Consider the following 127,218-nt stretch of genomic DNA (forward strand, 5'->3'; position numbering starts at 1 on the left):
AATTTCAGAATGATTTAGAGGACTTTTAGCGGATTTCAGAGACGTACCGGGGGCGTTTCGGGGGTTTCGGAGAGTTTCAAGGGCATTACAGGGAGTTTTGAGGGGGATTCAGGGAACCTACAGTTTACGACAACACATTTAGTAACACTGCTTTCGAGTGATGTTCAGGAAGATTTCAAAGGGGTTTCATACGCGTTTCTGTTAATTTCAGCAGGAATTCAAGGCGTTTCTGACTGATTACGCTTATAGATTTAATGATCAAAACTCTAAGGAGTATTTGGAGATTTTCAAACAAACATTACACATTGGTCCAGGGCCCAGATTACGAGGATAGGTGCATCCAGCACCTTCAAATGTATTTTTTAGACAAACATTGTCATGTACAATGTTGTTTCTAATGATAAAATCATTGCATCGCTGCATGCTGCAGTGACCCCACACCGATGAATCACCCACAGTTTATGAATCAGCTTGCTCAAAATAACAAAATCAAACGGTAACTTGTCACAAAACATCTAAAAAGTATTTTTGTTGGACAAATCCTTGTGTATATCGAACATCACAACAGTTGTTACAGCGCGGAATCCGATTTTGTTACCGAAATCAACAAAAATTGTCGCGTGATTTTTCTGCTGTCATTGTTGCCATTTTTTGGTCGCTTTTGCAAGACGTACGCCTGTTGTCGATTAGAAAAAAAAATGACAATTTAGACGTTTCTGTACAGCTTTTTGAGGAAAAATCGAGCAGTAACCTACTGTAACATGTTGAATCAACATGTTTATGAAGGCAAAGTGCTGTAGAATTGCGACTTCACTTAAAAATTGAGCAAAACACCTGGTTCATAAACTGTGGAGAATAAACGGGTATGGCACAATTTGAGATCAGGTAGAAATCGGCTGAAATTTTGCAGGTTTTCAATATATTTCACCAGATTATCTATTTTTGTGAGAAATGCTCAATATCTTAAAGAACCTGGATGACTTTCGACAGATTCGATACCATTTTGTATGATGTTATCGCTCCCAAACACTTGATGGAGAGCGTATTAGGAACGATTATTGATCCAAAGCACAGGATTTTGTATATTTTGGGGCTACGCTGATTAAAATATATGTGATGAGATAGTACAAAACAGAATTTGAAAACATGTTGGTAGCAAGGATGCTTTTACTCACCTGGAAATCATTAAATTCATTTGTCTAATACTCAGTTCAGAAGCTTGTTACTACAATGTGATGTTCGGAGAACTTGTATAGGGTAGTGTTTTTTCCAACATAATTATCACCACGGACACCATGTTCTAACTCCCATATCTACGGCGTGAGAAGCTAGTATTACCAAATGATCAAAAAAATCAATCGTTTAGTAACAGTAGGTGGTACCAACACTTTCACGCCGTAAATATAAAAGTTATAACATGGCGTCCTTGGTGATAATTGTAGGAAAACACTGCCTCACAAGTTTGTCGAACATCACATTATAGTAACAAGCTTTTGAACTGAGTTATAGACGCTTGATTGCCAGGTGAGTGAATGCATTCTTGGCCTCAACTTGGGTCTAAATGAGATTTTCGATTAAATCACCTGAATTCACTTGAACCTTATGGAACGCTACATAACACCTTAAGACAATAGCAAGCAACGATGAATAACATTACTGGATCCCTATCTTCAATAGTTGACTATAAATAGCCTTTAAACCAAACCTCTTCGATGCCAGTTTTGCGATACCTTTTAGCGCATGTAAAGTATTCAGGCCCATGCCAATTGAATGTGAGAATACCATGTTGAAGTTTTATTCATTTTAAAAGTAGACACACCTGCCTGACATTGATTCAGATTTTTGGCAGATGTCTATAATAGAGTAAGGTGGGGCAAAAGTTCGACCCTAGTTGGAAATTCAACTTTTTTCGAAAAATCGAAGCAGATAAAAATAAATGAATACCGTGTGGTGATTCTACCATCCATGAGCTAAAATTTTGCTGAACAAAGTAACGCCAAATGTCTTATCAATTTTGAGTTATAACACTTTTTGTATGTTTGTGTCTTATTCGAACTCTTGCCCCACTACTGGGGCAAAAGTTCGAATCTAGTGTTTGTGGTATTTCGCTAACCGTAGCACATTATTTTGACACTTGATAATATGAATATCTGAAACCACTTAATATTTGATGTTGGAACTGGAATACACTTTAAAGTTCGATCTGGATTTTACCCAAATCAGGGTTAAATTTAATACACCAAAAATTAGTAGTTTTCTGTCAAATCCAGATTAAACAACATTTTTTTTCAACTTTGATCGAATTTTCTTACTAATTTCATCATTCTTAGAGATCATATGTACAATTTGCACAATTTTAGGTTTTTACCTAAAGTTGCCACATGACTCGAACTTTTGCCCCACAATTCGAACTTTTGCCCCACTATGTGTAAAATATGATTTCCAAATATTTTTTGCAAAAAGTTATACATGCTAAAGCATGTTCAAAATACACCTAGTTACGCCCCAAAATAAAATATCGAATTTGATTTCATTACAATTCCATACCACGCGTTGGAAGGACCATGACATGTTACAGTTTTTTGATCAAAAACCAACATTTTGTCATAACTTTTCGAAATATTAATCAATCTATGTATATAAAAATGTAGTGGCATACGTGGGACCGGGATAACTTGCGAGCGGAGGGCCCGATTTGGGTCGTCTTTGTTTTGTTCCGTTAGTTTTCACCCAAGGAAGGTTTATAAGGCATAAAACATGGACAAATTGAAATTTTTTGAAAATCGATTTTTCGTACATTTTGTATTTTGAACGGGGACTTGGACTTGGCTAAAGACTTGAAACGTCAAAAAACGCAGTAGGCAAGACAAAGTTTGCCGGGGTCAGCTAGTTTCCATAATTTTTAGAGTGGAAGATCTTTTTCTGAAAGGCTTCGAACAACCTTGACACCCGAAAGAAATAATTTGAATTGAGCTCAAAAACTTCAAAAGAAACTCTTGCCCCACTCGAACTTTTGCCCCACTTAGTGTCTAAACTGATTCATATGTGTGGGCAAGTATTCTGCTGATTCATAAACTGTGGTTTCCGTCATTCTTCTAGAACAGTGTTTCCCAAACTTTCAGGAGGTATTGCCCCCTTGGAGCTTGAGAAATACAGTTTCGCCCCCCTACCCTAAGTTAAATTTAATTTTTCCTAAATTAATATTTTAGTATATTAGTATATTAGTATTTTAGTATCGCTCTCATTTTCATTGAGTTTTTTTTTTGCAAATGAATGGGTTGTTTGGATTAAAAAAACTGCATTATTGCATGTAAAACAAATACGTTTTGAAATGTTTGTGCTATACATATTCTTGAACAAAATCGAGCAAAATAGAACGGACTGTGAACATTTACGACCACTCGTTACCTCAACTAGCTGTTTCACCAGTATTTTTCAACATCCGAGATGTTTATTCACCACAAGTACTCAAATAAGAAATTGAAAAACAATTACAAAAATAAGTTTTATGCAAAAAATACAACTCATGAATATATTGGTGTATTTCCTAATGTAGTGAGCATTGCTCAGTAACTGAAAATTTAAAATGCCAGTGCGAATTGACAAGCTTCCTATGAATTCGAGAACGTTTTATTATCAAATAAGAAGACATGCATCAGTCATAACTCGGTTTTGAGGGAATTCAACGCTGAATTTGTAGAAAAAAATCAAAATAGCTCCTAGTAATAGTCAAGGTTAGAATTACTCCGGAAAACCTCTGAAATATTTTCAAACAAATGTTCATCCGATTCATTTTAAACTTCATGTTTATGATTGAAATTTCCAAGATAAACTAACTGCATGTTTATTAATAACAAAACATTTTTGATTAGTAAAAAAACCCTGTTCCTTTCATAATTTGTTCAAAACTTAATCTTGAATTTTCGCCATAGAAGTTTTTTATTTATTACATTTCCAAAATCACTAGGAATTCTCGCGGAAATTAGCATAGCAGTTTTATTTGTTTTTTTTTCTTGGAATTTTACCAAAAAAATTCACGTACACATCAAAAATTTTGCGACATTTAGTCTATCTCGAAACAGACGATTTTCAATAATCCTAAAAACAAAAAAATCTTGAAATATCAGGGAGTTTTGATGATTTGACATTCAATACTTTTGATATTTCTCAATCATTTGAAAAATCGCCCCCCTTTCTAGTATTTTTGCCCCCCAATTTTGCTTTTCCAAATTTTCGCCCCCTTCGGCCTGATTTTCGCCCCCTGGGGGGCGATTTCGCCCACTTTGGGAATCACCGTTCTAGAAAGTCAAAATTTTAACATTTTTCATTAAAATCAACGAGCAAAGTGTTCACGAATTAGAAGTATAGACATACTCCTACTGTTTGGTTTCGACTACATTGAAATATATGGTTTATTTTCTTCTTTATTATTATTTTTATGATGTAAAAAACCCTTTTAGATGATTCATACGTGTAGGGTCAGTATATCTTTTTCGTGCATTGGTGTCATTATGATCTAAAGCCTTTCTCTTCTTCACCAAAAACACAGCGTAACAAAAAATAACTGTTTGTCTGTCTCAAGAGCAAACTTATGTGTCTCTGACAGATTTTAAGCTGCTGAATCCGAATTACAATTTTGAACTATTTTTTTAAGCAATCAAGGTAAAATGGTCAATTATTTTTTTAAGCAATTATTTTTATGGAATTATTTTTTTAAGCAATCAAGGTCAAATGGTCAATTAACATCTAAATTAACGACTCATGCAAAATACTTCGTTTTACCAAATCAAATTTAATAGATTTAAGCATTTTATGTTAGTAAGTAAACTTGCATGCAACTTTTGGAGGGTGACTTGTATATATGGTACCTAACATAAATCGTGTAATACTATCAAATTAGATTTGGTTAAACGAAATATTTTGCATGATTCGTTAATTTAGATGTTGATTGACCAATTAATCTAGGGATTCCACCAGGAGTTCCTTTATTAACTTTTCCCAGGATTCTTTTAGATATTTTTTTCGGGATTCCTTCAGAGATTCCGCCCAACGTTGCTTCAAAGGGTTTCTTCTGGTATTCTTTCTGGGACTCCTGGATTTTTCTCGAGGACATTTTTGTTAGGATTTCCCCGGAATCTCTTTTTTTTTCTTCGAGATTGCGCAGGGATTCCAGTGATTATTACCAGAGCTCCTACATATATTGATTCGACCTTAAATTTCTCGAGGATTCGTTTCAATGCTGCCTTCAGGGATTTCTCCTGGAATTCTTACTGGTATTTCTTGAAGCTTATTCAGAAATTCCTCCTAGAACTCTTCCCGGAATTCCTTTAGAGATTCCTCAGGGATTCTTTCAAGGTCTATTCCAAGATCCTACTAGAGTTAAATTTTTATGCGACATAGACATTTCTGTAGTAGTTGTATTGTCATATGACACTCCTTTTTCCATGCTTTTTTTTAACTCCTCAACATCTATTTCACTAATTCACAGTTGTCATATATCGATACCTGATCAAAATGTAACAATAGTACTGCTGAAATATAAATAGAGAAAATTATCAGATATTGATGACCTCAATTGAATATTTTTCTTGCCACTACGCCGGAGACCTTCTTTTAACTCCAACCACGCTCATACTTTGCCAAATTTCAATAATAACATATAAGGCATGGTACACAAATTACGTAACACTAAAATACGCGATTTCAGACTCCCCTCTCCCCCTTTGTATGAAAACCCGAAATATTTTGTATGGCTCGTAACGCCATGCTAGAATCCTTCTCCTACTATAGCGTTACGTAATTTATGTACGATGCCTAACTAATATCTTAGGAAGGTTGAATGACATTCGTCAAATTTGTCCCGTGCAGGAGTCAATTAAAAAATACTAGTCTGCAAACACAAATATAGCACGTCATACTAGACGCCATATGAATGTTAACGCAAATGCATGCAGTCAAAGCTTCGTGGGTAATCGTGTGTTTCAAACAAATCGACGATTGCTGTTGTTTGATGTTGTTGTATGTTGATATTGCCTGTAATACGGGTTATTTCGAGTTTCTTTGGTATGGCTAATTTCCATTTTAATTGTCGTGCTTGTCATTACAGGGTTCACAGTGATTGCCGTTAGGCATTAACCGTCCTGAAAATTCCAGTGCTGGTAATCTGAGTCAGCTAAGATTTGAGATGCTCCAGCAAACCTTATTGAGCAAAAATATTTCGATAACCATAAGTTGGATTGTATATTATTATAAATGTTACATTTACTTTGTATATATTCACAGTATATATCCGTTTGCCTCTGTTGTTAAAATCATTGGTTGAAAAAATCTTTGTTGTTCGACGCCATTCCTATTATTTAGCTCCAACGCAAGACACAAAAAATGCCTACTCCTCAATCGCTCTTGTTTTACCAGTCAAATCCAAGTAATATCCTCGTGGGAACGAAACCACTCCAACTCCTGAATCAATTAAATAAATAAAGCTCAATCAAACTGAGGCGAAAAGCTCTTAACCTCTAATCGAAGTTATAGCACCTTCGCCGGTTCGACCCAGGATAGTGAACCTAATCCTTTCCCGGCGGCGTAGAGGGTAAGCATCATCCACTTAATTTACCATCACTATACAGAATACATTGGATCCCTCCCCGAGCCAAACCTAAAACCCTCATGTGGAAAAGGGGTAGAAGCAGTGGTACGCTGCTAACTTCGATAGCTGTGAATGTAGCCCGTTCGTTCCTGGAACCGCATGGTTGCAGCAGCAACCGTGTTTCCAACTTGCTACTAGCGTGTCAAAGTAAAAGCTTCCAATGGATTATTGATTATCTACACGTTCGAAGGTTGGTGATTGGCCAGAGGCACCTGGAGAGTTACGGATACAGTAGCGCTGTAAGCAATTTTCGGTGTTTGTATCGTATGAAGGACTACAGTTTGTAGGAAGGTGTTGTGAAAATGATGTAAAAAGCAAAATAGATTAGCAGACTTAAGCTGTATAATATAGATGAAACATCATTATGAGCAATCCTTCTCAGTTGATAAATTATTTCAGCCAAGCGACAGTGGACCTCAACATAAATGTGAATCTTTAACCATGGCGGACTGTGATCTGACTTCAAGGCTCACAATAGAGAACCAACAAATTCAAGCGAAAGCTGAAGTCAACCAAAATGATGATTTATGTGTCGTTACTGCTCCAAATCCCCAGGGTATGTCCACTCGAGAACCAACTCGAACACAACGGCAACTGTTTCTAAGCGATTTCGTTTCGATAAATTGGAAACGAAAGCGAGTGTTATGCATGTAACTCGTTCATTCCAGTCTACACCAAGAATCACAGCATCCCTCCATTATTAAGTAATTTATTGAACGATGTATTCAAATGACTAGAGATTCGTCTAATAAAGCAAATGCGTGGTCAGCAGTACGACCGATACGTGTTTGCAGAGGCTGAATGGAAAGTCGATACCTCATTTGGGACCCTCCAGTAGCTGGGGAGTTTATCAAATTGATTCCAATCAATGCCGTAGAAGATATAACATCTTCTTCAGCCTCAATTTATCACGCTCGCTTAGATTTGAATTCATGCTCAGCTGTACTGCTTTGGCTTCATCCATCCAGTAAAGTGAATTAAACATCCCTCCAAGAAGCTTTAAAAGACATAAAGAAGGCTAAACTGAAAAGTGTGGGTGTATGTGCCTGGGATAAGAATAATGATGGTAGGTATCCCTTTGAAGCCAGAACCGTGGTGTCTGTGGGACGAACGCAGAGAAAATAAAAGAGCTAGAAACAATCTCTACAATCGAGTCACGTTCTGTCGACAGCTTAGGGCTAAAGCTGCTCTGGGTTCAAGATCATATAAAATACACCACGGATTAGGACTGGGGTGAGGAAGAATCCTCTACGTTCCTGGTTGAGTAGAGAAAAAGTAGGTTACCAGTGTGGAGAAGTGCTAATATGGGACCATTCAGGTTGTCGGTTGGCATGCTTTACTCGTTGACAGAAAAACTATTTAGAGTAAAATGTGGTGATCCATTTAAAAACTATACTAATAGAATCATTCAAGTGACAGCTTTCCATGTTCAAATCTTTTTGTTATAGGTATCAGGTATCAGAAGGACGGCTCCAGAGGCACGTTATCCTCCATTTGGGACATTTGTGCCATCGCCATACATAAGCCTATTTCATCATTTACCTGAGGAAAGGTGATGAAGGGGTGCCCTAGAGAGGGAATGAACGCATAAGCACAACGAGTGATTGATTTGTCTTTATTCAACCTTCCGTAACTCGCGCGGTTGGCTACCTGCGGCAGCACCGCGTTAAGGACAGACTTGTTTGAATCCCAACATGGCCGCCACAATGGCCGACTTTGGCACCTACTCACGATTTTGAGAGCACAAATCTCTTCGTAAACAAAACCAGCGCACCTGATCTTCTTATTTTAAGCTTGTCACGAGTGAGCAAGAACAGAATAATGAAATGCACTGTTGTGTGAAGCTTGCTTCTCGAGATTTGTGCGTTTGAAGTTCTGATGCACTGTTGAAGCGGGATTTCAAGACGTTTGTCCTTAATGCTGAGTATGAAAAGCGAGATTTTTTCAACGTGTTGTACAAAATACAACATCGCGATCGCTCGAGGGTTAAGAGACTTTAGGAGAGCTCATAGCTCATACCACAATGGGTTTAATTATTGCCCTGAAAATGACACTGTAAAACGCATAAGCGTAAAGAGAGCCTATAGCTCATTGGAGGTATCTTGTGACGTCATGCAACTTTCAATATGACATTGAAAGGCACGTCATCGAAAGCATCCTCAATATTCAAGAAATCACTCAACCAAAAACTACGTTTGAGCGAGTACTTTCTTGAAAACGTATACAACTTTCTGTAAAAAAGTCACTGTGGACATCCCAAATTGGAATCACAATCACATGAATAGGCATATCAGCCAGACTAACATGCGACAATGCGTTTCAAGTATTTCAGAAAGAACGAGGTAACCAGGCACTCATTCCTTCTTTATATTTGTAACTATACAACAGAATGGTTTATCGGAAGATATTTTGAACTAACAGATCTGAGTTCCATTCAGGAATACCTCTTGTAATCCGCACAGACCGCAGAGGAGAAGCTTTTTTTTTTCAAAGCAATAGTTCTAGCATAAATGTGAAAAGGGCCTAAAGACTTTTTGTAAACAAACTGTCTTGTCGAGGCCGAAAGCAAGCTACCAGGGTTAAAAACATCAGCAGACAACCATGCCTCATGCCGGCAGCCTACTGAACATGTCTGGAGCAACATTTGAAAAGGGCCCAAGAGGTCTTGTGTCTTTTTTCTAAAACGCTCCGTAGGGCATAACAGCAGCCCGCCCACGCAAATAAACACCGTTATCCGAAAGATCGATGTTTGCTCTATCTGATAACGGTCTTAGTTTTTGTGAATAAGCTGAGGGGGGATCAGGAGCGACGTGTGAAGTCATTGTTTACCAATGCTTGTATGCCCTTTTCAAATGTTGCTCCTGATGTCATACGTCAATCAGCAGCACACTTACCTGTATTCATGCAGAAAATTACCTAAAACTAATTAAAACAATGAGTTCATATTGCGACATTTGCACCCATTTAGACTCGGCCGAAATTCATTATCATCACAGTCGAATTTCGCACACGACTTCGCAGCGGCTGGCATGCACAAGTTCGGTTGAGTTAAAGATAGGGGCGTCGGATGCACAACAGGTAAACAAAATAAGCTTGATTAATGTGAAATTTCGCTGGGAAATGATGATTCAGTGGATTCTCAAATTATCACAGTAGTTTAAACATTAATGAGAAACCCAATACTCACCTTTACATTATCATAGGGGCTGTCCATTTATTACGTAAGGCAATTTTCACGATTTTCCGACACACCCCCCCCCCCCCCCCACCCTCACATAATTTATGGACGGCCCCATACTCATAATACGCTAGAATAGTTCCAACAATTGTTATTGTTTATATTGAACTAGCTGTCCCGGCAAACGTCGTACTGCCTGCCTACTGTGTTTTTTGACATGCAGCTCCATAGGGACGTATGGGAGCCCCCCGTTCCAGCGACCGGAGAGGTCCCGCACCAAGCTAAGAACCTTCCCCGGCCCCAAAAATACCGACATACAAAATTTCACACCGATCGGTCCAGTAGTTTTCGAATCCATAGCGGTCAGACAGACAGACAGACAGACAGACAGAAATTCATTTATATATATATAGATTGACATGCTATAATAAGCAAAGGGTTCAGGTACAATCACACTATTGTTTAAAGTACACACAAAGCATAATCCATACAATATATTGTCTGGATAGGGTTTTGTTCCACACGCTTATTGTAACTAGCGAGTATAAATACTGCCCATTGGACTCCTACAGTTTTGAGTTTGAAATAAACCGTGAAAGGGTGTAAATCGTACCCGTTGTCCTTTTAATCTTTCCACTCGGTTCGAAATCGCGTGTACATGTCTGTTAAGTGTGTTGTTGTCCGTGGGTGGATCAAGATGAGTCCTACAGCGACCGAAACATGTTTGTTAACAAAAAGCCATTAGGCCCTTTTCATATGTTACGCTAGAATTATGGTATACCACAATGGAGGGCGTTGTAATAACAAAACCACAATGAAACTCTCTTGGAGTAGCAATGGACGCGAATTATCCATAAAATGAGGTCACAACCAATTAGTACAGATTCCCCCATTTTTAAGTAGGGACGCCTGAATACGCAAAGTATGCGAAGGAACACTCAAAAAAGCAAAGAAGGTCATATGGAGACTCTTTATCATACACATGCCAATCAGTCAACTCATGACAAGTTCTGCTCATGCAGAGTTGGGTTAGGTGCAATTCTATGTAAAATTATACATGAACTGTACTACCTTAAGTAATCCATCGCACTGAAGCATCTCAAATTAATGTTTGAACTATTTCAGATGATGTAATCATCGTAGCAATACTGCCAAATATCAATGAAAAGATGCTGAATACAAGAGCTTGCTTGAAGGCATCCATAAGAAAAGGTTGAAACATACTGTTAACGCTAACGTTATTCTAAGATATAGCAAGCTCGAGGCACGACACATCGTTTATAATGAAAGAAGCAAAACTGGGTTCTCAAGGTAACCTATACAGAAATTACCCTACGAAAATTAACTTTTGAAGTAGAGCCACAAACTAGACAGGATTACACTCTTCAAAATCACAGCACAAAAAGGAAACATCAACGACAAACCAAATCGGTGTCAATTGAAAAACGCAAATGGCGAAAACACATTAAGCGAACCCATATAGGTAGTAATGTAAGCTACTTTACAACATTCCGCCCTTATTTGAGACTTAAGAAGGGCAACTGATTATCTCGGAGAAACGCAAGGTCCACTGCACTATTGCTCCGGTTAGCGCAGTAAGGGCGTAATACTGTGGAGGACGCCCTAATTCCACAGGATCCGTTTGTGGTTAGGTTTTTATTAGCCCCTTCGACCAACCCCTCCCCCCCCCCAACCTTTCATTCCTTGGCACGGTAAGCATAAAGCCGCATAACACCATGAATTAGGGGTCACCTGTTTAGTGGACTCTTACCACTGGATCTGGCGGTCCGTAGTGTTATTCTTAGCCAATTGAGACAACCGCTACCGACACTACACAGCTATCTAGGCTGATCGGGAAAAGAAGTTAACATGAATGGTTAACTACTAAACCAGCCCGAACAGCCCACAAAAATATCAAGGAAATAGAGGAATATCACGGGAAAATGCCGGATAAATTTAACTCAAGACACCATCATTCATTATTCTGCAAAACTACACAAGTTTAAAATTATTACTTCGAGGTCGCTGTAACAATGTGATCTCCATCGCTTTCAAAATACTTCTCCATCGGATTGCAAGATTACAGGTTGTCTGCAATATGAAGATTGCTTACAATTTAGCGTGCAAGAAATTATTTTAGTAAAATTGAAATGAAATTAAAATTTAGACGATCCTATAATTACGCCAAATGTATTTAGTTTTTAGAATTTCTTCCTGTGTATAGTATACTGCCTTACTTGCATATCAGTCCCATTTGACTTTTAATCACTCTTGAGTTAACATTACATTAGGCTGGGTCAACAAAGTCGGTTTTTTGAACAAAGCTTTTTCAATTCCTTTTAGTGTCCAGAACAACTGTGCAAAGTTTGGGAGCGATTGATTGCGTCCCCGTATTCCGCATTGAGATTGAAATTTGTATGAAATTTAGTATGGGAAAACGTGATTTTTTGCATAATACAATCTCATTTTTTGGCCTAAGTTACCAAGCGTATAACGTTTTTCATGAGCGTCAGATCACTTTGCAATCTTTGGCAAAGTTTTTCAGCGTATCCTAGACTTAACTTCAACGTCATTAATGACTTGGTTTAAGACAAAAAATATCAACTTATGAGTAAAATACAAAAAAGTACGTTTTCCCATACTAAATTCCCTACAAATTTCAATCGCAATGCGGAATACGGGGACGCAACCAATCGTTTCCAAATTTTGCACAGTTTTGCCTTTTTCGTACACCGAGTGTACTGGAAAGGCTATATGTTCACTCCAAAAATGACATTGCGATAGAAGGCCCGGAGGATCAGGTCACATATACCAATCTACTCAGCTCGATGAATTGAGGTGATGACTGTGTGTGTGTATGTGTGTATGTGTGTGTATGTGTGTGTGTATGTGTGTGTGTATGTGTGTGTTCAAAATAAACTCACGTCACTTTTTGGCAGTAAATTCCAACCGGTTTTAATGACCGACAATTCATTCGACGCGGAATCTGGTCCCATTATTTCCTTTTGAAAATGGTTCGGACCGGTCCAGTCGTTCCGGAGTTATGGCCATTTAGGTGTTCCGGACCGGTACCCCAGGAAGGGGCCAGATATAAAAATGTTACAAACCCATGCATGCAACACATCAAACCGCGGCATTTTCGATAACCTAATGAAGAGTAGGCATAAAAATAGTTTCAGATCATATTTGAACCGGTAATGTTCCGGAGCCGGTTCCTGGTGTCCTGCCGGAAGTATCAAATATAAAAATGAACTAAACTCATACATGCGACACATCAAATAGCGGCTATTTCGATAACCAGTTCAATGGTAAGCAGGAAAATAGCTTCAAGCCATATCGTCGGTTTCCTGCAATAGGGGCACAACTCAAAAAATGTGAATTTTCAGAATAATCGTTTGAAAATTGGCAATCATGAAGCACCTACTGCAAATTCACTTATTTCTCTCATCATTTGACAAGAGTAAACAAATTTTGATTGTTGTATCATTGAAAGGGGCTGAAGGACTATTTGTTTCATGAATTTTTGACAACTATTTTTCAACGACTATTGAAAAAGTTAACTGATTTTGAGTTGTGCCCTTACTGCGGAAAATTGGTGAAAATGCCCAAATCTCGCGTTTCACAACGAATTTTGGAACGGGTCTTTGTGAGATGAAATTTTACATAGTTTTTAATCATTTGCCATCAAAATCTCAAAAATGACAAATTTTGAGTTGTGCCCCTATTGCAGGAAACCGACGATATTTGAATCGGTAGTATTCCGGAATCGGCTCCTGATGTCCTGCCGGAAGTGGCCAATTCAAAAAGGGATCCAAACCCAGGCGTGCGACACATCAAATAGCTTCTTTTTTGATAACCAGGTGAACGGTAAGCAGAAAAATAGTTTCAGACCATATCTAAACCGGTTGTGTTGCGGAATCGTTTCCAGACGTCGCACCGGAAGTGGCCAACCAAAAAAATTAACCAAACCCATGCATGCGATACATCAAATAGCGACTTTTTCGATAATCAGTTGAATGATAAGCAGGAAAATAGTTTCAGACCTTATCTGAACCGGTAATGTTCCGGAGGCGGTTCCTTGTGTCCCACCGGGAGTGATCAAATGTATAAAAGAACCAAACCCAAGCGACACATCAAATCGGGGCTATTTCCTGCTGAATGGTATGCAAGTAAATAGCTTCAGGTCATATTATACACTACCGGTAGTGTTCCAAAATCGGTTCCTGGTGTTCCACCGGTAATTATCAAGTATAAAAGTGAACTAATTTGATGAATAGTGAGGAAAAATCTGTATTTGACACTACCGTTAGTGTTTGAAAATACCTGCGGTGTCACAGAACCGGCTAACGCCACTGAAATTATGAAAGTGAACCAAACCAAAATAACCAATATATCAAATCATGGTTTTTTTGGCAACCTGCTGAACGTTGGGTCAGATTTTTTCCTTTTTAATTTCTTTTTATTTATGAATTTTAACTTGGGCTAATTCTTCACAGTTGGGTCAGACTAATAGTTGTGAAAGAAGCCTTAAAATACGAAAGAGAACAAAAGCTTGATGGGCTTGACAAACTGATCACACAATTAACATACTTCCAAGCTTGGACAAAACCAGATTATCAGATTAGTGTTCTGTGAACACTTCCCCAGTAGGCCGTCCCTTATTTTGCAAAAATTAGAAATGTTATAAGTTCGTTAGTGGAAAATGATCGTTTTAGCTAAAAAATGATCGTGTCAAAATTTGAAGTCCGTATCTCAAGGCTAAGTGGTCCCTCAAGGGGCCTAAAGTTGTCAAAAATTGTATGGGACCAAAAAAACATGAAATTTTTTTCGACGAAAAAATACGCTATTCCACTAAAACCGGTGATTTTAGGACCCTAAAGGGCCAAAAATGTGCTTAGATTTGCGATATCTCTACTCGTTTCCAAGATATTGACAAAAAACGACCGAAAAATCAGCATTTTTGACCATTTTTTTTTAGATTCCGAAGGAAACCTACCTTATTTTGTTCAATAACTCAAAAACGAATAGAGATATCGCAATTCTAAGCACATTTTTGGCCCTTTAGGGTCCTAAAATCACCGGTTTTAGTAGATTAGCGTATTTTTTTTGTCGAAAAAAATTTCATGTTTTTTTGGTCCCATACATTTTTTGACAACTGTAGGCCCCTTGAGGGACCACTTAGCCTTGAGATACGGACTTCAAATTTTGACACGATCATTTTTTAGCTAAAACGATCATTTTCCACTAACGAACTTATAACATTTCCAATTTTTGCAAAATAAGGGACGGCCTATTCCCCAGTTATCAACTGAGAGCTTCATCTGCCAATGATTATTTTGCAGATGTATATCGTGTGACAGGCACGAAGATACTGTATGCCTTAGGAGGTCAAGTAAATTTCCATAACGAAAAAAATCCTGGACCGACGCGTCACCCTCACCCTCAGCATGATCATGCTGAATACACGTGAACTTACTGAATAAGGCCCTCAATAATTTAAAATTCCTAAATTCTAAATACTCGTTGTATGGGAACAATAAAAAACTAAGTTTATTCAAACCCATCTAAAATAATTGCGCAAAGTTTGGGTGCCATTAGTTGCATGCCTCCATATTGCGATTAAAATATGAATAGGATTTAGTGTGAGTGATTTCAATTTTTCACATTTCTCTCATGAGAAAGTTAAGTTTTGTAGGGAAAGTATAACAATAAAATAAAGCCTAGGGTGTACAAAAAAAGCTTTGTCGAATACCTTGATTTGGCGCTTGTGAAAAAAGTCATACCCTAGTTTGTAATTATCGTATTCATATTGATTAGCCTTAATGATAATGAAGGTGATTAGCAGGCAACTAATAGGACTGATTTTGTTTGTGGATTAAATGCAAACATTAAGTTTCCCATTCCGAAAATGGCCTTTATAGTCGTTTTCCTAAATCAAGTATTATCATGATTCAAGAAAACTTCCGGCTACGTAAATGGAGTTATCATGACGAGAAAGGCACTATCACTACTAGGTGGATTAATCTGCTTTTTTTTTAGAAAATCTTTTATGAATTCTTCCATCTTTAAGAAAATCTTGTTCGGATAGCTTCAGAAACTCCTCCATGATTTTTTTTCAGAAATTATTCCAAAATTAATTTCAGAAGTTCATCTAGAAATTCCTCCAGAAAAAACTCCAAGGATTCCTCTTGAAAGCCTTCTATGAACTTCGTCAAACATTTCCACAGGAATACATTCAGAAGCTGTCATCATGAATTGTTCCAGCGATTTCCAAAATTACAGAAATTTCTCCCCAAAGTTTCCTTTGGAAGTTTCTTTAAGGATTACTTTCTCATAAAAATTCTTCAGTGATTTCTTATAGAAAACTTTCCATGAATTCTTTCCAAAATAATTTCATACATGTCAGATTGAAATTGAGCATCCCTATCATTTAGTAAAACTCTATTGCATATGCAATATGTGAGCGAAATTAACAATTTAATCGTGGTGGCTTAGATGGTTTCTTTCCCGTTCAACATACATTCCTTTGGAATTTTGAATTTCTCCTTGGATTGTTTCAGAAAATCCGTGAAGGAAATCGTGGAAGAAAATCCTTTAAAAAAACCTTCCAATCATTTATTTTTTCAGAAAACTACTTAAGGCGAAACTGGAAGTATTTCCTCATATTTTTGGTTTTTGATTTTTCTTTAAATAACGAAGCAATATTTTCAAAATCGGTTTTCGTACACATGTAGAGTATGGATCAAGGTATCTTCTGATTTTTTTTTTTGTGGCGGATTTTGGAAGCATTTTTTGTGAAATTTTGTTCAAAAATAGTTTCTGCAAAAACGAAAAAAATTCTCCACCACAAAAAAAAAAATCAGAAAATATCTTGATCCATACTCTACATGTGTACGAAAATCGATTTTTAAAATATTGCTTCGTTATTTAATAAAAAATCAAAAACCAAAAAGTGAGCAAATGCTTCCAGTTTCGCCTTAAGCGAACTCCTTATGGAATTCGTACAAGTATTCTTTCAGAAATTTATCCAGAGATTACATTAGAAATTCCCGAATTATTGATGCTCAAGGATTCCTGCAATGATTCTTGCTTAATTTTTGTCACTAATTCCAGGAGCAATTCTTCTTCTTCTTCTTTGTCTTCTTTATGGCTCTACGTCCACACTGGGACTTGGCCTACCTCGCTTCAACATAGTGTTCTTTGAGCACTTCCACAGTTATTAATTGAAGGGCATTCTTTGCCTGCCATTGCATGAATTTGTATATTGTGAGGCAAGTACAATGATACTCTATGCCCAGGGAGTCGGGAAAATTTTCCCGATCGGAACGGGAATCGAACTCGCTGTCTCCGGATTGCCGATTCATAACCTTAACCACTAGGCTAACTGGAGACCCAAACTGGAGGAGCAATTCTTCCGCTGAATTTCATTAGGGACTTTTTTTTTCTAGAATACCTCTAGAGATTTCCACACTCCGCCAAAAATTCCTGTGAAAATATATCTAAAAATATTTTCTAGAAATTTCTACAAGTTTGCCTTTAGTAATTTATCAAGAGTTTTTTCTAGGAATATTTACAGATGTTCATCCATTTGTTTTTTCCGGATGTTCTTCCAAATGTCTTCAGAAATTCGTCCACGAATTCCTCCAGGAATCCTTTTAGAAAGTCGTCCATTGACTTTATTATAAGAATTTCTCCAGAGGTTTAAGGAGCCTCTTAAGGTATTCATTCAAGAATTTCTTCAGAAAAACTTCGATTTCTTCATCAATCCCTCTTGCATTCTTTTAGATATTCCTCCTAGAATGATTTTGTGAATTCTACCAGATATTTCAACGGAATAATGGGCATAATGTATCATTGTACTTGCCTCACTATATACAAATTTATGCAATGGCAGGCAAAGAAAGCCCTTCAATTAATAACTGTGGAAATACTCAAAGAACACTAAGTTGAAGCGAGGCAGGCTAAGTTCCAGTAAGAACGTAGAGCCATTAAGAAGAAGAAAAAGAAGATATTGACGGAACCTTAACATCCCTTGTAATAAAGCAATCAAAACTTATTCTGGAATGAAGGACTAATGAACTTTAAGAATCAAGAATTATTATAGTCATCTCCCACCTTCACAAGTATAGCTACTTTTCCCCACTCTTACGATTATGTTTTCAGCTCATTTTCCCAACATGGTTCGTCTCATTCAAGTCAACATTCTACACTTTAGCACACCTCTTCGGTTTGATTACAGCATTGTGTTCCCAAGAGTCACTCCAGGCAAGCATCGTGTCCTTACATTGTAGCCATTGACCATCTGGTCTCTGTGCCTTTTGCTTTACAGAAAAAGATGACACCGGCTAGGCTAGCCAGCGGTCAGTCCTGCGACGACAACGTCTACGGTGCACGATGATGACCGTCATCAACAAACGCTGCGGTCAGCTGGGTCGGACCAATATGTACCTACAAAGCAGTACAACCGTCCAGGACAAGAAAAACTTTCTGGCAATCAGCCACCACTCACACGTTCTACCGTGTAGGTACAACAGAAGACCAGGTTTACGTGTGTCCATTGAACTGCACAGACGTGGCAGTATTTGGAAAGGCAGAAAACGTGTAACTATTTGCTGTGGCTGCATGCTGCAATTTGACCACCGTTGACCATGTTGTCCTCGTCCGGATCAGCAAAGGCAAAGTTTAAAAATTTCATGAGTTTTTCCCTCTGAGTGTGACGAGAGTTTTCCACACGAAAGGAACAAATTTCGTATTTTCTCTGCCGAATTGAATATTTTGTTGGGGGGAAAAGCTCAGCAGAAAGGTCACATTTATGGTCAACCAAGCGACCAATATGAATTTTCTATTGAAAATTTACGGCTAAAATTCGAGACTGGCCGCATCCGTGTGGGCGACACGGCGAATGGTGATGCATTTATTTGCGGTCGTTTCCGAGCCATCTTGTAGACCAGAGCGATAGTAAGCCATTCACATACCTTCGCCTCTTGCGCTGGCTGAGTTTCCCATGGCGTTCGGTTCGTATGTCAGTGAAAGTGTACAACCGCAGGACGGTCTTCGCCGTTGCTGGTGCGATGGGCAAGGCCACACATTATAACTCATCTATAGACGTTCCTCTGGGTGCTCGCCGTGTACGGGATACCATGCATTCCAGACAGGCACTCTTATTCTTCTGTAGTGTATCTGCAGTTGAGCGCTAGTGCTCCGCTGGGGTTCCTGGTAAAGTGCATCATTACGTGATTGCCAGCCAGCCAGCAGCGACCTAGCAGGGAGCGAAATATGAAGAATAACTCTCACCGGATGGTGGCGAGTGCAACGTGAAATATCTGGAACAAAACGTGTGCTGACATATTTACGATAGTTTGGTGGCGAAATTTATCACACAACTTTCCTTTGTTTGTATACTCGGAGATTGGGAGATTTCACTGTATGTTGCTATATATCACCGTTGACTTCAAGATAGCGTAATGTCTTTCATCTAGCAGAGAACGTTAGTAGTAATAGACTTTCACGGTTTTATGATTTTAGATTAGTTGGACAATATATAGCAAAATTTCAAGTACAATACATAGATTAGAATGTTGGCAGCTCGACCCCGGTAAGGTAGCCAGTCGAAGCCACCGTTACGAAAAATGAAGATAATAGAAGAAAATGCGAACTCTAGGAAACCACCCCGCCAACGAAATAAGGACTATGATTGGAAACTCGGTACCTGGAACGTCAGGACCTTAAATGAACCTGGACGGACGAGCCTTTGGCTCGTGAATTGCAGAAAGTTGGTGTGTGTGTGTGTGTGTGTGTGTGTGTGTGTGTGTGTGTGTGTGTGTGTGTGTGTGTGTGTGTGTGTGTGTGTGTGTGTGTGTGTGTTGCTGCTATTCAGTCAGGAAATGCGGTGGCCCAAATCTGGTGAACGTGAATAAGATCCCGTCGCCAACACATTATTCAATCAAAACATCTACCATAGCGGCAGTGATAAGGCAGAACATATGGGGTCGGATTCATAGTGATCGGGAAACAGACGAAGCGAGTCATGAGGTGGAAGCCAATCAACGAACGGATCTGCGTATTGAGGATTCGAGGCAAATTCTTCAACTACAGTCTTGCCAATGTCTTTGCGCCGACCAACGACAAAACCGATGACGTGAAGAATGCCGAGGATGTCCAAAACATGACGTTAAGGGTGACGCCAACGCACAGGTCAGAAGAGAGGACTTTTTCCGTCCAATCATCGGTACGGAGAGCCTTCACTCTGTCGCAAACCAAGTCATAAACGACAACGGCCTGAGATTAGTTAACTTTACTGCTGCCAGGGGGTGGCCATTAGTAGCACCTATTTTGCACGCAAGAATATCCACAAGCACACCTGGAGACACCCAAATGGCGAAGTTTGCAACCAAATCGACCATGTGCTGGTAGATGGCCGACATTTCTCGGACGCCATTGATGTTTGAACTTTTAGGGGTTCCAACATCGACTCAGACCAGTACCTCGTAGTTAGTAAGATTCGAGCTCGGTTATCAACCGTGTCGGACTCTAAGAACCGGCGATCGATGCGTTTCAACATCCAGCGTTTTTTAGCAGACTATCACCAGAAGCTGAGCGAGCGAATAAGTGAAATGAACTAGAGAGAACGGCAGCGTGGGAAGTGATAGGTACTGCTCAAAGACAACCTAGGAACGGGTGGTCCAACGAGGAGTGTCAGAGGGTAACGGATGAGAAGAATGTCGCCAGAAGCCGGATGCTGGTGTCTGGGACCCGGCAGAGAAGGAAGCGATATAGGGAAGCGAAAGCAGCCGAAAAACGAATCCACCGCAGAAATAAAAAATACCATGAGAAAAATGTGATTGCTCAGGCGCAAGTAAGTATGGAGCAGAATGATATGCGGAGATTTTACGAAACTGTCAATGGCGTGCGGAGAAAAACAGCGTATTCTCGCGTCATGTGCAACGAGACTGTGAAGGAAACTTGCTGACAATGGTGGCTGCCAGGTGGAGAGAGCACTTCGAGGAGTTGTTGAACGGTGGAAATGGAAGAGCGACAGAAAGAATTTGAATCGACGACGACGGACAAGCAACAATTAACACCACAAAGACCAAATACATGACTGCTGGTGGTCATCGTCGGTCTGTCCGGTCTGTCCGTGGTAGTGGTGACGAAGTTGTGCTAGGTAGTGAAAAGTTTGATGTTGTGGACGAATTTGTTTATTTTGGTACTCTAGTAACGTGTGATAATGATGTTACCCACGGGGTTAAAAGACGGATTGCAGCTGCGAATCGGGCGTTTTTCGGTCTGCGAACCCAGCTGAAGTCCCGAAGGCTGCAAACGAAGATAAAACTCGCGTTGTACAAGACTCTGATACTTCCGGTCGCTTTATACGGCCGCGAATCGTGGACGTTGAAAGAAGCTGATCGGAGAGCCTCGTATGCCGGTAGAACAACAAGCTTAAACCATGTACAGCAGAGAACCAGGAAGGGGCCGTCGGCTTAGTGGTAGGCCGCGCACACGGTGGCTTTTTGCAGTTGAGGAGTACCAAAGGGCTCTAAACGTTCAGGGTGTCTGGAAGCGATTGGCCCAGGACCGAGAACAGTGGAGGCGAATGCTTCATTCGGCGTAGACTCACCGCTACGAGTTGTAGCCCATCAAGTATCAAGTAAGTACATAGATTAGAAATACCATTCTAATTTATGTATTGTACTTGAACTTTCGCTGGAGGACTTCAGCAGGACATTAGGCCGTTACAAATATTTGTTTCGCTTTTTGTCCCACCACTTATTGGTAGGTCGAGGGGGGAGATAAAAATAATAAAGCATTCAATCCGAAAAATATTAAAAACTCATCGGATTTGTTAAAGAATTTTCATCAAAGCCCGATATTTTGAAAAAAAAAGAGGTGTTATTTTTGTGCATGTTTCGTATACTGAATCGTCCTGAAATAAATTTATAAACTAAGGGTTTCGTGGTATTCGAACAAGCGGAACCATATGGTTGTTTGATGAAACCTAATAACTGTATCAAGAAGTAGCTGAGACCTACTCCTCGCTTCATTAATTGCAATTGGGTTTTTAAATTAGGAAAAATGTATCGATTTTTTGATTTTATACGAAAGAGCACCTTTTTCTGAGCCACTATGATTTTTTTCAGATTTTTAGAACTTTATTTTGATACCTAAAATCAATTTCAAAGAGACTTTTTGAAATCACCTTTTGACAGCTGGGTTACTGTTTGACAGCTCCACCCAGTACAAAATGCGACGAGGGGTGATTCGGCAAATCGCTCCCATACAAACTTCAAATTGATTTTTAAATAGGTTCCCGGGCTCCAAAATTCATGAAAATTTGGATTTCGGCTCAGTTTCGCATGCAGATTCAGAATATGGAATTATCTCAACACCGCTAAAGAAGCCAATTGCTTATTCGATTCACTACCAAACCAAATAACATTTAACTCACTTCCACTGCATTTCAATCAACTTTCCGATCGGTCAATCTGTAATCCAATTCCAGTACTTAAATTAATTGAGATACTGCATACTGAAGAAACTACTGAGCTTATGCTCGTACCCTGGCCCTAGGAACGGGAACCGACTATCGAACCTACATTCATTGATCATTTCGTATACGTACTGAAATTCGATTATTATGCAGCTCATCCTTCGACCGTACGTTATCGGGTTTATTACAGTCGGTTGTGCAACATCAATCACATTATTGCTCGGCTCGGCAACCATAGGATAGAGATGGAAACTGAGTAGAAACCGACGACTTCAGCTGGAAGGGAAATCTCCCTTCTTTTCTCAGTCTGAAACAAATGTGATTTAATGCTCCTCAAACGAGCATAAGAGCATTCGTTTCTCGTCAAGTGTTGCCCCTGTATGCAAGTGGGACGGGACTTCTCAGCAGGATGGTGGTGCAAATGTCTTACTTTATTCAATAATCTGACATTAAAACAGATCAATGTTTGAATAATGAAGAACTGGATAGACGTGCACCTCAATTGAACGCCCGATGTAAAAAGATTCCTGCTCGGCGTGACTGACTGAGTTCAATATGTTTTTTCCGAACCTTTCTTCCTGAGACCGACACGGGAGATATTTCCGTGTTTTATGATTTGCTCGTTATTTGCTACCACACCACGGTCTTCTTTCGTTCTCCAGTAGTTTGAATGCGAATCTGGCATCGATGGACAGAAATCAGATCAGTGCTTTGGCAACCATCGAAAATTGAACCGAATGAAAAATGAGATTATGTACTAGAGCAGTCTAGGAAAACTTTGAAAGTATTCGTTTGTCTGAATGCTGAATGTGGTAAGGGCTCAAACTCAGCATTGAACTACATACAGAAGATTGTGCCACTTCCGTTCTGTTTGTAGTGTTCTCCGATGTTCTGCCGGGTTCCATGCTGAAGCATTACCGCCCGCGTTGCGTTCATTCTCGCCAAAATCGCTCTGCACTTCTCGTCAAATCATTTTTAGTTCTATCGAATCCATTCCACGTACCCAGTACTGCTTTTGGCTGCGTCGTTGAAGACTGCTTTTACGGGGGACACATCGAGCTCACCTTCGTCTGGCAACGCTGTCTCAAAAATCTGCGCGTATGCTGAGGCAACATCCGGTTGCTTCAACCGCTCTAAGCCATACTGTAGCGGTCGCCGATACCGTACATTTTTAGGTGATTAGAGTTGGTATGAGCGCCACGATCTACACACCAAATTTTTATTGCTGGAAATCAGCAAAATTTTGCTATGTATGATATACCTTCAGCAACAATTTTTACTGATTTGCGGTGAAATCTCAAATCCATTACTGATTTGAAATATTTTGACATTTGTAGTACTGAAGATCAACAAAAAATAAATCGCTTGCTGTTATACAGTATACTGCAGAACTGAAATTCAGCAATATATTTATGATGTGCTGCAGATCAGCAAAATCTAATGTTGCTGGAGTGCTTTCAGCAAATTAAATTGCTGGATGATCGAAAGAAAATTCGTTGTGTAGGTCATAATGACGTTGATTATGTCGAAGAAATGCCGTTCATCTATCAGAATATGATCGATACGATCCCGTTTGCTGTGGCGATCTCCAGGTGTAACGATAGGGAAGGTTATGTTGGGTAAATGTGCTACGAAAGGCCACCATACACAATACACATACACAGACGTCTCACTTGTAACAAATTGCGAATAAATTCATCGTCGTTTCCAGATCTATTATTTTTTACGGCTGGCAAACAAAGTCTGATTTTATCTACCGTACACCACAGCTCTTCAAGGTGTTAAGTAAAAATAATGAAAAAAGAGAATGTTAAAAGTGCTGCAATATTAGCCAATCTGGTACGTCGCAACGACCAACTAATTGACGCCTCACTTCTAGCGTATGAAAAGTTCACCATTTGATCTCTCGATTAGTCGCCGACAACAACAAAAAAATGAGTTCCAAACCTACTTATTTCAGTATTCATTCATAGTGGCATGTCTCTGCCCACCCATCAAACATTTCGATATGAACCATACGATATGTTCCCGAATGAATCTGTAGAGTAAAGTGGGGCAAAAGTTCGAGTGGGGCAAAAGTTTCTCTTGAAGTTTTTGAGCTTAATTCAAATTATATCTTCCGGGTCTCAAGGTTGTTCGAAGCCTTTTTGAAAAAGAGTTTTTCACTCCAAAAGTTTTGAAAATTGATCAATATTTCGAAAAGTTATGACAAAATGTTGGTTTTTGATCAAAAAATTGTAATATGCGATAGTCCTTCCAACGCATGGAATAGAATTGTAATGAAATCGAATTCGATATCTTATTTTGAGGCGTAACTAGGTATATTTTGAAGATTCTTTAGCATGTATAACTTTTTGCAAAAAAGATTTGGAAATCATATTTTACACATAGTGGGGCAAAAGTTAGAATTGTGGGGCAAGAGTTCGACTCATATGGCAACTTTAGGTAAAACCCTAAAATTCTGCAAAATGTCCATATTATCTTTAAAAACAATGGAATTAGTGAGAAAATACGATCAAACTTGAAAAAAAAAAATTATTTGAATTTGGCGAAAAACTACTAAATTTTGGTGAAGTAAATTTAACCCTGATTTGGGTAAAATACAGATCGAACTTTTAAGTGTATTTCAGTTCCAACATCAAATATTTATTGGTTCTAGGTATTCCAATTACCAAAGTGTCGAAATAGTGTGCAACGGTTAGCGAAACACCACAAACGCTAGATCCGAACTTTTGCCCCAGTGGTGGGGCAAGAGTTCGAATTAGACACCCACATACTAAAAGTGTTGTAACTCAAAATTGAAAAGACATTTGGCGTAACTTTGTTCAGCAAAATTTTAGCTCATGGATGATAGAATCACCACACGGTATTCATTTATTTATATCTGCTTCGATTTCTTGAAAAAAGTTGAGTTTTCAACTAGGGTCGAACTTTTGCCCCACCTTACTCTATCTATGTAGATTGCTACCACCAGAAAAGACCGACCGTCTGGCCAGTGACCGGTGGCGAAATCGCACCATAAATCGGACAAAAATCGGCCTGATTTGATAGCGTGCTTCCAGACAGAAGCTCCATGTCCATCCATTCGTCCGTCCTAAACGCTGTATGTACCAGAAGAAGGGATTTTCGTGTTGGGACCTGCCGCCCGCCTACAAGGAAGCTCCCGGCTCTCGATGGTAGTAAATCTATTTCAATAGAAACATGCACGCCATTTCGCAGCCTTTGGGGCCATGAGCCGTGGTTGGTGGGACGCACTCTAGCAGTTCTTCAGTGTAGTACTGCGTGCGTAGGAGAGAATGGTTCGAAACGAACCGACGACGTGATAAATTGGTCCTGCAAATATTACTTTAAAGAAAACAATAACTGTTCAATAAATGATTGATGAACATGCTTGACAGGCGCACATTGGACCACTACCCCCTATGTGGGGATGTAGGAGTCGAAAAGGACGTCGCGTCGTCGGCCTTAGGTTGTTATGGCGAGAACCAGTTGTAGTAGGATGACGACGACGGCTCGCTCCAACATGTAAACTCTTGCTAGGTCCCGGGAAAGGGTCTCGTATTGATTAAATGGGAGGATATTGGGTAATAAATTTAGTTGATTTCTTTTTCTTGCTTCACGTTGAAGAGCGCTTTCACATACATACGAAGGTACACTTGTAGGCTGCCAACTACTACTGCTGATGATGCCAGCTCCAAGTCACGACGAAACCGCGTGCGTGTTTCGAATGGCCATTGGCTATCCGAGAGGGGATCCTGATTGGTTACGGCGGAATAGACGATTTTCGCATGTAGTCACACATATGCTTAGCAGTGGTTTGCATGTTGTATGGCCGGCAGGAAGCGTATGCCGGCAAAAATTTAGGTGCGAAATACGTTGATGTTCGGACAGATTTTGGTTTGAGGCGACCATGAGATCGAATTTTTGGACAACATGTTGAACTAAGTGCGAGATGGTACAGCTGAATTTTTTTGGGGTACAGAGATTAATTAGTCTCAATTTGCACGGCTCTTCTAGAATAAACTATTAATGTGAAGGTACTTCGTTCAATTTTCAGTTAAGAAATTTAGCTTCGTGCCTTCTAGCATTTGCATCCAGAATATCCCATAAATTCGTAGAAAATATAGTCCTTAGTCCTGCACAATCGTCTCTTCCCGTTCAAACTTCGAGAAGGCTTTGAATTATCTCTAGCTCTTGGACAAGATTGTTGCATCCTGTTACAACTTGTTAGTCAATCACTTACCCTAATATGTATGTACCTAGCTTTACTCCAACGCCGAGCGTATGGTGGAGCACAATCTTCGTCGGACTTGGGCGATGTTTCTCCAGTGTCCCGGAAGGGGAAGGGATCGCAGACCTTCTTCAACGCCTGTATCCCACGAATTCGCCGATCTCCAGCTACAGTTCCATACATACTGAATGTTGTTTCCGATATTCTTTCTTCCAACATTCGCACTACGTGTCCGTTATTCAAAATTCGTTCCATTTTCTTGTTTCCCACCGAGAATTGTCCGCAGCACTTTTCGGACAAAAACTCCGAAAGCTTCTCGGTCTACCTGTGATATTGGTTTGATTGATATAAGAGACAAAAGATCTAAAAATAATATCTCGAATTTGCTCCTGGAACATCATCATCAGATCATATTTAGATCTTGTAAGATCTAACCAATAGCAGCGCGCTATTCGTTTGATCTTGGAATATCAAATTTTGATATTGTTCAGCTGTTCCAGGAACATTTTTCAGATATTATTTTCAGATCTTTTATCTCTTATATCAATCAAACCAATATTACGTTTTGATAGTCAGTACTTCACCTCTACCCGGGGGGTTTGAGTAAATATTTTGGACAGTTTTGGTCTCTTCTTCAAGAAGGGTTTCCGTCACTAGAATTGTCTGAATCTTAGTCGCATTTAGCTCAATTGGGAATGTTTTGATGACAATTTGGGATTCAACAGGCTTAATATATCAATATATAGAACACAGTTACCAAAACATAAAATAAGTTTCCTTTCAAGGGGTTTTCATTGTTTTCAGAAAGATTAATTTTGAAAACTAAACCTCAACTCAAGTGCAACCATTTCGGAGAATTGGATCATGTGCTTTTTTGAATCATCAAGTGAAAGCTCATCAGTTCTCTTCTAAAATAACAACTTTCGTTTTTTTTGGAAACACATCAATATATTCTTTAGTTGTGGATAATTCGAAAAAGGCATGGTTTAATATTGTGAACTATCAAATAACATCTGATTTAAAAAAATAAACCAACTCGAATACAAGTTTGAAAATTTAATATTTATTGCACATTTCCCACCCCACTGGACCCCTTTCGCAGTTAGCATTTCAAAATGAATAAGTCCGCAGAAAACACCGCCATGATTCGATGCGAATTCGCAGTTTTATACTTATGACACACATGTGATACAAGAATCACTGTACTGTGCTCTTGAAATGAGTGCCATACTGAAAATTCTCTCAGTTCAAGTCAGTCTTGTTAAAAATTTCTTGACACTGCGTACCGTTGTACAGGAATCACACTCGTATCACATGTCTGTCCGGGGTATTATCCACGATCCTGCACTTATTATACAGGGTGTCTACTCATAAGACAATATAAAATTCCCTGAGTTTTCCAGGTTTTTCCAGAGGGGATTTTCAAAATATAAAATTAATAAAAAAAAAACACCTCAAATTTTAGTAAAATTTGAATAGGTACTTTTAAAAACTACACAGATACTGTCACGGGGTCTCTACTGGGATTTTTTTTCACAGGTTTCCCCATGTTTCTTGCTGGATTGCTTCCGAAGAACGTTCAGGAACATATGCAAAGTTACTTCAGAAATTACTCTTTTAAAGGATTTTCCGGTCAGCTTTCTAACTGTTTCTCTCGGGATTTTTGTGAGGTTCTTGCAGTAGTTTTTCCCGGGATTTCTTCTAGAGAGTTTTCTGATGTTTTTCTTGTGGAATTCCGCCCGCAGTTCATCCTAGAATTTCATTTAGATGTTTTAGGGTTCCTGCTTGAATTTCCTCAATATTTCCTGTCGGCATTACTCCCAGAATTTATTTTCCGAGATATACCAGTTTTTCTAAGGATTTCTCCCAAATTACCTCTCGAGTTTTTCCAATAGATCTTTGCGAGGTTTCTCGCAAGATTTCACCTGGATTCCTACTTATATTTGTACGGGAATATCTTACAAATAAATTTGTAAGTTATTTTGGAAGACATTCTAGTCTAATCTAGTCTAGATTGTCTTCTAAAATAACTTACAAAATTATTTGTAAGATATTCCCGGAGAAATAGAAGACATTCCGAGAAAAACTACCGGAAAAATCGCTGCAAGAACTCTTGGAGCCATTATGAAAGAAATCTCTAAAACGAGCATTTTGGAACAATTTCCGGTAGAGATTTGGAGAAAATCTCTGGGAATAAGTTCGATAAAATCTGTAAAAAATAATCCTATGTGGAAATGCGGTTAACAACTACGAGGAAAAGCCTTGAAAAGCTCCGAAAGAAATCACGCGAAGAACTCCATGAGAAATATCATCAAGAGCTCCTGCAGAAATGTCAAAGAGTACTAAACTAATTATAAGAGAGTTCAGGATAATTTCTGAAAAACTCTGTGAGACTTCCCAGGGCCAACACTGGAATGAGTCTACTGTGAGGAGTACCGGGAGATACTCCGAGAGAAATCTCAAGTGAAACTTTAAAAAACTTCTGCAGAAATTCAGGGCCAGAAATCTCATGGATTTTTTTTTTGAGAGAGTTGCAAGAGAAACTTCGGAAGAAATCTCAGGATGAACTTCTAGAGAAAATTTGTAGAAATCCCAGCAATAACCCCTGCAGCAACTCTAGCAGAAATTTCGCGGAGATGTTCTGGAGAATTCTCATGACAAACACTGGAAGAAACCGCAGAAAATCTTCAAGAAGAATTCCGAGAGAAACTTTAGGAGAAATTCTGAGAAAACACCTGCGATATATCTTGAGAGAAATGCTTGTGAAGATCTAGGAATTAATCAAAGAAGAAATCTCGCGAAAAAATATCTTTGGAAAAAACTTAAGGGAAAATCTAGGGATGGCACTAGTTTTGTCAAGCCGAAATATCTCAAAAAAGCCGAAAAAAAAAAACGAAAAAACCGGTTAAACTCACAAAACTTTTGCTTGGCTTGGCTAAACTAGCGTCGTCCAACCTCCAAAAAAAAACCCCTCTTAGGGAAAATGCTACGAGGAACTCTGGGAGTAATACCGAAAAAAAAACCTCTAGAAGAAATTCTGGAAGAAAAAATCTGTAGGATCTCCGTGAAAAACTCCAGCAGAAATCGGTAGGAATTCAGGAATCTCGGAAGGTTCTCAAGGACGAATCCAGGAAAGAACTGTTCGAATCTTGGAAAACTGACTGTAGGAATCCGGAAGGAATTTAAAAAAAAAAGAAAAACGGCATGGAAAAATACGGAAGGAATCCTGTACGAGGTGGTTCCAGAAAGAAACCCCAACGGAAGTTCTGAAAAAAAAAAATATTTGTAACAGTATTTCTAGATTACTACCAGGTTCATTCAATGAAGTAAACTCTATTCATCCTACTTCTGTGTAAATCTACAAGGAGTAAAGCTCACTATATGTTATTGATATTAGCCAATGTTTTATTTTTATCGATGTAAATTTTCCCTGAGTATTCCAGGTTTTTCCCTCTTGAATAAAATTCCCTGAGGATTCCCGGTTTTCCAGGTTTTTCCAGGTAGTAGACATCATGTTATACAAATGATGCTTGTTGATGATCACAAGTTTGCAACAATATGTGTCAAGAAATACGAAACTTGTCTGTCCTTGATATGTCTCAGGTGTGAATTCAAGACGCATTTTTTTTCTTAAAGCTTTCATATATTTCAAGATATAGGAAACTCTGAAAGTATTTTGATTTTACCAGAGTTTTTTTAAGCTTCCTGTATTCTGAGATTTTCTGATAGAAATTTAAACAAAATTTTAGATTTTAAAATATTATTTCAGATTCCTTATGTATTTCCTCCTTTTTTGATTCTACAAATAACTCGTTATTCGAAGTTGATATCCAAGATGACATTTTACGTCTTCTTAGTTAGTGAAGTTGCAGAAATTTGTCACTCTACCTGAAAGGTTTTTGTTTTATTATTTGGCATATTTATTACGGAAGTATCTAATTTTCGGTAAAGTTTCAATCTTCGTGGAACTTTTGCAGTTTCTGTGAGCAAAACCAAGACGACTTACAAAGCTGAATTCTCAAAAAATATGATTCTGAATGTTATTTATTCACGATTTAAATTTTAAGCTGAAAGTTTAATGAAAATGTAATTAAATTTGTTGGTATGTAAAAACATTTTCAAAAAATTCCAAAAAATACAGTGTGGAAGAGCGAGAAGCTACATTTAATCGAGATGTTAATTTTACTTGAGCATCCCTATTCTAATCTAAAAACATTTACCACTCTCCAACCGGTTCGCTCTTCTACCTATATACCTGCAGCTGGCGATCGTGTCGCCAGCTGTGTATCTAATACATAAGCGATCAGCAGAGTAGGTAGAAGTAGGCAAAATCAGCTGTTTTGAGATTAGTCTAAATAAACCGCCGCGGAGGAAGCATCTCCTCTTTTCGTTGTAAATAAATTAGTTCTGGTGTTCGCGTAATAAAAAGTGTTTCCGTCAGTAATTAATGAACCCTTTTAACAAGTGTCCGAAAGTGAACCGCGGCGGGCGCGAACATTTTGGTCCTTCGAGCCGGATCGAAAAGGACACTTGAGTGCGGTTCCGTGTTAGGAACCCGGCAATCCCCAGTGCGGTGGGCGGTGCAGTGAAAACGGACAAAGACTAACAGTGCGCGAAAGCCGTCGGCAATTAATTTGCACGGCTCGGAAGATTGCGGAGGGCAGTTTCCCGCAGGTATAAGTGCTTCCGAAGAATAAAAGTCTGGCAAGTGCCAGTGAAAGTTTCCGGCGCCATCGCTGCGCGGTACGTGGTGCAATAAGCAGCCAGTGAACTGCGGCGCCATCGCGAAGAAGAGTGCATCTAGAAGGAGGACATCTTGAGGGACGGACAACAGGACGAAACCAAGGCGCTTTCGTCGGAGCGAAGGAGCCCAGTGGAGAACGGACATCTTCAATTGGGAAGTATTCTGTGCATGTTGGGTGGAAATTGCATGTGGCTTTGGAGGCAATAAATGATTAAAGTGCATGAGAGTTGCTACTTATTTTGGAGCATAGCCCTGTGGTGTCCGCTAGTACTTTTTTGTCTCGGTGTTCGCTGGATTTGTTGGCTTGTTTGGTCCACTCTGGTCGTTATCCCTTCGCTGCTGTCTACTTGTCGTCGAGCAGTCAAACTGTCTCTCGAGGTCGCGAATTTGTGGAACGTCGAGTCGATCGCGAGTGTTTTGGTGCAAGTGAAAGTGCTGTGCAGTGTGTGATTTTGATTGATTGCGCTTTTCGTAGTTAATCACAGTGCAGTGCTGTGTTCAAATAGTTATCAATGGCCGATCTACGCGCCCTTGGTAAGAGTGAACGACGAGTGTTGAATACGTTGGAAGGATTGGAGAATTTTGCACGGAGATACGACCCCACCCAGGACGAACCTCAAATATCAGTGCGCCTGGACTCCCTGGAGGCAATCTGTAAGGAGTTCTACGCGATTCGGGAACGGATTGAGCTACTAACGGACGAAACCGCTGAAGATGAGGACGACAAGGATGTACGATTGCGCGAAAAGGCCAACCTGGCGGCACTTACCGAGTTCGAGGAGCGGTATTTTCGCTTGAAGGCCAGTCTCACATCGAAGCGAGCTCCCCCACCACCAATCGCGACGACGTCAGGAATCGGTCAACCTGGTGACCGGTCAGAATCCTCTTTTTCAAAGGTGAAGCTACCAGAGATTCGCCTTCCGTCGTTTGGTGGGAGGATTAAGGAGTGGGTCCCGTTTCGAGACAGCTTTTGCAGCCTGATCCATGAGAACAAGCAGCTCAACGACATGGACAGGTTCAGCTACTTGAAGTCAGCTCTTTCCGGAGAAGCGTTGCAGGAGATCGAGTCTGTGGAGCTTTCAGCTGCAAACTACAGCGTGGCTTGGAAGGCGCTGGAATCTCGCTACGAGAATAAGAAGCTCATAGTGAAGGCCCACCTCGATGCTCTGTTCGCCGTGGAAGGCATGAAACGCGAGAGTTACGATGGCTTGAGCAACCTCATCAGCGGGTTCGAGAAAAACCTCCAGATGCTGCAGAAGATTGGAGAAGACACCGCTGCGTGGAGCACAATTCTGGCGTACATGGTGTATTCCCGGCTGGATCCTGCCACGCTACGGCAGTGGGAAACGCATCACAATTCTAAGGACGTGCCAACGTACCAGAACATGCTCGCTTACCTACGCAGCCATTGCGCAGTACTGCAATCTGTCGCTCCCGTGAGTTCGAAGCCGAGCAGCTCCGACTATCGCTCATCGAAGCCATCCGTGTGCCATACCACCATCAAACCGTCGAGGAAGTGCCCATTCTGTGGAGATTCGTGGCATCCCGCTTTCGTCTGTGGAAAGTTCCAGCGGTTACAAGTTGCGGAGCGGCTAGAAGTTGTTTCCAAAGCAAAGCTGTGCCGGAACTGTCTCAGCCTTGGCCATTGGGCCCGATACTGCGACAAGGGAACCTGCCGTCACTGCCAGCAGAAGCACCACACTCTTCTGCATGGAGCACCAATCCGATCCTCCGTTCCACAATCGCAGTCAAACCCTCCGACACAAACCAGACAACAGCCACAATCCTCGCAACCAAGACCGAACCCGAGACCACAGACATCAAACGCTAGCAACACTACACCCAGCAACTCTCAACGACCTAGCACTCAGTCACCAGCCATCAACACTGCCACATCCACCACTCAAACACACATTGCACTCCCAGTTACTCCCACACACAACATTCTGCTCTCCACCGCCCTTGTGAGGGTCCAGGATCGTCACGGCAATACTATGCTAGCACGAGCCCTGCTGGATTCGTGTTCCCAGCACTGCCTGATGACGAAAGAGTTCTCCAGCAGAATGAACTTCCACGCGTCGCCGTCACTGCTCTCCGTTCAAGGGATTGGTTCGTCGATCAGCACGTCGACGAAACTCGTCAGCGCTGTAGTTCGGCCAAGGTTGGAGGACATGTCGGCTTTCTCGCAAGAGATGCATTTCAACGTTCTCCCGCGGCTGACTGTTTCGCTACCGACAGCCAGTTGTAGCATCAGCGGATGGAACCTTCCCGAAGCAGCCTTCCTCGCCGATCCGCGTTTCCACGAGCCAGGACCGGTAGACATCATAATCGGAGCAGAGTATTACATGGACCTGCTTCGAAGCGAGCGACACAAGGCGACTGAAGATGGACCTACGCTACAGAATACTGAGTTTGGCTGGATCGTCTCCGGCAAGATACCCGATCACCCTGTCGGTGGATCGCCATCCTTGACTTTCGTCTGCTCCACGAACGATCTTCAAGACCAGCTCACGAAGTTCTGGGACCTAGAAACCTGTCGAAGTCACAGTACGCAGTCACTGGAAGAGTCAGCTTGCGAGGCGTATTTCAACCGGACAACCGTACGAGACGAGGCTGGCAGATTCATTGTGACCCTGCCGAAGAAGGAGAGTGTAATCAGTCGGCTAGGTTATTCCGAGACAACAGCGATCAAGCGACTGATGGGAATGGAAAGACGATTCGCAGCTAATCCCGAGCTGAAAGCGAAGTACGCCGAGTTCATTCGCGAATACCTCGAGCTAGGGCACATGAAGGAAGTGGAAGGCTATGCTGAAGAAGTCAGGAGGTACTTTCTGCCGCACCACGCAGTTCTGAAACCGGACAGTACGACCACAAAACTGCGAGTGGTTTTTGATGCTTCGTGCCAGACGTCGACCGGTGTTTCCTTGAACGATGCGTTGATGGTTGGTCCCGTCGTGCAGGACGACCTATCCAGCATCTGTCTACGGTTCCGAACACACCGCATAGCCGTGAACGCCGACATTGCCAAGATGTACCGTATGATCCGAGTCCAGCCCCAAGATTACCCGTTGCAGAGCATCAAGTGGCGGAACGATCCAAGTGAACCGCTTCGAACGTACGAGTTGACTACTGTCACGTACGGCACCTCGTCCGCTCCATACCTGGCTACAAAATGCCTACAGCGTCTCGCTGAAGACGGAAAGGCGTCACACCCCGTAGCGTCTGAAGTCATCGAGAAAGACTTCTACGTGGACGACATGCTCACAGGAGTTGACACAGTTGACGAAGGTCGGCAGCTGGTGAAGGAAGTCATCGAGCTGTCGGATTCAGCGGGTTTCACGTTACGAAAATGGAATTCCAACAGCGCGGAGCTTCTCGAAGTCGTCCCGGAGAACTTGCGAGATGAACGTTCCATCCTCGCACTAGATTCCGCCGAAACAGCGATAAAAACCCTCGGTTTAGCGTGGGAACCAGCTACAGATGTCTTCCGTTTTACCTTCCCCTTGTTCAACTGGACTGCGATGATCACGAAGCGCATTGTAGTCTCCGACGTTTCGCGCCTGTTCGATCCGCTAGGTCTGGTCGGACCTGTCATCATTCAGGCCAAGATTTTCATCCAGGAGCTGTGGAAGCAGAGTTGCGGCTGGGATGACCCTCTGAGTCCCGAGTTACAGGAGCAATGGCAGGAGTACAGGCGCAATCTAGCTGGATTGGAAAACCTAACCGTTCCCCGCTGGGTAGGAACCGGCGGTCATGCTACTGCCATCGAGCTACATGGCTTCTGTGATGCGTCAAACAAGGCGTATGGTGCTTGCTTCTACGTGCGAACCATCTCCGAAACGGGGGAGGTGTGTGTGAGGTTGCTGACGGCGAAGTCACGAGTCGCCCCACTCGTCAACCTGAAAAGGGGGAACAAGCGTCTCTCGACCCCACGGTTGGAGTTGTCGTCTGCGTTGCTGCTAGCCCACCTCTTCGAAAAGGTCGTGAGCAGCCTTGGCATGCGTGCAAGGTGCTTCTTCTGGACGGACTCAACCATCGTCAAGTGTTGGCTATCGTCGTCGCCGTCAAGATGGAAGCAGTTCGTCGCAAATAGGGTTTCGGAGATTCAGCACATAACGAAGGACGGTGTCTGGAATCACGTTGCTGGACTGCAGAATCCGGCGGATATTATTTCCCGCGGAATGGCTCCCGCACAGTTGCAGTACGAATCGCTCTGGTTCAGTGGGCCGTATTGGCTGAGGTTGGACGAGCGCAACTGGCCATCAGCCCCACCGATCAGCGAAGACGATTTCGATCCGGTGGATCTCGAAGTCAAGAGCGTCTCTGCAGCACTTCCGGTAATCCAACCAAGCGACATGTTCAGCCTCCGCTCATCGTTCAGCGATCTCCAGCGCATCACTGCCTGGATGTTACGATTCCGCTACAATACGCAATCGGTCAACCGAAGTACGCGACGACAAGGACCCCTCACGAAACTAGAACTTGAAGAAGCGACGAAGGTGTTGGTTCGCCTCTGTCAGCAAGAAAGCTTTCCGCAGGAGTTGGCAGACCTGACGAGCGGCAGAGAAGTTAGAGAATCGTCGAAGATCCTAGCTCTAAACCCGCAACTCGAAGACGGAATACTGTGCGTCGGCGGCCGGCTTCGTCACGCGTCAATCACGAACCGCCGCAAGCATCCGTACATCCTCGATCATCGACATCCGTTCGCTTACATCGTCGTCGCGCACTACCATCGAAAGTTGCTGCATGGCGGACAACAACTGATCATTTCGACCGTCCGAGAACGTTTCTGGCCGACAAGCGTCCGGAATCTCGTGCGGAAGGTGCTTCACGAGTGCGTGCCCTGTTTTCGAGTCAGACCCAAGATCCAGGATCAGCTCATGGCTGACCTTCCACCGGAAAGAGTCACTCCTTGTCCACCGTTTCAGCGCGTAGGAGTCGATTACTGCGGCCCGTTTCAAGTCGCTTACCCGCACCGACGTTCTCGGCCAGTGAAGATCTTCGTTGCCGTCTACATCTGCCTCGTTACCAAGGCTGTACACTTGGAGCTAGCGGCAGACTTGTCCGCTCAAGGTTTCATTGCTACCTTGAAGCGCTTCTCCTCCCGGCGTGGTAAGCCGGAGATAATCATGTGCGATAATGGCAGAAACTTCGTTGGAGCGAGACGTCAACTAGACGAACTTCGTCGGCTGTTCATCAATCAGCAGTTTCAGTCGGACGTAGTCAGGGAAGCGAACGAGGAGCAGATAGAATTCCGCTTCATCCCAGCGTGGTCGCCAAACTTCGGCGGACTGTGGGAGTCAGCAGTCAAATCGTTCAAGATGCTGTTCAAACGGACGATCGGCACGCACACGCTCCTGTACGACGAGATGGCAACGGTATTAGCCCAGGCGGAAGCAGTTTTGAATTCCAGGCCGCTGACGCCGCTTAGTAATGACCCGGACGATTTCGAAGCGTTAACTCCCGGGCATTTCCTGATCCAGCGTCCCCTCACGGCCATTCCGGAACCAGATCTGGATGGAATTCCCGAGAATCGGTTGTCAGCCTTCCAGAAGGCTCAACGGTACACCCAGCAGTTGTGGAAAAATTGGTCCAAGCTGTACCTGTCGGACCTCCACAACCGGACGAAATGGACTATACGTCGGAACAACGTTGCAGTAGGGACCATGGTGGTTCTGAAGGATGAAGAACGACCGCCTCTGAAATGGCAGCTCGGCCGGGTGACAGAGGTTCACGCTGGCGCAGACGGGAATGTGCGGGTCGTAACAGTCAAGACCAAGGACGGCAGCTACCGCAGAGCAGTGTCTAAAATCTGCATTCTGCCCATCCGTGACAATTTTGCATCGTCGAACGGGGAGAACTAATTCTCCTCCATCGGCGGAGGTCGAATCCATCGGCCTCCGCACACCAGTTAAGTAGTTTATATATTGTATTTTTCGAAAAAAGTAACCCGCTCATTTTTCCCAGTCACGATCGCCCCTGGCTCCGGTCATCCGGAGCAGTCTCCGACCAAGATTCCAATCGAGCCCGTCAAGCGTACCCCTGTCATTCGAGGTCTGTATAGTTTCGGTGGTGGTCAGATGTTGCATGGAATGAAGTTCGTCCAGCATGAATGCTTCAGCGGCGTCAAACGCCAGCGCTCCGGCGCCCCGTTAGTCCCGTATTTTATTTGGTACCACCCTTGACTATTTTGAGGTAACCTGCAACCGCATCTGGTAGAGGGCAGAAGTGCATATTTTGCCCTTGGCGTGCTACAAGTGGTCGTCATCTAGCTTGGCCAGTGAGATCGACGCTCGCAGTACGTAGCTTCGTCAAATCAGTAGCAGCCCGTAGGTAATCCCCAGAAGTCATCGTAGCTGAGCAGTGAGAGGGATTCCGATGCCACCCGGCGTCCGCGGAGGCCATGTTGGCCTCCGTTCCAGGCAAGTCCTTTTTTTTTATTCGATTATAAAGGTAAAAAAGCACCCTCTCATCTGTTTCAGCAATAGCGATCATGCAACATCACCACCGAACTACGTTAACCGAGCAGCCGAAGTTCCGATGGCAACCCGCCATCCCAGCACGACAATCCGTCGTTGCAGTTCCGCAATCACCAGTTCCGACGGCAGTCCCGTCCCCGTGCGACAATCCGTCGCTACAGATCAACAGTAATCAGTTCCGACGGTACACTACCGTCCCAGCACGACAACCCGTCGTTGCAGTTTCGCAGTCATCAGTTCCGACGGCACACGACCGTCCCAGCGCGACTACGTCGTAGCAGTTTTAGAGCCCAGTCCAATGCCCAGCACCATTCCATCCAGCAGCGTAGTACCAACCCAGAACCAACGACGTGTCTATCCAGTACGAGAGTGAGAGGGACATCGGTACCATCCGGTACCCGCGGAGGCCCGTAGGCCTCCGTTCCAGGGAAGTCTTTTTGTAATGTGATTATCAAGATGAAAAAGCACCCTCTCATCTCTTACAGCATTATATTTCACCTATCTCCAACAACGACAAGTACAAGTTCCGACGGGATCCTTTCATTCCTGCATTCTTGCATTCCGTTTCGACGACATCCCACCGTCCCAACGCGACAATCCGTCGCCGTAGTTGTTTAGCAGCCATTCGTACCACCAACATCCCACCGTCCAGGGCGAGATTCCGTCGTCGCAATCCAGCCATGATCCAGTCCAGTCAGTACTCCCACGGTCACCACCGGCAAACGGCCATCAGAACGAAAATAGAAGCAGAGCCTGAAAGAAAGAATCATTCGTTCATCGGTCAACTAGTCCAGCAGAACCGATCATCCCGATGTGGAAGGGATCCATCTGTGCCACCCGGCGCACACGGAGGCCAAGTTGGCCTCCGTTCCAGGCAAGTCGATTCATATTTTGATTAAAAAGGTAAAAAAGCACCCTTTTATTTATTTCAGCGACTTGACCTGAGGCCAGAAGCACAATTCCCGGTCCGTTCGGCGAAGTTTACGGGTGCTTACGTAAAACCTACTTACCCGATGCACACTCCAATGAAGGATCCGTCCAACGTCGTCGTCGACAAAACCCAATCAGTCCTCCACGGCCGTGACATCAGCGGCAGCAGCAGCAACATCAATACCAGCATCAGCACGACCATTCGTCCCGTCCCGTTTCGGTAGAGAAATGTGCGTCCTTTACCAGTGGAAATTGATTCACTTTGTGCAACAATAACGGTGTACAAGACACCGCGAGCAACTCCGGCCGGGTGCAGCAAAATTATTCACAGAACCAAACAGTAGATCAGCTGATAAATTAGGTCAAGGTTCGATGTGGATTACCAGAGAAAACTAAATGTAGGTCAGTAGTGCAAATTGGTAAACATCAGCAGCAGATACAATGAGTCGAAGAGCACAATAGAGAACACAGTATATAGTAGTAGAAACCCCGTAGCAAAACAAACACAAAATTGTAAATAACGTGAGCAAGAACAGGATAGCTGATTGAGATCATAGATCCCAAGGCGGCCGGCATATGGAAGAGCGAGAAGCTACATTTAATCGAGATGTTAATTTTACTTGAGCATCCCTATTCTAATCTAAAAACATTTACCACTCTCCAACCGGTTCGCTCTTCTACCTATATACCTGCAGCTGGCGATCGTGTCGCCAGCTGTGTATCTAATACATAAGCGATCAGCAGAGTAGGTAGAAGTAGGCAAAATCAGCTGTTTTGAGATTAGTCTAAATAAACCGCCGCGGAGGAAGCATCTCCTCTTTTCGTTGTAAATAAATTAGTTCTGGTGTTCGCGTAATAAAAAGTGTTTCCGTCAGTAATTAATGAACCCTTTTAACAAGTGTCCGAAAGTGAACCGCGGCGGGCGCGAACACAGTGAAAATAAAAACCTGAAAAAGCTGACTTACTTAATTTTAGTTTAAATGCTTTTTTATGGTTTATGGAATGAAATGTATATAATTGATTGTCAATTCAGTATTGCTGTTTATTATGAGTAAAAATGTAATTCATACGATTTACAATTTTCGTAAAATTGAGACAACATCCTGCAGATCACTATAAATATCCCATAGGTACCTTTGCAAAAAAAATGTGCCATATCACCCCATGCCTGCGAAGTGTGGCACCCCTACTAAATGTTAAATAAAAATTTGTAGCATAAAAATCGAAACAGATAAAAATTACAACCATTCCAATCAACCGGAAATGGCAAAGTTTGGAATGTTATTGCTTCGGATCCGCTTCTCTAGCTAGGATGCCTCTGATTCGTTTTGTTCCAATCCAATACAATGTATAGGTGGTGCCACGACCAAAATCTCGGCGAGCAATAGCGCAGAATGAGACATTAAATTTATGGAAATTGCGAAAGAAAACATTTTCATTCTTCACTTTTGAATGCATAGCTAAAAAGGATGAAATTGAATTCGGAAATCGACATACGGGATGTGTACTGCGAAATGTCTAACGAAAACCGTTCGACTGCCTGCCTGACAAAGAAAGTTTGAAGGAATATAATAAAAATCGAAGATAGGTACTTTGAAAGATTCCTCACGATTTTACACGCTTGAGTAATGTATGCAACAAATTAGAGGGGTGATCGTTTGTCTGGAATCAGTTTTCAAACTTTGTGGTTCTACTTCATGACATTTTCGCACCCTCTTTCTATTCGGGGAGATGGTAAGGTCGATACACGTACCACATTTTTTTCTTCCCCTCTTCGGTTTTTACGATGGGGGATATTTCCGACATTTCAAGTTCGCCAAATAAATACCTTGAAGCAGCATGACGTGTCACAGTGTCACAGGTGTTTATAGCCACGTGCTGCCACGGTGAAGCAACCGAAGAAAAGCTCCACCCTATTTGCGAAAATGAAGTTTTTACTGTGGTAGCCGGAGGATGCCTGCTGCTTACGCCCTCGCTTCGTTTCATCGAATGGAATGATATTTGATGTGCAATAGAGATAAAATAACCAATCCATCGAGCAAAATTGCATAAATTTATATGCACCCTTCAGAATCTGTGCTTCTGCTTCATATAAATTTATGTGATCTTTTCCAATGGAGTGAGCAGGACTCTCACCAGTGGCGATAAAGGCATTTTTGATGGCACACCATTGATTTTCTATGCTTTCACCTTTCGGAATATCCACAGCTCGGCTCTCCAGCTACTCGATGAAGGATCTTTTCACCTTAGTGCGTGTGTTGAACCGGTGCCCGATGTTATCCTGTCGATGGATCCTAGCAATGCGCAGCCGGATTTCGCCGTTTAGGAGGTAATGATGGGACATAACGTTGGCTTTACGTTTGATTTTCTGTAACGCCATCACGGGGAACTCGTGTCACTTTGTGCACTGATCAATGGTGAAACAGCGATTCCACAATCATAATGTCCTTGTAGTCTAGTCTACACATAAACAGCCATTCATTGAAAGGTGGTGGTGCTGGTTGGTGCGAATGGTTTGTGTGGAACCAACATTCGCACGTTGAAGTCGCGATATCACCTTTCGCAATCTTATCCACGACAGTATTCAGTTGGGTGTAGAGAAGTACTCTTTGTCTTGCATTTCGGCAACATCAGTTCGGCGCGTAACATTGGATCATGATAAGGTTTCGAGGTTTGAACCCGCGCGCCGCGCCTGCATGTGACGGCGTACGTCCTTTGCTATTACGTCGGCTTCGACCTGTCATAGAACCTCAGAAGAGTTTGATAACCAGTCCAGAACGGAGAAACTGTATCGGAAAAACGTTTCATGATGAAAAGTTTCTATCTCAGCTAAACAAACATAACAAAACAATGCTTTCTTTCAAATATGACAACTCAAGCAGACCGTTTTACCGAAAATAATCCTATCAATAGATTTTTATTTCTATACAGATTCAGATTTCAAAATTCAGACTACCGTCGCTATCTACTCCGAGCTTACTCTAAAAAACAACTAAACTGTAACGCTGTTCAGAAAATATTGAATTGTTCAGATGATTCCTGCTAGTACTACAAAATCGAAACATACAAACGGATTTATATTTCGACTTGAAAGCTTTATACAAACTGGTGAGAAATGTGATAAAAGTAGAAGATTCTCCGTAAACTACTTTGCACTATACGTTATTCTTTAGTTTTGTTACGGCTAAACGTTTGCAATCGGGCATGTGTGCTTCGTTACGCAGGCGGTAGAATTGTAAAATCTTGCAAATCCTCTTGCCGCACTAACCGGAGTGATCGTTCGTTGGTCAGATGCAGCACTGAATAGAATGCTAACGATTTGGAAATATTTTCGCTCATCGACTTCGACAGGATGTGGGGTAATTCTCGGAAAATTTCGGTAAATGTGGCTTTTCCCTCGGAAAAACTGACATTGCTGCTACTGCCAGCAGGCGCTTCGGCAGGGCATTGGCTAGTGCGCTCTTGGATGAGCCTCCAGCAACACGATTTCAGCTGCTTCATGTCCACCACCTTGGCCGTTTTCGCGTACGCAATGTTGATTTTCATTACCTGGGGATGAGAACAAAATTGATAAGCTAGTTGTTTCAAATATATGTAAAGCGTTCTTACCCTATCCGGTGCTCCTTGGAATTCTGTAGGTATGAAGTCAAGGCTGGTGTTGAGCGGTTGACCTGTTCCGCCGCCTCCATCCTCTCCTGCTGCGATATCGTCAAAGTTTTGATGATCGTCGCCCGATCCTCCAGCGAAGTCTGGCACCGGATCTGCTTCGGGATCGATTTCATCGTTCTGGATGAGGAAGAAAAAAAAATGAATTGAATTGAAGTTTATAAAACATCTTTTTTACTGTGACACAAACAACTCCAAACAGTCCAAAGTAACCATTTATAGCTAACTATTAAGGTGGCCCACACTTGTATGAAAAACAAAAATTTCGAAAAATGCTAAGTCTTACCTCCTCAACCAGAAGCTACGTTCAAAATTTGAGCAAAATCGGTTGAGCCTAAGGGGGCGCTCAAAACGCTTGAAGTTTGTATGGGAAAACTTGGCCAAATGTATGCAGAAATTTTAAGTTTTCGAATTTTGCCGCTAGGTGGCGCTGTAAGCGTTCAATAATCAAACCCTTTGGTATTATTGTAGGTGACTATATGCCAAACAACTTTGTCGAAGACCGCAAAGTGATCCAACGTCTGTGAAAAAAGTTATACCCTAGGAAAAGTGAGGATAAACTTTGTTTTTTTTTCAATACATGTAAAGGAATAATATCAATAATAAAATCTCAATACTTTGCCTCACTTTGCCTAGGGTATAACTTTTTTCCCAGCCGTCGGATCACTTCGCGGTCTTCGACAAAGTTCTCTGGCATATAGTCACCTACAATAATACCAAAGGGTTCCGCCACCTTGCGGAAAAATTCAAAAACCTAAAATTTCTGCATACATTTGGCCAAGTTTTCCCATACAAACTTCAAGCGTTTTGAGCGCCCCCTTAGGCTCAACCGATTTTGCTCAAATTTTGAACGTAGCTTCTGGGAGTCCAAAACAACTGATTTATGAGGTAAGACTTGGCATTTTTCGAAATTTTTGTTTTTCATATAAGTGTGGGCCACCCTACTAACTATTGTACGATTTTGAACCGCAGGGAGGTACAATCCTACTTCAATTTAAGTAAATGGCCAAGTCGTCAGTTATTAAGCTCAGTTTCAGCATAGTGCTGACATTGAGTTATATTTCCTGGCTTTGGACTTTGGGGATCTCTGTAATAAATAGCACTTAAGAATAAGCGATGCACTCACCATAACTCGACTGCAGTAGTTCTGATCGACGGGATTGCTGTAGTCGTACTCATCGACTGGTACATCCGGTTCCGGAGCCGCGTCGAACTCCTGCAGTTTCATGCCCCGGGCAAATTTATTCACATCGAAGCGATTCCGTTCCAGGTGAAAATCCGTAGGCAACTTCAACTTTTTGGAGTCCCACTTTTTACAGATTAAACTTTTCAGGTGGGTAATGTTTTTCACCGGGCGATTCGGGTTGTAACCAGGAAACAACTCTTCCGCCACGCTGATCATGTCGTCTAGAACGTCAACCTCGAACCGTTTTTTCTTCCGAGTTACTTTCTGTTTTGTTTTACCGTCTGCATCCGTTGTTCCGAGAGTGTGTCGCATCGACATGCTGCGTGGATTCTTTGACCGTTTGAACTTCCAATGGGAAGGACCAGCCCAGAATTGTGAGATGTTATCCAGAGCACGATAGGAGTACTCAAGGTTCACCGAGGAGGAATCGATTGGACGCATGTCTTCAATGAGGACGGTTTTCCGTTTGAGACCTCGACAGTTTTGAAGCGCAATCTGGTCTTCATCGTTGAACTCGTCATCATGTTCCGGTCCGCCCATCGCGTCCGCAGAAGCGTAATCGATAATGTAAGCATCGCCAACAGGAACCGGTTCCACTTCCGCATCAATGTCGAACTGGACATCCAACGCGGAACGGTTCATGGCAAGTGGTTCCGCCTGGCCATCTCGGAGTTGCACGTCGTCAGTGTCTTTCATTTTATCTTCTTCGTCGTCTTCATCTTCAGCGGGAGTATCCGTTATCACGTATCCGGCTAGCCTCTGGTGGAGTTTATTTGTCCTGAGAACCCCGTAGAGCGTGGTTGATGTCTTCTCGCAATCGTTATAGTCTTCTTCCTCTTCGCAGTTCAACTCAGGTGACTCCGAATCGTCCCAAAAGGGATAATCCATTCGCAGTCTCAATTCGGCATTCTCCGTAGGAACTAGGTTTTGCATCAGCCGACTGGTACTATTAACATCACCGACCACTGAGTTAAGTTTAGCGAAAAACGGATCTGTAAACGGGTTGGTATCCAGCGGGGCATTGATGCTATCCTTGTTCTTCGTAATTGTACTGACCACCTTCCGGGCCCGCTTCTTTTTCGCTTTGGGTTCTTGCGTAGCTTTGTCCGCTCCACCAGCTGCCACACTGACATCGTTTTCCTTGTCAGCGCCGTCGTCCTCATCTTCATCTTCGCGATTGTTGTCCATTGCACGGGCAGCTGTGGAATACATTGATTGTAAAATAATTGAATTTAGAAAATTTTTACATGCGTGATGTTTACTAAATTCCAGAAAGCATTTTTTTCATGTTTTTGGACGTTCAAAATATGTGTTGGAAAAGAACAAGCTTATGGCTTTGTGCAGCGAGCCTAAATGGGCCGAGATAAGGAGGGACCCTCTCGACGGATCAACGTGAGGTGATCGAAAGGTGGAAGCAGTGATTTGACCTACACCTGAATGTTCAAAGAAAACATGCACTGAGGATCAAATCAACGTTAGAAATTACTACGTCAGCACGACGGACGATGGAAACCAACCAAGTATCACAGCTGAAGAACAATAAGGCAGCTGATAGGGATAAAATTGCAGTTGAACTCATCAAGATGCGCCGAAAGGTCCGAAAAGGTTGGACATTTGTCTGCACCGGATCTATCAGGATCTTTTTTTTTTTTTTTTTTTTGCTAGGTTTCTAGCTGCACTCTGAATAGAGTTGAAACCTCTACACTAGACCCGAAGATAGAAAAGAGTACGTAATCTTTCAGAAGCAGTTTGCCAGCCGTACGCGGAAAATGATATCCATTAAGACACTGTTGCAACTGACTCAGAAAGTTACGGTAGAAGATTGGAAAGTTTTCAATTGGTCGGTCAGTTAGGATTTGCCAAAGTAGTGTTATGGTCACACGGTTTGTGTTTGTCTTCTTGTTTGATTTTATGGAATGGTTACGTTCAATATGTATTTCTCCTCGTTAAGTCAGTTGTAGTATGTTTGTTTTTTTTTTCATCGAATCAATCGAACCCCGTATGCTAAAATATAGTCAATCCTGTGTCAAATTGATTTCTTGATTTCGCTAATCGTTTTCTGCTTCTCTGTGTTCATCTCTTGTGTCCTTAAATTGTCATCGGTCCAAAACCCACAGAAACATGTAACTGAATTTCTGTTGGTGTGATAATACCAGCTAAGAGATAAACAAAAATACGCCAGTCAGTTGATTGCAATAAAATTTAAAAAAAAATAATACAGATTGCTTGCCAACTATTATGTATTCATCTCCCTACAAATACTATGAAAAATATTCAAATTCGTTCAATTGTCCTATCGGTCCTACCTAGATAAACCATGTCATTTTCTCAAGCGTAGCCTAGAAATGTCAACCTAGTCATACACAAGTAACGTTGTTCAGTTAATAAAAAGGAGTCAGTTTTTGTCCAAAATGACACGTCGAACGCATTGACGTCAACAATGCGTTTAAGTGTTCGCACGTTAGCTTCGAATCTATCAGCACAATTAAGTGCTGCAAATCTCCTTCCCATTAATTCTTAGGTCGATTTTAATTGCTTTATTTAAAGAAAATATGACCAACTAACATTCTAAAAATTCGAAAAAGCGACTATGACATTAATAAATTACTAATCAAAATCAACCGAGAAACGTGAGAAATAGAGCCCAAACAACATTTTGAAGTCAGCTGGCTGTAAAAGGTTCCAAAACCTGTCACAAATCCTACAAGACTTTTATTAGGGTTTGTAACGATCATCAAAACCTTCTTAAATCCAACCGACTTGGAACTATTGCTTGGAAATAGACTCTAATGAGCCCTGGCGGATCCTCCATGTTTATCGATCATGTCTGATGCATATGATCAGCCATACTCCATCTGCAGCAGCCGGTTCGTGATGAACCGTTGGAGGCGCATTAAAGTGTTAAAAAGGTGATATGATTCACTAAAGAACACTACATTACAATAATCAAAATGAAACTCCTTCACTTTAATACCGTCAACCCCTGCGAACTTGGCCAGGCACCGGATCTATCAGGATCTGGAAACTAAACAGCTAATGGAGAAGTAGAAGGAAGGGATAACTCACCCTAACTACAAGAAAGGTGATGCGTTAGAGTTTGAGAATTATCGAACGTTTGCCATTCTGAATGCCACCTACAAAGTGTTATCCACAGCGGCACAACTGACGATTTCGTGTTCAACACACGTAAAAAAATCCGTTCCAGTATTCGTGAACAAAAAGTCATAAATAATGGAACACGCGGCTCCTTCAACATCGTGATTTAGTTCACGCAAACGAGAGTCAGGTTTACCACTATTCGACGACTAGTCCTAAATTTGAGAACACATGTCACGTCTGCTACAATCTTCATGCTAGTTTGATAACGCATGCAATAATGCGAACTCAAATCACGGGACTGAGAACGCTCAAAACTACTTTCGTGATTTTGGTCACAAAATCTAGAACTCGGTTCATGCGCCCTGTCAGCCGCATAAACAATCATCCACACGGGTAGTCGCACAAGTGCCACCGCGTTATGGAATATAGTAGCTTTTTTTAGCGTTCTGGTGTCCGGTTTTCAGCTCCAAATACTGTTCTTATTCTCGAAAGCAAGTGAATATGGATTGTTAATTATGTGTAAGTGATTGTGGTGGTTTTCTGGTGATTTATAGTGCAAGTGCATCACAGGAATGCCGACAGAAGTAGAGGACAAGATTCTCGCTGTTGCGCCCTCCTCCACTCTAAAGAATTTTCACGTCAGATTTACGTGAAATATCACGTAGCTCAACCTTATTCTCAAAACATCATAAGTTACGTGACATTAGTAACTTTCACTCGATAACTACATCGTGTGCACCATCCTGATTGATGGAATCCACCTGGGTTTCACGTAAATCGTTTCAATGCGTTGGTATTAGTGTACTTCCGACTTGGAAGTTTCCGCGAAACGAAAGTTACGTGAAATTCAGGTGTGAAAAAAAAAAATCAATATGGCGCCGTGAAATAGGTTCGTGTGAAAGCTAGCTGGTTGCTCAAGTGCTTGCTGATGTAGAGTTTACAAATTTGCAAAGACTGAACTAATTAACTATTAAAATTGCGTAAGACAATAAATGGTGATTTATTATTTGCAGTTGTGAGTTGTGACTTTTTCTATTTTCGATCATTTCAGAAGCTGGACGGTGGATCAGTTCAGCAAGTGTTTGTAATCGCTGGACTACGGAGACTTTGCGACAAATCTAGTTTATTTGAAATTATCAAATTTTGGAAGATCAGTTATAAAACATACTTTTGTTTTACAATTGTAGATTGATGAATGAGTCCAAATCAAAAGACCGAAAGATTTATCCTTTAATTGTTATATATTTGTACCAGCTTGTAGCGTATTTAAGGAGGCACGAGTTTTTAAATCCCTATAAAATGCAATGACATAATTAACGGTGGGTAAAATCTGCATTGCATTTTGTAATGATTTTAAATCTCTTGCCTCTTCAAATACGTTGCAAGCTGGTGCGGTTCCTTTATTTTTATTAAAAAATCATGCATGAATAACGTGATCTTCATGTAGAATTAATCATATTCTCACGTGAAATTTTCCTTAGATTCCGGTAGCTCTCACCTACATTTCACGTAAACGATACGTAGATTCATGTCAAATTTACCTGACTCATCACGTCATTTAGCGGAACTCAAATATTTCCAGCTACCTGAAACTCCGGTGAAGGCTACGTGAAAAATGTGGTGGATGAAAACTACCTATCTTTTCACGTAAATCGGACGTGAAAATTTTTCAGAGTGTCAGGATGGTATTGATTTTTAATCAGGTTCGGAAATGCCATGTAAGTACAGTGTGAAAGAAATATTATTCGATAAATTGTAAAATTCGTCTGATGCAGTATGCATACTTTAATCCAGGGGTTCCCAACCTTTTTGAGGTGGCGACCCCCTTCAGGAGTTGTCGAAACATCTGGGGCCCAATGAAATTTTTTGGAAAAATATTTGAATGAAATGAACGAAACCGAGTTTTTTTGGGTACAGTGACGTAGCCAGAAATTTACTGTGGGAGAGGTTTTCGGCGATCAATGATTTTTTTCATTCGACACTCACATTTCGTAAACAATGATGTCATGTACATTCAATTTGAGTTACACTCAGCCAAATAACCTTTAGATTTCCATAAGGCCCAACTTATGAAACGGCCTTTAAATAATTCATAATGATTCGGATGAATTTCATAAGGTCACTCTATGACGTAAAATCGTCTCACAGCTTGGCTTTTATTCATGTTTAGCAACATGGTATTCTCAAGCGTCGGTAGCCGTGTGGATAAAACACGGGCTCGGTGATCCCGACGTTCATGGATCGAATCCAGTCTGCTCTATTTTAAGATTTGTTTGTTCTTTTCATAAGTTTATCTCATGAAATTTGTCATAGTAAGCACGATCAATTTTCATAAGGTACTCTTATGCCATCCATAAGAATTAGTTATAGCAAATTTTCATAAGGCATTTCGATGAATTTCGCTAGTTTTTTTCGCTGAGTGTACAGCTGAAAAATAGCGGCGCAGCCGAAAATTTTTTCTTTTGAAGGCGTTTTATACTGAAAATTTGTTCCTAAAAATGTGGCTTTTGGGGGTGGCGGTATACAAAATTAAAAATTGGTATAATTTGCACAAAATAGAATAAACATTTAAAAATCTTTTGGTAACATCGCGGCCCCCTTGGACTGGCTTCACGGCCCCCCAGGGGGCCGCGGACCACCGGTTGGGAACCCGTGCTTTAATCCTTCCGGACGCGCGCCGTTGTAAAAAGTGCAACACTGCCAAAAAATCTTGCTCGTCATATACAGCGCGAGCGCGGTGCAGTTTCACCTTCTTGATGGCGCGCGTCCTGAAAGGTTCAAGTGCATTTTTCTTTGCTTTCAATTACAAATATCGGATCGTGAACAACGATCCACTTGCCATGATTTGAATCACAATAACCAGAACGATTATTGCAGACCATGAACTAGTTCTAATTTCCGTGATTTGTGTTCCCATGCGTGTGAACTAAACACCATGTACCGTGAACTAGGTTCCAGTCAATGCGAACAAAAGTCATAGATATCCGAAAACAATTCACGATAATATGATTTTTGATCTTGAGCAGGTCCGTTACTCAGGCGTTACATTTATGTGGCGGAACAGGGTTCACGAGAACGCGACTTTTATTCATGGTGTATTTTCGTAAATGAAAATCGTGCTTGTTCCGAATAACGTGACTCATTGTGGACGATTTTCGGAACGGATTTTTATGCGTGCAGTATCCGGATGCAGCAGCAGTTTCAGATGCCAGTCCCCGCCCGGGCAAGCTGATCCTGTGAGAGCGAAATTTTTACAGACAGATCAGAAGGCGAAGTTTTTCTGGACGTTGCTGGACACCGTATTCAGCCAGAGGTTGTACAGACTGAACATAACTTACACTAAACAACGAACAACAAATACGAGACACCTGAGTGGCCCAAATGAAGAAATTATCGTTCACCGAAAAGTTTTCTCCGAGTTTTCGTTTCCGGTCATTTAGTGAAAAGTATTGACTGCATACAGCCAGTCAGGGAAGTCCGATAAACCGTTCGTGATTAATGTAACCAAATATGGCATCTCCATCGTTGGAAAGTGCGATAAGTTGCCGGACTTTGGCAAGAAGGTGTGCGGTTTGATATAAAAAACGTAATATTCGTTTCTGAACTGGGAAGAAACCTGCTGTTCGCGAAGAAAATATCCCGAGGTGGTATCGACACAAGCCGTGATGGGAAGCATAAAGCGATACTGAAGTAAGATAGGTCGGTTAGCTGAGTAGCGAATCTCAAGGATAATTTGCATGTGCTCGATTTAAACGCCACTGATGGCGGTCTCCAGTTAGCCTAGTGGTTAAGGCTACACGCAAAAAAATATTCCCGTTAGATGTACGTGATTCATCACTTGAATTGAAATTTGCTTTCCTTATTCCTAGTTTATCGGATTCTGATAAAAGCCTCTAATTCATTGGTAATCTCTACGTGATATTCCCATTCGAGCTACATTTTATCATGTTCATGCTACGTGATAGGTCACGTAACACTCCAGCTTTAAGTGACTTTCCTGTGTGAAAACTACCAAAATCAACATGGCGCCGGACATCCTCGCAGACCTCTGGACATTATTCGCATTTTTCGGAGATTTTCAAACGTAAGTAATCGAATTAAATAGTAAATGTACTTTTCAAACAATTACATCAATGGATTACCCGCTTTGGCGGAAATTGCAACAGATGGCGCTAGTGAGCAGGAGTTTTTCGAATTTTAAATGTATGAAGAAATTATTAAAAATTAAATTTTTGACTCATTAAACGTTTTATCGGAAAAAATATTTGGTACAGGTTGTAGGTAATAATAATAGCAATCCTCGTTACCAAATATTTTTTGCCAAAATTTTAAAATATTTGAAATATTTGAAAAAATGTTCAAATCTCCATACATTTTTTTGACCGAAAACTTCTGCCTTGCTGTAGTTGCTCTTTCTTTGCTCATACATGGGCATCGTAAATATACATGGATTCATGTTTATCCATCCGTCAAAATGAAAACAAACAAGCCTCTCCGAAAAGACAGCGCAAAGAAAAAAAAACTACGAATCTGAAATAAATAATTAAAGAAGTATTTTTCAAATAATAGACATATTTAATAGCTTGCATAATAGGTATTTCTTGTGAAAATAGTGAAAAACGATGAGTTCCAGCAGCACATATCTTGCGCCAGCGGGAAAATGTTCACCCTGACGACGACGACGGCGTTGTGACTTTCGCGGGAGCTGAATCTCAGGTTGGTACACATTAGCTTGATTGGCTTAGTTTAGGTGCAATTATATATATTTTTTTTTTTGTAGGAAATCGAAAAGGACGATCTACTGAAGAGTTTCTACGAACAGGACACCTTGCAAGAGGAACGGATGGCTAATTCCGGCAACCGGATGCCCTTCCGACTGAATAAGAACTGACACTCATAAGCTCTGGACTACTGCAACTCTATCGTATTCCAGACCTCACAGGTGAACTTTTTGTTTTTATCATTTACGGCTAAGAAACTTACTGCACCAATATCATCGAGGACCACACGAAGCTCATTTCCAATAATAATCTCTCCACAACTCATTTGGTATACCACCCGATGGATGCGCTTCCTCTCGCTGTATGGTGGTAGATCGAGAGGAATGGCATTCAGTTCAACAAGGTGCACGACACGTGGTGGATGAAGGAACAGATTAGCTGGAATCGGATCAATAAGCAACAAGGTAGGAATGTGATAATGAAGTGGGTTACCTAAAAAACAGATGTCGATAAATTTCAAAATTTCTTCCCCTATTCGGGGCAACTGCGACCAATATTTGATCTATTGTGGTAAATCCCGTGTCGCTTGTAAAGTGTATGTCATTTTACTTTATCACTATTGTGAAGTTATAAAGTACCTATTCGGTTTTGTTACAGTAGCCATTTTCAACTGAATCGCAAGGGAGGAATCTGATTGATAGGTTTCGCTTTTAACACGCTCCTTTTTCAGTCAAGATCGGAAAAAATGAAGAAATGATACCGATATTGACCATGTATCGGAGCCCTAGTCGTGGTTGTCTCAATCCAGTGAACACCGAACAAAAGATTAGGAATACTAATCCATTTTTCTTTGTTTCGATCCATCTCGACCAGAAGCAAACCGAGTTCTATCACTTTTACCAAGGCATGAAACGTAATAAGGACCAAAGTTTTTCCTTTAATTACTTAAATATGCTGTTCCATAGATGGAAGCAGTTAGGACTAGAGTTCGGTTTGGTAGATCTTTCGCCACAAGGCTACCCAAAAAGGTGATATACCCACGCTACGGGTTCCGTTAAAGATCGAGCTTGTTTTAAACCCCCTCAACCATTCATCCATCAGCACGGGTCGCCTGACACCTTGGATTGGGGTTACTTGTTTGGTGGACTTTTACCCCCGGAACAGGTGGCCCGTAGTGCTATTCTAAGCCGGCAGCTACACAAACGCAAAATTACTCTGTTATCTTTCACGACTTAAATCAGCTATTAGGCTGACACAAATTTCGATTTTCTCTTCTGTCACACCCCCCCCCCCTTGGTAAGGGGGGACGCAAATAAATTATTTAGGAAATTTGAAAATTTTAAGGACAGACTTGTTAGAATCCCAAAATGGCCACTAGAATGGCCGACTTTGGCACCTACTCAAGATTTCGAGAGCAAATCTCTTCGTAAACAGAACCAGCGCAACTGATCTTTTCATTTTAAGCTTATTACAAGTGAGCAAGAACAGAATAATAAAATCCACTGTTATTTGATGCTTGCTTTTTGCGATTTGTGTGTCTGAAGTTCTGATGCACTGTTAAAGCGGGATCTCAAGACTTTTGTCCCTAAAGTGAAATTAGAGTTGTCGAGGAAACTTCTTAACAAATCCGATGAGTTTGACGATTTCGCCCAATTGTTTGAGTAATTTTTCAGCAAATACATTTATGTATTATTTATCATCCCCCCCCGCTTCACGAGTCAACGAGCAAAGCGACAAAAGAAGAAAATAAAATTTGTTCCGGCCAAGACGATTGAAAGTTCATGATGAAAATATAATTCAACTAGAATTTCCATCGAGGATTTCTCGAGAAGTTAATTAGTTAGTTGAGGGTGTTCCTCAACCCTTTGAAGCCGGAATTTTTCCAAGCGTTATTATGGAGTGTTTTTCTGCGTATGTCTGTGGTTTTGGTGTTCAGCAGCATAAAAAGGGTAGAATATGATGTAATATATTTTTTTCTGGATATCCTAGGTCACCCAAACTGTTCTTGAGTTTAAATCCTAAAATCTACGGGTGTAACAGTAACTGTTTCCATTAGAAAAAGCTACGATTTTTATTCTATCATGTCCAGTAAGCCTTTTGAAAGTTCAATAGACAGTATCAGGTCAGCCGGGATATCCTAGGTCATCCAAACAGTTCTTGAGTTTAGATCTTAAAGTCTACGGGTGTAACAGTAACTTCTTTCATTATTCAAAGTTACGATTTTCATTCTATCAAGTCCAGTAATTCTTCTGAAAGTTCAATAGACAGTATCATGTCAGCTGGGATATTCTAGGCCATCCAAACAATTCTTAAGTTTAGATTCTCAAGTCTACGGGTGTAACAGTAATGTCTTTCATTATACAAAGCTACAATTTGTAATCTATTATGTCCAGTAAGTCTTCTGAAAGTTCAATAGACAGTATCGGATCAGTCGGGATCATTCAAATTGTTCTTGAGTACAGATCCTAAAGTCTACGGATGTTACGGTAACTTCTTTCATTATACATAGCAACGATTTGTAATCTACCATGTTCAGTAAGTCTTCTGAAAGTCCAAAAGACAGTATCAGATCATTCGGGACATCCTAGGTCATCCAAACAGTTCTTGAGTTTAGATCTTTAAGTCAACAAGTATAACAATAATTTCTTTCATCATACAAAGCTACGATTTGTAATCTATCAATCTTCTGAATGTTCAGTATCGGATCAGTCGGGATCATTCAAATTGTTCTTGAGTACAGATCCTAAAGTCTACGGATGTTACGGTAACTTCTTTCATTATACATAGCAACGATTTGTAATCTACCATGTTCAGTAAGTCTTCTGAAAGTCCAAAAGACAGTATCAGATCATTCGGGACATCCTAGGTCATCCAAACAGTTCTTGAGTTTAGATCTTTAAGTCAACAAGTATAACAATAATTTCTTTCATCATACAAAGCTACGATTTGTAATCTATCAATCTTCTGAATGTTCAATGGACATCATCAGATCAACTGGGGTCATTCAAACTATTATGATGTTCAAAATCTAGCATCTACAGCAATTGAAGTTTCTGTTTTGGCTGTATAGAGCTATGTTGTATAATTTATTATACTTCACTTCACTTCAGTGATCGGATCCGAACCGCGTCCATCACATTAGTGAACCGGATCTGATGAGCGGATCAGCGGTTCAGCTATATATGTAGGCCTGAAGCTGTGGTCTCCGGAGTAGTGTAGTTGATCTGGAATATCTCAAAACTATCTTGAAATGACTCATGAAATGCCAGGGACATTATAGATTACTGTTGAATGTGTTATGTTAAAGTTCATTGTGCGAATAACTACTGTTACTGTCAAGAGCTAAACTTCAAGATAGTTTGGACGATTCTCAATGTCCCAAAGGTTCACGAATCCTAGCAGATTATGCAATGATATTAGTTATGTCAAAAACACATAAAGCTATTATTGTAGATTTGAATGACTTCATAATGGATCAGTTTTGACGACCCTCTATCTCAAAGATTCATTATAAGTAGACTTCAGATTGCTCCAGTAATCGCGGTTAGTTATGCAACGTTACTCAATGTGTCAGATTTGGCTGCTGTTACGAGCGTAGACCTGGAACTATCTGAACTCCAAGATAGTTTGGCAGCCCTGGAATATTCCTATAGTGTCTCTTGATGACATTTGAGATTTCAAGAGCTTCAAGGATACCAGCAGATTATGCAATGATATTATTTATGGCGAAAACACAAAAAGTTATTCTTGTAGATTTGAAGGACTTTATTACAGAACAGTTTGGACGACCCTCAATGTTGCTTCTGTGTGTGTGTGTGTCGAGCGTTCGTGCCGTAGCTTCTAAAACCAACCCATTCGGTGTTGTTCGGATGTTCGGGTGAGCATGTGGCGGCACTGACAGATGCGTGCAAAATCGTGTGTGAGTTACATCATGTTGGTTTTGTCACCTCTTTGCCTCTGGTCATCGCTGAGCAGTGTACAGTTCAATCGCAAGCGAAAAAAATACAATTGATAAGTTGATTGAGCATTCGTGAGGTGATATTTTGCATCATTGGATTATACAATGCTATTATTTATTACTATTAGGATTCCTTCAGAATTTGCTTCAGGAATTTATCCAGGAGTTCCGTCATGATTTTTTCCAAGAGTGCCTATACAGAACGCTGTAGGCGCTCCTACCGATTCATGTAGATTTTCTTTAGAGATTTCTCCTGGAGTTCTTCCTGGGACTTCTCCAGGAAATCTTTCAGGTATTCTTCCATAAGTTCCTTCAGAAGTTTTTATGCGAATTTCTCCAACAGTTCTTCAGGATTCCTCCAGGAATTAATCAGGGCGTCTTCCAGAGATTCTTCAGGGATTCCTCCAGCAGTTCTTTCAGCGATACATCCAGGAAATCCTTCAGACATTCAGAAATTCCTCCAAAAGTTCTGTCAGCGATACCGTCAAAAACTGTTTCAGAGATTCCTCCAGGTGTTCGTTTTGGGTTTCCTGCAGGAGCTCCTTCATAGATTTCTCCAAGAGTTCCTTCAGAGAGCACTCCAGAACTTTCTTCAGGTCTAAGGAATATTCTAAGGTGAACTTGTCGGTATCTCAACACTACTCACCATACGGGACAACAAAAGACTTTGTCTTTCTGCTCAAATTATTAATAAAGGGAATTTGAAAACAATACATTAACCCTCATGCATTTGGATAGGTCAATTCATCATAACTATGAATTATTCTCTTAAATATTTGAAAGCTTGCGCTCACCCTACGTAGCCAAAAGTAATCCGCTAATCTTTTTTCTGCTATTCTGCTATTCTGCTATTATCAACGCATCCCCTGGCTTTCGCCCATCTGCGTTGTCTTTTCACTAGGCAATACGTCTACCAATTGATGTTTATGGGCTTGCCGGACCAAGTCATGTAGCTAAGCCAAACACCCCACCTACAACTGTTGGGTAGGCACCATTGTCCCGCCCACTGGTCTTTTACAGCTAGTTGTAGGTGCATGTGTGCGTGTAAGTATTGGAGTGTGTGTGTCAGTGTTGGTGTATTGTAGGCGCCAACTCGTTCTAATCCATTCTGATAGCTAACACCCTATTGAACCATTACCCTTAAATTTGGCAATCTATGAAATAGAATGAGTTAAACGCCTGTAGAAAACAGTCAGTTAAATCAAACAAGGAATATTAGTATTAAAGCGAAGATACAACGAAGCAACGCCCCGAACCTCGAGAGCACAAACCCCAAGAACCAAATGACAGGCAGCGCCGATAAGTCGATCGACTGGCCACCATCAGTGAATAACCAATCGAGTAAACCCCCCAGCACAAACTGCCACCAGCTCTCCCGACCTGCGCCCAACAAATCCGAGGCACAGCCCAGCCTTAGCTTCACCTTAAAACCAAAATCTAGATTACAGAGCACAATACTTCCCAAGTAACCACACAGCTCGAGCCGCAAATCACGCACAACACGGCACAAATAAGACAAACACTACCACGCCCGTACAACCGAACCCGACCTAGAGTAGAGAAGGGTCTCTTTCCACTCCAACCCGGACTCAACTGCACCCACAGGGCAGCGCACCTCACCCACACCGCATTCATTCATGCATCACTGTCCGAGCCGCACGGTCACCTGGGTTGAGTCTATCTGCATGACCTCGCCCAACCCGTAACGCAGAGTTTAAGTCCCTCTCTTGCATTACAAAGTACTCCCTCTTCCCAAAAATCTGTGCGTGGTATAAATGAGATCTTAAGGCTGAAGAAATCGTCACCAATACAACCGCCAACACTGAGCACTCAATGATGTCGGCCTTATCAACGACGACCCCCTCAGTCCCAAACCCAATTATCCCACACTACCCAAGTAACCACCCTGCTGAAGCCGTAAGCACCACACGCACAAAGCACACACACACCGACACGCACCACCCCACACAAACCACCAAGGCCGAACAAAAGCGGAAAGCGGTGCCACCACTGCTGAATCACGAGTTTTTCAGTATAATTCAGCAATCGTAGATCCATTCTTCGACCCTACTCAGCCCTAACGGTCCATAGCAATGCCTGTCAATATATGCGCCTCACACATGCAACCCCTACACCCTAACAGTATGGTCACTTGGGTATCCCTGGGTTTTGACATGATGGTCAGGGATCACAGCCATCAAAACGTTCCACACTTTATCAGGGCTTACGACCTGTAGACATGATGATTTCTCAATAGTTTCAAGCTCTTTCGGACCTTCCGCTATTAGAGACCATCATGGCTAGCGGTGTTAAGTAATCCGCTAATCTTTTTTAAATCTATTCCAGTTATTCTTATCAAACATGGTAATCTAGCGATAATTTCTGAACATTTTCTCCTGAAGAATCTTTTGTCATCCATCACTTCTCATCGTTGGAAACAATATGAACATATAGAGTCCGATTTCATTACTGTTACTGTTTTATATATTTTTTGTACGTGAATAAATAGTACTGCTTGGTGGGGGAAGGGAGGGGGGTTAGTTTATTAGGGTCTAAATAAGCATCCGAAATTCACTTGGGGGGGGGGGGGGGGTGTCTCTGGCCAAGACTATTAGTTATTGGTAATAATTATAATTTCAGCTGAGAGTCATTGCGAAATGGCACGAAAAAGTAAGTATGCAACGAAAGAAGAAGGTAAGTATGAAAATAGAACCATTCCACTTAACTAACACTCGGAGCTTGCCGTTGAGAAGATTCACCATCTTAAGTTGTTTGGTGACGCACAATATATCTACTTTGAAAATAGTATCATTGCTCTTAAAGAGCATCAGAACTTGTAGTTGAGAAGGTTCACCAAGTCTTCTGGAGTTGTTTGGTGACACACAACACATCTACTTTGAAAATGGAACCGTTACTCCTGATAATGAGAAGGTTAACCAAGTCCTCTGGAGTTGTTTGGTGACTCACAATACATTTATTTTGAAAATGGAAAAATTCCTCCTGATAATCAAAACTTTTCGTTGAGAAGGTTCACCAAGTCCTCTGGAGTTGTTTGGTGACATACATTGCATCTACTTTGAAAATGGAAAAAATCCTCCTGATAATCAGAACTTATCGTTGAGAAGGTTCACCAAGTCCTCTGGAGTTATTTGTGACACACATTTCATCTACTTTGAAAATGGTAAAATTCCTCCTGATAATCAGAACTTTTCGTTGAGAAGGTTCACCAAGTCCTCTGGAGTTGTTTGGTGACACACATTGCATCTGCTTTAAAAATGGAAAAATTCCTCCTGGTAATCAGAGCTTATCGTTGAGAAGGTTCACCAAGTCCTCTGGAGTTGTTTGGTGACTCACAATATATCTATTTTGAAAATGGAAAGATTTCTCCTGATAATCAAAACTTTTCGTTGAGAAGGTTCACCAAGTCCTCTGGAGTTGTTTGGTGACATACATCGCATCTGCTTTAAAAATGGAAAAAATCCTCCTGGTAATCAGAATTCATCGTTGAGGAGGTTCAACAAGTCCTCTGGAGTTGTTTGGTCACACACATTGCATCTACTTTGAAAATGAAAAAAATCCTGATAATCAGAATTCATCGTTGAAAAGGTTCACCAAGTCCTCTGGAGTTGTTTGGTGACACACATTGCATATACTTTGAAAATGGAAAAAATCCTCCTGATGATCAGAACTTATCGTTGAGAAGGTTCACCAAGTCCTCTGGAGTTGTTTGGTGACACACATTTCATCTACTTTGAAAATGGTAAAATTCCTTCTGATAATCAGAACTTTTCGTTGAGAAGGTTCACCAAGTCCTCTGGAGTTGTTTGGTGACTCACACTAGATCTACTTTGAAAATGGAACTTTTACTACTGCTAATCAAAACTTTTTGTTGAGACGGTTCCTCTGGAGTTGTTTGGTGACTCATAATACATCTACTTTGAAAATGGAACCGTTACTCCTGAAAATCAGAACTCATCGTTGAGAAGGTTCACCAAGTCCTCTGGAGTTGTTTGGTGACTCACAATATATCTATTTTGAAAATGGAAAAATTTCTCCTGATAATCCAAACTTTTTGTTGAGAAGGTTCACCAAGTCCTCTGGAGTTGTTTGGTGACTCACTTTGAAAATGGAACCGTTACTCCTGATAATCAGAACTCGTCGTTGAGAAGGTTCACCAAGTCCTCTGGAGTTGTTTGGTGACACACATTGCATCTGCTTTAAAAATGGAAAAATTCCTCCTGGTAATCAGAACTCATCGTTGAGAAGGTTCACCAAGTCCTCTGGAGTTGTATGGTGACTCACACTAGATCTACTTTGAAAATGGAACTTTTACTACTGCTAATCAAAACTTTTTGTTGAGAAGGTTCACCAAGTCCTCTGGAGTTGTTTGGTGACACACATTGCATCTGCTTTGAAAATGGAACTTTTACTCCTGATAATCAGAACTCATCGTTGAGAAGGTTCACCAAGTCCCCTGGAGTTGTTTGGTGACTCACACTAGATCTACTTCGAAAATGGAACTTTTACTACTGCTAATCAAAACTTTTCGTTGAGAAGGTTCACCAAGTCTTCTGGAGTTGTTTGGTGACACACATTGCATCTGCTTTAAAAATGGAAAAAAATCCTCCTGGTAATCAGAACTCATCGTTGAGAAGGATTACCAAGTCCTCTGGAGTTGTTTGGTGACTCACACTAGATCTACTTTGAAAATGGAATTTTTACTACTGCTAATCAAAACTTTTCGTTGAGAAGGTTCACCAAGTCCTCTGGAGTTGTTTGGTGACACACATTGCATCTGCTTTGAAAATGGAACTTTTACTACTGCTAATCAAAACTTTTCGTTGAGAAGGTTCACCAAGTCCTCTGGAGTTGTTTGGTGACTAATAATACATCTACTTTGAAAATGGAACCGTTACTCCTGATAATCAGAACTCATCGTTGAGAAGGTTCACCAAGTCCTCTGGAGTTGTTTGGTGACTCACACTAGATCTACTTTGAAAATGGAACTTTTACTACTGCTAATCAAAACTTTTCGTTGAGAAGGTTCACCAAGTCCTCTGGAGTTGTTTGGTGACACACATTGCATCTGCTTTGAAAATGGAACTTTTACTCCTGATAATCAGAACTCATCGTTGAGAAGGTTTACCAAGTTCTCTGGAGTTGTTTGGTGACTCACAATAGATCTTCTTTGAAAATGGAACTTTTACTACTGCTAATCAAAACTTTTCGTTGAGAAGGTTCACCAAATCCTCTGGAGTTGTTTGGTGACTAATAATACATCTACTTTGAAAATGGAACCGTTACTCCTGATAATCAGAACTCATCGTTGAGAAGGTTCACCAAGTCCTCTGGAGTTGTTTGGTGACTCACACTAGATCTACTTTGAAAATGGAACTTTTACTACTGCTAATCAAAACTTTTCGTTGAGAAGGTTCACCAAGTCCTCTGGAGTTGTTTGGTGACACACATTGCATCTGCTTTAAAAATGAAAAAAATCCTCCAGGTAATCAGAACTCATCGTTGAGAAGGATTACCAAGTCCTCTGGAGTTGTTTGGTGACTCACAATAGATCTTCTTTGAAAATGGAACTTTTACTCCTGATGATCAGAATTCATCGTTGAGAAGGTTCACCAAGTCCTCTGGAGTTGTTTGGTGACTAATAATACATCTACTTTGAAAATGGAACCGTTACTCCTGATAATCAGAACTCATCGTTGAGAAGGATTACCAAGTCCTCTGGAGTTGTTTGGTGACTCACACTAGATCTACTTTGAAAATGGAACTTTTACTACTGCTAATCAAAAGTTTTCGTTGAGAAGGTTCCCCAAGTCTTCTGGAGTTGTTTGGTCACACACATTGCATCTACTTTGAAAATGGAAAAAATCCTCCTGATAATCAGAACTCATCGTTGAGAAGGTTCACCAAGTCCTCTGGAGTTTTTTGGTGAAACACAGTGCTCTACTTTGAAAGGAACTATTGCTTTTATAGAGAGCATCAGAACTTGTCGTTGAGAAGGTTCACCATGTCTTTTAATGTTGCGAGGTGATGCATTACTAGTCTATCTATTGACTCACACTTTTTTCTTGAATATCTGAAATAGTTTATACCTAGATGAATCTAAGGCTTACTGTGACATAGTAGAATCTGGTACACAAGTCCTCTCAGGTTGCGAGGTGACACTGTCTATTTTTTAATCCAGTTTCGAACGTAAATCACTCACATTCCCATTTACGCCAGCAAAATCTACGGATTCGATCGATACGTTCGAAAGTGGATACGCGGTTAACAAGAATGAGGGTGCAAAATTTTAAAACGGTTTATAATTGATTTTGGGATTGATCACGAATTTCTTCCAAGTTGCGTTTAGTGACGTAAAAACGTTTAATTTTTAATTTGGTCTCTTCTTCCAATATCTGCTGGAGTTCTTCACATGATTTTTGCTTTTAATCTAATCGCCACCTACCAACTGAATCCGCAAAATAAGGGCCCTCGACATAAACCGGTGCAGCGAAAGTCGGAGGAGTGTGATATGTATTCAGAGTATCCGTGGTTTGAGGTGTACAGTGTATTTGGTTTGAAAATATAAAATAATAAAAATATATCTTCATGCCGCGTGTCTAATCTAGTCCGTTCTATAAGCTGGGTCAAACAACGCCTCTCAGGGTTTCTTAGCAAATAACAGCTGCCTTTTCTTCCAATGCACATTCCAGCCGACTGAATTTGCCTTCAATCCGTGTTCTAAGTACGGCGAATGCTTTTAAGAAACCGTCGCACTCTTCAACACGATCTCGCGCACTGCACCACTTTTCCAACGCGTCAACTGAAGCGATCATCTTTGCGTCCATTAACATGAGCTTTCCTACTCCAGATCTGGTGGCGAAAGTTGGTGTGTTTCTCGTATCTGCATACCACGTCCACAGATTCCACCGGTGAGTCCTATCCGTGTAATATTCCAAAATTCTCGGACATAGCTTGGTGTAATGTTGGCGAACTCCTGCAATAGTTCCGCATCTCACTTGGAACAACTTCATGTTCACTTTGTGCTGTCAGAACTTGTTCCATGAAGCGATCCTGAGTCTACTTTTCCAGCTCTTGTTTGACTTCCAGGAGGAACAATCTAAAAAGATCATGTTGTTAGGATCGTTTTTTTTTTTAATTGTACTACAAGACTTACCTGATATTCTCCTACGGAAACTTCTGATTCTTGTTGGTTTCCTTCAGGACATCATTCGCAGACCGAAGGTAATATCCACCGTCTCCAGCGGCGGAATGAATCCCTCATCATATCCACCGGAAGGCACCGTATCACTTCTTATCGCTGTGACATTCTCATTACACAAAATCACTAACTTTCTTTGTAAAATATCCCGCGAATCCAAACAAAAGTCGAACGTCTGAGCTCACGACCGCGACTACTGGGGACTACGAAGGTGCTGATTTTGTTTGCGGTTTTCTGTGAGAAAGTGAAGGAGGGAAGATTTTTTGCTTTGTTTTTCTCATACTCCCATAAAAAAACCCCGTAGGAAAAAAGAGTGTTTCCCGGCTTCGTAAACGCGAACTGTTGTGCTTGTGGTGTTGATCTGAGCTGTCAAAATGTTTCTATCAGCAGCTTTACCGTACTGCACCCATATTTGGCACACGATGGAATATTTATTAATTTGAAATATTCATTTAGAATTGAAATTCTACATAAAGCGCATGTTTTCTATAAAATAAATAACATTCAAATATAAAACAATGCGCTGAAATATATTTTTATTTATTTTTGAAGTTCAATCAGTAGCAAACACTAAAAATAATGTGTTCCTGAGCTTGGTGCACTCACGGTAGACTTGTTTACGCTATAGAGTCGCCATCTGTTGGAGTTTAGTGGAACATTCGATTGATTCCATTTGTTTCCGATAGGGTTGAAGCGATGCATGAAGCGCCTCTCGCGGTGAAATGTGTCCGCAGCCGATGCAGGTAGTTCATTATTCCAGAGTGTGATATTGGACTTAATAATCTGTTGACGCTGTCCCTGCAGGATTTGGAAGTACTTGGAGCGAGCGGGTACGGATTGATCGTACGAGATACTTTTTGCGCGTATCAGCTCGCGGAGAAAACGAAACGTTCTCGTGCGTAAACTATTTGGTTTTCAAATAAATTAATTATTCATTAGTTCTATTTATTTTTAGACAACCCAGAATGCACAACTGATGCTCAACGGAAGTACGCTTCAAGACTTATTGGAAGCGCGGTGGCGTCCGGTTTGTTACATGCAGAAAAAGCGAGAAGAATTTGTGATTAGAATAAGTGTTTATTTATTTTGTTTTCTTTTTATTTATAAACTGCTCAATAAACTGAATGCGTTTATTTATCAAGTGTATTAATCCGGGTGAAATGAATAACAAAATATTCCATGATGATAAATAATATCAGTAAAATCCAGTGGTAATTATTGGAGGTTCATGTTATGATAATCTGGCATCTGTTTAAGATAAACTGGAAAACCACGTATTTGTTATCTGACAACTTTTTACAATGAACTAGGATCTGGCTGGCTTTGCATTACCTGACCCCCAAGTTGATTTTACGTGAAAAATACAGTGGAAAAAATCTATGTATGCTTTCACGTAAACCTAAGGTGAATATTATTTTGGGTGTATGGATCGCCAATCTGGAGACGGCGGGTTCGATTCCCGTTCCAGTCGGGAAAATTTTCTCGACTCCCTGGGCATAGTGTATCATTGTGCTTGCCTCACAATATACTAATTCACGGGTTCCCAACCGGTGGTCCGCGGCCCCCTGGGGGGCCGTGAAGCCAGTCCAAGGGGGCCGCGATGTTACCAAAAGATTTTTAAATGTTTATTCTATTTTGTGCAAATTATACCAATTTTTAATTTTGTATACCGCCACCCCCAAAAGCCACATTTTTAGGAACAAATTTTCAGTATAAAACGCCTTCAAAAGAAAAAAATCAAAAGAAAGAGCTGAACGTTTACCGGAGCGGATACACTCAGAAGTCTGCGAGTCTACAGATCCCGTCCAAAGTGTTATGAAGCGATTGTTGCTGCTCAATTTGGGAAACGGATCAGCAAAATAACTGTAAATCAAGGAAGGGAATATTGTTCAAATGAATTCTATAAATTCAACTATTCATAGTGTATTTTCTGCAGTAGAATGATTTTGCAGAGAGATTCGTCCATAAGCTGATGAGGAAGGTGAGACTAATTGTGATTGACTCAGATACATCGGAGTACATATGGTCCAAGGCTCTGCTCTGGGATAGGAAATCGAGGAAGCTCTTTGTTTAACGTGATATCAAATTTGACGAGAACTCATTACCGTACTCTATAGAAGACGATGAAGAATCGAAGGTTTTGTTGGTGATTCCGACGATGTTTCCAGCCGAAGAGACTTACTAGCACACGGGTTCCCAACCGGTGGTCCGCGGCCCCCTGGGGGGCCGTGAAGCCAGTCCAAGGGGGCCGCGATGTTACCAAAAACTTGTTAATTTTTTTATTCTATTTTGTGCAAATTATACCAATTGTTAATTTTGTATACCGCCAACCCCAAAAGCGACAATTTTAGGAACAAATTTTCAGTATAAAACGCCTTCAGATGAAAAAATTTTCGGCTACGCCGCTATTTTTCAGCTATAACTCAAATTGAATGTACATGACATCATTGTTTACGAAATGTGAGTGAAAACCCCTCCCACAGTAAATTTCTGGCTACGTCACTGTACCCAAAAATAAACTCGGTTTTGTTCATTTAATTCATTTTTTTTCCAAAAAAAAAATCATTGGGCCCCAGATGTTTCGACAATTCTTAAAGGGGGTCGCCAGCACAAAAAGGTTGGGAACCCCTGCTTTACATGTATTGGAAAAACAACAATAAAGATTATCCTCATTACCTAGAGTATAACTTTTTTCACAGACGTTGGATCACTTTGCGGTCTTCACTTTGTCGTTTTTCTTTTTTAACCTGGGTTGGAACTGGATTGGCGGATAATGTGTAAACAAACAACGTCAAACAAACTTTAGTACAAGCAAAACCGAAATCGGGTTTGGGTTGAAACTGTGATCTGATCCAGTTCCAACCCAGGTTGGAACTGGATAATAAAGAAAAACGGCAAAAAAGTTGTTTGGCATATAGTCACCTACACTAATACCAAAGGGTTTGATTATTGAACGCTTACAGCGCCATCTAGCGGCAAAATTCGAAAACTTAAAATTTCTGCATACATTTGATCAAGTTTTCCCATACAAATTTCAAGCGATTTGAGCGCCCCCTTAGACTCAACCAATTTTGCTCAAATTTTAAACGTAGCTTCTGGGAGTTCAAAACAACTGATTTAGGAGGTAAGACTTGGCATTTTTCATAATTTTTGTTTTTCATATAAGTGTGGCATCTTGCCAGGTAAAGTTGGCAAAACCTTAGGGTGTCCATACTGCCCCGCCTCCTACAATAGTCTATTTTACGAAACGACAACAGTGTTGATATTGATATTAACACTAACGAGCTTGGGCGCGACCTCCTGTCAAATTTTCATTCATGAAATTAGCGATCAGCTGATCCGAAACGTCTCGTAAAATGGCTCATAGCGAACACGATCGATTATGCTGCCATACTCCTCCCTTACAGGAGCGATGCATGCACAGTAGCATGGGACTAAAATCAAATTCTCGCGCCAGTCGACTTTTTGGACTCCATCAGGTCCCATATGAACTGTGCAAAATTTCAGCGCAATCGGTGAAACCACAATCCAGCGCAAGCGGTTCAAAGTTTGCGTAGGATTCACTATGGGAAAAGACAAAAGAGGGCGAAATTGAATGGTACAATAACTGATTACACTCATTCGAAGAGGGTATTTTGCTTAGGGCCGATTTCTTCACCAAGGCTTAAGCGTTAAACCAGGTTTAACTATATGGGTAAACCTGGCTTACCGGTAAAGCCAAGGTGAAGAAATCGACCCCTAGAGGGTTGAAAAGTCGGTACAAGAGGTAAGCCAGGTTTGATACAAAGCTCTTAAATCGACACAGTAAACAGTAGCAAGTAAATAAAATCTTTTGAAAGTGAGTGTTCCCTTTCCTGCTATCGAACTTTTTCATTTTGACTTATCCTGTAGGGATAAAGTTTATTGTATACTTCTTATTTTAGTGAGAGCTTCTTCAGCTATTAACAGAAAAGTACCTCCATTGCACCGAAATACGCTGCCCAAAGGTAGGGAAATAGAACCATCTCGGCAGGGGTCCTATTTTGGGCACTTTTCTGCTATAACTCAGCCAATTCTGAACCAATTGACACAATATTTGAAACGCAATGAGATGCGTATAGTACCTAGCAGTGTACAAAATTCCAAGTCAATTAGTTTGGAATTGACTGAGTTATAGCTAAAAGTGCCCAAAATACCGGCCGCTGCCCAAGTGGTTCACTACCCTATAAGCTCTGAAGAATTTTTAACATAAGACAGTTATACGTCTATCGCTTGTGTATTTTTACACAGAATACATCAGAATTCCATAATTCTTCTTGATACTAACCCGACGTCTCCACTAGACAGAAATGTCTTGCCATTTTGCTGGACAGATGTGTCATGACAGAAATGTTATCTCGCTGTTTGCATGAAAAGCTCCGGTGTTGATCATTTCTGTTAGGTTTTCTCTTTCTGGCAGCAAAATGGCAAGACATTTCAGACTAGTGGAGACGTGGGGTAAGTTTTACTAGACACATTTTCTCAAAATGCATACAATAGCGTACCTAGTTAACAAAAATACTTACACTGCCGAGTGAGTTCCGAGCACATACGCATCACATCGGTGTGCACAGAGTCAACCCGGAGACCGTACACTTTGGTGGAAGCCTCCAGCGTCGAACCAGCAACCTGGAAATTCTGCAAGGTGTTCGAGTGGCGCGCCATCAACTTCGAAAACGTATCAATAATCGTCACCGACCAGGCATTGTCCTTGCTCAGTTTCTGGAATTGGAAAACAAACGTAACGTTAGTCTGCTAACTTTAATCCAGGTCCACTTAAATCTGATCCTTACATTATCCGAGTACAACTGCAGGCACATCTTGATGTTCTCGTTATCCTCGACAGTCGATCCCCCGGCCACCGTGCTGTCGTCCAGGGTGGCCGCCGACCGTCGTATCCGACGTTCCGCCTCGTCATCGTTCACCTCCTATAAGCAACAACGCATTCACATTAGAAACCCCAATAAGAATCGGAGGTATAATTAAAGGTGCATCATGCAAGCTAGCACCCATGGCTTTTTCTCATTCGAAATGACGCTCTTCACCGCACCGCATCATTCGATTTTCCGCGCACATAAATAAACAGAAAACTTACTTCGTGGGACACAGCTCGCGGCGTCCGAAAAAGACGGGATTGATCGGATCTCCGCAGCGGAGACTCCACCACGGCCACTGGCGTCATAGCTTCAAGCAAAATAATCACTGGTTCTCGGTAAGAAAATTTCCCCCCGTCACAGCCACTGAATGCGCGGTAATTTCTCCCGATTGTTTTCACTGAAATTCACTGTTTTTCGGCTACACCAATTCCTCACCGACGTTAGCTATCTTTTCTGCACGAATATTCACCGCAATTCCGCATAATTTTCCCCACAAACGATCCGAATTTTCACTTTTTTCCCGTTTCGCGACGCTGGACGCTTTTCTGGTATGTGTGGAAAACAAAACGAAACGACGGTTGCTGCGATGATTCGGGTCGATCGAGCCACTGAACTGAATTTGACAGTGACAGCTGTTCGACAGCAACCCGCCGGGAGGATCGCTGGCTCGCGCAGCCGCACCCACTGGATTTGAAATGCGCGCGCTGTGCGTGTTGCCTACCGCGCGGGGGTTTATTCGAGGGGCTGGATGATGTAGATTTAGCAATGGGACGGGAATTTGATTAAAAAAATCTAGAGATAATAATTATTAACCCTTATGTGGCCGACAGGGTACCTGGGTACCCAGCACCCATTTAAAATACACGGAGTAGAAAAAAGCAAAAAGTTTGTCGGACACATAACGGTTAAAGTTTTTTTTAAATCAATAAATCAATAAGATTCTTAATCAATAAAAAGTTTCAAATATTGATCATCTGTATTCTTGATTATCACTACGAGAACGTTCACAAATTACGTACATTTGGTTTTAGAAGGGTGTGACAGTACGTGTATTAGAATATTGAGTTACATACATTGGTTGAACTCCAAAATGTGACTGTGAGATTCTTTTCACCAGGACTTTATTGCGGAGATTCCACCTGTTTAGACTCCTGCGCGAAAATTAGTTGCGTGGATTTTTCTTGCGTGGGCCCACAGATATTAAACCAGACCGCGTCCTAGTGAATATTTTACGCTGTGTTGTTAGGTACACATTTGGTGAAAGTTTTGCATTGTATACACAAATTTATAACGCACCTACGCTGAAAATGAGCCTAATCATTCATTTGCGTCGGAATCTATAAATCTTCACAACGGGCAATAACGTTAGCTACTTTGTTTTCTCCGGTTTCACTTGAGTGAACTTAGTCCGGAGTTCGGAATAATGATAACCTTGGAGTAAACTTTGAACTTCTATGGATTCATACAATTATTCACAATGAACTATTTTTCAGCTTTACACTTCTTGCTAACTTTTCCACTCCACTGTTGACCAATGTTTTCAATGCTATGAAGAGTTAAACGCCAAACGAAACACAAATTAATGCGACCATTCGGTATAATCCAATTAAATGTCACATTATTTACCCTCGTTAAACATATCACAGCAAAATCTAAATACCAGCCTCCACCACACAGCTTCATCAATTAAAAGCCCCCTAAAAAGAGCAACCTCATTTACCCTATCGTGTGTACCGATCTGTATCCCATCCCCAGTGATAATTTCAGTGATGCCGCATTTTGAAAGCTGAGAACGACTTCACCTGGGCTGCTAATTTAGCGCTCGGCTTAGTGCGCTCTCAATCTCGCAAATGAAAAATACACCACGTGTCGAAATAACTGTATTATTTTTAATCCGTATTCCGTACCTAACTTTTGGACGGCTTAATCTTCCCGGATAGACAAAAACAACATTGCCAACCCACGGCGACCATGGGTTCTTCAAGAGAGTTGAACCCTCACTCGGATGATTCCGTGAAACATCATGAGTGGCAAAAGTGATACCGATACTTAAATAGGTATCTGAAGCTCGGGAAGTTTAGAAATTGGAAACGCGTTTTTAGATATTCTTTGAAGTCTTACGTCGTGTGAACAACGATTGATTTTAAGGGGAAGCCACCAAAGTCCAATCCACAAATGTTAATGTTTGAGGTGGAATAAATGATCTACGTGGGCTATGTTTCTACATGCAATAACTTCGTTTGAAAAAGTACAACCTATTTCTAATTTGAAAACGAAACCTGCTTCAGCCCAATTCAGCCCTACCGAAACGATGCTCATCCACTTTTCAACGCACTGTAGAATGACATCAGAAGGGAGCAATCCGAAACAAGACCCTTTGGGTGGGTGGAGATCCATATCATTGTGAAACAATTTGGGGAAATTCGCACGTGTGAATCAGGGAGGGAACCGGCCGAATCTTATCGGCATTTTGGCGAAACGGACAAACATGTTCGTTCCACCACTCGGAGCTGACGGCGCGGTATTCGAACTCGAAGCCCTTGAAACAACCAGTCGATGTGGGACGGGACTACTGTCTAGCGGCGCATATAAATTTAAAATTATTGGAAACCCTGGACCCCTTTTAGGATTCGCTAAAACGACGGGTGTAGATACTCGTGCTTTGCATGGAACCAGCCGTTTAACGGAAGGCAGCTCAATACGTGTCTTCTGGATTCCGTGAACAAGGCGTACCATTTTGTAGCCGGGATATGCTACCGGTAGCGGTTCCGTTCAGATATGGGAAAGGAAGTACATGGCGATGCTGTAGGTTGGTAAATATAAGCAAAAGGCATAGAATACTGTAACATGTGTGCAGCAGGATGATACAACAAGTATAGGCAGAAGAAATAAGTCATAAAAAGTGATCAAAGAGTGGAATGTTTTAATTATAAAATTTGATTCTTTTATAGCCTTTCTGTTAGTCATAACTCAATCATGGCCCATGGCTCATGTTCATTAAGAATCACCGGTCTTATGAGCGTTGAGTGTTCTCCACTGCAAGCCCGTGCACAAGGGGGGGAAGGGGGTTTGGGTGTTAACTAGCCATTCTCCAAGTCCACGCGCCACCTCCTCTGTAGCTGACAGTTCTTGACTACCATGCTTCCGTGAGCTGGAGGTGGGTATTTGAGAAAGTTGAAAACCGAGAGTAGCACAGACGATGCATTGAATACAAGTGATGGTGTCGCCGTCGGGCTGTCAGCGCTGGAAACTAGATGCTATAAAAGTTCTTGCACGCAATTTTCACTGTTGGCGCCAACTGAGAGCAATCAATAAAAATGTGAACAGCAATCATTCGATTGTACAGCCTTGTGCCTTATGGGCTTCGGCTCCGCATCTTCTACACAGTTTGCTCCTGTCAGGGCCTTTGCAGTCCAGTGACTTGTGCTCTGGTTCCATACACCTGAAACAAACCTCCGATGGCTCGTGGAATGTCAGATGACATGCACCACCCTACCTTCATTCTCCCTATTTTAACGAACTTTTTAAATGCGCCACAGGTAGCTAAACCAAGGCTTCCTGCTAGGCTTCCTGTGTCCCTGCCGGTCCTATCCGTAGCTGAACGGCTGCGGTGGGCACCTGCACGTCGTCCTGCTGCCGTAGTGCCGTGACGAGCTTTTCCGCTTCGGTGACCTCGTGTAGGTTATCCACGTTCAGAGTCGCCTCTTGTGTGAGAACCCTCACCTCTACCCCTCCTCCAAGGACCTCTTCCGTCAAACATGTGTAGGCGGTGCCCTTGCGTTCCTTATCGTGCTTCAGCTCTAGGATCATCTCACCAGATCCACGAGCTTGGCGTCGTTTCGTATCGCCTTCAGGACGTCCAAGTACTGTTCGGTCTTGATAACGAGCGCGTCGCCTTTCTCGCGCTTGGCACCTACTGTTTTACGCCATCTTGGTTTGGTGTCCTTACGCCACTGCCCATCTAGCGGTTTTTTCTGCTTCCCCTTCTGCCCACCTTTCGTCCAAGGGGAGTCCTCCCTACTTTGTGGTAGCTGAGGGCCTAACAACGGTCGCAACCCTCTGTTCCCTTCCATCCGAGACGCCTGACTGGGCTCCTACTTACCGGCATTACTGCCGGCCTTCGGGGTTAGTAACCGTCATGCGAGTGCTTATCATGCATCCGTTGCATCCGTCACACCCTTTGGGTTACTTGCGGAAGAGAACGCCCCTCCGTCACGGTAAACGTAGTCACCTTTTCTTTCACCGGTTATGCCGCTGCTTCAGTTTCCACAAGTTGCTCGTTATCTTGCTTAGTCCCGTTCATAGACTTTCGAAGTCACAATATGGCCTGTTCAAGGTCCTTGCTTATATGATGGACATCGAGGACGCAAAATCGATGATTTTACCAAGCTGCTGCACAGCCACCTCCATTGCAGACAGCCTGTCTCGATTTTGATGGATGGCCCTCATCAACCACCATCCGTCCACTATCTCCCCCGACAGGCTAGCCGGGGAAGGAATCGGACTTCCGACGCTGGCACTGCGTGCACAGCTCTCTCGAATTCGTATAATTTGGTAAGTTTGTTCTTGTTTATCGATAACCAAACGTATTCTTTGGATTTAACTCTTCCCTATAATATCCAAATTCTCGTGATACCTAGGCTTGAGAGGACATAGAAGTCTCTACATACCTTTCTTAGGGGACCAACTAATCTTCCCATTCCTCAGTTGTCACAAGGACGTGGCCAGGACAGCTTTCGACTGTTAAAAGATTGCGTTAATTTTGTCTTATAGCCAGTGATTAGCCCCAAATCTCTTTGATTTGGTAACGAACGGGAAGGAGGCAATTCTCATAACAGCGATCAGGGACTGTACCACGTACGAATTTATATGACTTGCTTTATGCTGACTTACCTTACCGATCAGGCTAAGGCCGGGGTGGCCTCTGCTGTACATAGTAGCCGCCTCCATTTCACTCGGTCCATGGCTGTTTGTCTCCAGTTCCGCACTCTGCGTAGGGTCCGCAGATCGTCCTCCACTTGGTCGACCCACCTAGCTCGCTGCGCTCCACGTCTCCTTGTACCGGTCGGATGACTCTCGAGAACCATTTTAGTCGGGTTGCTATCCGACATCCTGATGACGTGACCCGCCCACCGTAGCCTCCCGATTTTCGCGGTATGGACGATAGTTGGTTCTCTCAGCAGCTGATGCAGCTCGTGGTTCATTCGCCTTCTCCAAGTCCCGTCTTCCATCTGCACTCCGCCGAAGATGGTACGCAACACCTTCCGTTCGAAAACTCCAAGGGCGCGTTGGTCCTCTGCACGTAGGGTCCATGTTTCGTGCCCATAGAAGACGGCTTGCTTTATGCTAATGCTAATGTTTTGCCCAGCCCTAGATCGCACATCAACTGCACCAACCGATCACGTGCCTCTGCGTGCCACCTACAAGGGATAGACAAAATGATCGGGACAGGCAAAATTTTCACTTTTTAAAAAATGTTCAACTAGCTGTAACTTTTCGAAAAGTGCATCAAATATTCTCAAATTTTTACTGTAAGTTCATCAACTAGTTGTGTATCAGTGGTCCAAATTTGGGAAAGATCGGGCCATTCTCCACGAAGTTATAAAGATTCTTGGAAAAGGTGAAATTATTCGATAGCCAACTTTGAGCTATTATAACTCCGGATTTAATGAACCGATTGCAATGAAATTTTGACCATTTATAACTTATATAATGAGCTCTAAAAAACATTTGACTCAACTTGAAATTTTCAACAAGAGAAAAAGTTACAGCGATTTTATTTTTCTCACGACTTTTTAGTAAATTGGTCTATTTTTAATATGTATTCCATTACTTTTTCCATTTTTTTGACGGCCATTTTGTAACTTTCCTTCAGAACACATTTATATATAAGTCAATCAGAGAGAAATTAAATGAACTATAATTTGCATCTTGAATTTTGAAACGATGTTGATATTTTGGATAATTTGGTGTTTTATTAGGAAAATAACCTAATCGTTATAATTTTCTTGCGTGTTAAGAATATTAAGTTAAGTCAATGGTTTTTCATTGCTCATTATATAAGTCATAAATGGTCAAAATTTCATTGAAATCGGTTCATTGAATCAGGAGATATAACAGCTCAAAATTGGCTATCGGATAATTTTACCTTTTCCAAGAATCTTTATAACTTCGTGGAGAATGGCCCGATCTTTCCCAAATTTGGACCACTGATATACAACTAGTTGATGAACTTACAGTAGTAATTTGAGAATATTTGATGCTCTTTTCGAAAAGTTACAGCTAGTTGAACATTTTTTGAAAAGTGAAAATTTTGCCTGTCCCGATCATTTTGTCTATCCCCTGTATGATAATGCTATTACCAGCTCTCGTGTGTTGCCTCAGCTCTGATTGAAGGTATTAAGTCTTTGCAAACTTATGAACAAACAAACTTATCAATCAGAACAATAAAATAAACAAGGTGCTTCCAAAAGAATAAGCAATCCACAAATTTCGATAGCAGTGTGAATACTTTAATGATTGTAAATTACATTAAATAGGATTGCAAATTAAAGCGATCGTTCGTTTATTTACATGAATTTACATGAACACTTCTCATTGATTCCGTTGCAACGTTCCAACGCGTTGGTGATTCACGATAAAGTCTTCCAACAGTGTTTTTCAGTAGACGCCTCCTAAAGAATTACGAACAACTACTCTTTTTCTTTTTTCGCATCCCCAAGTTTTGTGTAACTAAATTAAGACCGAAATTTTCTTCTTTGAAGCTTGCCCTCACAACGAACTAATTCGTTTCCCACTTCCCCAGTCAACCAGTGGTCGTATAAGATGTTGCATAAGATGTTAAAGTGGAGGCGATATGCGTACATTTTACATGCGCCTAAATGGCGGCATGCATGCATATGGCCTCCACTTCATCATCTTATGCAACATCTAATACGATTACTGGCTGTCTGGGTCCTTCTCCTATAGGAGCTACTACAGTCCTTGAGAAATGAAGAAGAAGCCACATCATTCCTCAGCACAGCAGCTTAATTTTAACTTTCGACCGGTGCGGGAAGGCATGTTATGGCAGAACATTGTTCCGGAAACTGCGAGCACTTTAAAATTAAAGCGAAATTTACTGCTCCGCTCCAACGACGAGGACGACGACTGATGATTGCTGCTGTTGTATTGCGAGACCTTTGGCTGGAAAATCAATACGGTGGAAAAACAATTTTCCCAGTTTTAATTTTTTTTTTCGTTCTGCCGACGCACTGGCTGACTGGCTGTTGGCGGAACAAATCATCCATAGCACGCGAAGTCAGCCAAGAAGCGGTTTGTTCGATTGGGAGCTGTTGGGGATAGGGAGGAAGTGGATAGGGGGACTCGAAAGCTTCAAGTCTTATCAGAATCAATAAATTTTCTCCAGTAACGACAGGATCAAACAAATTAGCAGGGAAGGGAGACCACAAAGTGGAACGTTCGTTTGTGGATGTTTCGGAATTATTTTCCATTTAATTAATGTCGTTTCGGAGAACAAAGGCTTAAATTGTGGACCTGATTCTGGTGGAAGCATTGATAAAGTGGAATTACAGGTTCTTATGTCTGTTTGTATTTATTTCAAGCTATTTATTTCAAACAAATGAAAGAAACGTGTTCAATAGCTTTTAGCACATCCATAAGAATCGAAAGGGCTGCAAATGGTCATCCTGGACATCCTGGAAGGGGCGTCTAACATGGTTCTGAGTCCTCCTAAGTATCATGCTTATTCGGGTCTGGATGACATTGAAAATCAGCTAAGAATTGCGTGCCTAACTGATTGTGCTGACTGGGCAGACTGGACACTATTCTGATTTCAGAAATATAGTATAGAAATCAACCCGGCTCTAAAACTGTCTGTTCATGACCATCTAGACAACCTACTCTTCTCAAAGTCGAAAGTGAAAGATTACGAATTAATAAAGTGGAAACTAAAAATCTGTCTATAGTATACGCGAGTGAAACCTGGTGTGTATCACTGGAGAACATGCAGTTATTTCATATCCTAGTTGATTGGATCTTCGATACTAGATCGCTGTCACCAGAAATCTTTAGGCAGAAATTAGTGCAGTTTTGCTACAGGGTATATTCCTAAATCTTGGCGGAAAATTACTGTGAAGTTCATTCCGAAACTGGGTCGTGCGTCGTATGAAGAAGCAAAGAGTATCAGACCTATCAGTTTGACATCTTTTCTTCTGAAATGCTTAGAACGCATTGTCAATCATCACATTCGTGATGTTCATCTGACCAATCTCCAATGCGCCTCTTCATGTGAACCAACATGCTCACCAATCTGAAAAGTCCACTGTGACTCTTTTACACAAAGTTGTTTACGATATCGAGAAGGCATTCGCTCAAAAATAATCCTGCTTAAGTGTTTTCTTAGACATCGAGTGTGCCTTTGACAACGTCCCTTTCAATGTCATATTGGAAGCCGCACGGGGTCATGGTGTATCTCCTCCAATGATTTCCAATTGGATTTACCAAATGCTCAAAAACCGACATCTCTTCTCGACATTGCGTCAAGTGGCGATTAGGAAAGTAAGTGTTTGTGGATGCCCCCAAGGGGGAGTCTTGTCACCACTTTTGTGGAATCTCGTAACAGAAACGCTATTGAGGCAACTCAATAACAGCAGCTTTCCTACTTATGATTTTGCCGACGACTATCTAACATTGATAGTCGATATGTGCATCCTTTTCGACTTGATGCCAAACGCTCTTCAGGTAGTTGAGGATTGGTGTCGCCAATATGGCCTTCCGGTAAATCCGAATAAAACATCTATTGCTCTTATCACGGAAAAGCGAAACCGTAATGGTGTTCGACCTGTGCGTCTCTTTGATTCTGAAATCGATGTGACTGAACAGGTAAAGTACGTTGGAGTCATTCTTGATTCCAAGTTTTCCTGGACACCTCATGTTGAGTTCAGAAGCAAGACAGCTTGTATGGCCTTCGGGAAATGTCGGAGAACCTTTGGTACAACTTGGGGTTTAAAACCCAAGTATATGTGCATGATCGCTGTTGATACGGTTTGTTTTTGCGTGCTGAAAGTTTCAACGATTTTTTTTCGTGAATGATAACGCATAAAATTGTTGCCACCGTTGTGTAGTAACATTCGCATCCCCTTAATCTGTTGCACATAGTTCTGACACGTTTAACCACCGGGAAGTGTAATTAAACCAGCTTTGAATTTATCCGACGTAGTCACCGAAGCTCAATATGTCGCACATTCGAGCTAAAACAATAGTGTGCAATAAGTGTTCGCACATTATCGACCGTGACAATGAACGCTATACTATATGCGAAGGCAGATGCGCAAAGCGATATCATGCTGCTTGTGTAGAACTGGCAGACGCAACTGTGTCTGCACTCTTTGCAAAAAATGTATTGTGGATGTGTGATGGTTGTCTTGAGCACTACTGCAATACTCGTGACACCAATGACGACAATACAGAGCAACACGATCATTCGTCCGGGAATCCAACTACTTTTGAAACCGATATTGCTGAGCTGAAACTCAAAGTTGCCGAAATCATTGAAACGCTCTCCATGGTCCTCCCCGAAGATGTACACCACGAACAAGATAAAGTGGTACACTCAACTCCTGTGCTGCCGAATCAAGGATGCCTTTTCAATGGAACCAAAAGTGATCATAACGATGTGCCTGAAATGCCGAATACAACTGTCGACCAAGCTGCTTGCTCAACTCAAGAGTGTGGAGAAACTTTTACTGTGTTTATCACGAATATTTCGATTCATATCACTGTGGGTGATATAGACCAACTTGTGCGTAAATGTCTCAAAACCAACGAATCAGATAAAATTAATGTTAAGATGCTGGTACCGAAAGGAAGAAAATTAAATGAATTAGACTATGTTTCTTTCAAAGTAACTGTGGATAGTCGATTGAAGCCGTTAGCAATGAAACCTTCTACATGGCCTAAAGGTGTAAAATACCGCGAGTTTATAAATCGCAGTTTTTCATGGCATACATACAACGGATAAGGTTATAGAGTTCATTTAGTTTGCGTTATTTATCAAATATGTTTAAGTGTTTCTTTAGAATATGTTTCATTTTATGTGTGCGAAAAACGTAAAAGTGTGCTTTGTTATGTTATGCTAAAATATGTTTGATCTTGTCTCTGATTATTAGTGTGGCCTGTTTTTGTGCATAAGGATTTGTTATGTAAAATTTTAGATTATAAGATTTCAATGAGATCGAAAAGATCAGTTGGAAGTATTTAAATAAATAAATAAATAAATATCAATCAAATAGATTTACACAACTGTTGTTCGTCCAATATTGGATGTCTTTTGTGGTGGCAAAAGACCGAAGTGAGAACGGTCCAATCAAAATTAGACCATCTCCAAAAGATGTGCTTAATGGCGATGTTTGGAGCGTTCTCTTCAACTCCCACGTCAGCGCTCGAAGTTCTCTTTGACGTTGCCCCACTACACATTCATCTCAAACAAGAAGCACTTTCTTGCACTTACCGCCTATGGGTACTTGGTTTACTAGAGGAAACTCCTATGAATTGGGACAAAGTTGTCCTTGCTCCAAGTGATCTTACAATTGCTTGTGATTTTCCAAATAGGACATTTTCCATGAAATTCCCATCCCGGGAAGAGTGGACATCTGGATATCTGGAGAGAAGTACTTCAGACAGCATCGTATGTTACACTGATGGCTCAATATATATCCAATTTGAATAGTCCTTCTACCATGCCAGGAAAAGAATGGTTCAAAATCCCATTTAGCTCCGAAGCCCAATAGACTCGTATGCAAGTTGATATTTTTTTTGCTTCGTCCGACATAAACTCATTTCCATATTGTGAAGAACTTTCGCGGACGTTTTCCCACGAGTAGATAAAATTGCACCTAAACTAAACCGATCTCTCATCTCACAATACCGGCCAGAGTGTAAACAACCCTTCCAGTAGCCACACACTGTTGCAATTTCTAGTGCTACCTATATGGTGGCGACTGCAATCGAAGTGGCATGGGGCATTTAACTCTGGAGTGCAATTTCAGTTTTCCACCGACTGGCGGCTGGCTGCATTCTATGTAGGTATATTGTGAAACCATCATCAGGAGCGTTTTCCTCTCATATTGCCCAACGCGCGCAAGCGGTGTTGCACACTCTTCAAGTGCTTTAACGCTTTTACGAGACTCCAAAGGGCAATTCTGGACTTTTTTTTCCTCTTCGTCTCATATCTACAATGTTTGTTCGCTTGCTTTCAGCTTTTAGTCCTCCATACGAATGAGAATGAAAAAAAAAGTCAAGGATATCTTTCAAGCTCGTGTGCACCAACTCGGCTTTATGGGGTGGAATAATTGAAGCCTTTTTATTAATTTCAAGGTTGATGATCACACTATAGCACTAGAGCACAAAATTGTACGGCTCTGTGAGCTTCGCGAGAAAAACTAGCCTATTTGCAGTTTGCACAGATATCAGTGCTATACTTATTACGGGTTGGCTCTGTGTTTAGTTCAAGCAGCGGAAAATCTCAACGACTAGTGCATTTTAAAACGAGATAGTAAACCAGCTTCATTAACACGATTATACACTCGAGAGGGTCTCACTCGGCCGGATGGAATTGGCTGGTGATGATGAGCTTTGGTGATGTGATGTGCACAGAGCACAGAGCAGTTTATGCTCATATGGCACGTGGCGTGGCCCGGAATGGAACTATTTCTCTTTAAAGTGCAGTTCTAGTTTGTGGTTATTTCCAACTTGTGCTTCATGTGTTTCAGTGGGTTTGTTAGCAAATCACATACACATCAAATCGTGGCCTTTTCGATAACCTTATGAACAGTTAGCAAGAAAATAGACTCAGACCACATTAGAAACTACCGGCAGTGTTCCGGATAATCTGATGAACGGTTTTCAAGAAAATAGCCTCAGATTACGTTAGAGACTTTTCAGATTCAGTTTCTCGCCTGATGACCAAACTCCATGCATTTGAAATATCGTTCCATTTGTTTAGGGGCTCAGGTAGCCAGTCTCAGTGAACACGTAGACTATCCGACTTTGATCCGACATGGACCGTTCTCGTCCATGATTTTGCATAGCTCTGTACGGTCGATACTGTCGGACGCCACCTTGAAGACGATGAACAAGTGGTGCGCTGGGACCTGGCATTCGCGGCATTTTTGGAGGATTTGCCGCACGGTGAAGATCTGGTTGTCGTTGTCGAGTGGCCATCGACGAAGCCGGCTTGATAACTTCCCACAAACTCATTCACTTCAGGTGAAAGACGACGGGAGATGGTCAGGCACTTTGCAGGTGGCATTCAGAATTGTGATCGCTCAGAAGTTCTCACATTTGTCACACTTCTTGTATACTATAGATGGGGCACATGACCCCTTTCTCCGCTCGTCCAGTAGCTGATCGATCTCCCGATTCGAACTATTAGCCGGTGCAGGCAGGTGACCAACTTTTCCGGGCCCATCATGATTAGTTTCGCTCCGATACCATCCCAACCAGCAGACTTATTATTCTTGAGCTGCTGATACATCTTTAACTTTCCTCAACATGGGAGTTGGTTCGCTGTTGCTCCTTGCTGTACTGACATAGCCATTTTTTACGCTGCCTTGGTCCTCCATGTCTGCGAGGCCTGCACCATTCAGGTGTTTGGCGTAGTGCTGCTTCCATCTTTCGACCACCTCACGTCCGTCCGTCAAGATGCTCCCGTCCATATCCCTGCACATTTCATCTCGCGGCACGAATCATTTTCGGGATGCGTCGAGCTTCTGGTAACAATAGCGGACTATCACCCCGGATGTGCTCTTCATCACCATAAGTGCATGTAACTGAATGTAGTAAGTAAGTAGATCAACGTATGTCACAGTTGTAGGACAAAATATACAATGTCTCCCTCACTATGAGAGTTACCCCGGTTAACGATACTTTTCTCATTGTTTTCACTATCTACTTTCTACTTTTGGGTTTCCGTTAAAGTTTTTGAACCGTGTCGCATGCCTACCAAATACAGACATCACCTAGGACATCACTGTATTGTCCTTTTATTAAATCAAAAAGTTTTAATGAGTTTCAATACGCCGAATACAAAACGGGAAATGACTTGAACTCCCGCGAGACAGATAATTCAAAATCAGGCTCGGAACCAACAAGGCACATCGTACAATTTGAATAAGCCACCAACGCAATGAAGGCAAAAAAAAAACTTTGTAAAAATAATCTTTATGGTTCGATTGTACTTCATAAAGAGCCCGTTTCGTCCGTCGGTCGCATCATACAATCTAAACAGGAAACCAAACAACAACAACCGTGGGGAAGAAGTAAAAATGGAATCAAAAGAGCATTCCTCTTTTCAAAAAGTGCACTCGATCGTGCCATTTTTCCCTTGGCTTCGTCATCGCCGTGTCGTCATCGTTTGCCGTTCACTCGGGGGCTACAGCAGTACAGCCAGACACAGGCAGGCACCCACCAACACCGGCCAACAAAGGAAAAGGAACCGGTGCAAAATGAAAATGTTATCCTCCTCATCTCGCCGCGATGGAGACGTCGTCGTCGTCCGCTCCTTTGCCATGCCGAAGCATCATCAGCCGGCAGCAGGCGTCGTCATTGGCATACCCGCGAGTTTTCCTCCATACTGTGGCCCGCTGGCTGTGGCCATCGTTGCGTTGGTTCGCCTATTTTGGGTGGCTTCTCGCCCGTCACACAGAGGGATAAGCCAGCAGAGATACCCAGCCTCAGCCATAGGGTACAAAGTTCTTCTGTCGGTTTCCCATCGGGATCTATTCTCGCTCATGTCTATATCCTTCGGTAGTGCGCGCCGTTCGAACATTATGCATGCACAGAAGATTAATATTAATGTAATGCTGTTTTCTTCAGCTTTCCTCTTTTGCGTGAAATTGTAATGCTTCGCTTTTTTGCTTTAAACTAAAGGGAAGAAATAACCGTAGTTGGATCATCTTGAAAGTTGGAGAGAATTGTACTAAATGAATCTAAGTTTTAAGGACCTGTAGAGTTGAAGCGATAAATGCATGGTCTTATTGCTAAGGTTGTTTTCGTTCGATTCCCGTTAAGTCAAAGAGATTTTTGTAATGGACTGATGGAAGTTTCTGTAATTTCTTCGGATAGAGTAACATCTAGCAAATCACACTCTTTCATCAGAAGTACTTTGCCAATGGGGCACGTTCGGTGTAGTACTAGATTTGTAGTAATGAGCTGAATTTTAGTATGGTGAGAAGGTCAATTCTCCGTTTTTGCAATGAAATGGTGCAAAAAGCGTGGGTATTATGATTCCTTGCCTAATTTGATGCTGTTTGAGCAAAACTTTGGATAACTATGTTGTTTATGTTGCAAGAAATGGAGAAAACAACAACACTGCCCTACTAACAAAAGTAGCTGCATAGAAGCTTATGGAGCAAACGCTTTTGGAAGAAAGCTCGTTTAAGCTCTTATACAGTAAAAATGTTAGTTGGGTGCTGCCCAATGTTTTGCTCAAACAGCATCAAATTAGGCAAGGAATCATAATGCCCACGCTTTTTGCACCATTTCATTGCAGAAACGGAGAATTGACCTTCTCATCATACTAAAATTCAGCTCATTACCACAAATCTAGTACTTCACCGATCTGTCCTATACTTCAGATTTTTTTTTTCATTCAAAAGAAATGTGCTTCCTTCCAAAGTTCTTTTTCTTCTTGTTCTTCTTTGTGGGTCGACGTTCACATTGGAACATGGCCTGCCTATCTTCAACTTAATGTTCTTAGAGCACTTCCACTGTTATTAATAGGAAGCAATCAGTGAAGTACTAGATTGAAAGTAGTGAGCCGGATTTTTGTATGGTGAGATGATCAGTTCTCCATTTCTGCAATGAAATGGTGCAAACAACGTGGGTTATATGGTTTCTTGCCTAATTTGATGCTGTTTGAGCAAAAGTTTGGGTAACTGTGTTGTTGTATTATTTATTTCTTGCAACTTCAACTACACAGTTACCCAAACTTTTGCTCAAACAGCATCAAATTAGGCAAGAAACCATATAACCCACGTTGTTTGCACCATTTCATTGCAGAAATGGAGAACTGATCATCTCACCATACAAAAATTCAGCTCACTACTTTCAATCTAGTACTTCACTGATTGCGTCCTATTGAAGAGCTTTCTTTGCCTGCCATTGCAATTTGTTCATTGTGTGGCAAGTACAATGATACGCTATGCCCAGGGAGTCGAGAAAAGTTTCCTGACTGGAACGGGAATCGAACCCGCCGTCTCCGGATTGGCGATCCATAGCCTTAACCACTAGGCTAACTGAAGACCCCCCTTCCAACGTTGTAAAATCTCAATATTCGATATTCTATTCATGCAATTTTATAATACACTAGCTGTCCCGGCAAACTTTGTTTTGCCAAGCTGTGCTGGTTTGACAACTGTTGGGCTCGAAAAAGCACCGCACTCTAGATTGGTTTCATTTCAATCATGTTGGTTTCCTTCCCAGCTCATGAAAAGTCAGTACTTTATCAATTTTCTTACTTTTCTAGTTCATTTTCGTAACTTTTTGTACATATAAACACAGCCACCACAAATACGATCCGAACCGTGCATGAGTCATGCTGATCGGTTCATCCGTTCTTGAGTTTTGTTGCCTCAAAGGAACATCAAACTCATTTTTATATATATAGATGGAATCTTGAATCTGACGAAACACACAACTGAAATAGTGCATCTCGTAACACTCTCCCACCACGCATCGGTGGCTCTCAACGTTGTCTTGAAGGGGAGAAATTGAAATTTATCCCATGCTAAATTGATTTCACTTGAATTATTTGCTCTCATTACTGATTCGCCTGATGGTATGGATGCTAATCGTTTACATTTTTGGCTCATTCAGCTGAATTTAATGTTTCACAATGAATATACCGCAGAAAGTTGGAGGGCCTACATAGAGGAAGCGGTAAACATGCGGGTATTCAGCAAGACTCCATGCTGATTGCAACGGGTTCGTTTCCTGGTCGGTTCAAAAACTTTTTATAAATGTAATTTTCTTGACTTCTTTGGCCATACAGTATCTTTATGCCTGCCACTCTTGTATAACGTGTATCTGGCTTCCGTCTTGTTAAAACCTTGGCAGTCATCCAGGTACGTTCAATAATCGCACCAGCTTAGGTAGGCAATAGGCTTAGATGTATAATGTCTGACTTGCTGATCCAGCTGTGAACATGAAGGAACGTGTCCAACCCTTGCTTGCAAAGACATCCGCGGGATCACAGACGACTACTACAATGAGTGGAGATGGCGGCCTGGAGAGGAGAAAACATAAAAGAATGATAACGACGTAGTTGGAAAGAACGCGGACGCGTTCCGAAGAAGTGGGACGAATGCAGCAATCACCAGTTACATCGTTGAAATCCGCTACGAGAGCGAGTAGTAATACGATACGGAGCGAGCCTCAAGGAAAATCAGCAGGAGTTAACCCGTCTGTATCAGCCGCGGTGTGTGGCGGCGAAGAATGAATCACGAGCTCGCTGCACTCTACGGAAGGTCGCAAAAGCTGGAAGGATACGATGGACAGGGCATGTTATGAGAATTCCGGAAAACAACCCTGCAAAGTAGTGCTCGCAAGAGATCCGGATGGCACAAGAAGATTTAGAGGGCAGTGTGCAAGATGGGTGGACTAGGTGCAGAACGATCTGTAAATGTGGGAAATGGCCTAGGGGAATTCTTGGATGAATCCATTCAGGGGGAACTCCCAGAGGAATCCCTGGGAGAATTCCCGGAAAAATCTCTGGGGATATTCCTGGAGAAATACCTTGGAGGAATTTCCGGAGGAATCCCTGGGAGAATTCGCGGAGGAATCCCGCGAGGATTTCCTAGAAGAGATCTGGAAGGAAATTCTGGAGGAACCCCTGAAGAAAGCCCTAGATTCCCTTAAAACATCCCTGGAGAAATCCCTAAAGTTAGTTATGGAGGAATTTCTATAACAGGAGGATTTTCTTGAGAAATCCCTGGAGAAAGTCCTGTAGAAACCCCAGAAAGAATTCCCAGAGAAATCACTCTAAGAATTTCTGGAGGACCCTGGAGGACTGTATTGAAATTTCCCTGGAGGAGCCATTGGAGACATCTATAGAGAAGTTCTTGGAGGTATCTTTCAAGGAATTCCTAGAGGAATTCCAAGAGGAATACCTAGAGGCATTTCTAGAGGAATCAATGGCGTATTTCTTGGAGGAATCCCTGGAAAAATTGCCGGAGGAATCCCTGGGGGAATTCCCGGAGAAATCCCTGAGGAAATTGCCGGAGGAATCTCTGGGGGAATTCCCGGAGGAATCCCTGGGGGAACTCCCGGAGGAATCACCGGGGGAATTTCCGGAGGAATCCCTGGGAGAATTCCTGAAAGAATTCCCGAAGGAATCCCACAAGAATCCCTGGAGGAAGTCCTGTAGAAATCTCTGGTGGAATTTCTGGAGGACCCAGGAGGAATCCATTGAGATTTTCCTGGAGGAACCCCTGGAGAAATCCGTAGAGGAGATCTTGGAGATATCTTTCAAGGAATTTCTAGAGGTATTTCAAGAGGAATACCTAGAGGCATTTCTACAGGAACCAATAGAGATTTTCATGGAGCAATCCCTGAAAAAATCCCCGGATGAATCCCTGGGAGAATTTCCGGAGATATCCCTGGGGGAGTTCCCGGAGGAATTCCTGGGAGAACTCCCGGAGGAATCTTTGAGGGAATTTCCAGAGGAATTCTTGGGGGAATCTCTTGGTGAGTCCCTGAAAAGATTTCTGTATTCCCTGGAGATTATTTATAAATCCCTGGCGAATGCCTCAATCGCCATTATAAAAAGCACAACACTATTACGAATACCTCGCACGTCGCGCTGGGAAAAAAAATATGATGGCTTTTAGCATATCTATTGGCTGCAAATGTAGACACCCAAAAGACCAGAATCGATTCTAAACGTGCCTATCAACTCAGTTTCTTTTTCGGTACGCGTAAAAGACTTTTTGGGACTAATCATAACCATATCACGGCTTAATTTCCGGAGGAATCGCTGGAGTAACTTCTAGCGGAATTCCTGAAGGAACTTCCGGAGGAATGGTTGGAGAAACTTTCGGAGAAATTCCTAGAATTTCTTAGAAGAACTTCCGGAGGAATTCTTACAGGAACTTTTGGAGGAGTTCTTAGAGAAACTCCTGCAGTAACTTCCGAAAGAATTCCTAGTGTAACTTCTGGAGGCATTCCTAGAGCAACCTTCAACCTTTAAACCACTTGACATGAAATTTTGTACACAACTAGATACCGTACGTTGCTCATCGTGCACGAAAAAGAAAGTCATTGTCATAAAATCGTTTGAGCTACAGCATGAAGTTCCCAAAATAGGCCCCCATCCCCAAATGGTCCCACATTCCGCTGAAGCACTGCATATTGGATATTCTTGGAGGCCTTAGAAAAGTTTTGTCAAAATCTCTCTAGCTTTTCATAGACAACACTGAAGTTTCTCAAAACCTGGGATAATTTATTCAAAAACGCACCCTGTGCGTTACCATGGTAACAAGTTATATATGCAAATATTTCATGGCATGCTGCATCTCACGTCGTCATCTCCTACATACTTAGGTTTGATTCTGGATGCCAAACTGAACTGGAATGCTCAAATTGAGTCCATGATCGACATGGCAACAAGCGCGTTTTATGATTATGCTACAAAACTATTGGCAGGAAGTGGGGCTTGAAACCAAAAATGATAATATGGATTTATACTACCATAATCTACCCAAAAGTGACGTATGCTGGTATGCTTCGTTTACCTGGTTGCCAAAAGAGGCTACCACGCAATCAAAGCTTGCGAAAATTCAACGTATTGCATCCATAGGGCACTGCATTGTTTTGATTTTGTATGGGATTTTGACGTTTCTTGGCCTTGTTGTTTACAAAATTTCTGTAAGAGTGAAAGAGAAGGAGAGAATTTCATGCAGTGCCCTATTGCTGTTACAGGAGCGATGGGCATCACTCCATCAAAAGTTTTATAGGGTGTCCCAGAAAGTATGGGCACAACTTTGCAGCTCTGCCATTTTAAAACGGATGCATAAACAAACTTTATTTTCAAACATATCCTGCCTTAATATATTAACATGAAATGCCAATTCATAAAACTTGCATTTAACACTTCGTATGAATGCGGTAGAACATTCCCCTAAAGACCTTTTTAAGCTTCTGCACAAATTGCCATATTTTTCGATAACATCGCTTAACAAATTGTTTTCTACAAATGAAATTAAGCTCGATGAAAATTTCAAAAAATATATCCGTGTATTTCCACATGCGTATCTATTATACAACCCTTAGTTTGAATTGAAAACATACACTTTTGAACCTGAAAAATGAATTGCAACACAAAAATCGATATTTTTGAAACCCCGTTTTTCTAAAAGTTGAAAACAAGCTTCTGAATATACAATACATATATCACAACATGCAGAAAATTACATTTTAATTTCACTAGAAGCAAAATCAATGCTCCAGCTTTATAAAGTGTAGATTGAATTTTTTTTATTCTCGTTAAAACATGTTTTAAAACTCGAATGTCTGTGGGCATGTCGTAACCAGAAATAGAAAATGCGAATTTTTCAGTTTTCTCAAAATTCTGAAATACCCGTACGTACAGGCAAAACATATTTTTATAAAAAAAAATCAATCAACCATCCGAGGAAACATGTTTTCGAATATATCATGTGAAAAAAAAAAATCGAAAAATATGTTTCGAATTTGGATACTTAGCAAAACCGTAAAAAAGTAGTTTGTGCAGAAGTTTTGAAAGATGTTTTTTTTTTTCATTTTAAACATTCTGCATACAAAAACCCTTTTTAATGTATAAACTCTTTACAGGTATCAATCAAAATACTTTGATCAAAAATACAAAAATATAAAATATGTTGTTTGTTAAGAAAATGATTGTATTTTCGCTATACAAAGTTGTGTCCATACTTTCTGGGACACCCTATAGATGCGATTCTCAATCTGCTAGTTTTGCACGAGTACGTGCTTCCAAAATAGGCCAGTAATGAAAATGATTAAAGACTGGTTGAAACCTGTGGAGAACCATGAAGTTCCCTAGGAGTGTGCCAAGGGAACTCAGTAAACTTATACTGGGTTCCAGGTCATTGTGGCATTGAAGGTGTAACTACCGATGGGACGCTCCACGCATCCTGTGGCATCGGCGTCCATACGCCCAGGCCAGCTCACCCTCTTAGGTTCCTCAGGGTCGGCATTGACCGGGGGAAACTGGACCACCCTATACTTACCTGCCAACTAAATTCACCAAGCGAACAAGGGAAGGCCAGAACCCTTTAGGGAGTTTGCTCTTTCGCTTTTAAGTTATAAAAGATCTGAGTTGAGTCCTATCTACTATATTGCATACATGTTGGGTGTGTGTGGGTTAGTTTTATAGTTACAAATCTGTGTTCATTTTCGTTGGTGCCCATTACTGTTTTTTTGGTGTTGAAGGAAGGGAGGAGATGGAGACGTACCTGATGAACCACGTGTTGTACGTTGTCATGATGCTTCAGAACGAAGAGAAACCGGCGCTTCGCTGGTAGAAGAGGGGGGGGGGGAGGTGGGGTCGGTACCTGGCGTCAGAGATTGACGGCTGGCATTGGCGAAGCCGTAGCGTTGAGAGACCGACGCGTTCATGGATGCTGCCTGCTCGGAACGATTTCTCTTCACGTCCGCGTACTCTACCGTGGGAATTATTGGTGGTTCCCAAAAGTCGGACAAAAATCACGCACTGTCCACTTATCTTCTGCATCGAACTTGTTTCACGTGCGGTTGGCACCCGATCCCGGACTTCAATAATCTCCCCAAAAAAACTCATCGTTCGATCCTCACCTCCTTTCTTTCCAAAATCCTCCTTTCCATCCTCCCCTTCCCATCGTAACTCCATTCCCTTCCTCCGGATACTCCCTGCTGATTTGGTGTTGTTGCATTATAAATTTGCTCCCGTTTTCGAGGCATTTTCAGACGAGGGACAGAGAATAGGTTTAATTACATTTGTTTGATTTTAACAATTCAGAGGTTCTCAAACTTTTTTTTGTTTTTTTTTTCTTTACTCAATCTAACATTACTAATAATATTCTAAGGTTTTTATTTACATTTTTTTTCATACTTTTTTCTAACAATAGGTATAGGATTACTAACAAATATAAGATTTTTTTAACAATACAAACTATTTACAAAAACAAACAACTAGCATGGCCTGACGTTCCATTGCTGCCGATGTTGTCGGTAACAAAGGGAATGAAATGGCAGACGAGCTTGCTAAAAGTGGTTCCAATTTACAGTTTGCTAGCCCAGAACTATTCTGCGGTATATCAAACTGTACAATAAGAATGGACCTGAAATGCTGGGCTGAGCAGAGGGTGATATCCAATTGGATGGATGTCAAAAATTGCAATCAGTCAAAACGATTTATAACATCAAATGCTTATAAAACCAAAAATCTCTTACAAGCTCAACAAGAGAACTCTATGTACATACACTGGCCTATTAACTGGACACTGCCCGAGCAGGTATCACTTGAAAAATATTGGCCAGATTCAGAGTGATTCTAAAGCATTGTCCAGTTAGAATCCGGACGCAAAGGATAATTTATTGTGACGCTCTAAATGATCATAATCATATTTTTTTCACTGCAGTCTGATCATAAACAAGTCCTCTATTAATGGTGAAAATTTCATCAATTTTCTTGCTACGAGTGAAAAATTATTTCAGATTGAAAACATGCGAAGGAAAAAAATCTTGCACAAATACGCTAAAAATTTAGGGTGGTCAGGTACGACAGTCGCGAAAAATGTTAATATCTCAAAAACCATTATGTGTGATGTGCTCAGATGTTGTTAACCATGCCATGAGGAAGTGTCCAATGAAGGTTGAAGTTTATGTTCATGGATAAATCTGCTTGGAATTCCAAGATTTACCAGGAAGTTCGAGCTCTAGACATCGTTTTCTCACATCACGATTTTGACACCAAATGTGTACAAAGATGACAATCTCAAGAATCGCGTGCTGCTTTTCAAAAATGCACACAAGGGATCTGTAGAGGTTTGAGCTACATTGGTGAGCTATCACGACAGCCTGAGATGTGTAGTGGTGTCATCACTGTTGGATAGTGTTTATTAACGAAAAAACACTCAAATTTTGCTTCTTTGGAATTCACTGAATAGCCCTTAATTTCGCAAGAAGAGAAATATTTGGCAAAGTTTCTTTGGAATCCTAATCAGACTGGTAGAGGGTCTCAGGACACTACAGAGATGAACCGATTGTTAAACAAATACACCGAAGGGGTTGATGTTAAAATTTACCATCATTGTGCAGATTTTTAAGGAAGTTATCACGGAAAAAATGAGAAAACGTATTAAAAATTAAATAAAATAATTTCAATGATATTTTTCCATGAAACTACAGTAAATTATCTTTGTATTGAGGGCTTAACCTTTTCTGTTTGTTATTCCACCTCTGAGATATATGTGAATATCTGCGTCCGGATTCTAACTGGACAATGCCTTATCGTTTCTGTGATACGGAACGTGAAGTCTCGGAACATCTGCTTTGCAGTTGTGGTGCTTTATACACGCGCAGGCAAAGATTTCTAAATAGTGGTTGCTTGCAACCGAGTGAGATCTGGTCTACAGAACCCGGGAAGGTCTTGGAGTTCATAAATTCCATTGCACCTGACTGGAAGACGACGCGTAGTGGCAGAAGCTGATTGCATGACACATGGTAATTAGCTGGCAAGATGCGAATATCAAAACGGGACATACCACAAAAGTTCAGCTTTTGGAACGCAGTGGCTTAATTTCCCCAACAGTCAATAACGTGCAGAGAAGAATTACGCCGGCTCTTTCATGTGCAACGATAGCTATCACGTAGAGAGCACTTTATAACATTGGAGGGAGGGGCCATTCGGTCCTTATAACCATATTCCAAACGACCTTATGACTAATGGTTTTATACCAATTTGACCCGCTTTGGTGCAGATCGCGGGCACGATGCCTGTTTGATACACGGTGAGATACGTACAGTATCCAGCTTAGTCAATTGGCATGATATTGATTGAGTTATAGTGGAAAGTGCACAAAATGTGACCTCTACCTAAATGATCCCACCCCACACCCTTGTCCATGGTAACACATTTTGCAAGTTTTTCCAATAGAGTTCATCGTCGACACAAAGAACGCCTTAGTGAAATTAAACCAATTAAACATTGCACCTTTTGTATAAGTACCGTGCATGATCCCTGCATTAAGTTTCCTTCATAATTTATGAGCTCTTACCGCCACTTGTGCTTTCCCTACGCCTTGCAGAGTTTTAATAGCAATACAAGTACCTTTGCTAGTACGCACATGCATACATTCATCCACCACGGTTTGGAAAAGACATTTTGTCGTAATGCGGTGAAACAATGAATTTTTAATTTGGAAACTTTTTCAACTCGCTACCGGCATGGTGCTTCAGATGGAAATAAGTTTGCCTTTGTTTAAGGATCTAACGAGAATGTACGAATGGGATTACGTGACTTATCCTTCCGCCATTTAACACAAGTACCGTTAATTTCTCGTCGACAGAGTTCAGTGAAATTTATTTTTGGATTGGCTGAATTTCAACTAGAAACGTTGAGTTCTTTCACTCATTGAAAGCTGGAATTGCTTCAATTCCCGTTATTAGTTCCTATCCCCCATCCTCGCGTTACAAAAGTAATGTAGTAAATACAGATCGATAACCACTTTCCAATAGAAACATTTCCACATGAGTCTTCGTTCTGCTTTGATCGTTTCATCTCATCTTGTTTGCAGCCGATAATGCTGTTGACTCCTTCCGTTGATACACGTCTGCATTGACATCCTGTGTGTGACAGTGCTGTCAATTCAATTTCACTTATGTGGTGCAGGCTTATGAAGGAAGTACGAGAGCGACTGTGAAGGAGAGAGTGAAAAAAGCTGCACTATTGAATCAAGCTGCCACCCACGGAGCACACCCGCCGCCCGACCTCAGGACCATGTGAGTGAGTTTTCCCTGTTCCCAGCAGCATCCCGTTGAAAGGAAAAAGTTCACATTTTCAACGACTCACTTGGCCGGCGACGACCGGCGATGATCCGGTATGATGAAGGCAAGCAAGTCCTTCGGGCGGGGAGATAAGCTGCCGTCTGCATAGACCAGAAGAAACTCACATATGGGAAACCCCCCACATAGATAACCCATTTATTTTAACCGATTTCAGTACACATGAATGCACTTTTCACTGCTGATGCTACTTTTCTATCCCTCATATGTGTGCATGCGGTCCCGGCCTTACGGACTGTGTGCTCAACTGCAGCTAGCGAGCGAAGCACTACACTACTGCCTTCGACGTGGACCGTGAAATATAAATTTAAAAATATCGATTTTGCTTTCATCTAGCTCGTTGGCGTTTTGTTCGGATTGTGAGTAGGTTCCTATAGTGTAAAAATGTGCTTCCCATAGTGGCTGTCATCGGTGGTTCCTTTCAACCGGATAACGACCGGGGAAGCTTTCGAAGGGACAAAAAAGTTTGTCCTAGCGTGGCACCTTTTTTTAAAATCATTATCGTGTTTTCGGAGTTTGTGGGCTTGGAATATTTATGAGAGTGCGATTTCATTCATTGGAGCGACAGTTGGCTGTAAATTAAAATGCTCTATTTAAGCAGGTATACAATTTGATTTAATCGCCCTTTGAAAGTGTTGACGTGCTTTTCTATAGCAATATTGAAGAAAAATTATCCACGGTATCTTATGAGCTGAAAACCATTGTCTTAGGGTCTTATGGTCTTAGGGATAGGAGTGATTATTTATTTTAAATTATTATCAGTAGGAATTTGCTTTTAGAAACAAACAGGCTTGGGGTAATTCATAAAAATTGTTCATAAATATTGTTATTTTCAATATTATTGGACAAAATAATCACCCCTGAGAAAAAAATTGTGCTATGCCAATACATGCAACATACTTAATTACCTTTCTATTTATTTTTTTCAGGTAACTTTTAAGCGTTCAGTTAAATGTGACTCAAGGCCCTAGAATGGTATGTATAAATTAATTGACAATAGTAGACAATAATTCGATAGTTCCTTAGAAAGGAATGAAAATCCGCCCAATGAAGCTTATTTCTCTCAAATTCAATTTTTGGTTGAATAGCTGGTAATCGGCTTTAGTTTTCTCGTTATGAGATAGCGTATGAAAAAATAAGCGTAGGTACCTGGTTCTTAAAACTATAAGGTGAAAAAATAATAAGAAAAGCACCGGATACAATTGAGGGGGTCAAAAGCAAAGGGGTGTAAGTGACAAAAATCCAGTTTCGAGTAAATGAGGTTTAAAGTTTTTGACCAATTTTTCATCCCATACAAAATATATGGAGTTTCAAAATCAATCCAATTTTCTCTGATTTATTGTACAGTCATAGCACAATCATGGGTCACCCACAATTATGGGTCAATCACATTTGAATTACATGGTGAGCTGACTGACTAATGATTGTTACTGAGTGACCCATAATTGTGCAATGACTGTAATTTTCGTAGAAACAATCTTAAAAAAGTTCCTGAAAGTTTGAAATCTGAAGAATTGTACGATATGCTCAGCTCAAAATCGACAAAATGGCCACTCCCTTTGATTCTGGGCCCCACAATTGTGATTTTTTTTTAATTCTTAATCACTTAACCTAATTTACAGCTCTATTGTCCACTAGGGCACTACGTGAGCGATTTCATTTCACAGCTGCACTTACATTGTGTATAACGCCTAGATGTATATTCTATTCTACTTTATCGAACTAGTTGCCTCTCTGCTGCTTTCATTTTTCTACTCTATACATGGTAGAATGATAAGCACAAGGATGATGGTTGGCCGTTCTTCCTTTCCAGTCCGATTGGGGGTCCATTATGAGTAGCAGTTCGCTGATATACAGGTATACGGGTCCGTTTGAGCCACGGGGCTCAGAAGAGGGTCAGTGTCAGCCGCTCTCGGGGGAAGAGCAACTGACGAAAAATTGCAAATGCCGGGGCTGGGAATCAAACCCATGACCATCCGCATATGAAGCGAACGTGTGACCAAGTACGCCATGGGCCCCGACCGTTTTTGTGATTTTTACACGTATAAAATAACACTTCATTGATATACGTCAACTCCATGTTAACTTTCCGGACCGGCAAATTTGCGAGATCGATGACCAACGTGTTAACACGTGGTCCGTTCGACGTTAGGTGATATGGCGATGAGGCCATTGTTTTGTGTTTGTTCTGTGATTTATTGTTTTATTGTTCTATTGAACCAGCCGAAACTGGAAAAACGAAATAGCGTATATAACACTCCGCGCGATACAATAGCGTCTGCTCTGAACGAAAGCCAAAGAGTAACTGTATACGTTGTACGGAGAACTTGTAGCAGACAAGTATATCTTCCAGTTCGTGTTGAGAGAATTACTTTTTGACAAACTTTCGTTTAGTTATGTTTTTTTCGAAGCTTCAATGTACTCGAAAAATACAATTGATTGATTGATTGATTTATTGATTGATTTGTCTTTATTAAAGAGACTTTCAGCCCTTGGCTGGCTCGTCTCAAAAAAATAAATAAATAAATAAATAAATAAATAAAAATTAAAAAAATAATAATAAAAATTGATTTGATACACCTCTTAATTTCAATGGAATCAAAAAATATGGGGGTGTATCAGTAGGTCGGCTCCAGAGGCACATTCTTCTCCATATGGGGATGTACTTGAGAATCTTAAATACATTCTTGAACATGTGGACAGGCCTACAGTTGCTTTGCAAATATGTCGAAGAATTCTTCCAGGGATTCTTTCAGGAACACCTTCAGGAATTTTCTTTGGTATTTATTTCTTCAGGAGTTTCTCAAAAAAAATTTGAAGAAATTTTTCTTGGAATCAGTCCACGGGTTTCTTCAGGATTTTATTTCCAAGTAATCCTCTAAGAATTCTTTCAGAGACTAAAAAACTCCCTCAAAAATTGCTTCAGGAATTCGTAATATGTATTTCTAAAATATGTCATTCCGGCAGAAACTTCTTCATAGTTTGATGCAGGACTAAATCTATTAATTCCAGTAGGAATTCCTCCAGAGATTTCTGAAGGAGTTCTTTTGCAGTTTCTATCAAAGATTCTTGCAATCATTTCTTTTTGTTTTCAGGAATTCTCTAAAAAATTCCACTTTTTTCACATATTTTCTCCTGGGATTCCACCGTGAATTGATTTCTGGAGACACGTTTAGTTAGTTAGTTAGTTTTATTTTTTAACAAAAATTTAGAAAGAGGGAAAAGCCCCTTTGAGTGATTTCCTTTTACTGGAGACACGTTTATCGATTTGGATTGCTCTCCTTCTGTTAACCCTCCTAAGATGTTAGGTTTTTCGAACCACGATGGCGCAGTGCACGTTCAGCGTGCCTGTCTGGCTCATATTGACCACAACATCCTACTAGGGTTAAGATTGTGGCTTTGCTATGGTTCATTGCCGTTTGAACTTTTGAGAGTTATTATTGTAATGTTTTTGAAAAGATGAAGAGGTTTTCAATTTTCTATCCAAGATGAAAAAAAAAACACTCAAAGGGGTTTTCTCCTTTTTTAAAATTTGAAGGTAATAGCTAGTTCATCAGGATTCCATGAATCAATTAACCATCCGTAACTCGTGCGGTTGGCACCTCCGTCAGCACCACGCTTATGCTGAGTACAAAAAGCTAGATTTTTTCAACGTGTTGCACACAATACAACAGCACGATCACTCGAACGTTAAGAAAAAGGTGAACGTAGATTAGAACTATACACATGGAAGTCCATCGGTTTCTTTCCTTCAGACATTTTCTCAGTGATTCCTTAAAGAATTTCTCCAGGACTTTGGTTTTCAAAAATTTTAGAATGACTTCATCTTTTATCTTGAAAAAAACGGTACAAACAATTCTTCGATGCATTTCTCTTGAGGTAGCTCCAGGAGTTTTTCAGGGATTGTTTAAGAAATTTTACCAGGGATGCATTCAGAAACTCTTCAAGAGTGACCATTATAAATCTCTTCAGGGATTTCCTTGGAAGCTATTCCAGAAATTTATTTAGAAACTCCAACAGGAGTTTTCCCTTATACGCAAAACTCGATCTACACAGCGCAACGAGTAACTTTCACGCAGCGACCGAAAAGACAAAAGTATTTTCACGCAAATTTGTGTAACACCGGATCAGCACATTTTTTGTGTTGATCCAGTCGTACACAAGTATGAGTGAAAATCTCTAGAGATTTTCCCAATAGAATTGCTGTAAAAGTTCGTAGGAAATATTTCTAGAGAGATTTCTGAGTGGGAAAATCCTGGAGGTATTCTTGGTAGAATATGCTGGAGTAATTTCTGGGGAAACATACGAAAGAATACCACTGGTACTCCTAAAAGAATGTTTATATGAAATTCGGCATGAATTTCTGAAAGAAAAAATGCCCGGAGAAATCTCTGGTGGAGTTCGTGAAGAAATACTTGTACGAATATCTAAAGGAGCCACCGAAATATTTCCTGAAAAAAAAAATCGCTGGTTGAATGAATATCCATTACAATCTTTGAAAGAGTTTCTGAATGAGAAGCTGAACCTGCCATAAAAAATCATTAATGAAGCAATGTGAACTTATGGATCCCTGGAAAAACTTCTGTTTCCTTCAGAAGCATTATTTAAAGGACAGTCAAGAAGTATTTTGAGGTAATTCCAGTAAAAGTTTCAGAAGGAATCCATGGAAAATTTCTGAAAAGAAAACTTAAGCGCATATCTGAAGGAAGCTCTGGAGAAAATTTTAACGACTAGACAATTTCGGAACAATGTTTTCATGAATTCCTAGCAGAAATCTCTTCCTGGCTCTCAGAGAATCCCTTAAGGGCTATTTGAAGGAATGCTTGAGAAAAAAAAAATGAAAGTATGGGTCATTTCGAAACTTGTGATAGTACAACCCAAACTCCATCTCTGGAAGTATTTTCTGAAAGAATATCAGGAGGTATTTCTGAAAAATCCATGAAGAATTTCTGTGGAAACTCATGGAACTTTGAAGGAAATCCTATTGCAATACATGGCAAATATTTCAAAATAATCTCTTGAAATCTTTCTGAAGGAATCCATGGAAGGATTTATAAAACCGTTCTTTTTTTTAGTTCTTAGTATATGGAAGAATCTTTAGGGCACTTCATATGAATTCATGAATGATTCTATGGATTTTCAAATTGAATTTTTGGAATAATTCTTGAAGGAACTCTCCGAGAAATCTCGGCAAGAATCTCTTACGCCATGAATAACTTTCGGACAAGCTCATTAGCATCTCAAGATGGTGCGGCAATGACCGACTTTTGAGACAACTCACGATTTTAAGCGCCTTCTATGGATCACGTTCTGACTAGTTGGTCCAAACTTATTTTGATCTTCAGAACTTCGTATGCAAACCGGCTTAGGATTTCGGGTTGTATCATAGTTTTATCGTATCTTCGATACAACCTTCTATATAAAACTATCTTCTGACTTGTCAAATATTTATTTTGTTTATTTTTCACTATCAATGTTCGATCGTCAGAATAAATTATGCTTGGTTGTTTATCCAACCTTCTTCTTCTTCGTCTTCTTATTCTTCTTCTTTATGGTTCTACGTCCTACGTTTTCTGATAAAACTCTGTATTCCTGATGATTTCTCAAATAAGGCACAGAGAACAGACATCCAAGTCCAATCTAAATTTTGTGTAAGGAATATTTTATCGGCAACACAAGTGGCAACATTGTGGCGCTGCAATCGGTTAATTTCCCATACTAATTTAATTCACCACTTGAAATGTTTCAATTCACCACTGACTGTGGCAATATGGTGTTTGGCGCCGTTAGTGTTTATATCGTGTATTGGTTTGCAACCTTACTCGAGTGAAGATTCAAATCTACACAACTTTCAGAATGAAATTTGTTCTAGCCTGGATGTCTGTTCGCTGTGAATAGGGCTAACCCTCCTGAGGTGTTCATAACTATGCTCGTGATAGAACTAACGGTTTTATCACAGCATTTTTTTGGTATATGTTACGGCCACGAAATCTTTTGTTGGTTTTAAGCATTGCCTCACAGTTTTTCATATTTGTTTACAAAAAAAATCTTTCCGACAACAACCGCAAATGCAAGTTTTATTGAAATGGAATATAATAAGTGATTGGGATTTCTAGTTAGCCTAATGGTTAAGGCTATGCATGGCCAACCCGGAGACGACCGGTTCGATTCCCGTTCCGGTCGGGAAAATTTTCTCGACTCCCTGGGAATAGTGTGTCATAGTACTTGCCCACAATATACAAACCCGTGCAATGGCAGGCAAAGAAAGCTCTTCAATTAATAACTGTGGAAGTGCTCAAAGAACACTAAGTTGAAGCGAGGCAGGTCAAGTTTCAGTGGGAACGTAGAGCCATAAAGAAGAAGAAAAGAAAGAAGAAGAAGAAAAAGAAGAAGAAGAAGAAGAAGAGAAAGAAGAAGAAAAAGATAATAAGTGATAAAACCAATTCATGACTACTTGCATGTCTTCACTGAAGAAGTTTATAGCAGAAGTTATATGATAGTTTTATGGAATGCCAAAGGTACAAAGTAAAAAAAAAAACTACCACATAAAACTAATATAGAACAACAAGCTTTTTCACATGCTCGTATAAAACCCGGATAAAACATGAATAAACCTACAAGGCATTCGGATTGTTACTTGGAAAGGCATCTCTGGAGAAATTTCTCAAAAAATATCCAGCAGAGTTTTTGGAAAATATCGCAGGATGAATTTGTGTACGACGTCTTTTAAAATTTATTTTATTCTATTATTACGCGATTCAAATATCACAAAGGTGATTTTTTTTCTCACACAAATGAGGGCGTAGAACCAGTACCGGGTGGACCTCCATAAAACTGCGTTACAGAATTTTGTTCAACAAAATTTAACATTACGTTTATTATTTTCAAAAACAAAACAAACAAAACAAAATAAAATTCTACTTTTGGGTGAAATTGATGAACTATTGATGAATTATTGCTTTCATCTTTCAAACAGCTCTCGTTCTTCTCTAAAGAATCCTGCATTTCCTATTGGCACTACATGAACCATTTACAAAGCACCTTGAGCGTGTGGTGGTATTTTCCTTAGCCCTTTCGTAACAAACCAGCACAATTGTGTTGTTGAGCGATAACAGTTTTGCGTATTTATTTTTCATCTGTTTAGTCTTTGTTTTATGTGATGTAAACTGTTTCAATTGTTTACGTTGCCTCTGAGATTTACTAGATCAAGTTAAAAAATAAATGAACAAAAACCGTTTAACATTAAAAAGTTTTATCAATCGCATATTATTTATTTTCGTTTTATTCAGATAGGGTTTTTATCTAATTTTCGTCTTCTTAAGCACCGACCAATAATGATCGAGTTTATTCTTGCACCTCGGCCAATGCCTCATTGCCAATTTGGTATCATTTGCAAACTCGTGTCGTGTCGTGTGCAAAACGAGATCACATTTTTTCGCAAGTGGAGTGAAATGGAAACGTGAAATTTTGCGTAATTATTCGATTTACAGTGCTAAGGAGGGTTATCGATAGTCTACACCTTTTTGCTTTCATCTAATGAGGCATCGGCAAAGGTAAATAAGAATATTTGTAATAATTTGATATTTTCCTTCTGAGGAGACGAATATTAGAGCATGCGACGAAGTAAATGTTTACCCTAGTCAAAGTTAGGAATAATATTTGTTGTTTTGTTGAGAAATCTACACTGAAAGAAAACCCCCGCCGTGCAAAGAATGATTCTTCATTCAACACGATACAAATCTGTAGAATCTAGAATTTGAATGATTACAGAATAGGATGAATTTACTGTATCCTACTGGATAAAAATCTTCATGTTATGAAATTATTATTGGCACAAATTATAAATAATTTTCCGGTCAGGGTTTGTTGTGATTGATTATCATCACAAAATCATGTGAAAGCGTATTCATCTGCGTCTCAGACCGAAAATCATCCAATTTTAGGTCAACTTCTGTCAGTCATTCCAAATAAAATGGCGGAGTTGAGCTTTGTGTGAATTTGTTGTCTCCGGAAGGATCTCTTAAAAAAATAAACAAATGGTGAATTATGGAAGGTAAGAATAAATTATTTAAGTTCCTTAGTCCCTCATAGGGCTTTTCAAACAAGATTTGTTTTTATTCACAGACTACTTAGATTCGCAACGCGTGTACCGGATCCAGATACAAACGATACGAAATCCATGGTTTGAAGTTTAGTGTTAAATTGAATTGACCTGTGTTTATACCTAGGTTATACTGAAAAGTTAATAAATTTATAGAATCTTATCCATATTAGTTTCAATTTCCATTCAAAACAAACTATTAATAATAACAAACCCTGTAATGAATCAAAGTCAGAAAAAAGAATGAATATCATACATTTACAGGCTTCTCAAAAGTTAACGAAAATCATCCTTTTTTGTGTTGACCATCATTCACACTGTTTTGATTTTGAAGGAAGTTCATGAAATGAAAATCATCCGAACCTTGGCTTGGATGAGGCAAAAATCATTCAATGCATGGCGGGGGTTTTCGTTCAGTGTAAGAGTTCTGGAGAGCCAAAGCCATTTCAGGCCAAACATTTCAATAGGCCCTATCTGCATTTGAGAGGCTCTCTTTGTTCACTTTGTCTTTCAATTATTGCAATGTAATGGTACACTTTTCAACTACTTTTGCAGTACAAATCAGAAGACGATTGTTTTGATCATCGTTCAATGCAAGGAGACAATCATAATACAAACAAACAGCTGAGATATTAACGAAACAGGGGAAACCAAAGAGAGCCACTCTTCTGCAGATAGGACCTTTAGACATGTTCGGCCTGATTTGTATGGAGATTTCACGTTTTATTGCGCGCCGTCCCAAAAGGGTTTGAATGAAATACCTTGCTTATTTTGTCAAAAAAATGATATAATGGACTGAATAACTAATTAATGGACTCCGTATAACTATTTACGATTATTGAATAAACAACACAGATAAAAATATTGAGCAAAAAATCATGCACATAGTACACACTAAAAAAATCTCAATTTTAATAGTGACACAATTTATCGAACTGCCAGAAAAAGCTATGACATACACATAAATGTGCCACATTTTTACACTTTTTATGACGTACGTATTAAGTTTATATTGTTTGAGTTCTTCCAGCCATACTTGTAAATCACAGAACTGATAATTTAGTTCTCTATGCTGTAAATTTACGCGATATGTTACAGAAACATAATGTTTACTGATGTTGAACTGTCAAACAGCACCTTACAAAATCAGATGAAGACTGCAGTTGATTGGAAATTTGTTTATTACGAAGGTGGAACAGCATGAAAACCGCTCATAAATTCAACCCCGGAGTGAGCCAGAAACTTGGAAATGACAATCCGTTGCCATCAGCCGATGCAGTGGAAAACGAAAACAGCCACGCTCAGTCAATCAAAAGGCGGCTTTGTGTACTTGGCTGCGATGACGGCTGTCTCAGTTCAGTACAAACATATTGCGCGCAAACCCCAAAATTTTATTCCCACCTTTGGGTTTCCGCGCCGAAGACCCAGCGCCAGATTCGGCGACAAAGAGAGCTGACAGCAGTCGCCGGGCAGTTGGCAATCCTGATATTTGACGGCGGTCGCCCGTTAGTCATGAGAGTGGATTGTTGTCACGCAAATAGAGCTTTTCGCTGAAAATGCATGTGTATTGAGGTCTTGTTGACAGGTTTTCTGCTGTGTTAGTGTGAAATTCGGTGATTTCCTGTATCGCGTAAGCCTTCGCTGGAAGGAAACGTTATGTTGCTCAGCGAAGCAAGGAAAATTTTCAGTGAAAAAAGCAATACACGCAGCAGTGACGACGCGACGGCCGAACTGGCAGAAGTTGTACATTTTCGACTGCCTTCTCTTCAACGTGGTGAGTCAGCCGAGAGAGCAGGATCGAAAACTGACACTCTGAGGATCAAAGTTCGATTCCCGAGTGGAACTTTTTGTATTTTTTGTTCAATATTCGGTGCTATAAATATCACAGTTCTCAATCATGTATACAAGCAGCCGACGCGTTGTTGGTAAAATTACACGAGTCAAACATTTTCCGTTTCAAGTAAGAATAAGATCGCACACAATTTTGCGTCAAATGTGTTGCTTTTATATGTCGAACTTATATGACACAAAATTACAAGATTTTTTCGAAGTGTGTAGGAATGCTAGAGTTAGTGCATATTTACATGAGATATCATGTAAAATTACGTTACGTTCGTGTAAATTTCCGCTAATAGTCGCGTAACCGGTTGGAGTTCATGATGGTTTAAGCGATGGTTGGCGGAAATTTACACGATGGTACTGTAATTTTACATTATATCCCATGTAAAAGTGCACTAACTCTAGCATTCCCTTTATGTGCATGATTTCTGTTGAATTTTAATTTCTGTGAACCCATCTGGAATCTAGTCTTACTTCTGACCATCATAATGCGAGTTCAATAAAGTTATTCACCGTTAACTGATATTTATCTGTTTTATTGATGTTTCTCGGTGAGCTAATGAAAACTATAGATTTAACGTTGCGAAGGAAAACAGTAGACCGAAACGCCACAACGTTAAATCTATAGTTTTCATTGGCTCACCGAGAAACATCAATAAAACAGATAAATAAAATGCGAGTTTTTCCTTCGGAAGAGAAGTAAGCAGTTTTTTCAAGATAAACTAGACCTGGGCTAAAACAAGCAAATCCAAATTCATTTGTAGAAAACCTTTGCATAACTTCCCACAATTTGCCATCAATATATCAAAACAGACAAACCATGAGTCAGCTCACACGAAACCGACGATAAGATCAAAAAGTATTACAACCCTTTTCATTTATCGCCTCCTCCGGCTAAAAAGGGCTCAATGTGACACTCATGCTGACAGAGTAAGACCAGTCCAGCCGCCACTCAGATAAATTTAATTCAATTAAGATATCACAAATGTTTCGGGTTGCACAAAGATTATGCCACATGCCGTGCCGGGTGTAGCTTACCTACCGTTTGAGCCCGAACTGGCCCGCAAAGGACGAACCAATTCTTCGTTCGACCGTAGCGAGATGAAATGGATGGACGGACGGACGAACGGTCTCGTCTCGTTGAATGAGTGTATGCGGCAGAGATTTGCCGCCGTAGACACGACACGCGCAAGATTTACGACGGATTAATTTTATGAGCTTTAGAGCTTCATCACTTTGAAACATTTTCTACGTGGCCCGCTGGGGGTTGTTGAGGCAGCGCGTGGAGGGCGAATTGAATCCTAAGTGCTTGAGATTGTTTTGAACGATTTGGGGAGGGGTTGTGAAGTGAAAAACGACTGTGTTTTCAAACCAATAAATACGATAAATGTTAGTTTGGGAATAAATCTCTGTATTTGTTGTCAAACACATTTTCACCATGTAATGTGCAAGGATAAAAACATGGATAACGATTTGGTGTCTTTGCTATGTGCTTACACAAGTATCTTGATGTTTCGAATAAATACAGGAGATAGACAAAATGATCGGGACAGGCAAAATTTTCACTTTTCAAAAAATGTTCAACTGGCTGTAACTTTTCGAAAAGTGCATCGAATATTCTCAAATTTATACTGTAAGTTCATCAACTAGTTGTGTGTCAGTGGTCCAAATTTGTAACTCATAAATGGTCAAAATTTCATTGCTTTCAGTTTATTGAATACGGAGATATAACAGCTCAAAGTTGACTATCGAATAATTTTACCTTGTCCAAGAATCTTTATACCTTCGTGGAGAATGATCCGATCTTTTCCAAATTTGGACCACTGATACACAACTAGTTGATGAACTTACAGTAAAAATTTGAAAATATTTGATGTGCTTTTCGAAAAGTTACAGCTAGTTGAACATTTTTTGAAAAGTGAAAAGTTTGCCTGTCCCGATCATTTTGTCTATCCTCTGTACACTCTACGAATGAAATTAGATCCATATCAATGTACGACCACGTTTCAATTAGATGCAGCACTAGCCTTTCTAGCGGTTTTAATTACTTATACTAGCCAACGGACAACACACAGAATACCCAGTGGTCCAGAGATGATTATTTCGTTCGACGCGACGAACAGTTTTCACCGACTAGAGGCGGAAATGGAACCCACCGAGACTTTACATTACGCCTTGGCGACTGGTGTCGCTAACTGCACGGCCTCGTAGCCCACAAGCAGTCTTCCCTGAAGGAATCCTGTAAGGAATTTTTGCAGCCCTGAAAAAAAAAACCCAGGTTAATCCACCTAGTGGTGATAGTGCCTTTCTCGTCGAATATGTACTCAACATTTTTTTCCGGCCATAAGCCGAAGTGTTCCTGAATCCTGAGAATACTCTAGAACGGAATAAATCTCATTTTCTTCTTTTGTCACAGTGCTCGTTGACTCGTTAATGAGGGGTGGAGTTGATAAATAATAAATGTATTTGATGAAAAAATTCTTAAAAAAAATTAAGCAAAACCGCTTAAGGCGAAACTGGAAGCATTTCCTAATTTTTTTGGTTGTTGATCTATAGGGGAATTGGGGGTAATATGAACACCCTAAGCGTTTGTGGTCGTTTCCAATAGAAATATGACAAAATCTTTATTTTTCACCCCGTAATATCGTAGATGGCAATATATTCAAAGAGGTCTGGAAGAAAATATTAATAAAAAATACAGTTTTCTGACATTATTTTCGATTACAAAACATGTAAGAAAGCAGAGTCATGAAAAATAGTGTGGGTAAAATGAACATTCGATGGGGGTAAAATGAACATGTCTTCAAAAACAAGTTTAAATGTATAATTTCGATATATTCAAGTGCAGGTTAACAAATTTCATACAAACTTGATATGCTACACTTTTAAAACTTTTGATATATAATTTGGAATGTGCTGGAATAATTATTTGTAAAAAATGTACTAAAACAAGCGATTTTTTGGATAAAATCTTATTTTATGAGCGCAAAGAAAAAAAAACCCAGATTAATCCACCTAGTGGTGATAGTGCCTTTCTCGTCGAATACGTACTCATGATCCTTCCGTCGATGCAATCAATCTTGCCTTAGAGTCAGTGATCAGCACCAAATCTCTGTGCTTTGGTAACGAACGAGAAGGAGGAAATGCTCATAACAGCCATCTGGGACTGCACCAACACACAAATTTCTGAATCATGAGAATACTTTATTTAGAAAATCAAGAATTTTCTCAAGGTCATCATCGAATTGGGGCACTTTTTCCGACGTTATGTTCAACATATGGGCAGAGCAGAAAGTATCAGTCCTTTCAGTTGACTGCTTGACCACCTTAACTGGAGACTGTTTCATACCAAAATGACAATTACTAGCCAGGATTAAACTTTTTTCACAGAGATCGCTTTGACAAAGTTTTATCTGCACACTTAATGCTATATTTTATTATCATTGGTTTCAAGATTCATGTAAAATTTGTTATGTAGTAATTTGAATTGCCAATGCTATATCACATTCAAATATCAATAACATTACAGAGCTCGCCCTCCAGTCACACCAAATTTTTGCGCAGTAATTTTAGACGCAAATAAAGATTTAAAGGAATGTTCGGGGCTGATGCGCTTAAATTTTTCCATACAACGTTGACCCATCCTACTGTAAATTTACATCTCAGGAATCTAAAACGATGTGATTTGATGAGATCACTTAAGTTTTTATAGGTTTTTGGTTCTCTTACACATATCCATTGCTTGTATTGATTTTCTTCATTTTCATAATTCCGCTGAAGAACAAAACGCTGCTTCTGCAACACCACTTGTGGCCTCTTATGTAGTCTGAGTCTATTTTGTATTGCTTACGAGACCCCCGGAAATGATTCCAGAACACTACCGGTATATTTAAATGACGAAAAAGCGATTTGATGTACCGCAAGCATGGGTTTGATGCACTTTTATACATGTCCACTTCCAGTGGGACACCCTTAATCGGTTTCGAAAAATTTACATGGTTCATTTTTACATTCGGCCAATTCCGGTGGGACACCTGAAACCGGTTGTGGAACACTACCGGTGCCCTCTAACGTAATCTGAGCTGATTTTCTTGAAAACCGTTCAGCTGCTTATCTAAAAAAACGCGATTTGATGAAGCGCATGCATGGAGTTCGGTTCCCTTCTACATTTGACCATATCCGGAGGGACATCGGAAACCGATTCCGGGACACTATAAGTTTCCCCAAGCATGATCTGAGATATTTTTTTATTTGGTTGCCGTTCACCTGGATACCTTAAAAGCCATTTGATGTGTCGCGAATATTTCTTTTCGTTCTCTTTTACATTCGGCCACTTTCAGCGAGGTACCTCGAACCGATTCCGGAACACTATCAGTAGTTTCTAATGTGGGCTTAGCTTACTTTCTTGCTGATCGTACAGGTTATCAAAAAGGCCACGATTTGATGTCTTGCATGTATGAATTAGGCCACTTTCGGCGGGACACCAGGAATCGGTTCCGGGATGCTACCAACTCAGATATGGTCTGAGACTATTTTCCTGTTTACCATTCATTAGGTTACAGAAAAAGCGGTGATTTAATGTGTCGCATGCATGGGTTTGTTTCACTTTTATATTTGGCCACTTCCGGCGAGACACCCAGAACCGGTTCCGGTATGCTACCGGTTTAGATATGGTCTGAGACTGTTTTCCTGTCTATCGTTAGTCAGGTTATAGAAAAAGCTGCGATTTGATGTGTCGCATGCATGGGTTTGGTTCACTTTTATATTTGGCCACTTCCGGCGGGAAACCCGGAACCGGTTCCGGAATACTACCGGTTCAGGTATAGTCTGCGACTATTTTCCTCCTTACTGTTTATCAGGTAATCGAAAATGCCGTGGTTTGATGGGTCGCATGCATGGGTTTGTTGCAATTTTATATCTGGCCCCTTCCGGGGGTACCGATCCGGAACACCTAAATGGCCATAACTCCGGAACGGCTGAACCGATTCAAACCATTTTCAATAGGAAACAATGGGACAATATTCCGCGTCGATTGAAACCAAAAGCGTTGAAATCGGATGATATTTGCTATCCAAAAGTGAGGTGACATTTTTGTACACATACACACATACACACGCACACACACACACACATACATACATACACACACACATACACACACACAGACATCATCTCAACTCGACGGGCTGAGTCGAATAGTATATAAGACTTGGCTCTCCGGGGGTTCTATCAAGATTTCATTTTTGGAGTGAACATATAGCCTTTCGGTACACCTTGGTGTACGAGAAAGGCAAAACGTAGTAGCCATGGAACATAACGGACGTAAAAAAATGCCTCGCGTCAAATTGCTCCATAAAAGTATGAATTTATTGTTAAGATCAAAACTGAAAACCAGAAATTGAAAGTGCAGTGAAGTGGTTCAGCAGGAATATTAGGGACGTATCATCCGAATGAAGACTTGTGAACACCCGAGATCCAGAGCAAGTGCTTCCGAACTTTGGCGTGTTCAGGTCAACCCGGACCAATGATGGCCGACAGAAAAGGAAAATTCATGTGCCACGTTCATCGGGAGCAACGCTGTTAAGACGATGCGGCTCAAAGAGGAAAAGCGGCCAAAGCTGATAAGCAATGAAGAGCTCAAGATGAACGTCCGGAGGCTGACGCATGCCTAGACATTGACGCACTTCTCCCCGGCGACCGGAAAGGGCAAGCGGTGTTTCTTCAGACTACCGTAGATGATGAATCCGTTTCAAAATTGGTGAGAATGTTCCTTTTATATTTATTTATTTGGCGATATGACGTATTAGGGAGCGTCTATAAATGACGTAGCATTTTAGCCGATTTTTTACTCCCCCTCCCTCCTCGTAGCATATTTTCCCAAACCTAAAACATGACTCGTCACACAATACCAGAACGCCACCTTCCCCCTAAAAAGCTACGTAATTTATGGCCGCTCTCTTATGAATTTAACGAGTTACTAGCACATTTTTGATTCTGGCTTGCGCATTGACGTACGCATTAGCGCATTTTGTTACGTATTGGCGTATAACGGTACGCATTTTAAAAATTCAACAACAGCTGTCAAAATGCATGCATTTGATTAAATTGTTCGTATGCGCATTGATAAAAACACACATTACCACATCCATTTCACTCCAATAGTTTCTAAGTATTGAATTGTTCCTTACTATGCATGCATCACTCTTATATGGGAAGAGTTTCACTGCACAGTTAATCGCATTCGGAATAGGTAGCGCATATTCAAAGTGGGCTAATGGGGGTGTGGCGGTGGATAGTGGCCGAGTTTTTCTATCCCACAGTGAAACTAATAAGCGTAACATCTGCGAACTCTACTGCTACAAGAATCGCAACCATTGTTTATACATGATTTTGGTAACCTATATAGACTAATATATTTGCATATACATTGTTGTTTTTCCTTAACAATTGAAATTATGGTTATATTAGTATGTAGATTATAATCATGTTTATGTGTCTTAATTACATGTACTGTTAAAATCATTCTGAATTCCTGACAATTCCTGTACCAAAATCCTACTTCCTTTCTATTTTTTCGAGGGCGTCGGTGAGTCGCTGGCATCTCGATAAATAGTTATCCCTTCCCTACTATCCTTTCCCATCCACATAACGTGTTTCTTATCGTTTCAGAGACCGATCAATGGCGGTTAAGCCTAGGCTTGTTAACCAGGACACAGTGTAAATGCCTGTGCCCCATCCCGGAATCGAAAAGGCCCATGGAGTGACACAATTTCTTAGCTATGTCACTCCCAACGCTGGTGTTTAAATATACTAAAACATTTCCACTCACTACAACACATCTACATGATCTACTCAAATACACTTACACAATCTGAATTTTGTCGCATCACTCGCTTATAGTGATTCCCAAATTACTCCATTCCAAATATCCAACTCCTTGACACCTATGGGGGCGTCGGTGAGTCGCTGACCTCTCCTAAAGTAGGTGTCATATCATCACATCCTTTCCTATCCTCGTAACGGAGAAGATGGGCGTGGCCGGCAATGGAAGTTCTCATGTCTTTTTTACTTCAACCTCTGATTGGATAGCTGTTCCTTCCCAAATAGCATTCCATAAGCAATTAGAATAGGAGTATTAAGGTTAAAACATGACAACTTTCAGTATGCAATCTACGAATTACTCCGTTACCACGCAACGCAACGCAACGCAACGCAAAATCTTATTTTATGAGCGCAAAATACTTTTTTTCTTAACTTTTTGCACTAGTTGTGTCAAAATATGTGCTATAGATTTCAATATACCGAGTTTGCACAAAATTTTATAAAAAAATGGGTTAAGTTTGAACCAGCTGTTCATTTTACCCCCAAGTCGTTCTGGTTCCAAAGTTGTTCTAAAAAATGTATTGAAACCTAAACCTTATTTATTTTTTTCAACTGAATATTATCTTTTGGAAGTACATTATTGGAATATGGGATCACACATGTCATAATTTGCGAAAATTATACGAATTGACCTTAATTCAGATAAGCTCAACTTTACATCAGAGCATATTTTTTGTGTGGTTTTTGATATTTTCGTCATAATCAAGTGGTTTATTCAATTTTTAAGTTCAAGATCAGCAGAAGTATAATGTTTTACGTTATCACACAGAATCCAATCGTTAAAACATGCAGAAATACGCTAATTGCTGTAAAACAACACCCTGTTCATTTTACCACCCCTGTTCATTTTACCCACAATTCCCCTATATATAAAAATGCAGTGGCATACGTGGGACCGCGCATAACTTGCGAACGGAGCTTCCGTTTTGGGTCGTCTTTGTTTTGTTCTGTTAGTTTTCACCCAAGGAAGGTTTATGAGGCAAAAAACATGGGAAAATTTAAAGTTTTCAAAAATTGGGTTTTCATACATTTTGAACTGGGACTTGGGCTTGGCTAGGGACTTGAAACATCAAAAAACGCAGTAGGCAAGACAAAGTTTGCCGGGGACAGCTAGTTTTTTATAAAATAACGAAGCAATCGGTTTTCGTGCACATGTTGAGTATGGATCAGGGTATATTCTGATTTTGTTACGCGGCATAAAATGTTTTTCGTTTTTGCAGAAACCATTTTTTGTGAAATTTTGTTTAAACATGGTTTCTGTAAAAACGAAAAACATTTTAAACCGCGTAAAAAAATCAGAAGATCCTGTAGAGTGTGGATGTGCACGAAAACCGATTTTGAAAATATTGCTTCGTTATTTAATAGTACATCAAAAACCAAAAAATGTGGAAAGGCTTCTAGTTTCGCCTTAACTCATCGGTTTTGATAAAAAAAAAACTTCTGGAAGACTCTAATTTCACTTTAAAATTGATAAATCTATTGGTTTATTTATTTGTGCACTTCTTCAAGATGTTAAATTCCGACTAAAATTTCCAAGGGGGCCCCTCTGGATTTAAGAGAAAATCAAATTTTGTGTCAGCCTTATTCAGAAAAGCAAGAACTTTATCAAATCCATAATTGAATTTGGAAACTTATTGATGGCTCATATTCCGACGCTGTGTTAAACGTATAGGCCGAGCTGAAAAATATCAAATCTCTCAGTTGACTGCTTGACCACCTTCACTAGCACTGGATGCCGATCATTATCAAGACATTTCGGCAATTTTTTTTCTGCGCACTTAAGGATATATTTTATTATCATTAGATATAAGATTCATGTAAAATATGACAAAAAAAAACGTGCAAGCAAGCGAAATTTCCCCTATTAAAGCCCATTCAAATTTCTACCGTGTAACACAGCGCGAGGACTCAACCAGTTGCATCAAAATTGTTCGCAGTAATTTTAGACGCAGAAGGGGATTGGTGCTGTAAAATGACGCCTCAAGAATCTAAAATGATGTAATTTGACAAGATCGCTTAAATTTTTATCAAGATTTTGTTCTTTTACACATATTAATCGCTTGCATCGATTTTGTTCACCTGCGTAATTTTAGCAATGGATCCAACCCTGATTCTGCAACACTGCCGGTAATCTTAAGTATGGTCAGAGACTATTTTCTTGCTGCCCGTGTAACTGGTTAACGAACATTTTTGATGATTTGATGTTTTGCATGCATGGGTTTGGTTTTGTTTTTTAATTGGTCACTTCCGACGGGACACCTGGAACCGGTTCCGGAACACAACCGGTTTAGATACGGTATGAAACTGTTTTCTTGCTTACCGTTCATCTGGTTATCGAAAAACCCCGCTCTTCCATGTGTCACATGCATGGGCTTGGTTCACTTTTTTAATTGGCCATTTCCGGCAGGACATCCGGAACCGGTTCCGGAACACCACCGGTTCAAACTAGGTTTGAAACTATGTTTCTGCTTACCGTTCATCTGGTTATCGAAAAAGCCGCTCTTTGATGTGTCGCATGATAGGGTTTGGATCACTTTTTTAATTGGCCACTTCCGGCAGGACATCCGGAACCGGTTCCGGAATACTACCGGTTCAAACATAGTCTGAAACTATTTTCCTGCTTACCGTTCATTTGGTTATCGAAAAATCCGCTGTTTGATGTGTCCCATGCCTGGGTTTGGTTCACTTTTTTAATTGCCCAATTCCGGCAGGACATCCGGAACCGGTTCCGGAACACTACCGGTTCAAACTAGGTTTGAAACTATGTTTCTGCTTACCGTTCATCTGGTTATCCAAAAAGCCGCTCTTTGATGTGTCGCATGCCTGGGTTTGGATCACTTTTTTAATTGGCCACTTCTGGCAGGACATCCGGAACCGGTTCCGGAATACTACCGGTTCAAACATGGTCTGAAACTATTTTCCGGCTTACCATTCAACTGGTTATCGGAAAATCCGCTATTTGACGTGTCGCATGCATGGGTTATGTTCACTTTCTTATTTGGCCACTTATGGCGGGACACCCGGAACCGGTTCTGGAACACTATCGGTTCAGATATAGTCAGAGACTATTTTCCTTCATCCCGTTCATCAGATAATCGAAAATGCCGTGGTTTGATGGGTCGCATGCATGGGTTTGCTGCATTTTCATATCTGGCCCCTTCCTGGGGTACCGGTCCGGAACACCTAAATGGCCATAACTCCGGAACGGCTGGACCGATCTGAACCATTTTCAATAGGAAACAATGGGACAATGTACCCCGTCGAATGAACCATCGGTCGTTGAAATCGGTTCATATTTACTATCTAAAAATGAGGTGACCTTTTTGTACACACACACATACACACGCACACACATACATACACACACACATACATACACACAGACATCATCTGAACTCGTCGAGCTGAGTCGATTGGTATATAACACTTGACCCCTCCGGGGGCTCTATCAAATTTTCGTTTTTGGAGTGAACATATAGCCTTTCGGTACACCTTGGTGTACGAGAAAGGCAAAACACTAAAAGAATTCTAGGAGGAATCTCTACAGAAATCCCGGGAAGAATCTCTGAAGAAATCTCGGTAGGAATCCTCATAGTAATTCCGACAGAAATTCCGGAAGGAATTCTGGAAGCAAAACTGGAAGGATTCCAGAAAGAATTTTGCAAGGATTCCTGAAAGTCAAGGACATAAGAGAAAAACAAGCTTTGCACCAGCTCACCGCTTACCGTTGAATAGCAAGCTCAACAGGGTTTCCAGTTAGCCTAGTGGTAATGCTTTGGATCGCCAATTCGGAAACGGCGGGTACGATTCCCGTTGCCGACTTTCCTGGGTATAGTGTATCATTGTACTGGCAAAGAAAGTTCTTCAATTAATAATTGTGGAAGTGCTCAAAGTGCACTAAGTTAAAAGGAGGCAGGCCAGGTCCCAGCGGGGACGTCGGGTCATACAGAAGAAGAAGAAGAAGAAGAAGAAGAAGAAGAAGAAGAAGAAGAAGAAGAAGAAGAATAACAAGTTCAACCATTCTTGTTAAGAAAATCAGTTTGATTCAAATTCTCTACGGCTTAATTAGTAGACACTGCTTCTCTGCTCGCCGTATCCTTCCACGCATACAATGCACTCAAACGATGATCTACGTCCGTTCCGGTCTGCTGAATGGGGTAAGCAAAATTTATAATCCCAAAATTGTGTGCACGCAAAACTCAAATCCACGCCGCCGTGTACGATCTGTACAGAGCAGAGAGGTAAAATGACTTTCGCGATTTCCCTTTTATTTATACGTTTATTTTAGCACATCATAATCATCATCATAGTCATCATCATCTACAAGCGCGTCTTTGGTGGTAGGTACGATACAGTCCCCATTCAGTGCCATTGTTGTTGCGTGGTTCTGTATCATTCGGCCAGAGTTTTGGACGGACGACGACGGCTATGAACCCTCATGATTACTATTGAGGGCGTTTTGTTTCACCGGGAGACCACATGGCAAACGGCTTGTCGAGGGATAAACTTCGTTGTTGTCGATTATGATGCGAATCACACATATTATCCACAGGCACAGCGCACGCTAACCGTAGCCTTTCGAGCATCATCCACAAAGGAATGCCAGGCAGGACTAGGGAAAATTTTCGCTTTATCTCCCCTCTTGTTGGTGAAGGTCTCCCCCCGAAATATGTACGACTGCTGCTAATGATTGGAGATAACTGGCTGGCAGGAACCCATGCTGCTCGTTTCCGACCAGCCAGGACAAGAGGGGTACAATCCATCAGTGAACCACTACAGCAGTTCGGGCTACGCTACAACCAACAACGCTTTGTGCCATTCCGGGACTAGGACATGCCCAAAGATATTAAAGTCAGAACCATTTCCACAGACTCATTTGTTTCGGTCCCGTTCCGCTCGAAATCTATTATTATTCCACACGTTCACATGACACGAGGAGATGAGAAATGATTGTGCAAACGATGTTCATATGATTTTAGCAATTATTTATGAAACACAATACCGTAAGAGGGCTTATGAAGCCAAGCACGTGTGCAGCACCCGTGTGGGTGTGAAGGGGCCACAAACACAGCCTGGCGTGGCTTAAGTGTAATTGAGCTGGCTTATTGTGCAGACTAAGAGCTTGGTTTGTGTTTGAAAAAGAGGTGTCGTTGGGTGGTATTTGGTTCGCTAATCCAGCGAAGGATTATTACACCACATACACCTCGGCATTCCGCAACAAACATTATTAGCAGCCACTTGAATGAGGAAACCACCCAGCAAGGTAACAAGCAAAGACAATCCCTAACAATGAAGCAACTTCTTCCAGTTTCTCCACCAGAATGGGGCAAAGTTGATAGAGTTAGTCCTTTTGTGACAGTTTTAATGCTGCGCAAATTTGATTTCTTTTTTAACTGCACAGCCAACGAGTTTCTTACATAGGACGCCGTTCTTCGTATTCAAATTGACTTTCCTCTCTGGTATGGTGGAGTGGATAAGTATCTTCGTTGCACGTACCTTGGACGGCGAATGTCTTTGTGATGCCATTGACTTGAAAAGAAAGTTAACTGCTTTCCAAGTGCGGCACGAAGCGGCAATGCGGTGCAATAATGTTGTAAACGCAATGCACACCGGAGACAGATAAAAGTTGAATAGTTTGCATCGTTCAAATATTGTCAAAGGAGACTTCCAGTGATGTAGCCAATCTATGTGCATTGGATTTATCATGGTTACATAAGGGTTTAGCTTTAATGTTGTAACCGACATTACATTCATCGTTTGCCTCAGCATTACTTCAATACTCCTTATTGTATTACTGAAATAATTAAGCAGTTCATCCTAAACATATACGCAGTTTTGTAGACCATACATCGTAGCTTTGATTAGTCTGTTAATTACCCGGGAAACTCGTTCTCGTCCACAATTTTCCATAGTTTTGATACTATCGTAAGCTGAAATCGATGAAAAGATCCTGATATGCACGAATTTCTTGAGGATATGATATGATATCGACCCACACCAAAGAGCGCGGCAATAAATAAATCATTGTTTCCGAACCCTATCTTTGTAGTGACTTACTGTTGATTCCCTCGCCATCACTAAAAACTTCAGCGATCATCACAAAACTTTTACAGATTGTTCAAAATGTGAAAACATAACTGACAAAAATATAGTGAAATCTGCTGATTAGATACCCAAGATGTGGGTATCGTAAAGTGACCAGACGTCCCGCGTTTCGCGGGACAGTCCCGCATTTTGACCAAATGTCCCGCGACAAATTATGTCCCGCGAAATGTCCCGCGTTCGTCTCAGATCGTAAAAATGTCCCGCGTTTGAAAAAAATTCAACAAGCATTCAAAATATTGTACTAACTTCAGACCCAAAATAGTCAAACCGGTTTTGTACAAAGCACAAATCACATCAAACATATTTTTTTTTATCGAGCGATAAAAAAGTCCAAGCATTTTTTTTATTCTAAAAGAAAAAAATCGAATAGGGGAAATTACCTATTCTCGGCTGTTTTGTTCTCTTCGTCTTTGGGGGTTTTTTGAAACCTATTGAACTCAGAGTTGGTCTCAAATCCTTCCCAACTAAGCTGAATTATTTGACCAAGTTTCAGGCAATTTGGCTGACAAAAACCCCCCATGACGAAGAGAACAAACCTGCCGATAATACCCTTTGTCACCCTATTTGGTTGATTTTTATGTACAGTCAGACAGCATCATTTTACAGTTCGGTGAAGAAAATAGAGAGTTACAAGAGTACAATTACAAAAGTAGTAGACGAAACTGTCTCAAGTTCAAACTTCAGGGCAGAAAACTACACGCTCAGAAAACCGTTCTGATAAACGTGAACAAACAAACGCAAATATGAGAACAAGCAAATATACACCGTGAACTGGAACTAGTTCAAGCTGTCAATATGGGCGTTCTAGAAACCGTGACATTTAGTTCACGGTGTACATTTCTTATTGTTGTTATCGTTGCTATGCATAGTTCCCGTTTGTTCCCGTTGCCGTGACTGGGAGTGCACGTATATCAGAACGGATTTTTTTGCGTGTATGTAAGTGCGCACTGCGCACAGTCAGATGAAAAATCTGGAGGGAATTCGTTGCCCGAAGTTTAAATCTTTCCGAACCCAGTATAGTAAACTTTTTTTGGAAATTTGTTTTGACTGTGTTATTTTTTTTTTCAAATGGGTGAATATCAAAACCTTCATTGACTGGTACGAGTACGCTCGTAAATTAAATTTATCCAATAAGTTAATCAATGTTGACAGAGAAGCTTCCAAGCTACTTAAAGAAAGAGTAGACAAATGATAAAATTGGACAAGCAGAAGCTAGATTGGTTAACATTTTCAGGCAATTTGAGGGTAATGATAACCTCAAAAAATTGTAGAGTTCACGTCATGCTTGTCAGCCAAAAATGCTGTAATAAACGATTTTTGTTTCAGTTATGTACGAAGCACCTTAATTTTAATTTTGAAAGCAATTGAGAGTTAAATTTTTAAACCATTTTTGACAGCTAGATTCAATTATCAGGTTGCTTTTGAAGACTGTAGAAAAAATGTTTATGAGTTTGTCCCACTTCTGCGAAGCTCACAACGCAGAAAGATATGCTTGGTAGAAGAAATGAGTGCTTCGTATTCTAAGAACAAAAAAAAAATATTTACGTATTCGTCAACAAAAAAAATAGATCATGATTTCACGTTACTATGCATCTTTCCAAATTAATGTCCCGCGTTCGAGCTCTGATCATCTGGTCACTTTAGGGTATCGGTAGGTCAGCTACTGAGACACGTTCTCCTCTATGTGGAAAATTGAAGTGGAAATTGAGTAGCAAAAGATTTGGGCCCTCCTTGCCTTACCTTCCCCATACGCCTGTTGGGGATGACTTCGAGAAGAAGAGACCGTACAAGAATATTCTCTATTGGTTTGCGTTCCACCAGCCTTAAGTTGTCCTCCCTCGCTGGAAGATTACCGTAGTACGAAGGCTGTTACTGTCGCGAGCAGCTTACGCTTGCTCGAAAATATTATCGAGCTATTTGACATTATCTTTGACAATGCAATTATCGTCATGCTTGCCCTTTTTCAAGTATGTATCGCGTGGCTAAAGAAGTTCAACTTGTCGTTGATCATGACCCTCAATTGCTACCGTGAGCGTACCCGTTTGTGGTGACCACTGCCTGTTGTTCAGACTTGCGGTTGTTTACCACCACCACCTCCGTTTTGTGGTGCGCGAGTGCCAATTGTTTCAACCTCATCCAGTCCTCCACTATGCCAATTGCGTGCGCTGCTGTTTTCCACATCCTCTATCGTTGCGCCGTATACAGCGAGGGTAATATCATTGGCAAAGGCGACCTGCTTTACGTGCGGTGGGAATGAGCATCAATACGCCGCGTTCCATAGTACCCGGCCCAGGATGTAACCCTGAGACACCCCCGTGGTGAAGTTGTAGCTCCTCTCGCCTTCCTTGGTGTCATAGATTAGCACCCCGTTCTGGAAGTAGCTCTCCAGTATCCAGCATAAACTATCGGGAAGTCTTAGGAGTATGGAGCACTCGATGGCGGCTCAACTGACGCTGTTGAACGTACTCTTCACGTCCAGTTGGAACGCTATCTCGGCCGTTTTGGTTACAGCCCTAATAGCCTCCAGCATCGAAGTCGAGCTGCTTATCCGAGAGGTCAAAGTCATCGGGTTTCTCGGTATAGACGATCAGCCTTGACAGAATGATTCATTCCAACAGTTTCCCGGCGTCCAAAAGGCAGATAGGTCTGTATGCCGACGGGTCGCCAGGTGGCTTCCCGGGTTTGGGCAGTAGAACAATTTTTCGCCTTTTCCACCTCTCCGGAATTTCCCCTCTGTTTAGGCACATCTGCATAGCCTTCTGCCTTGGTGGCTACTGTCGGGATACCGTCCGAACCCGGAGCCTTGTTTAATTTAAGCGATTTCGCTATGACGATGAGTTCGTTGTTCGTTTCTGGGCGACCTCGCTTCGGCCGGTTTGGCCATAGAAGACGGGGGGCCCATGGCCTTGTATCGTGGCGTGGGAACAACGTGTCCACGATCTTCTGCAACATCTCGGGGGTGCTGACGCGCCCTTCACTTTGGCAATGACTACTCTGTAGGCAACGCGCTAAGGGGTCGTGTTGGCTGTTTTTCGAAGCACGCCCGCTTACGCGCCTCAATCTCTTTGTTCAGTGCCAGTTTAGCCGCCCTGTAGGCCTCATTTCGTTCCATTCTACTCTCATAGATGCGAGCTCTTTTCATTCTCCTGCTAGCTCTTAAGTAGGATGTGCGAAGTTCTGCGATTTCTGGACACCACCAGTATACCAGTTTGCGTCTATTTGTGGGTAGGGATAGCCTTAGCATTGCGGCGTCACATGCACAGCTTAGGGTTCCGACTAGATCATCGCTGGATAGATCGTCGGTGTTAATCTCCAGAAGCAATCGTTTCACATATGCCGACTAATCGAAGCGTTAGATTCGATGACCTTCGACTGTGGCCGCCATCATCCGTGTTCTACCTTGTATTGAATCGCCAGATGGTCATTGTGCGTATCTAGCATCGACCTCCAGTCCGAGCTAGGATTCAGACCCCGTTCCTCTGTAGGGTTTTCTGTCGCCTACGTTCGCGACATCCACGTTCAGTCTAGCCATAGCTTCGAATATAGCCCTGCCACTCTCGTTTGTCGGGCGCCCAACTCAACCACCCAGCCGTTGAAGACTTCACCGATAACCATGGGACTCAATTCCACAATTGCACTTGATAGCGAATCCAGCATAGACAAGAACAGTCTGCTGGCCACCTGGGAAGGGTATAACAACTGTAGTACTACACCCCATTGATCTACGCTATTGCGAAGCCCTCGTGCGACGTGGATTTTTTTTTCCTGGACCGGAAAACGACCGGTTGTACAGATTATCGCTAACTTGGCTACCCAGTTTCCGTTATCGGGAAGAATGCGGTATGGGTTAGTTGTAGGGCGATGTCTGTACTTGACCGCCCACCATGTAGCCTTTGTTCGCCGTGTAAATCATACATTTTGGTACCGAGTTGCAGCCACGACTTGTGTTTTTTTTTTTTTCTTTATTAACGTGGCTTTTTGCCCTAGGCGAGTTCGCCACGGTTTTGTATTTGTCTTTACGACAGGCTAAGACCATCGTTGGTCCATCTCGAAACTTGTGTCCTTGCTCGAAGCACTTGAAGCAAGTCTCTAGTGGCTCTAGTGGCTCGTAGATGCTGAGCGGGCGCACTGACCAGCCTACTCTGATTTTGCTGACTGCAGTCGTCTTGTTTACCTCTCCTACGGGGAATTTGATCGTGGTGATCTGCGTGCCTGCCGGGGCCTTTCGCAGGCGGATCGATGCACTTGGTGCATCTACCTCGCAACCTCGCACTGTGTTGTTCAAGTGCTCGTCCAGGTTTTTACACTGGAGAGTCACCTCCACCGTTTGGGCTCTCACCTGCACTTTTTCACCCAATACCTCTTGAGCTAATACCTTGTAGGAGGTGCCTTTCTTGGACGCTTCCTTCTTCAGCACTAGCATCATCTCTCCGGTTCTGGTGCACCGGATGTATTTTATATCCGCGCCCAGCGGTAAGAGACGATTTGAGCCTCGCATGGCCCTCTGCACCTCGGCGTAAGTGTCCGCCTCAATTTTGAAGACCAGCGTGCCGCTCCGTTTGTGCTTGCGCGCTGGTTTCACTTTTCTCAACTCGTTCTTCTCTCTAACCGTAATCCAAGAGTTCTCCTACCCTTGGTCCGGTTGGCCCCTGTTTCTCTAGGGTTGGCATCCTGGGGCTTGGTTTCCCTGCCCCTTGCGCGTTTCGCAACCGACTTGGGAGCCTGGTTCCTTGCGCTGGCCGTCCTTTTCTTCCTCTTATGCTTTTCGCCCGCCCCTGCCGGTTTCGATCATGCAGCTCGAGCTTAACCTCTCCGCTACGGCTTCGGTGAGCTGCATGGGTTTGTGCTGCATCGTCGCGTTGCTAGCAAAGAGGAAGCTGTCCGTTTAGGTGGACAACTCCTCCCTGTTCGCATCAGCCGCACTCTGCTTTTCGACCAGGAGGTCATACTCCACCTTGACCAGAGCCAGCGAGTTGCGGAGCTTCAACAGGCCCTGTTTCAGGTCCTTGTTGATGGTAGTCCGCCCGCACGTGTAGCCGATCAGCTCGTCCAGCTGTTCGGCAACTACCAAAATCTTTGGTAGTCCGCTCCTGTTGCGGTTCAGCGCCCATGTGAGGTCCGCGCCAGTCATTTCCTGTGGCCGGTGCTGCACCGAATCGTGCTCCTCCTGTTGAACCTCCTATTATCTTCGCGCTGCACAGTGGCTGATTTTGCCATTTTAGCGCGCTTAATTAATAACTTTTTAACTATGACGTTTACCGTCATGGTGTCTTCGAGAAAGTTTTTCGGTATAGTAAGGAGCTCGTTTTGAACTATTGTAAAAAAATGATCAATCCCCCTAAAAGTGAGATAGAAAATTTATTTTTTGCATTTTTCACGATACAAGGTTGGTGTCTTCACAAAAGTTGTAGAAAATGTGATTTGAAGCAACTTTTCCAAAGACGCCAAGTTTGCAACTCCGTTACTTTTCAAGATACGTTACGTTTGTTATCATCAGCCCCTTGAAAAGGGTTTTTGCGCAATAACTTTCGAAGGATTGATTCTACATTTTCTGATGTTCTACAAAGTTATAGATAATGGTCAAACACATAACTTTGCCGAACACGACATTCTTCTAATTTCTAAAACAAAATAGTTATAACGGGTTTTATAGTTTTTTGGGCCATATTTCAAGCATATATTACCTAGCTATAGACAATAATACGCAAATTTCCTTTTAAGCATGTGAATATACAAGTAATTGCCTCTCCTAGAAAGCCAAAACCATCAAACTGTAAGAAACTGTAAGATGGTTTTTGTACAGAAACTTTCAACCATCTATGTTACTTTTATATGGAATTTATTCATATCTTCAACATATTTATTTGACAGTTCATGGCAGCTTGCATTTTTATTGTTATTGTACGTGTGTGTGAATATATAGAATGGATTGTGGTGCATTCTGGAGCATTCATGAAGTACGTTACACGGAAACTTACCATCTATTTATATTTTCTTACTAACTCACAGTGTTACGTGTAGTCCACGAAAAGAACGAACGAAGTGCCATTTTTTCTCAAATTCTTAACTTGCGCGTAGCATATTTTGTGAACGCTCCCTCTAGTACATGTCTACAATAGTTATAGCTAATTATAAATCTTATTGTACTTTACAGTAAGGTGCTGTTTAATCGTGATCTGACAAAAAAGTAACACTTTATGCGTTCTTTTCGTGGACTACGTGCAGCACTGCCTGTTAGTCAGAAAATAGAAGTAGATGGTAAGTTTTCATGTAACGTACTTCATGAATGTTTCAGAATGCACCACAATCCTTTCTATATATTCACACACTTACAATAACAATAAAAATGCAAGCTGTAATGAACTCTATATGATGAAGATATGAATAAATCCCATATAAAAGTAACATAGATGGTTGAAAGTTTCTGTACAAAAACCATCTTACAGTCTCTTACAGTTTGATGGTTTTGGCTTTCTAAGAGAGGCAATTACTTGTATATTTACATGCGTAAAGGAAATTTGCATATAATTGCCTATAACTAGGTTATATATGCTTGAAATATGGCCCAAAAAACTACAAAAACCGTTATAACTATTTTATTTTTGAAATTAGCAAGATGTCGTGTTCGGCAAAGTTATGTGTTTTACCATAATCTATAACTTTGTAGAATATCAGAAAAATGTAGAATCAATCCTTCGAAAGTTATTGCGCAAACACCCTTTTCAAGGGGCTGATGATAAAAAACGTAACGTATCTTGAAAAGTAACGGAGTTACAAACTTGGCGTCTTCGAAAAAGTTGCTTCAAATAAAACCTTGTATCTTGAAAAATGCAAAAAATAAATCAGCCACTGTGCGCTGGTGGGTGCACCAGCCCCTCGTAGTGGCGATCTCGCCAGTCCTCCTCGTGCGAACGGGTTCAGTGCCGTTTCCTCCGCCTTTCCAGTCTTGATCACATTGTTGTTGTTGTTCATGGATTCGGTAGTCATTTCTTTTGGGTCCCTCTTAGAGCCGCTATCCCTCACTGCAAATGAAGTAGTCGCTAATGAACCTGATGGTTATCTATGCAAGCAGGGAGGCTACCCGAGGGTTGGACCAAGCGGAATGCGCTCAGAGTCGGATCAGCGTTAATCAGGAGTGTTCATCTGAACCTACTTTCACCCAGTTAGTTGCCTAAGCTGGGCACAGTTCAGGAACGTACTTTAAGGCCACCCCATAGTTTTACAGGACTTAAGACAACGCCGACATTAGTTCATCTGCCATTTCAAGTTAGTGTCACCCAACATTACTAAGAGGATAGAATGTCGTCGCATACCAGCTCACTCGTGCATAGTTACCTAAGCGTGTATCATCTCAGTATCAATTACAAAGCATAACCAGTATATCATAATCAGGAACTTACTGGCGTCGTTCCTGATGTGCTTGAGGCACTCCTAACTGGGCTGTGACACTTTGGAAGCGGTGCCATGTCGCTTGTACAGAGTTGCTTACGGATGTGTGGAATTTCTAAAGATGTCCAGCAGAGCTCACTGCTGGATCCTCGTCACGTCTAGGCTTACTTCGCTTGAGCCCCTGAGCTGGCCTACTACAAGTAGAGAAAAAAATGTGACGAAAATGTCATTTTTGTAACTACGTTGTGAAAAGTAGAACATTTCAGTTGGCTGAAGTATGCTGAAATGGCCTACTTTTCACTCCTGATGCAAGTGTGCCGAAAAGTACCGTAATCCGGGGTCAAATTGATCACTTTAAAACAACTTTTGCGGATAACATCAGTGCCTGTCAAATATTGCCAAAAGAATTTCTGCAAAATCAGTACCCAGTGGATCTCAATGGAACCTTGTGACAGAATTTTGTTCAACAAATTTAAACTTTAGGTTAAATAACTTCAAATATCAAAATATTGGAAATGCCACTTTGGGGCGAAATTGATCAGTATACAATTAAGCATCGGTTGGAAAGGAAAATTTCCTTCGCCGCTTATTTTGGCTCTTCTAAAACCGAATAACGCGTCTTAAATCTTACAATTAGTGAATTTAATACTTTAAATGCAAAATTAAATTTCGAAATTTCCCCTTAAACGCCTAAAGGTAGGCAATTTCATTTGAAATAAGTGATTTCTATTACAATAAATGACTATTTCTTCATAAAATGAACTTTTTATAACAATTTCATGTTCTGATTAGCTGCATAATATCCCAACCAAGGCTCCACAAAAATGTTAAAACAGAGAATTCACGGGAAGTCCTATTAGCAATTGATTGTTTAGCAGCAATGATTTCAGCTAAATGAAAAACACATTGCAAATTCCTTGACAAAATAAGGCAAAACTAACTTATATAAAAAATAAAAATCTACACTCATCTCTAGACATCTACGAATCAGATGACGTAAAAAGTTTGAGATCATTACGGCGCTTAAGAGTTCCTAGTATGGAATTACAATGTAGTACCCGAGTGATCAATTTGACCCCGGTTTACGGTACTACCTTTCGACACTCTTAAGAGTGCTGAAAAGTAGCACTTTTCGGCACTTTTGCTCGTACGCACTTTTTACTTACCATCATGCCTTTCGTAGATTCAACCTCTGCCTCTACATCTACTGAGCAGCTCGAATCCGAATCAGTACAATTTCAATTCGGATTCGAACTACAAATCAAGTGTAGAGGCAGCTGCTGAATCTGCTTTTGCTTTTGCCTGCACAAAACTGTTTGACAACGGGAGCTCGATCATTGGTGACGCCTACTACACCAGAGCCTACCTGATCAAACAAAAAACTACACCGAACAAGCATGAGCGCGCGCACGTAGTTTCTACTGATAGGTACATGTTTGTGTATACATAGCTAGAAAAGATCGCACTAAATGAGTATTTTTTCGTAATTACAAAAAACTGTGTATGCAACTCGTTACAAAACTCGATTTTTCAGCACTCGTCGTATTTATCCAACTCGGCAAGCCTCGTTGGATAAATGTACGACTCGTGCTGAAAAAAACATCATTTTGCAACTTGTTGCATAAATAACTATTTCATTTACGAACTTTTTAAAGCTAGATCTTAAAGCTAGATCATTAAATAGTATTGTTAAGTCTATATATTTTGATTTTCTGAAAGGTACCCTAATATTGGTTGGAAGTTTATACTGGCATATGTTTCCATCCAATAGAGATCAAATTTCAATTGTAATTGTAAGAAAATCCAAGACTCGTTTTCAAATCGAATAAGTGAAAACCATACCAGCTACCTTAACATATATGTTTTCATAAGTTTACATTTAAATGGTATGATTTATTTTGATATGCTTTCCCCTTTTAAAGTTTTCACTTCAACCCCGTCAAATTCTTGTCAGCATCTGGCTAGACACATTGGTTTAATAATCCTTCGTTTTAAACTAACTCCTTTCAGAGTCATGTTCTACCATTCCCAATGCTACACCAGGAAATGGAAAATTTCAAAAGTTACACACTTCCAAAAATCTGAAGGACGATTTTCGATTCGGAGTACTCTGTCTGCCAACCTCCACACTTTTGGACCAAGCAGTTGGTGTCGAAATGTTGAGTTTGTAAAGTTCATCTCGTTAAAAATACCATCCCCCAGACGTAGCGGTTTGCCAAGCAAGAAGAAGGAACGGGAAGCAAATTGTTTCGGAAATTTATGTAGCGCGAATTGTCGCCCCATAATCCGTTAGCAAATTTGAATAAGAAAGTTGGATGTTCACGAATTGCTTAATCGGCATTGGTGGAGGTGGGATTGAATGGAGTGTTAAAGATGATCCTTGAGCAAACTTGTTCTCCGATGAAGCGCATTAGCTACCACGCATTGCCAACCGGAAGACGATTATTCCGTCTAGTTGGCAATCAAAATGCATAAGTGCCATCGCAGAAGAGCCGAGGCGAACTTTTGAGAGTGCTCATTGCCAATACTAGTGGTAAAATTTAATGGTGTTAAAATGGTTGGAAGAACGTGACTGGAATTATATTGAGCCAATGTCAAGGTTACGAAATCACGGGATAAATCTATTTGTGAATAACATCACCTCGGGGCCCATATAGCCGAGGCGGTAAACGCACGGGTATTCAGCATGACCATGCTGAGGGTGACGGGTTCGATTCCCGGTCGGTCCAGGATCTTTTCGTAAAGGAAATTTCCTTGACTTCCTTGGGCATAGAGTATCTTCGTGCCTGCCACACGATATACGCATGCAAAATGGTCATTGGCAGAGGAAGCTCTCAGTTAATAACTGTGGAAGTGCTCATAGAACACTAAGCTGAGAAGCAGGCTTTGTCCCAGGAGGACGTTACGCCAAGAGAAGAAGAAGATCACCTCGGTGACTACAGCGAAGACAGCAGTGAAAAGGCATCAACATTGAAACTATGAGCATTGAGAAAAAGACGTCACACTCCGCTCGCTTCCCATCTTTTTAACGGTAGATTCGAATTTCCGGTAGTAGGTCGATTGACCACTCGCTGCGCTGGCGTCGTTTTTGCTCCTGTTTGACATTTGCTCACTACTGCCGCCTAGTGATTGCCCGGCCAAGCACAGAACGTTTAGCATTGGGCGGTTATGTTTCGATGACGATGATTTTCAATGAAATTTGTTCTATGAGTAGTCTGTTTATCTTTGCTATGAGTCTTTATCATTATAACTCATCAGAATGCTTTTAAGTTTTTCTTTTTCAACAAGGCAATTTTCATGGCAATCTATGGCATTGAACTGATTAAAAAGTTTTATCGAAAAACCATGTTCTATCAATATCTGCTCTAATTCGTTTCTGTTTATCGATTGCTTCCGTTTACATTATGCTTAAACTCTAACGATCGGGCAGAATTTGGCAATTTTCTTGAACAAACCCTTTGGGATGAGATGTGATGTCCTTAAAAAAAACAAGAATCTGACATGGGATGGGATTATCACTTCTTCACGCTACATTTGCTGATTTCCTTGACTAGTGATGAAATAACAAGATTCCACTCAGTTTACCAAACAGATTCAACAAGCCGAGTTTTTTTCCACAAATTTTGGAAGAGTGTGTTGCTTGTCGTCGCTTATCCACGTTCAGACTGTTACGGCAAAGTCCTGTTTAATTTCAGCATACACTCGAGGCATACGTGTAGCTAAATAGAAACACACACTGCACCGGCGAAAAAAAATCAGCAAGGAACAAGATTGCGGAGTACGGAGGAAAGTGCCTGCGAGAGCTTTGGCCCGACACGGCGCGTTTCGCCGCACAAGAGTCGCGCGGCACAAGACAACAACAAAACACACGGCAACACAAAAAGCATAAATGAGATAAACAAAGAGCAAATTGCTTGTGTTGAAATTTATGAAGGCGAACACGGAAGAGTGCAGTTGAAAAAATACAGAACGTGACTCCAACAGCTTGGAAGGCACGCCGGAAACGGTAAGACTACAAGGTATACGGCGCAGTTGGCTTCATATCCCACACCACCACCACTGGCTGGTGGAGAATGGAAAAAATACAGCATTAGCATGCATGTCTTTGAAGGAATCGTGCTGAAGGGAGTGGAATTGGTCGGGGGAGCTGCAGCGTGCGGTTTTGCCGGGAGTGTGCCATTTCAATAGAGGACAATTAGTGTGCACTGCGCGAGGACATGCATGGAGAAGTCGGGCTGCTGCTGCTGCTTCTGCTGCTACTGTTGCGGCTAAAGCGAGCGGGATCTTTTTCTATGAGAACAAATTACTGTTTTCCATATTCATTATAGCTCTGGCGGCAAGATGCTTTCAGCGGGTTCCTTTTATGCTAAATGGTGCTGAGATTTATAAATTTTCCATTATAGCTAGGTTGACTTCGCTAATTGAAAGATTGAATAGGTGCACAAAGTGAAAATAATCGTCTGAGGAAGATTTCAACAAACTCTGTGAGGTAGGTTATGTGGTACTACTTACTTTCAGTCCTGGACACCCACGGTGGTGCAGAAGGCCGAATTGAAAGATTTCCATCCTGGGCGATTGCCAGCCATCGCCTTGACCTGTGGCCAGGTCAAATTCCTGTCGACTTGCTTGATTTCGTTGTTGAGGCTGCGCCGCCATGAGCCTCTGGGTCTGCCTCTGCTACGATGTCCTGCTGAGTGCTGGGTCCCAATCTAACACTTGCTTGCAGATTTCGTTCCTGCGTTGAGTGTGGCCGACCCACCTCCACTTTTGCTCCCGAATTTCTGTCTAATTGTGAGGCCACCATTTACGAATTATATACCGCATGCATCTATTGATGCAGACCTGCAGCCGCTCAGTGTTCTCCACTGATACACACCAGGTTTCACTGTTTCTATCTCCTGCACAGATGGAGCTTCGGTGTTGATACGGGTAATGCGTCGCAAACTTGGCGGATCATGCTGAGGTGTTGATAGTGTGACCGACACTTGGAAAGGGTTTCCAAAGTGCTCGAACCAGCTTTTCAACTGGTCAGCCGGGTCGGTCAGTAACTGTCCAGACTCGAGTCGAGTCAAGTACAAGACACTGAAGACGACCTTACAGTTGAGGTCGAAATACGTATCTGTCAAAGGATGCAAATTCTTAGTGGAATTCAAAGGAACCGTACTTAACCCGATTTTCTTTTATTTACAGATATTCCCCTAACAAGCCCAGGTTAATCATCAAGCTAATATCTATCAAATGTACATAATAGTGACTAGTTTTATTCAATAGAGCACAAGATCTAATCACTAGCTAGATATCAACGTGGAAAAAATCATAAACTTTTCATTAATTATTGTTACAATTTCAAAAACGTGCTGAAAA

The 127,218-nt window shown here is 41.2% G+C and overlaps 2 protein-coding genes and 2 long non-coding RNA genes across 4 annotated transcripts; 2 read left to right on the forward strand and 2 right to left on the reverse strand.

Moving 5' to 3' along the window:
- Positions 1-31,798: 31,798 nt before the first annotated feature.
- LOC134290672 (uncharacterized) lies at positions 31,799-38,179 on the forward strand. The gene is made up of 3 exons (XM_062857849.1): positions 31,799-37,115; positions 37,254-37,437; positions 37,816-38,179. Exons 1-3 carry the CDS (start codon positions 31,799-31,801, stop codon positions 38,177-38,179), a joined length of 5,865 nt encoding a protein of 1,954 aa, XP_062713833.1.
- Positions 38,180-41,581: 3,402 nt separating this feature from the next.
- Positions 41,582-68,111, reverse strand: LOC109412611 (condensin complex subunit 2). The gene is made up of 6 exons (XM_029868574.2): positions 67,658-68,111; positions 67,356-67,490; positions 67,089-67,284; positions 43,488-44,746; positions 42,305-42,481; positions 41,582-42,244 (listed from the first exon to the last, which is right to left on the reverse strand). Exons 1-6 carry the CDS (start codon positions 67,742-67,744, stop codon positions 41,912-41,914), a joined length of 2,187 nt encoding a protein of 728 aa, XP_029724434.1. The 5' UTR covers positions 67,745-68,111; the 3' UTR covers positions 41,582-41,911.
- LOC109428984 (uncharacterized) lies at positions 50,817-61,721 on the forward strand. Its single transcript, XR_009999257.1, has 4 exons — positions 50,817-51,362; positions 51,427-51,831; positions 57,672-59,222; positions 59,495-61,721. It is a non-coding gene; the product is annotated as an uncharacterized LOC109428984 (long non-coding RNA).
- LOC134291733 (uncharacterized) lies at positions 61,876-67,076 on the reverse strand. Its single transcript, XR_009999258.1, has 2 exons — positions 62,500-67,076; positions 61,876-62,442 (listed from the first exon to the last, which is right to left on the reverse strand). It is a non-coding gene; the product is annotated as an uncharacterized LOC134291733 (long non-coding RNA).
- Positions 68,112-127,218: the final 59,107 nt, after the last annotated feature.

The sequence above is a fragment of the Aedes albopictus genome, chromosome 3, assembly GCF_035046485.1.
Source record: "Aedes albopictus strain Foshan chromosome 3, AalbF5, whole genome shotgun sequence".
Classification (NCBI taxonomy): Eukaryota; Metazoa; Arthropoda; class Insecta; order Diptera; family Culicidae; genus Aedes; species Aedes albopictus.

What these genes read in the sequence shown, in the direction of transcription:
- LOC134290672 (XM_062857849.1), top strand. Translation starts at nt 31,799, where the DNA reads ATGGCCGATCTACGCGCCCTTGGTAAGAGTGAACGACGAGTGTTGAAT. An exon ending in AATCTGCATTCTGCCCATCC is followed by an intron (nt 37,116 to 37,253) that starts GTGACAATTTTG and finishes CATTTTTCCCAG; the next exon opens with TCACGATCGCCCCTGGCTCC. An exon ending in CGCCAGCGCTCCGGCGCCCC is followed by an intron (nt 37,438 to 37,815) that starts GTTAGTCCCGTA and finishes TTAACCGAGCAG; the next exon opens with CCGAAGTTCCGATGGCAACC.
- LOC109412611 (XM_029868574.2), bottom strand. Translation starts at nt 67,744, where the DNA reads ATGACGCCAGTGGCCGTGGTGGAGTCTCCGCTGCGGAGATCCGATCAA. An exon ending in TGCAGTTGTACTCGGATAAT is followed by an intron (nt 67,285 to 67,355) that starts GTAAGGATCAGA and finishes TTCCAATTCCAG; the next exon opens with AAACTGAGCAAGGACAATGC. An exon ending in TCCAAGGAGCACCGGATAGG is followed by an intron (nt 42,245 to 42,304) that starts GTAAGAACGCTT and finishes TCTCATCCCCAG; the next exon opens with GTAATGAAAATCAACATTGC.